Source organism: Schistocerca americana, chromosome 3, assembly GCF_021461395.2.
Source record: "Schistocerca americana isolate TAMUIC-IGC-003095 chromosome 3, iqSchAmer2.1, whole genome shotgun sequence".
In the NCBI taxonomy this organism is placed as follows: domain Eukaryota; kingdom Metazoa; phylum Arthropoda; class Insecta; order Orthoptera; family Acrididae; genus Schistocerca; species Schistocerca americana.
In genome coordinates, this window is record NC_060121.1 from 937,153,372 (window position 1) to 937,297,550 (window position 144,179).

The 144,179-nt window shown below is 43.4% G+C and overlaps 1 protein-coding gene, 1 long non-coding RNA gene and 1 pseudogene across 2 annotated transcripts; 2 read left to right on the forward strand and 1 right to left on the reverse strand.

Moving 5' to 3' along the window:
• The first annotated feature begins 3,391 nt into the window (after positions 1–3,391).
• On the forward strand, positions 3,392–3,507 carry LOC124608569 (annotated as a pseudogene).
• Positions 3,508–13,666: 10,159 nt separating this feature from the next.
• On the forward strand, positions 13,667–89,152 carry LOC124605132 (cytochrome P450 6k1-like). Its single transcript, XM_047136615.1, has 8 exons — positions 13,667–13,869; positions 25,827–26,052; positions 51,591–51,829; positions 55,885–56,147; positions 68,646–68,845; positions 74,073–74,294; positions 77,200–77,451; positions 87,922–89,152. The coding sequence occupies exons 2-8, from the start codon at positions 26,025–26,027 to the stop codon at positions 88,086–88,088; spliced, it is 1,371 nt and encodes a 456-aa protein (XP_046992571.1). The 5' UTR covers positions 13,667–13,869; positions 25,827–26,024; the 3' UTR covers positions 88,089–89,152.
• Positions 89,153–105,988: 16,836 nt separating this feature from the next.
• LOC124605133 lies at positions 105,989–114,414 on the reverse strand. Its single transcript, XR_006978604.1, has 2 exons — positions 114,306–114,414; positions 105,989–106,308 (listed from the first exon to the last, which is right to left on the reverse strand). It is a non-coding gene; the product is annotated as an uncharacterized LOC124605133 (long non-coding RNA).
• Positions 114,415–144,179: the final 29,765 nt, after the last annotated feature.

Below are 144,179 nucleotides of genomic sequence, written 5' to 3' on the forward strand. Positions count from 1 at the left end.
AGACAGTCAACAAGGGTCTGGGGAATCTGAGCGGGGCTTCACTCGTAAATCTGTTGTATAGAAACAACAGCAGTAGCCCTGCTGCACTTCGCGAGTATCGACGCGTTAGAGGAATACGGAGAGTCCCTCTTTCCGCACCGCGGTTGAAGAATATGTTTCGGAAGTTCGAATTAACTGGTGATTTGGGAATTGCTCATGAGCCACAAACTGTTGAAGTTACAGTTGCCAAGGCTGATAATGCTGGATGCGTTGTGCGATCTTGAAGGAATGCACGGGCTGTGCCACGACAGCTGAACATTCTACGGTCCACCGTTGTTTCGGGCAGCAGTAGAGCAGTCTATTGTGGTACCAGGCAATCGTGAATGCAAATGGTCGTCTCACTGAGCACAATGTTTCCACAATGTTTCATTGCCCTTCGATCACAGTTTTTTATGGGGGCCCTCTCAATATCGAAAGTTTAATTATAAGAACCCTGTACAACAGCGCTGAGAGAAACCGGAATGCTTCTACAAAATTTGATTAATTACAGAACACTAAGATTCAATTATACTTTCATGAAATTGGAAGAGATACTAAATAACATCAAACAGGATATAGAAAGGCTATCAGAAGTACAAGGAAAAATTGTATGAGGACATTAAAGCAAATCAGAGCAGGAGAAAATTTAGATATTGGCCTTATTATTTATTTCACGACATACTCCATTTAGGTTTTTTCTATTGCCATGAATTTAGGTTTAATTTTCATTCAAGATCCATGATCAACGAGAGTAGATGTCGTTATCGTGTCAATGTTGCAGCACACAATATAACTTATTATGATTATTAGTGTTTTAGGGCGCACAGTATAACTTATTATAATTATGCAGGCTTGAGAATACAATGCGTTAAGTTCGTAACAGTGCACTTAAGTGTGCTTCACATTCTTTAAAGCAAAGTATCACAATAATACAGAAAATTTTCGTGATATTTGTGGAATATTAAGTGTGGAGGACAAGTAAGTTTTACAAGCAGAACTTTTTTTTTTTTAACTTCGGTAAGTAATATAATTATTTATATACTGAGAACGTTAACTTCGTTCGACAATTTCTGAAAATCGGTTTCTCGACTGGCCAGCTGTTATACATTGCTTTAGCGAATCTTCCTCGTTCTTAAACCCACGACATATCCATAGAAGGCGATCTACAGGATCGTCACCTCAGAGCATGTGTAAGCAACATTCGGGGCTAGTCTGAACTGGTGGTAGTGAGACATAAATTTTCCGTACCCGGAATTGTAAGATCGGGTGAGAGTGGCAATTTTATGGAAATTCTGCGTAGAACATTTGAAAACAATTGTTTTGTGATGGCCTGTTTTGTAGGTCCTTAGTGTAAAAAAAGAAACTGAAAACTATTAAAGAAAAGGCGAGCGTTACAAGCAAATTATTTTAACAACATGATACGAAATGTTGAGTTAAACAAGAGAATATTTCTTCGTGAAAATGTGAGAAAATATAATCCTAATTTGATAAGCCAAATAACTGAAAAAAATAAAAGTATGAAGACGATGAAATCATTTAATCAATGAATATATCAGTTCACACAGCAGCTAACAATAGAGAGAACACAAGTACTGGAAGACATCTGAAGATGTTTGCGTTGTTCAACTCATGAATCAGAAACACTGATAGTAATGAGAATGAAGACTATGTGGAAGAATTTTTTAAAAAAATGTAGTATTGGCGTTTGTCGTATACAGTACGCGACCAGCAGCACATACCTACCATCGAAATAAATCCGTCCAGGCGATAGCAGCGTCACCTGGCGAGGAATGACTGCTAGTAGACGCGCGAACGGTGTACGTGGCATCAGTGAGTGAGCTGTCCATGTGTATGATGGGGAAGGCTCGCGACCTATCTAAGTTTGACCGAGGGCAGACTATGATGAACCAGAGGCACGGAAGAGCATTTCGGGAACTGCACAACTTGTCAGGTGTTCGAGGAGTGCTGTGGTGAGTGTCTTCAACACGTGGCGGGAAGCCAAGGTGAAACCATGTCCGGACGTCGTGGGATTGGGCGGCCGCCACTCATTGGAGATGTCGGACGTCGTAGTATGAACAGACTGGTAAAACAGGGCAGGGGTCGAACTGTGGTGGAACTAACATCAGACTTTAGTGCTGGTCAGAGTACAAGTGTGTCTGAACGCAGTGCACCGGACACTCCTAATGATGGGCCTACGCAGCTGACGACCCATGCATGTGGCAATGTTAACACCACGACATCGCCATCTACAATTAAATTGGGCACGTGATCATCGGTGCTGGACGTTGGCACAGTGGCAGTGGACGGTCTGATAAATCCCGGTACCATTTTCATCGTGCCAATAGGAGGGCGCTAATCCCTTTTCTCCCAGGGTAACAGCTCCCTGCCACCTGTACTGTGGGACGGAGACAAGCTGGCGGCGGCTGCGTTATGGTCTGGGGAACATTCACGTGGGCATCCGTGGGTGCAGTAGAGCTCGGGCAAGGCACCATGATGGCCAAGGCGTATCGTACACTGGTCCGGATTCTGACCGGGTAAAGAAAACTTCATTATTACTAGTCCCTAGATGAAGACACGGCCACCAGTAATCCACAGTGTAGCTGTGTATGTACTCACATAGATAAAGCCATACATCTACATGTCTACTCTGTATTTAACACGTAAGTACTTGGCAGCATGCTCATCGAAGTACCTGCAGAGGATTTCTCTACCGTTGCACTCTCAAACACTGAAATCTTTCCATGTGAGCTCTGATTTATTTCATTGCGATAATCATCTTTGCCTTTATAGCTGTGCGTCAACAAAATAATTTCACATTCAGAGGAGAAAGTTGGTGACTAGAATTTCTTGAAATCTTGCCGCGACGAGAAACGCCCATAATTTAATGACTGCCACCTCAACACGCTTCTCACATCGGCGACGCTCTCTCCCCAGTTTCGCAATAGTACAAAACGAGCTGCCCGTCTTTGAACTTCTTCGATATCCTCTGTCGATTCTATCTGGTAAGAATCCCATACCATGCAGCAGTACTCCGGAAGAGGATGTGTAACGGCACTGTAGGAAGCCGCTTTAGTAAATCGGTTGCATCATGTAAGTATTCTGCCGACAAAACGCAGTTATTTAGTTGAATTTACAGCCTTTAGATTTTTATGATTTATCATGTAGCCGAAATTTAACGGACTCCTATGTATTTAGAGTTTTTTGCTGTCTACACGGTGCATGCTCGTTCTACAGGTGGTTGTTATCTCTTTAAGTGTTTTTGAAATTGGTTTTGATGACTACTAGATGGTAAACGACAGCGTCACCTGTAAGCAATCTAAGAGGGCTGCTCATATGGTGTCCTAAATCTTTTATAAAGATTAGGAACAGCAAAGCCGACGGCCTTGCCGCAGTGGTAACGCCGGTTCCCGTCAGACCACCGAAGTTAAGCGCTGTCGGACTGGGCTAGCACTTGGATGGGTGACCATTGTCTGCCGAGTGCTGTTGGCAAGCGGGGTGCACTCAGACCTTGTGAGGCCAACTGAGGAGCTACTTGATTGAGAAGTAGCGGCTCCGGTCTCGTAAACTTACATACGGCCGGGAGAGCGGTCTGCTGACCACATACTCCTCCATATCCGCAGCCAGTGACGCCTGTGGGCTGAGGATGACACGGCGGCCGGTCGGTACCGTTGGGCATTCCAAGGCCTGTTTGGAGGGAGATTAGATTAGGAACAGCAAAAAGAATAGGTACCAGTGATTAATACCTACGTAGTTAACACTGAGAGCATTTGCCTTACCATAGTGGTAACACCAGTTCTCGTCACATCACCGAAGTTAAGCGCTGTCGTTCTGGGCTAACAATTGGGTGGGTGACCATCCGGGTGTGCCGTGCGCTGAGCCGTTGGCAAGTGGAGTGTACTCAGTTGCTGAGGCCAGTTGAGAAGCTATTTAACTGAGAAGTGGCGGCTCCGGCTACGAAAATTGACATCGACTGGGAGAGCGATATAGTGACCACATACATGCCCCTCATATCCGCCTCCAGTGACGCCTATCGGCTGAAGATGACATGGTGGACGGTCGGTACCGTTGCGCCTTCCAAGGCCTACTCGGACGGAGAAAGTTAAAAGTGAGATATCAAGATCGTCGTGCTGACTGCCTCACGTATATGGTTCGCGCTCCCGGATATTTATAATGAATGGTTCCATAATCACGCCCCTACCGATATAACTATGTTAATTTTAACCATGCACGTCCTCTGCATTTACAGTTCAGGCTGCTCAAGCAGACGTGACGAGGCAGTCTATTGCCCCGTCTGTAAATACCTCAATATCAGCACTTCTGAATCCATTTCTCGCCTGCAAAATATGTGGCTTGGAAAATTTCCCACCTCGAGATATCTTCGCCTACAAGACTTCAATATTGTCGGCGACTGACTGATGAAACTATGCCTTCACTGGTGCAAGGCTTGTTGTTGAAACCGTTGCATGCTCGTTCTACATGTTGTTGTAAGCTGAGTGGTGATGATATGTATTTGGATTAAAGGGCATGGAAAGATTGCCAAATTCACAGGATGACTTGACTCACAGATAACGTCAGCGCCGAGCGGTGGTTAATCCCGTACGCGCAGATAAGGAATACTCGTAATAATTGCTGACTGGCGGCAGTTACAACATCAGTATTATACTTAACGTCTACATCATAAACCTGCTTACAGATGCGACGGACAGGAGTAGACAGCATCTTGAAGGCTGAGTAATTGCGTGTTTCTTTACTCACTATGTGATCAAAAGTATCCGGACACCTCTATGTCACACCGAGTTTATCACTAGATGCCACGAGAGGCGGATTCAGCAGTATAAAAGCGGACAGTAAATATTGTGTTGTTAGTAGAGTAGCAGTAACAGAAAAATGAGTCTGTCAGAAGAGCCAGTAACTTCGAACATGGACTAGTCGTTGGATATCACCAAAGTGACAAATCCATCACTGATAACCCCGCCGTTGAGCGACCATAAACCGCACAAACACACACACACACACACACACACACAAATACATAGGTACGCGCACGCTCGCGCTCGCAACGCGCAACAAATCCATCGGAAACATTTCAGTCCTTCTACAGATGCTCACTTTGACCGTTACGATTGTGAGGTGGAAACGTGAAGGAACAGTCAGGCAGCAGTAGGCGGCCGAGACCCAATCAGCAACAGGTTGGTTGGTTGGTTGTTTCGGGGAAGGAGACCAGACAGCGAGGTCATCGGTCTCATCGGATTAGGGAAGGACGGGGAAGGAAGTCGGCCGTGCCCTTTCAAAGGAACCATCCCGGCAGTTGCCTGGAGCGATTTAGGGAAATCACGGAAAACCTAAATCAGGATGGCCGGACGCGGGATTGAACCGTCGTCCTCCCGAATGCGAGTCCAGTGTCTAACCACTGCGCCACCTCGCTCGGTAGGCAACAGGGAAGTAACCGATATTGTGACTTTTACGGTTTCCTAACCAGCAGCGAATTTTATAATATCATCTGTGTGCTTTAATAGTTTCGTTTCTTCAGTTACTGCGTGTTTGTTTAAAATCTAATAGCGACAGTTCTCTCGTTTTCGCTTGCGTCGGAAAGTAAACCGATTTTTATGACTAATTACAAGTTCCTAATCAGGGGCCAATTATTTAGTTTCACCTGAGTGCTTCGGTAATTAGGTTTTTGAATATCGGCGTATTAATCTAATTTATTAGACATAGTTCCTGCGTTTGCGCAGCACGTACCGATAGTCCGTTTATCTGCATAGTTTAGTTTTCCACGGTCTTAAGTATGGACAGGGACTGCGATTGTTGTGTGCTGATGCGATGCGAGTTGGTGACACTTCGCTCTCAGCTTCAGGCTGTGATGGCTTAGGTTACACAGTTAGAGGCTGCAGTGGATAGGCACCACTGTTGTGGGCCGGCCGTTGGGATCCAATGGACGTCCAGCACGTCAGAGTCCTCCGATCGGTCTTCACCGGCGAACAGCCCAGTTACTGCTCGCACTGAGGCTGACCTCTCACCTGTGGTCGAGTGGGAGGTCGCCCCGGGGCGAAGCAGGCGGCGAAAGACTTCCCAGGCGGCCGCGCGTAAGACCTCCGCGGTTAGTCTGACAAACAGGTTCTAGGAGCTGTCTGTGGCTGACACTGTCGCTGAGCCAGATGCTGTCGATGTCCTGTTTCAGAGGAAACCACTCAGCATGAAAGATCCTGACAATCACAGACGGTGGCATTATCGATAGTTGTGAGCTCCAATGTTAGGCGCGTTATGGGGCCCTTTAGGGACATGGCTACCAAGAAGGGAAAGAAAACCAATGTGCACTCCGTGTGTATACCGGGTGGAGTCATTCCAGATGTGGAGACGGTCCTCCAGGACGCCATGAAGAGCACAGGGTGCAGCCAACTGCAGGTAGTTGCTCACGTCTGTGCCAATGATGTGTGTCACTTTAGATCAGAAGAGATTCTCTCTGGTTCCGAGCGGCTAACAGAAGTGGTTAAGGCTGCCAGTCGTATTTGCAAGATGAAAGCAGAGCTGACCATCTGCAGCATAGTCGACATGACCGATTGCGGACCTCTGGAACAACGCCGAATGCAGGGTCTGAATCAGAGGCTCAGACGGTTCAGCGACCGCGTTGGCTGCAGATTCCTCGACTTACGCCAAACGGTGGTTGGGTTTCGGGCTCCGCTGAATAGGTCAGATGTCCACTATACGCAGGAGGCGGCTACACGGGTAGCAGGGGCTGTGTGCCGTGGACTGGGTGGTTTCTGAGGTTAGAGGGTCTGGGGGGAAAAAGAAACAAGAAAGGGCTTTAGTCACCGGAATAAAATAATAATTGGATCCATTTACCGAGCTCCCAATTAAGATGATACAGTTGCTGAAAGGTTCAAAGAAAACTTGAGTTTGATTTCAAACACGAACCTAACTCATACGGTTATAGTTGGTGGTGACTTTAATGTACCCTCGACATGTTGGAGAAAATAAATGTTTAATTCCGGAGGTACGCATAAAACATCATCCTAAATTGTGCTAAACGCATTCTCTGAAAATCATTTCAAGCAGTTAATTCATGAGCCCACGCGAATTGTAAAAGGTTGTGAAAACACACTTGACTTCTAAGTGACAAATAATCCTGAGTTAATAACGAGCATCAAAACGGATACAGGGATTAGTGAACACAGGGTTGTCGTAGAGAGATTTAATATTGTAACCTGCAAACCCTTCAAAATTAAACGAAAAATTACCTATTCAAAAAAGCAGAGAAAAATTTATTTGCCGCGCGGGGTAACCGCGTGGTCTAGGCGCCTTGTCATGGTCCCCGTGACTCCCTCCATGGGTGTGTGTGTTGTCCTTAACGTAAGTTAGTTAGATTAAGTAGAGTGTAAGATTGGGGACCGATGACCTCAGCAGTTTGGTCCCATAAGATCTTACCACAAATTTCCAATTTTTCCAGTAATTCACTTGACGCCTTCCTGAGAGACAATCTCCACCGCTTCCAAATTAATAATATAAGTGTAGTCCAGATGTGGCTTTAATTTAAAGAAATAGTATCGGCAGCAATTGAGACTCTGGGGAGCCCAGTCTGTTTAAGGAGTGTTACTGTCCACAAAGCATCGCCTCCCAGATGTTACTTTATGAAACGGTGCACTGTCATGCTGCTCGTCTCCGAAGTGCTGTTATTTCAGTGATCATAATACAGCGTTCAAATTTTTAAAGAATTTAGTACGATGAGATTACTTGCCAGGACGACGTTGCACGCTCTATGGAGTGGACCGCATGCACCGATTCTGACGTCAGGTGTGTCATAAAGCCGTTGCTCTGATTTACTCAGTACACAATGCACTTAGCGTTTTCTATATCGCAGTAACGGGACCACGCACTTAACGTTAAAACCACTTCGATGCGATTACAGTATTTCTTCCGTGCTTCACTGTTGGCACTACACCCTGATGGCCTATAAAGTTCTCCAGGCATTTGCATACTCAGACCATCCCATCGAATTGCCACAGCATGTAGCGTGATTCATCACTCCAGATCACTCGTTCCCAGTCGTCCATTGTCCAGTGTCGTCACCCTTTACACCATCTGAAGCGTCACTTAGCACTGCTTGCAAAAATGTGTGGTTTATGGGGAGTTCCTCGACCAGTGTACCCCGCTGTTTTAACTCCCTACGCACAGTCATTGTGTACCTGGCCTACTGGTTGCACTTTGGAACTCACAAGTACTTTCTTCCTCGGATTTCACTTGATTATTTATAAACATCCTCCTCAACGCTCGACAGTCCCTCTCTGTCAGCATGTGAGTTGTGCCTGCTTTCCGCTTAGCTGTGGTTTGTTCCCCCGCATTTACATTTGACGCTCACATCAACAACACTCAACTTTGGTAGCTTTAGAAGGGTTTAAATGTCTTGATGGGTATTTTACTCAGGGGACATCAATGATTAGTCCACGTCCCAAGTCATTCAGCTCTCCTGATCGACCCATTCTGCTGTCAGCTCTTCCCTACTTGCCGCACAACACTCAAATGGTTCAAATGGCTCTGAGCACTATGGGACTTAACAGCTGAGGTCATCAGTCCCCTAGAATTAGAACTACTTAAACCTAACTAACATAAGGACATCACACACATCCATGCCCGAGGCAGGATTATAAACTGCGACCGTAGTAGCAGCGCGGTTCCGGACTGAAACGCCTAGAACCGCTCGGCCACAACGGCCGGCTAGCACAATACTACCCACCTCCTTTTATACTGGCGGATCCTCCTCTCTTGACATCTAGTGATCTATTACGCGTTACATAGGGGTGTCCGGATACTTTTGAACAAATAGTGTGTGTGCAGAATCCTTTAGTTTATCCTGAAATAATGAAATCTGAATTTCTATTCTTCTAATGCTATAACGTTACTGTTACATTCTGTTACTTCTCCAGTTTTTAAACAGACACTAGTGACTTAAATAAAATTCAAGCTACTATCACATCAAAACAAGAACAGTACTCGAAACGCGATCAATATAAGCTGACTTTGAAGCTTCGTGTCAAACTGTATGTTGTAAATGAGGATCCAGTTTTCTATTTTGACGCTTAGAAGAGTTTTTATGAGAAAACAAGATACAGATAAGACAATATTTTCGTTCTGTATGCATCTCAATCTAAAAACTTCAACTGGTATGTGGACACTTTCGTTTCCACTCAAGTAATTCCGAATTCTAGAAAGCGTTGCAGTGAGCTAACCTAACTATCACGATCAAAGTTTTATACTTTAAGCCACACCACGACTTTGATAAAAGAACTGAGAGAGGAATGTTGACACAAGTTGTTAGAATTATCGCATGCTAGCGACCCGTCCCGCCTTCGAACGGGTAGCACTAAATAACTACGACCGGGCTAATGGGCGTGGCGGTAATAAATTATACACAGAAATCTTGCTCCTAAATCAATATATTAGTGAAATCGCTACAGTAGTTCCTGACATTAGCTTGGACACACAGACATTGTGGGACATCCACAACTGTTCTGCAACATGTTCATGGTAAACAAATCCGCCACAGTTGTTAATTACGCTTACTGACCGAAATCTCACATGACAGAAGTCGAAATACATATCACAGTTTCGGCGTGTTAGCCCCAGTATCATGTTCATCTGAAATCTGAAGCAAAACAATAGTTGTAACATACTTCTTTAAACAGTTAAAAAATTTAAAAAATTAAAATTTAGAAACTAAAACAATCATTTGAAATGGTTAAAAAATAGCCTACCTAGCAACAGCAAAATGTGATTCCATGCCCACACAACGAGTAGGCAAACATCTACCGTGGGTGGACCATCATAAGAGCATTACAAATGATGGCTGCAAGGTACCCCAACCTTCAAGCGCGGCCTGGAAAAATGTCTCTTGTCCTAAAATTGCCACCGATTATTCATGCAGTCTACAAAAACAAAGCCACCGTAGGACACTGGGTGGAAGTCACAGGCTGAACCAAAGTTGAACTAAATAGAGATCCTGCCTGCAAAAAGTAAATCTATATAATTGCATAAAGAAGAGTATCCGTTTGTTGGTAATTCATACAAATCTACAGTTTTATTCAGAGAGAAGAGGAAGATCACTGTCGACACACGAGTTTATAATCTGTGTGGAAACATATGAATAGGAAATGTATAAAGGGGAAAGATTGTTACCAAAACTCTCTAAAAATTCTTGGCCGATTTACTTCATATTTCTAGACGATGCTTTAATGAACATTGGGGCAGACGTAGGCTACTTTTTTAAATATACAAAATATATAAATATTTACATGAAATATATAGAGGAGAAACGTTCATACCAAATACTCGAGAAGTACTTGACCCATTTACTTGAGGTTCTTAGCCGATTTACTTCAAATTTCCACATTCAGTTCAGACAATGAAGGACACTACTGAAAAATTAGACACACAACAAACAAAATATGTCGTGGTAAACTGACCGTAATTCCTTTCGCGAGAATAAATTACAGAGGCAATACCCGTCTTGAAGAGAGTACCATCAGATGCAACTAGAACACAGGCAGAGCGAAAGCTCGAGAATTTGACAGAAACGTGATTGCAGACTCTTATCTATTGATAGTTGCCGTTGTTACAATGACATATACCCTAGGAGATATTTCAATCCGTGTTTCGCAGTTAAACCCACAGTGTCATACAAACGCCGAGGTAGGTCGTGGATATAGTACCAACAAAAGTCATTATATCGCGGGTCGATCGAAAGATAGTACAGAACCCGAGAACTGTGAAGTAAACTGTTCGAACAATTCGAGTAATGCTCAACCACAGCCCAACTGCTAACAGTGAAATCAGCGCTGAAACAACAGAAGACGAATTCTCCAAAAAACAAAATGAGATACTTGTTGCAAAATGTAATAACAGATGTGCAGCTAATCATCTGCCCATACAGGTGAAGACGTATTCATTGCCCCGTTGACACAGTGACTCAAATATGCCCTTCGATTTCAAGCGATTGCAGTTTCCTGTGCAGCATGCTTCCGCTATGAGGATCAACTAGGCTCTGGACCACCCACTTTGCCGGCCGAAGTGGCCGAGCGGTTCTAGGCGCTACAGTCTGGAACTGCGCGACCGCTACGGTCGCAGGTTCGAATGCTGCCTCAGGCATGGATGTGTGTGATGTCCTTAGGTTAGTTAGGTTTAAGTAGTTCTAAGTTCTCTGGGACTGATGACCTCAGAAGTTAAGTCCCATAGTGCTCCGAGCCATTTGAACCACCCACTTTGTGTGGAAGTTATTAAACGTCCCGGCAATGCCGGGCACTGCAGCTAGTCAACTATAAACCTGATACGGGGAACCACGAGGAAAAGACGGAAACATTCGAGGCAACAGTTGCTGATACCCATGTAGCTACGGCAATAGGGCTGAGAAGTAACGCTGCGGGATGTATTTGTGGTAAACACCATGAAGAGGCCGCATAACACGACATCAAGTACAAGTACTTACGAATGGCGAAAAAAAAGGAATTAAGTATAGGTAATAACCGAAAGTAATGGCAGTCGAGTACGAGAGATGTACGCCGTAACAAGCAAACAAATGTCGGTCAATTTCCATCGCCACTTCGGCGACATATGCCAGTTATCCAATTGGGGAGAGAGGACCTACAGTTTTATTTGGAATCCGAACTACGTGTCCTTTCTGTCAAATCTCAACCTGCTGAGTGATGAATATTAGGTTAAAAGAACAGATCTAGACTAGAACAGGCCAGGAGACAATTTATTTGAATGAAGAAAACGTCTCATTCTGACAATGAAAATGTCAATGATTCTTGCTACTTGATCTCCATTTTTCTGTGTGGATTCAAAAGCTGAACCCATGAACAATATCTATAGACAAGAATTGGTGCTTTTCAAACATATATGTGGCACTGTTTCTTTCGCATACCTCGAGTGCTGAAAATTTCAAACGAAGATGTCCTTCATGGGATGAAAAAGCAAAAAGAACTATTGCTCACTATAAAACAAAGGGAAACTCAATACCTATGGCACATTACAAGAGGCGAGCAATACCACTTGCTATAATTTGTTATTGAAGGGAAAATACAAGGGAAAAGGTTCCGTTGGAAGACGGGGGAACTCGTGGCTGAAGGTCGTATGGAGATAGTAAAACTGCTCGACAGAAGATGGCGTCGATGCTGCAACATCACACCCAGAGTTTGCTGACTACGTGGTCCGCAGCCCTCCGTCAGGAGAAGGTGCCTTGAGAAGAAAATGAAGAAAAATGCATCGTCCGACCAAGATTCAACATCACGACCTTCCCATCTCCAGATACGCTTTATTGCTAGACCACCAGGCCGAAGCTGTAGGCTCTGCAGCTCTCTGGAGTTGCGGCGGTTGTTTACCTTACTGGTTTTCCAGCCAGATACTGCCTTCTCTGCTGCTCTCCAGCTCTTACCTCTCATCTTTGCCACGTGATGTCACTCCAAATGCCAATTAAATGAGAAACAGTAGACAATACACACACTTGTAATTACGTAGCGGTAATCAATTATATACATAAAGCTAAATCCGCCTGTCTATCACTAAAATCATATCAAAATCCCTAAAGTAGTTCTGAGAGTAGCGTGAGCACACAGGCCGAAGCCGTGGTGGCGGACTTCAATTTATACTATGTGTAGATAAAAGCACATTAAACGTTAAAATGTCGGCTCAACCACCGATTTACAATGCAGAAAAGGCTCAAATTTATGTGCATCGAAGGTCAAGTCTTTGCCATCAAAACTATGATACTATAATCTCTAAAAGCGATCAAGACTAAATATAAATAAGCATAGTAAAATAGTAAGGTTAGTTCCTGTGCAATGGTGTCCTCTTAAGATGTACCTCCATATCACTGGCAACTGGCTAAACAGACTAAAATGAAGTGGCGTCTGCTAACTTGAGTATTGGCAGCGCCATACTAACAACGATCCGTGTGCATGGCCCGCACATCTCCAAGAAAGCCACGCTCTGAAGACAAAAACTGACTTATGTTTTTATGGATATGAGTGCTGTCTGACTCCACTCACGGTGACATACTACATGATTAATGGGGGTGAAAGGAATGGAAAGAGCACTGGGTGGGAAAGGGATAGGAAGGAGTAAGGATTTCCGGCTGCACAAGGCATTGCGCTAATACAACGGCGAGAGTTGAAAATTTGTGGTAAACTGGTGTAACCTCCCCATTAAATGTGTTTTGGTATGAAACTTAGCCCAACTTTACCTCCCACTCTGCAAAAGTCTACATGTTACCAAAACTATGTATTCACAAACTGTTATCCATCTTACACTAGTATTGTAACTACTGTAATTTCGAAAGTTTGTCCGCCTGAAAATGTACTGTTGTCCCAAGCATATTGCAACACACGGTGTATTTCTATCGCTGCTCGTTTAGTTTTTATTGCCGTTTCAAATATACCGGTCATTTTTGAAACACCCTGTAGGTTGCCATAGTTACACAGTGTCGAGGAGTCTTGCATTGGATAGAACTGCATCATGTCAGTCTCCAAGCTGAAGGCAGTAATAGTAATGACGCAACGAAATGTGAGATAATGCGTTTATCGCAGATTCTGCTCGTTGGCCAGAGATAAGTTGTGTAGGAAGCTGACCTGGGTGCGCCGCCTTTATCTCAGTGTGCGTCTGACGCGTCACAGGCTGTGCTGCGTCCTCAGAGGCTTAAATACGGCGTCGTAGCGACGCGGCTGCAGTTTCACCACACACCGGCTTCTGACAGCTCCGGAAGAAGTTCAGCACCTGAGGTGTGCAGCGTACTAGCTACCTGTGGTAGAAGCTGCTTTCTTTCTGACTTTGCGTAGGGGCAAACACCGAGGAATCTTGGCGTTACAGGTCAGCAGTTTCTTTTATTGTCCATCACGCTTTATTTCAGTATATTACTTGTGTCGCCTGTGCTGCCTTTTTTATTCTGTTTACACCTTATTTTTATTAGTCTTCTGTCTGATTTGATGCAGCTTGCCATTATTTTCTCTCCTTGGCAAACCTCCTCAGTTATTTGTTGTACATTAATTTCTGGCATTTCCTACATTTGTTTTCCATCTTCGGGTACCCCTTATAATGTGGTAGCTATTCCCGAATGTCTCAAAACATATCCTATCATCCTCTCCCTTCTCAAAGTTTATTTTCCACATATATTCCGTTCCTCGTCAACTCCTCATTTTCCATCTAATTTTTCAGCACCCTTCTGCAACATCTCAGCTCAAACGCCTTATCTACATCTGTATCTACATACACACTCCACAAGCCACCGTACGGTACTTGGTGGAGGGTACCCTTTACTTTAATTTCTCGTATCTTATCTTCGTGGTCCTTTCGCGAAATATATGTTGGCTGCAGGCAGCTTCAAATGCCTGTGATCTATATTTTCTCAATAGGGTTCCTCGAAAAGAACGTTGCCTTCTTTCCAGGGATTCCCATCTGGGATCCCAAAGCATCTCTGTAACACTTGCGTGTTGTTCTAACCCACCGGCGTGTTATTCGGACCTAACGCTAACAAATCTTGCAGTCCACCTCTGAATTGCTTCGACCTGGCGTGGAATCCAAACACTCAAGCAGTACCCAAGAATAGGTCGCACCAGCATCTTACATGAGGTCTCCTTTGCAGATGAACTACAGTTTTCTAAAATTCTCCCAATATACCGTATTCGGCCACTCGCCTTCCGTATCACACTTCTCACATACATCTTCTTCGTTTCAAGTACTATAACTAAGATGCAAGATTGTTAAAATTTGCCGTATTATTGGCGAAGACCATCAGTGAGTTATTTTTAGCGACATAACAATAAGATCTTCACCCGTATTTACTGGCTCTTTTATATTGACCCGGTTTTAGTAATACAATACACCATCTTAGAGCCCGACTATGACTCTGGATGACCACATTGATATCGGAACTCATCACCATACTTTTTGTAAAAAGTCCAGAAGACATCGCCGTCCGCAAAATTCCACATAACTTCTTTTCGTCAGTAGTGTGTATGGCGGCAGCACATCACCTCAACAATTGAGAACCGTAAGTGTCCAAGGAAAACCGTCACCGATTTTGAGATTGTTACATATACGCCTGTACCTGACATTTGTTGAACTTACGGCGAACCAGCTTTATCTATACATGAACATTCACGAAAATCTGTCTCACCGAATTCTCGGATATTCATTTCTATATGGGCCCAGGGCACAAAGCATAATTTTGTTGCTCTGCAGTGCTCCATTGTTATCTGGGATTTACAACATAGTTTAGTGTCCACATCGTATACGATGTCCATACTTTACAATGTATCGTCAGTTTAATCTGTTCCTCAAGCCACAGAACGTCCTTGATGAAAATTATTATAACGAAGAATGTGAACTCTTGATATGGGTCATAATTGCATGTCTGGTCCATTTAGTGTCTCTTCTTTATGTTATAATTCTAGCTTCACATTAATTACAAGCCTTACAACTAGACTATATACGGAAATTTTGTGAATTAACGTTGATAATAAATATATTTTTAAATATTAGCTTTTTCATAACATAATGCGGATACATTATTTTTTCATACGAATTATAGCATGTTAAGCCCTGGTTAAAAAAAGTTCATACCTATGACACTGGTGTTTGGTCTACAAATCTGATTTTCATGGACAATAATTTTTGATCATTGTGCCTATTATGCTCTTTTAGACGTATGAGGATGGTCTGCTGTTTCACTGGAAGTCGGAATTTCAGTAAAATGACGTACAGTTGTTGTGCAAAATCATGGTTCTACAGACGTAATGAAAAGCTGTGTATGCGTTGCTACATCATAGTAATGCAAATTCAGATTTAGGTTCCATGGGGTTTTCCTAAATCTTGTGAAGTGAGAGTCCTCATTCTGAGCCAGTGTTCCTTCATTGGTGACCTCGACGTTGAGGTGAAGTTCAACCCTGATTAATCTTCAGTCCCTCTTTTCGTCCCACGTTACAAACCAATGACGTAACCATTCAAGATCGCAGTAGATGTTCTCTTGCTGTGAAAGAACCTAGTAAACAAGATGATAGAGGGTGCAGTTCCGTATTCCGCCAGACCGCTCGTTACATAAAACGCACTGGAAGCAATAGCGTTACTGAGGAATTAAATTATCGACTCCTTGGGCTCATAGTTGACGAAAGAAGGAAGATTCAGTTGGCTTTGTTTTTAAACTCTAATAACAGCCGTGTTTGTAGACTACATTATAGGAATTCAGATTTGCCTACTAAGCAAATAACTGTTGTTTATAAATGACATAATCACCGTGTTATGTGATGTTCAAAAGTGTTATTTGCGAAAGCAGTTCCCTTTGCAGATGACAAGCTAAAATTATACAATAATGTAAAGAGAGTTCAGCAGAACCCAGTAGTCCAGAAAATAAGAACTGAGTAAAAGCACCCAGTGACGGTGGTACAAAAGTGCTGAAATCCCTTTGGACATTTGTAAATAACAGCTGTTTGCTTAATGGGCAGCCTGAATTCCTATAAACGGATCAGTCAGATTCGTCATTATTTTTGTTAACTGCGCACATCTAGTCATGACAGACGTCTTCCAACTTCGTTAAGGAATTATTTAACAGGATTTAGACTGTAGGTGACGCTCCAGTTCCTATTTTAGTTCACAAATTGGCCACATTCACAGCAGGTGCGTATCTGGAATGCTGAAATGACATTGACTACCTTGAACAACTATAGCTGTTTAGCGTGACGGAACTATATTAACAGCCATGCATAATATTCCAACTGATGAATCTGTGAAAAGAATATGAAGGCAAAACATAAAGTTCTCTGAAGCTGAGACAAATATTTTTTCAAGGAGCGATCTGTTTCTTCTGAGAAGAATACAGAGATACTATAAATGATACATTCGTTTCCAAAGTATTACGTTTACAAATACACTATGTGATGAAAGGTATCCGAACACCTGGCTGAAAATTACTTACAAGTTCGTGGCGCCCTCCATCGGTAATGCTTGAATTCAATATGGTGTTGGCCCACCATTAGCCTTGATGACAACTTCCACTCTCGCAGGCATACGTTCAACCGAGTGCTGGAATGTTTCTTGGGGAATGGCAGCCCATTGTTCAGGGAGTGCTGCACTGAGGAGAGGTATCGATGACGGTCGGTGAGGCCTGGTACGAAGTCGGCGTTCCAAAACATTCAGATCGGGACTCTGTTCAGGCCAGTCCTTTACAGGGACGTTATTGTCGCATAACCACTCCGCCACAGTTCGTGCATTACGAACAGGTGCTCGATTCGTGTTGAAAGATGCAATCGCCATTCCCGAATTCCTCTTCAACAGTGGGAAGCAAAAAGGTGCTTGAAACATCACTTTAGGCCTGTGCTGTGATAGTGGCATGCAAAACAAGGGGTGCAAGCCCCCTCCATGAAAAACACGACCATACCATAACACCACCGCCTTAGTTGGCACTACACATGCTGGCAGATGACGTTCAGCGGATATTCGCCATAACCATACCCTGCCGTTGGATCGCCGCATTGTGTACCGTGATTCGTCACTCCACACAACGTTCTTCCACTGTTTAATCGTCGAATGTTTACTCTCCGTACAGCAAGCTAGATGTCGTTTGGCATTTACCGGCGTGATGTGTGGCTTATGAGCAGCCACACGACTTTAACATTCAAGTTTTCTCGCCTCTCGTCTAGCTGTCATAGTACTTGCAGTGGGTCTTGATGCAGTTTGGAGTTCCTGTGTGGTGGTCTGGACAGATGTCTGCCTATAACACATTACAACCCTCCTCAACTGTTGACTCTCCATGTCAGTCAACAAACGAGGTCGGCCTGTACGCTTTTGTGCTGTGCGTGTCTCTTCACGTTTCCATTTCACTATCACATCGGAAACAGTGAATCTGGGGATGTTTAGGAGTGTGGAAATCTCACGTACAGACGTATGACACAAGTGACACCCAATCGTCTGACCACGTTCGAAGCCTGTGAGATCCGCGAAGTGCCCCATTCTGCTCTCTCACGATATGAAATGACTTTTGAGGTCCCTGATATGGGGTACCTGGCAGTATGTGGCAGCACAATGCACCTAATATGAAAAACTTATGTTTTTGGGGGTGTCCGGATACTTTTGATAACATAGTATATGATTGATGCATGAATAGAACGGTAAACTTACTGAGTCTGTATCGTGCCCACTATTTGGCGTTACGATGTAGTGGCTTAAAAAAATGGCATCAGAGCAAGAAAAAAGCTTTTGTGTGTTGAAAATGTGAGATGTTTAACTGTTGCAACAGAGCAGTTTACTTTCAGGAGGAGTTATGGAGAAACGCCATATAAACAGAACGCTTTGTGTTCGTATCGACAGTTTAGGGGCACTGTTGTCTCTATAAACATATGGGGAACGGAATATCATCGTGAAACTGTGGCACATGAACGAGAATCGGTCGAAGGTTGATGTTTGCTGTGAAATGTCACAAACGAAGCTGTATGAGCCGATTTTCAATCAGAAGACTGTGACAGATACCTCTTATCTTGATATGCTGTAGTTGTGGCTGTTTACACAACCGGCTGCTGAATCCGAGAATTTCAAAAAATGGCTCTGAGCACTGTGGGACTCAACTTCTGAGGTCATTAGTCCCCTAGAACTTAGAACTAATTGAACCTAACTAACCTAAGGACATGAGCTATGGAAAGGACTTGCCTATTTCTTGGACGAGTGTCGTTTGAGTAGAGGAGCACTCATAGACAATTTGTGAAGTGCAAAATGCCGACACGGTGAGTTAAATTAATGCATCGATCTTATCTGCATGGGAAAATATGTAGCTATGAAAATGAATGAATCATTTATAATAGCTCTGAATCTGTGCACCTAAACAACAGCAACTCCGGTACTGAAATAAACATTTTACACGACACATTTTAAACACATTAGCAGTAACAAGAGTTTCACACATTATCTGTAATTATTGTGAGATAGACCGATGCGGTGTATGTTTTTTTATCGCTCTTATCATTTTCGGCTTTCCCTTCCACTCCTGAAAAAAGACAATGCTTGAAGTTTTTAGATCGCTGTAGATAACTAAAGCGTGCTTGTAGGACAACACGAACAAAATATCGAGTGCCAGTTACTTTCTAACTTTTATTTGGATATCGTTAAACAGAACGATATGTTTCCCGGTTTCAGCAATGCGTATCACGCATCTTCAATGGGCTCCTCGCAGTGCCTTTGAAAATACGGATAATTACTTATAGACACACGTGGCCAAACGTAAAAACATCCTCGCAGTCACTAATAGACAGGGGTAGTAGCAGTGCGAGCTCTTTCGGACTCCGCAACGAGGTCGCACGGTTCGCTTGCGGCAATGGCCGGTGGCTGTCGTGTTTATATTCCACCCAGCCGAACTTCGCGGCCAACTGTACGCTTCGTATCCTCCTGTAAAGTGTTTTGTGGTTATGCAAGCGTTCGCCCGAAAGTCCTACCTTTCTTTCGGTTTTCCTTACGGTCAGGGGAAACCCAAGATTGCTAGTACAGACAGTTGGTTGGTAGAGATGATCAATTTATGAGAGCGATGACGAGATATTTCATCTACAGTACGATTATTTTTATTTATTTATTTATTTATTTATTTATCGTAAATTCTGCTTTCTTTAAAGTTATTAGCGATGAAATTTGCCCAAGATCTTTTGACACACAGAGAGTACAGATTCAGAAAGTATCGTTCTTGCAAAACACAACTACCGCTTTATTCACACGAAGTAATGAGTGCTGTGAACAATGGAACTAAAATTGATTCCATATTTCTAGTTTTCCAGAAGGCTTTTGAATGGAGTATTATTTCAGTTCTGTGAATGTATTCGTGATTTCCCCCATTCATAGTAAGTGACGAAAAAACATCGAATTAGTAATGTAGGGCAGCTCGTTTTGTGTAAGCGCGAAATAGTGGAGAAATTGGCACGGATCTGAAGGGCGAGATGGAATAGCAATCATTAAAACAAGACGTATTTCGTTGCGGCGAGACCTTTTCACGAAATTTAAATCGCCATCTTTCTCCACCGAGTGCGAAAATGTTTTTTTGCCGCCCTCGGCGCATTCTTCGAGAGTGGAACGGTAGAGAAATAATCTGGAGATCGTTCAGTGAACCCTCTGCCAAGCACTTAAGTGTGAATTACAGACAACTTTTGTAAACAATGATGTAGATGCAGACAAAAATCTATATTTAAATTGGGCATATAAGACTCTCTCATAGTTTCTGGTTTCTTTTTCAACACCAGAGCATGCAGCGGAATAATTTATAACCAAGGTATATCTAGCTATAGTGCCTCGAAAAGAGCTATAATGACGAGGAAAATCAACGGCCCACATTTACGATGAGCTGCTGCAACATCCACCTCACATAAAAGTCCCCAAGTTCCCGTCAGACTTGTGGGGCGGCGGGTAAAATGTATATAACTTTTAGTTGTTAGTTTATGTAGTTAGTGTTTGCAGTTCGCCGTCTTTCTCACTCGAGCCTGGCAACTATTTTTGCGGTCAGCCAGAAAGCGATGGAGAACATACTGACAATAGTTCCCAGTCTGCACGTCCACATTCTTGTCCAACCAAATAAAAGAAATGTTTCTATTCTCTTTCTGCTTATCGGGATCAGGACTGTGATAATAAATGAGGGTGTAAAGTTCCAGTTCATACACATATTTAGTAAAGTATCTCACGCACAACATTTTGGAAGTCAAAATGCTCAACTAACAGTAAGTCTTTATATCCTAAACAGCATTGTTATCAGTTCAGAGGCGACCTCAACAGTACGTTCCCACCAAATTGTCTTTCGTCCTGACTACTAATACTCAAATAAATGTTCGAAATAAATACTCGCCACACAAGTGGAAGTAATAGCCACCACTTGCCACGCCAATTTGGAGAATTCACGGACGGCGCACTAACAGATACCTTAGCACAAATCTAAGCAAACCAGGATGGTGTACAGACCTCGCGAGTGCACTATCAGTTAGTACAGAAAATATGCGTTTTGTCACAGTCCTTCTCTGACGTCATCCAAGGCAGAGCGTAATCCGGCGTTTGACAGACGCGGATCTTACAGTGGCTGTGTCCGAAGTGAACTTCTTCCTTTTTTTTTTGTTTTCCTTTATTGCATTTCGATTCCCCCCGCGGAGGGGGGGGGGAGGGGCGGGCTGACAGCAGCGTAATAGGTCGCTCTACAGCCTACAGAAAAGTTGAAAAACATAATGAGAATATAAACAAAACAATAAAAACAGGTGATAAAATAGTGACATTGTAAGAAACTATAAACTGTCGGTATGTTGTGGAATTTAAAATATAAAAACACGTCGTTGGCGCTGCGGATGAAGACACACAGTAAGTAGACAGGCACAATTAAAAAAACACGGCGACAGTCTGGTTTCTGTTCGCATGAGATAAAAAACACAACTAGCAACAGTATGGTGGTTGTTTGCAACATTGACAGGGGACGCACAGCACTGAACATTCACTATAGAGGTGACACAGCACTATAGAGGTGACGCGGCTGCAGATGGGGGCAGGGCGGAGGACTCGGGAGGGGGGGGGGGAGGGGAGAGAAAGGAGTCAGAGAGAGGGTAGATGGGTAAAAACAGGATAGAAAGGTGGGGGGGGGGGGGGGGTAGAGAGAGCCCGGGAAAAGGACACAGGGAGGGAGGGGGAGGTGAGGATCAGAGTTGATAGGAGGGATAAATGGAAGGAAAGAGGGCATCTGGGAGGCGGAATTGATGGAAGGAGTTGAAGGTTGTAGAGCTGTAGAGGTGGACCTCTTCCTGCCTCTCGAACTGTACTTATATATGTGCCGCAGCAGACGACCAAGGGAACATCTGCTGTCATCTGCCTTATGCACACAGCAGCAGTCGCTGAACGACCGCTTTCTCGGACACATAATCTGTAATATCAAAGTTATGAATTAATTTAGAATCTTCTTAATTGTCACCTGCATTCAGGTAAGTTGGTAGAAACAAAAGAAAAAGTTTCAGCTCGCTTTAACAAAAAATTTGCCTTCTAGAATTTATAGAGTGGGACTGACAGTAGATCATTACCTCTGAATTGTAACTTTAAAAGCCCATGGATTGGTTGTTATTAATATTTTGGTCCTAAAATTTGTTGTAGCTCTATTACTTAATAAATTTTCTAGCATTAAAATTACAGGTACTTAATCTACTACAAATGGGTATGTTTTAGTTACAAATATGGTTTTCATTAAATTACTCGAAAACTATTAGAGGTAGCTTAACGTGGTCTCTTAGTTTCTTATTTTTATTTTGAACTGAAGCATCATACATATTTTTACATTTCTAAGTCTAATATTTAGCGCCTTCAATTTTTCTTAAAAATGTGGATTCTGAAGATAATTTTTATTCTATCCTGTTGAAACTTGCACCATTTATTTCTGACATGCATTGGAACATTATGACCAAATTCTGGCTTTCTATCTTTATTATTTAGCGCCACTTATTTTTTCGTAAAACGGTATTTTTTATGAAAACTATTGATTTAATTACTTCAAGACTTGACATTTAAAATGTTATTACATTAAAGTGTATGTTAACAAAGTGTGATAAAGAAATTTTGACTTTTAATTTTATAATTAATTACTGTGCAATATTTGCGCGTTTCCCGCAGACGCATTAAGGTGACGTGGCGCTACTAGCAGTAAACTGGGGTAAGTCCTGGCACACTCGCCCGCCTCTGTTACGCTTCAGACTGATCGCTGACCAGGGAAAACGTGCTTCACGCGGGGCTGCCATCTTCCGTGCGCTCCGTCTGGTACAATGCAGTTACGGAAACGATCTCGAAAAAGCGGAAAAGATACAGGATCAATCACACGCCTGGCTCACTCTGCGACTACTGCCACGTTAATGAGTCAACGGCATTTAGGATTCCGTCGTCGCATGGAACTGGACAAGGAAGGGACTGGTGCCATGAACCGCACGGCACCGTATATAATTGAAATAGCGTGCATTTTAAAGCAGAGTTTTCGATATTTCATGAAATGAAAAAAATCTAAAAGGCAGAATGAAAGTAAAGAAACACGAAGAAGCAGCACTGCACTTTGACTAAAACATGAAGTAACTGCTCTAGTGGAAACATATTTGGGTGACAGAAACATTAGATGTGGGATATCCGTATAGGTTTAGAGGTCCGTTGGATTGTAACTGTAGAGATGAGAGTTTATTTTTGGGTGGATTGAGGGGAGGCCGGCCGTTGGTGGCCGAGCGGTTCTAGGCGCTTCAATCTGGAAACGTGCGACCGCTACGGTCGCAGGTTCGAATCCTGCCTCGGGTATGGATGTGTGTGATGTCGTTAGGTTAGTTAAGTTTAAGTAGTTCTAAGTTCTAGGGGACTGATGACCTCAGATGTTAAGTCCCATAGTGCTCAGAGCCATTTTGAGCCATTGAAGGGAGACAGAAAAGAAGTAGGAGACTTACCTATGAGGAAGACAGTAGAATGAAGAGGAGAGTGGTAGCGTAAGATTGATGAAGTGTGAGAGAGGTGGGTTCAAAAATGTTTCAGATGTCTCTGAGCACAATGGGACTTAACATCTGAGGCCATCAGGACCCAAGATCTTACAAGGGAACCTCCCCATCGCACCCCCCTCAGATTTAGTTACAAGTTGGCACAGTGGATAGACCTTGAAAAAGTGAATACAGATCAATCGAGAAAACAGGAAGAAGTTGTGTGGAACTATGAAAAAAATAAGCAAAATATACAAACTGAGTAGTCCATGCGAAAGATAGGCACCATAAAGGATAATGTGAGCTCAGGAGCGCCGTGGTCCCGTGGTTAGCGTGAGCAGCTGCGGAACGAGAGGTCCTTGGTTCAAGTCTTCCCTCGAGTGAAAAGTTTACTTTCTTTATTTTCGCAAAGTTATGATCTGTCCGTTCGTTCATTGACGTCTCTGTTCACTGTAATAAATTTAGTGTCTGTGTTTTGCGACCGCACCGCAAAACCGTGCGATTAGTAGACGAAAGGACGTGCCTCTCCAATGGGAACCGAAAACATTTGATCGCGAGGTCATAGGTCAACCGATTCCTCCACAGGAAAACACGTCTGATATATTCTATGCGACACTGGTGACGGCATGTGCGTCACATGACAGTAATATGTTGTCGACCCACCTAACTTGTACACTTGGCGAATGGGTAAAAAGATTCTTCTACCTTGCCCGATTTAGGTTTTCTTGTGGATGTGATAATCACTCCCAAAAAAGTGTGTTTCGATGTTTGTTTAGGTGTAGCGTCCCCACACTACGGCGCAGTTACCTCGCATTGGACGGACGGACGGACCGATAATAATTTCACTCGAGGGAAGACTTGAACCATGAACCCGTCATTCCGGAACTGCTCTTGCTAACCACGGGACCACGGCGCTCCGGAGCTCACATTGTCCTTGATGTTGCCTATCTTGCGAATGCACTACTCAGTTTGAATATTTTGCTTATTTTTTTCATAGTTCCACACAACTTCTTCCTGTTTTCTCGATTGATCTGTGTTCACTTTTTCAAGGCCTATCCACTGTGCCAACTTATAACTGAATCTGAGGGGGGTGCGATGGGGAGGTTTCCTTGTTAGCACCACTTAAACCTAACTAACCTAAGGACATCACACACATGCATGCCCGAGGCAAGATTCGAACCTGCGACCGTAGCGGTCGTTCGGTTCCACACTGAACCGCCTAGAACCGCTCGGCCACACCGGCCGGCAGAGAGGTGGGGAAAGATGGCAGTTGGTATTGTTGTGTCTGTAGTTGATAAGACATAACGAAGACATTACAAACATTTATTAAATGGATGAAACACGACTACACTATATAGAGGATGAATAATTATGTACATATCTCTTACACATCTTTTATACACAGCACTTCTCTGTTCCAGCACTTTTCTGGTTTAATCAGTCGCTAGCTGTGCTGTTACCATGAGAAATCGCTGGCTAGCTGTTAATATATTAGTAGCATCGTGTTATGTCCTTTTATTTTCAATGCAAGCCTTCCGAGATCTGGGTAGAATTCGGTGTGCGGTGTCTTAAAATATGCGCAGAGATTTGTATTTGAGGGATGTTGAGACGATGGAGTGTGCCAACAAAGTACAGATGGCTCTGAGCACTATGGGACTTAACATCTATGGTCATCAGTCCCCTAGAACTTAGAATTACTTAAACCTAACTAACCTAAGGACATCACACAACACCCAGTCATCACGAGGCAGAGAAAATCCCTGACCCCGCCGGGAAAGTAAAGAGGTGTGAGTGAGACGGGAATTTGATGAAGTGATAGAGGATCCTCGTAAGAGAAAGAACGGTCGTGGAAAGCGAGGCGGAATGCACGGCGTTCAAGTATTTCGAGGAACTGACAGAAGTTGGGTGGAACGAATACTCATACTACATTGGCATAGCAAAGGATAAGTCGGATCAAGGTTTCGTATGCGTGAAGGATAGTGGAGGGTTGCAATCCCCGTGTTTGGCCTCCTAGTAGTTTTATTCTACTGGGCGCTTTTGTTGAATTATCAGTAGGTGAGGTTTCCATGTTAGTTTTAAAAAACATACTGCCCGCAGTACGGAAACGGAGTGCGGAACAAGGGTTTGCTTTTCACACAGCGTTTCCATACATCTATAAACATAGTTAGATCCTCGTTTGTATATATAGTTTACAAATACACATACTTACACTCAGTCAGTTACTTTTGTCGTGAACCCCGAAGCCTGTAAAAAGCTTACCTAACACGGCGCGCGCGTCCAAAGACCCCTTGCTAAATTTCCGCTGGATGCTGACACCGTTTCTTCTTTTCCTTTTTCCAGACTGCAGATGGCCTGCTTCTGGAATCCTGGATCGGCGACTTGGTCGTCGTTTTGTCGGCGGCCGTGCTCGCTCTCTACCTGTGGTTCTCCAGTAGCTACAAGTACTGGAAGAACAAGGGAGTGCAGTACGCGGAACCTACTCTCCCGTTTGGAAACTTCACGAGAACCTTTCTCGGCAGGGAAGCTATCGGTGTGACCATGCAGAAAATATACAATCGACTGCCAAGTAAGTAATTTTCGGAGAATTTTCATTGTTCATTATTAAGTGGGATTATTATATCAGCTGTGTTAATTCTTGCATCTTTTGTGCATTATTTACTGTGAACTGAATCTCCCGCCCGGAATCGCGAGCTCTTCCTGGAGATGAATCACTTATCTTTTGTATTCAGGGCGTGTTGAGAAACCAATGTGCGTACAGAGCAGACTAAGAATCATAGGGCTTACTTTATTGGTAAGTTTATAGTACTCAAGAGACGATTTTTACGGTCTCGATCCGTGAGCTGAGTGAAACGTGTGTTGCTAGAGCCCAGTTCACGTCCCTCGAGTCTGCGGAGTTGCTGAAACTGCCTGCTGCAGTACCGACGGCAACTCTACTGTATATGCGTGCGTGATAGCGCGTACGATGACACACGAATTACGCTGAGAGAAGCCGAAGCATTCACTTACACGTGTGCTTTCCAACGGCGAGGGCGTCTGTAGCTGTGTGTTCATAAGCTCCCGCGGCGTGCCATCAAAATGATTTCGAACAGAAAGCATGTGATTTCTTTTCATACTCGACCATCGATTATTTAGCACAGTCGATCACGACCACTAGCAAGAAACTCATTGACTTTATTAGCTGATAATATGTAATTTCTATAATGTAATACATAAGACATGTTTGTAGTAATAGCACTTCACTGCCGATTGCTTGGTGATTCCGTATTTTAGTCTTCATGGAGAAGTCCATATTTCGAATATTGAATCAAGTTAAATTTAGCTCGTCATATTTTCCTACCATAAATTCAGGATCTATAACGACGAAAGATCCTAGTTAGGTCATTGCTTTCATGGGACACCTATTCCATAAGCTAATTACAAAATTGTGTCAAGTATCAACAAGAGAATTTATGATACAACAACACAATTCACTAAAATGATCGTTTTGAAAATAACGTTCATTTAACCAATGCTACACACCAAAAGAACATGTTTTAAGCAATAAACTGTAACCTAAATGCTTCAGGTGAATTATTCTTAATAAAATATCAATCTCAAAGTTAAATTCCCCATTGTTGTTGTAGCATTCAGTCTGAAGTTTGGTTTGATGAAGCTCTCTATGATATTCTGCCCTGTGCAGCCCTTTTCGTCTCCAAATAACTAGTGTAACCTACATCCTTCTGAATCTGCTTATTGTATTATTCACTTGCTCTCGGCCCACGATTTTTACCCCCATTGCTAAATTGGCGATCCCATGATGTCTCAGAATGTGTCCTATCAACCGATCCCTTCTGCTAGTCAGGCTGTGCCTCAAAAACTTTTTTCCCCGTAATTCTATACAGAACATCCTCATTAGTTATGTGATTTACCCATCTAAACTTCAGCATTCTTCTGTAACATCACATCCACGCTCCTATCCGTAGACGCCAGTTTTGTTTCTCCATAAATTCGTAAATATTACAGACTATCAAACTCTAAGGCCGGTTTTGGAATCAACAGAAAAATTCCTATAAGATGAGACATTTTACACATCATTTCACTGTCTTTTTAAATTTGGTTAAAATTACACTTTTTGTATTTTATTAATAAGGCAGAAATATTTATGGAACGAATGGATGATAACTGTTGTTGCTAACACATTATTACACATTTAGATTACAGTTATGTACAAAGGAGAAACTATTTTACTTAAAAACTAACATAAACTGAATCATTGGTAGCCATAAAAGTACTTCCACTATGAAGAATGTATTTATACTTTGTTTTTGTGGCCTGACATACCCTAAACTGCTGGAGAGAGTCATGCTTACATATAGATGTTTAAACGACGCCACAGGTTGTTTAGGTAACCTTAATGTAGATCATGTGACCGACAAATCGTGCATTTTTGTGATTATCTACCAAAGTTTGGTTGGCACCATTGGAAAAACTTGGTCGAGGCCTGATTTTTGTTGACGCTGTAAATTCTTTTATGTATGGTTGGAGGTAGGGACATTCACCAGGCAAATAATTGTTAATTCACTTTGCTGCTATTTGGGGAGCAAAATAACTGATGATGGTCGAAGTAGAGAGGATATAAAATGTAGACTGGCAATGGCAAGGAAAGCGTTTCTGAAGAAGAGAAATTTGTTAACATCGAGTATAGATGTAAGTGTCAGGAAGTCATTTCTGAAAGTATTTGTATGGAGTGTAGCCATGTATGGAAGTGAAACAAGGACGATAAATAGTTTGGACAAGAAGAGAGTAGAAGCTCTCGAAATGTGGTGCTACAGAAGAATGCTGAAGATTAGATGGGTAGATCATATAACTAATGAGGAGGTATTGAGTAGGATTGGGGAGAAGAGAAGTTTGTGGCACAACTTGACTAGAAGAAGGGACCGGTTTTTAGGACATGTTCTGAGGCATCAAGGGATCACCAATTTAGTACTGGAGGGAAGCGTAGAGGGTAAAAATCGTAGAGGGAGACCAAGAGATGAATACACTAAACAGATTCAGAAGGATGTAGGCTTCAGTAGGTACTGGGAGATGAAGAAACTGAAGACCACAACAACAACTTCAACAACAACAACTAGTTTCGGTCAAATGACCATTATCAAGTATGAGCTGGCATGAACGGCTTGAAAGACATACCATAATAAGGGTACTTTCCTCTTTTGAGCCCAGCATAGTAGTAAAATCTTTTTTACAATAATAGCTGTGTGCAATTGTATGATCTGTATTTACTAATAAAACGTCGTAATATGAATAAAGCTGTTGATTACTGGTTGGTACAGCAAACACACTGCCAGCACAAGTGAACCTTGAGACTAAACCCCTTCAAAAGGACTGCAGCCAGGCTAATTAGTTCATCTTGTTATCACGCCCTAAAGTTTTATATGAGAATATAATTGTTTATGGACGTCGGGTTTAGGAGACGCCAGTGTGTGCCAACGAAGTGCACAGAACGCGTGAATGTTTTAGTTGGGCAGTATTAACTGAATCAGTCTCTTTTTGACATCAGAAGTAAAAATTTGCTGCTGGTGACGCTTGTATGGTCATGGTCTATGAAACATTTTTGTTGCTGGCGTCTTGTCCAGAGCAGCGCTAGCCATCTTCAGTTTTTGTTTCCGCTGACTCTTGCCGACTGACGGATTTTTTTTTTTTTTTAGTTTTTATTTATATATATACACTCCTGGAAATTGAAATAAGAACACCGTGAATTCATTGTCCCAGGAAGGGGAAACTTTATTGACACATTCCTGGGGTCAGATACATCACATGATCACACTGACAGAACCACAGGCACATAGACACAGGCAACAGAGCATGCACAATGTCGGCACTAGTACAGTGTATATCCACCTTTCGCAGCAATGCAGGCTGCTATTCTCCCATGGAGACGATCGTAGAGATGCTGGATGTAGTCCTGTGGAACGGCGTGCCATGCCTTTTCCACCTGGCGCCTCAGTTGGACCAGCGTTCGTGCTGGACGTGCAGACCGCGTAAGACGACGCTTCATCCAGTCCCAAACATGCTCAATGGGGGACAGATCCGGAGATCTTGCTGGCCAGGGTAGTTGACTTACACCTTCTAGAGCACGTTGGGTGGCACGGGATACATGCGGACGTGCATTGTCCTGTTGGAACAGCAAGTTCCCTTGCCGATCTAGGAATGGTAGAACGATGGGTTCGATGACGGTTTGGATGTACCGTGCACTATTCAGTGTCCCCTTGACGATCGCCAGTGGCGTACGGCCAGTGTAGGAGATCGCTCCCCACACCATGATTCCGGGTGTTGGCCCTGTGTGCCTCGGTCGTATGCAGTCCTGATTGTGGAGCTCACCTGCACGGCGCCAAACACGCATACGACCATCATTGGCACCAAGGCAGAAGCGACTCTCATCGCTGAAGACGACACGTCTCCATTCGTCCCTCCATTCACGCCTGTCGCGACACCACTGGAGGCGGGCTGCACGATGTTGGGGCGTGAGCGGAAGACGGCCTAACGGTGTGCGGGACCGTAGCCCAGCTTCATGGAGACGGTTGCGAATGGTCCTCGCCGATACCCCAGGAGCAACAGTGTCCCTAATTTGCTGGGAAGTGGCGGTGCGGTCCCCCACGGCACTGCGTAGGATCCTACGGTCTTGGCGTGCATCCGTGCGTCGCTGCGGTCCGGTCCCAGGTCAACGGGCACGTGCACCTTCCGCCGACCACTGGCGACAACATCGATGTACTGTGGAGACCTCACGCCCCACGTGTTGAGCAATTCGGCGGTACGTCCACCCGGCCTCCCGCATGCCCACTATACGCCCTCACTCAAAGTCCGTCAACTGCACATACGGTTCACGTCCACGCTGTCGCGGCATGCTACCAGTGTTAAAGACTGCGATGGAGCTCCGTATGCCACGGCAAACTGGCTGACACTGACGGCGGCGGTGCACAAATGCTGCGCAGCTAGCGCCATTCGACGCCCAACACCGCGGTTCCTGGTGTGTCCGCTGTGCCGTGCGTGTGATCATTGCTTGTACAGCCCTCTCGCAGTGTCCGGACCAAGTATGGTGGGTCTGACACACCGGTGTCAATGTGTTCTTTTTTCCATTTCCAGGAGTGTAGATATCAATGTGCGAACTGTCATAGTTAATCAAGACTGGAAAACTAAAACAGAATGAAGACACCATCGAAGACAGTAAACATAAGTAACATGAAAATAAAGCTACCACTTCGTAGTTGGGCCAGCGACTGCGCCCACTGATAAACATTGTTCAATATATGATCGTTTGCAGTTCGTTCTGACCTCATCTGCCACTGCCTGGAACATTCCAGCTACACGGCGGGCTGTGAAAGGCACTCCATAGGTAGTTTGCGAAGCATTGTCGATATCTGTTATGCCCGGAAACAGCATGATGTCTTTCCTGCAAATAGAGCCAGAAGTCAAGTAACTTCTTGTGTCCGTCACGGCAGAAGTAATGGACCGCATGTCCACGTATCCAGGTGACGGATTTGGTTCGAGTCTTGGGGTAAAATGTCTCATCCGGAAACAATAACGTGCGTGCAGATATATGCTCCGGCCTAACTCGCAAGAGATAAGCCAGCATCTGCCGCATTAGAAGCCAAACCGGTTCCGCCTCTCCACAGCTGAGGCGGTGCTCGTCAGAATCTACCGTATTACAACCCACACAATTGGGAGATTCTGCCATGTGGATATTGTAGAGACGTTCTTGCGTCACCAGCTTCCCATTAACGACTACGTGCCATTGAGAAACGACATCGGAATCAAGCATGGCATCGTGTACAATCTTCCACACCACGCGCCACCCTACGTCAGGATATTTTAGTTCGACAACATTTAGGGGGCGGCGTTGCACCATGTCATGATACAGGCGTCGAGTTGTGACCATTTGTGGTGCCGTGAGCGCTACACTGCAATAACTTTGTTCTAAATAGAAACGTCCTATATAAAAGAGGCGCGCTGGGACGTCCTGTAGTGGCACCGGCGCTCTTAGTCAAGCAAGTCGTAGCGCCGTCAGAAGCAAACTCGTGAGGCTCGTAGAACAACGGCGCAGCAGGCATAAATGTGAACTAACATCGGACGTCGGAGAGCTAAATAAATACTTTAAAAAAACTTAAATTACAGAATTTTAAAAAACCTGCACAAAAAAATTCTCTCTCTCTCTCTCTATGCCGCTAACTAAATAAAAAAAAAATTATTAGCAGCTATCCTTTCTAGAATAGCACACTTCCGCTATTGCTGGGTATAAGCGTCTTCTGTTTGGCGTCATCTCTTCCAGTCCTGTGCGTCCCACATCCACACATCAAAATCGCTAGTGAAGTTATAATTGCTTATCATGTAAAATATGAAAACCCAATTCGTCTTTAATTAGCCTAACATTGTTAAGGAGGAGAGTTACACTACTGGCCATTAAAATTGCTGCACCAAGAAGAAGTGCAGATGACAAACGTGTATTCATTGGACAAATATTTTATACTAGAACTGACATGTAATTACATTTCCACGCAATTTGGGTGCATAGATCCTGAGAAATCAGTGCCCAAAACAACCACCTCTCGCCGTAATAACGGCCTTGATACGACTGGGCATTGAGTCAAACAGAGCTTGGATGGCGTGTACAGGTACAGCTGCCCATGCAGCTTCAACACGATACCACAGTTCATCAAGAGTAGAGACTGGCGTATCTTGACGAGCCAGTTGCTCGGCCACCAATGACCAGATGTTTTCGATTGGTGGGAGATCTGGAGAATGTGCTGCCCAGGGCAGCAGTCGAACATTTTCTGTATCCAGAAAGGCCCGTATAGGACCTGCAACATGCGGTCATGCATTATCCTGCTGAAATGTAGGGTTTCGCAGGGATCGAATGAAAGGTAGAGACACGGGTCGTAACACATCTGAAATGTATTGTCCACTGTTCAAAGTGCCGTGAAGGCGAACAAGAGCTGACCGAGACGTGTAACCAATGGCACCCCATACCATTATGCCGGGTGATACGCCAGTACGGCGATGACGAATACACGCTTCCAATGTGCGTTCACCGCGATGTAGCCAAACACGGATACGACCATCATGATGCTGAAAACAGAACCTGGATTCATCCGAAAAAATCACGTGTTGCCATTCGTGCACCCAGGTTCCTCGATGAGTACACCAACGCAGGCGCTGCTGTCTGTGATGCAGCGTCAAGGGTAACCGCAGCCATGGTCTCCGAGCTGATAGCCCATGCTGCTGCAAACGTCGTCTAACTGTTCGTGTAGATGGTTGTTGTCTTGCAAACGTCCCCATCTGTTGACTCAGGAATCGAGACGTCGCTGCACGATCCGTTACGGCTGTAACTGCGGATAAGATGCCTGTCATCTCGACTCCTAGTGATACGAGGCCGTTAGGATCCAGCACAGCGTTCCGTATTACCCTCCTGAACCCACCGATTCCATATTCTGCTAACAGTCATTGGATCTCGACCAACGCTAGCAGCAATGTCGCGATACGATAAACCGCAATCGCGACAGGCTACAATCCGACCTTTATCAAAGTCGGAAACGTGATGGTACACACGTCTCCTCCTTACACGAGGCATCACAACAACGTTTCACCAGGCAACGCCGGTCAACTGCTGTTTGTGTATGAGAAATCGGTTGGAAACTTTCCTCATGTCAGCACGTTGTAGGTGTCGCCACCGGCGCCAACCTTGTGTGAATGCTCTGAAAAGCTAATCATTTGCGTAACACAGCATCTTCTTGCTGTCGGTTAAATTTCGCGTCTGTAGCACGTCATCTTCGTGGTGTAGCAATTCTAATGGCCAGTAGTGTACCTAGTTTTTTTTCCATCATACTTTTACGTAATTACGTACGAACCTGGTTTCATGCACTGATCTAACTATGTCCTGCAGTGGTTTGATGATAGCGTACTAACTCACGCTTCATTAAAAGGCGAGCACGAACCGCACGGCGTGTGGCATGCAACGCGTGGGGCGTGACGTGTGCGGCGACCACAACGGCCAGTCGCCTGAGGGCAGACGTCGTTGTTAATTGTGTCTGTAGTCCGAATTATTCCGAGTAAATCACTTAAGACTTAGACCCAACGATATGATATCGTCGTTTTGATATTTACCTACGTTGCCCCGGTAGCTTACCCGTATTTCAATTTCATACTTTATCAGTTTTAGATGTATTTCTTTTTGATTTATTTACTTAGCGGTACTTCGACGCGATGACACTTGGTTCTAAACATTATCACTTATGTTAAACTTAAATGGCAATACATTTTTCTTTGTTTTTTTAGAGTTTTTTAGTCTTTAAGTTTTATTTCACACTTTTTAATCTTTATATTTTACTAGAAGCACGGTACTATCGACACTCTATCCCCGCATTCACACAAATACTTTCCGGGATGAAACACGAAATTGCGACGCGAGATCGTTTTCGCTTATGTGATTTATGTGTTTCTTTCTTTAATTCTCACATACATTTATTGGAGCAAATGGCTCTAAGCACTACGGGACTTAACATCTGAGGTTATCAGTCCCCAAGAACTTAGAACTACTTAAACCTAACTAACCTAAGGACAGCACACACATCCATGCCCGAGGCAGGATTCTAACCTGACTGAAGCACCTAGAACCGCTCGGCCACAGCGGCCGGCATACATTTAATCGCTACGTTTCAGGAAACATAAGTTGTTGTTGTTGTTGTTGTGGTCTTCAGTCCTGAGTCTGGTTTGATGCAGCTCTCCATGCTACTCTATCCTGTGCAAGCTTTTTCATCTCCCAGTACCTACTGCAACCTACATCCTTCTGAATCTGCTTAGTGTATTCATCTCTTGGTCTCCCTCTACGATTTTTACCCTCCACGCTGCCCTCCAATACTAAATTGGTGATCCCTTGATGCCTCAGAACATGTACTACCAACCGATCCCTTCTTCTGGTCAAGTTGTGCCACAAACTTCTCTTCTCCCCAATACTATTCAATACTTCCTCATTAGTTATGTGATCTACCCATCTAATCTTCAGCATTCTTCTGTAGCACCACATTTCGAAAGCTTCTATTCTCTTCTTGTCCAAACTATTTATCATCCATGTTTCACTTCCATACATGGCTACACTCCATACAAATACTTTCAGAAACGACTTCCTGACACTTAAATCAATACTGGATGTTAACAAATTTCTCTTCTTCAGAAACGCTTTCCTTGCCATTGCCAGCCTACATTTTATATCCTCTCTACTTCGACCATCATCAGTTATTTTGCTCCCCAAATAGCAAAACTCCTTTACTACTTTAAGTGCCTCATTTCCTAATCTAATTCCCTCAGCATCACCCGACTTAATTAGACTACATTCCATTATCCTTGTTTTGCTTTTGTTGATGTTCATCTTATATCCTCCTTTCAGGACACTGTCCATTCCATTCAACTGCTCTTCCAAGTCCTTTGCTGTCTCTGACAGAATTACAATGTCATCGGCGAACCTCAAAGTTTTTATTTCTTCTCCATGAATTTTAATACATACTCCGAATTTTTCTTTTGTTTCCTTTACTGCTTGCTCAATATACAGATTGAATAACATCGGGGAGAGGCTACAACCCTGTCTCACTCCCTTCCCAACCACTGCCTCCCTTTCATGCCCCTCAACTCTTATAACTGCCTTCTGGAAACATAAGTACGGGCGATAATTCTAAATCAAGTTGGAAGAAAGTGAGCTGCCACTGCCCTCTCTTGCAGTAGGCTGCCTAAACCACTACATAAAAATCATTTGATTTAGTACTGACTGTAGAGCTCAAAAAGAGGTAAAAAAATATCTGCGAGAGCATATGTTTATCTTTTACAGTTGAATCACTACCACTCTTCTTCTGCTTTATAGGTGCTGAACGTGGGACTTCAAATGACAAAAATTATCGTTGTTGGCCAACCGTAAAAGATGAACATAGGTTCTCGTGTGCTTTTACTTAGACATTTTTGAGCTCTACAATCTGCTACTACGAAGCCTGAAGCAGCTCTTACGTATTACGTCGCGTGAATAAAGAGAGCGCGCTGGCGGAAAACATTTTTACTTAATTTATCAGACGAAATTTGAACAGCTAAACACACATTCATGGAACTAGCTAAGAACCATTCCGATTTCAAATTAAAAAAATTACAATTGGACCTTAAGTTTGGGAGCTACGCTGCCACAGATACACACCTTAAACTAGTAACAGCCTTCTGCTTGCGTCGGCGGTTAAAAAAGAGGCTTGGTGGAAGTTTACACGCTATCGGCAGAGGTAGACTTGTTCCACGCCCCATTTTCACAGTTTTTAAGTCGCTCTCTGACGTCCGATCAATCGGTCGTCAAGTCTCAATGAAACGAGGGCTCCTCTAAAGATATCCAACGCAGCTCGGCACGAAACGTCAGGAAATAAAAGAGGAAATATTCACCAGCAACTTCCACCACCGATCCTGAAAGCCTTCATCGTAATAATCGGAAGTAAAGATTACCACAAAAGCAAAAAGCGCGTTACAGGATTAAATGAAACTTCACATTTGTTACAAGAGTAGAAGAGTAGAGGCCACAACAACAGTGGATGAAATTATGAAGGAAAGGAAAACTCTGCGTCAACAACGTATGAGTTTCTGTCACTTTTATAACGAGCACGCACCATCATTAACTTCGGGTATCTACGGAACTAGATATGTATTTTGGTGCCTTGTGTTACACATGCACGAGTGGTACTTGGTGTCATCCATGCCACAGGCCTGAAGATAACGTAATTGGAACGTCGAAACTGGTTGCCTAAGAAAACAATATCAAAATAACGGCTGCTGGTACAGTACTATAACATTTAATTGGTCAGCCGCTGTTCCACAATCCTGAGCCCAAGATGGAGTTACATTTAAGAGGTGAGAAACTGAAGTGAAGCTGGCAATGATGATGTTTACGTACAAGAACTTTTTTTTTTTTTTGACAGCTTTCGAATTTCGGTTGTTCACTTGTCAGGAGTCCTGTATATAACACACAGCTAAGAAGGGTTTTCTGAATAAACACAGTCGATTATGTACAGTGAAAAATGGGTATATCTTACAATTATTTAAATTAAGTATTTTTATTACATTCAATGATAAGTCCTCCAAAAGAAGTTCTCCCGTCTGCTAATCCATTTTTTCACCTTTAGTGACGGTTTCCTTTTCATATCCTTCACTGCCACAGCGCACAATGCAGCGGGCACATAGAAACCAAGAACTGCTGATTTCCTTTCAGCACGCTATCCGCGCAGTACTGACCACGCTACACATTTCCTATTCGCTTTAGCGAGTGCTTCGTTGTGTGAAACTGGACGCTTAGTGATCAGATATACTGCAACGTCCTCGTCAATTCCGGGTATCTTCTTTATCATTTTCTACACTCCCTGATGCTCGCTGCACTCAACAGAACTCAGTCCAGAGAAATCGCGCTAGTCACAGTAACGGCTCGAGGAGTATGTTAAAGTTACACATTCCGGCTATCACAATAAATCTGTAATTGGATGTATATAATGGAACAAATCTTGTTGTTGTTGTTGTGGTCTTCAGTCCTGAGACTGGTTTGATGCAGCTCTCCATGCTACTCTATCCTGTGCAAGCTTCTTCATCTCCCAGTGCCTACTGCAGCCTACATCCTCCTGAATCTGTTTAGTGTATTCATCTCTTGGTCTCCCTCTACGATTTTTACCCTCCACGCTGCCCTCAAATATTAAATTGGTGATTTCTTGATGCCTCAGAACATGTCCTACCAACCGATCCCTTCTTCTAGTCAAGTTGTGCCACAAATTTCTCTTCTCCCCAATTCTAGTCAATACCTCCTCATTAGTTACGTGATCTATCCATCTACAGCATTCTTCTGTAACACCACATTTCAAAAGCTTCTATTCTCTTCTTGTCCAAACCAGTTATTGTCCATGTTTCACTTCCATACATGGCTACACTCCATACAAATACCTTCAAATCCCACTTCCTGACACTTAAATCTATACTCGATGTAACAAATTTCTCTTCTTTAGAAACGCTTTCCTTGCCATTGCCAGTCTATATTTTATATCCTCTCTACTTCGACCATCATCAGTTATTTTGCTTCCCAAATAGCAAAACTCCTTTACTACTTTAAGCGTTCATTTCCTAATTTAATTCCCTCAGCATCACCCGACTTAATCGGACTACATTCCCCTATCCTCGTTTTGCTTTTGTTGATGTTCATCTTATATTCTCCTTTCAAGGCACTGTCCATTCCGTTCAACTGCTCTTCCAAGTCCTTTGCTGTCTCTGACAGAATTACAATGTCATCGGCGAACCTCAAAGTTTTTCTCCATGGATTTTAATGCCTACTCCGAATTTTTCTTTTGTTTCCTTCACTGCTTGCTCAATATACAGATTAAATAACATCAGGGAGAGGCTACAACCCTGTCTCACTCCCTTTCCAACCACTGCTTCCCTTTCATGTCCCTCGACTCTTATAACTGCTATTTGGTTTCTGTACAGACTGTAAATAGCCTTTCGCTCCCTATATTTTACACCTGCAACCTTCAGAATATGAAAGAGAGTATTCCAGTCAACTTTGTCAAAAGCTTTCTCTAAGTCTACAAATGCTAGAAACGTAGGTTTGCCTTTCCTTAATCTAGCTTCTAAGATAAGTCGTAGGGTCAGTACTGCCTCACGTGTTCCAACATTTCTACGGAATCCAAACTGATCTTCCCCGAGGTCGGCTTCTACCAGTTTTTCCATTCGTCTGTAAAGAATTCGCGTTAGTATTTTGCATCCGTGACTTATTAAACTGATTGTTCAGTAATTTTCACATCTGTCAGCACCTGCTTTCTTTGGGATTGGAATTATTATATTCTTCTTGAAGTCTGAGGGTATTTCGCCTGTCTCATACATCTTGCTCACCAGATGGTAGAGTTTTGTCAGTACTGGCTCTCCCAAGGCCATCAATAGTTCTAATGGAATGTTGTCTACTGCCGGGGCCTTGTTTCGACTCAGGTCTTTCAGTGCTCTGTCAAATTCTTCAAGCAGTATCGTATCTCCCATTTCATCTTCATCTACATCCTCTTCCATTTCCCTAATATATTGCCCTCAAGTACATCGCCCTTGTATAGACCCTCTATATACTCCTTCCACCTTTCTGCTTTCCTTTCTTTGCTTAGAACTGGGTTTCCATCTGAGCTCTTGATCTTCATACAAGTGGTTCTCTTTGCTCCAAAGGTCTCTTTAATTTTCCTGTAGGCAGTATCTATCTTACCCCTAGTGAGAGAAGCCTTTACATACATTTGTGCTCTAGCCAACCCTGCTTAGCCATCTTAATATCACTTATCAGTATACAACAACATATTAAGCTTTTAGGGTCTTGACAGTAATTTAACATCCTTTTCCTAGTGAAAGAGAGATACTGTAGTGAATGGAAAGAAAAATGTGTTTCGCATGTAATGTAAACTGCAGTTGCCATGAAAAATATTGATGTTGTGTTCACCAAATAAGCTTGGTGTCGAACATAAGCGTGGTAGCCCTCTACCACAGAAAGAAGATGCTGTATTGAAGTGGCTTGCTAAGCACTCAGTAATCATATTGCTTCATCACAGGGCAAAATGGAACTGTACAGAATAATGGTGGCAACAGAGACTAAGACGCAATTAACAATAATTTATTAAAATAACTGTACAATGCCCGCCCGGATAGCCATGCGGGTTAAAGAGGCGCATTCGGAAATGCGGATCGAATCCGCCCAGTGGATTAGCGTCGAGGATCGGTGTGCCGTTCAGCGTGGATGTGATTTTTAGGTGATTTCCTTCATCTCACTGCTTGAATATCAGACTGTTACCCAAGTCCCATCTCAGTTACATGATTCCCAGAATTTTAGAAAACTAAAGCGCACTTTCACATCAATAACACTACACGCAGACAGTTGTACACGTATTCCGTCCCAGGGGTAACAGGGTGCGATAGGAAGGGCATCTGCACCACTTAAATTAACCATGCCAAATCCGACCCTAATCATGCCAATCATGCAACGATGTGGGCCCAATCGCAAGAAACAGAAGAAGTTTAAAATAACTTTACAAACACTGAACCTGAATATGAAGTTGAGTCATGGCAAGTTTGGTCACCAACTATGAACGCCAGTCTATTCTTGAAGGTAGTTGACCGTAATTGTCGCAAATGAGTGTGACTATAATATGAATTAAATGTTTATTTGACGCTACAGTAGCGACGCTATAGTCACAGTACATAATTTTTTCTTTAAAAGAATTATGCTTGTGATATATAGTGTTTTGAAGTGATACATAGTTAATGTATCTAGTAAATAGGACTTTAATTTGTTTTTTGTAATTGTCTGTGTGAAAGACTGTAACATAGTATTTCTTAATGGGAAGCAACGAACTGGTATTTTGTAATGTATGTATAACAATATTTTAGTTATTATAATGCTGTATTTCTTTGTTTTCATACTTTATCGACTATGCTTTTCTATCTAATTTTAAAGCTGTATACCAGTATTTTGGTTTGTATACCAGTTTTTGGTTTGTGTTTGTGTTTCAACTAGAGACTAGTTTCGTTAAAACTTGACAGTGGCGACATCAAGCGCCTGTTATTTTTATGAAGATCCTGTCTTGTGTTGTGTGTTTCTATACTTCAGTCATGCCCTCTAGTCACAGAATGGGTTACCAGGAAAATGGAGCAATGTTATGTTAGCAAGTTAGTAGTGTGTCAGTCCTATACGAGAGTGCAGCGTGTTTTGAAATACATAGTAAAATTGACATTCATAGTAAAAGTATGTGCTGCATTCAATATAGAGCTTGCCGTTCTTATTACACTTATGGTTTGGTTATTACATGTGTTTATCTCATCGGAATTGCCGCCATGATAATGATTAAATATACATATATGTGTTTAATTTTTCTGGAATCCATCCTCACCCGCCGCATCCACCAGCATCTCCGCCAGCACCGCCTCCTTCCCGTTACCCAGTGTGGCTTTCGGCCGTCCTTCTCTTCCGATGACCTTCTCCTTCACCTCACTCATCTCCTCTCCGAACAGCTTAATTCCCGTCGTACCGCTCTCTTCCTCTCCCATGACCTCGAACGAGCCTATGACCGCGCGTGGCATTCCGGTCTCCTCTTCAAGCTCCAAACCTTCGCCCTCCCTATTAACTACGTCCGTCTGATCGGCTCCTTTCTTTCCCAACGTCCTTCCTACGTCACCATCCACAACACGGATTCCTGCACCTTTTTCCCCTCAGCCGGTGTGCCCCAGGGCTCCGTCCTCTCCCCTCTTCTGTACCTCTTGTATACAGCGGACATGCCGCCGCCTTCACCCCCCATTCACCTTCTCCAGTACGCCGATGACACTGCCTTCCTTGCCCTTGCCCCCACCCTGCAGCGCTCCCAACACCTTCTCCAATCCCATCTTGACCAGTTCACCGCTTGGTGCAACCAGTGGTTGCTTAAGGTCAATCCTGCCAAACCCCAGGCGATCATTGTAGGCAAAACCACCCCTTCCTTCCGCCTCCTCGATTTCTACATCACCACCTATGGCCATCCTATCGCCCTCACCTCCACCCTTAAGTACTTTGGTGTCACCCTCGACCATCCCCTCTCCTGGACCCCCCACCTCCGGACGATCCAAGCCAAGGCACGCTCCCACCTCTGTCTCCTCAAACTCCTTTCCAGCCGAACTGGGGGCCTGGACCCCTACACCATACTCCATACCTATAAATCCCTCATTCGCCCTATTCTTTGCTACGCCCACCCTGCCTGGATCTCCGCTCCCCCTACCTTTTACAAATCCCTTCAGATCCTAGAACGCCATGCTCTTTGCCTCACCTATCGCATCCTTCTCCCCTCCCCCACACGGATCCTATATGACCTCATTCCCTTCCCTCACCTCCTCCTTTTCCTCGAATGGATACAGATCCTCTACACCTCCCGTAAACTCTATCTTCCTCACGCACTGGTCTCTCCCATCCTCTCCTGCCCCTGTCCGCTGCTGCGCCTGTACTTCCATGACCCACCTGCTCTCCATCTTTCCACTCTCCACACCCTCTCCCAAGGTGGCTTCCGCTAGCTCCCCCTCCCTGATGATGCCCTCCTCCCCTCCATCTATCCCTCCTACCAACTTTGATCCTCCCTCCCTCCTCCTGTGTCTTGTTCCTATGGGCACCCTTTCTCCCTTCTCTCCCTCCACCCTCTATTCCCACTCCTCCCCCGGGCCTCCCCTCCCTCTTTTCCTACTCCCGTCTCCTCTGCCATTGGCATCTTTGCTCACCCCTCTCCCTCCCCCTCCCCCTTCTTCCCCTCTTGGCAGGTCCCCGGATTTGTATACACTACATGGACATTTGTGCGCCAGAGATCATCGCCATCAGTTTCTCATGTGTGTGCCATCATGTTTGTGTTAGTGTTCACCGTCACACTCCAACGTTCACCTGTGCAATCGAATCATGTGTTTGTGCGCCGTGCCAACGTGTTTCAGTGTAATTTTCGTCGAATGTGAATGGCTCCGTGTTTTGTATTTCTGTGTCTACTGTTTTTTGCCTATCAATCTATCTATTATGTATCTTCTTCATGTTTTTTCTCATTGTCAACTTGAAGGCTGAAGAGCAGCATAAGATGCTGCTGCCAGCCTACCTATGTATATGTATAGGTATAAAAATTACAATAAAGGAAAAAAAATTAATTTTTAATCCCTCTGCCAGCGTGCCCCACGGCTCCATCCTTTCCCATCTCCTCTATCTCCTGTACACTGCTAATATGCCCAAACCTCCCCTGCCTGTTCATCTCCTCCAATATGCTGATGACACCGCCTTCCTAGCCCTATATCCTACCCTCCAACAGTTCCAACGTTCCCTCCAAACCCACCTTGACCAATTCACTGCTTGGTGCAACCAGTGAATCCTCCGTATCAACCCCTCCAAGACCCAGGCGATCATCATAGGATGCACCACCCACTCTTTCCATCTCCATGATATCTACCTCACCATTTATGGCCGTCGTATCAACCTCACTCCTACCCGAAAATACCTTGGCCTCACCCTCGACAGCCACCTCACCTGGACTCCCCATCCCCTTACCATCCAACACAAAGCTCACAACAGGCTCCACCTCCTGAAACGGCCAGACACGGGGTCTGCATCCTTCCACCACCCTTCACATCTACAAATCCTTGATGAGCCCCATCCTCTGTTATGCCAGCATTGCCTGCATTTCCACCCCTCCCAGGTTCTATAAATCACTCCAAATCCTCGAACGCCATGCACTCTGCCTCGCCTTCTGCATCTGCAGTCCACCCCCCACGCGCATCCTCTACGACCTCATCCCCTTCCCCCAACTTCTCCTTTTCCTTGAACACATCCACACACTATATGCTGTCCTTGATCCCCCTCACCCCCTGGTGTCTCCCTTCCTCTCCACCCCCAGCCCATTGCCGCGCCTTTACCATTATATCCCACCCTCTCTCCATCTCCACACCCTTCGCCTCCTATCCCAATGCAACTTCCACCATCTACCCCTCCCGGATGATGAGCTTTGCCCCAACATCTAACCTTGCTACCAACTCTAACCCCACATTCCTCCTGCCTCCTCCTCAGGGCTCCCTCTCCTCCCCCTCCCTTCTTCTGAGTGGCTTTCCCCTCCTACTCCCCCTCCCTCTCTTGCGCTCCCCTTCAGTGTCTCTGCACTCCCTCCTGCCTTGTCTTCCCTCTTCCTCTCCTGCCCCACCTGTCTCCTGCCTCTTGGTGCAGCCACTGATGACCCCCATTCCCTTTTCATCCCACCCCCTCCCCTGCCACCCCTTTCTCACCCCTCCTTTTCCATCTTCTCAGGTGTCTCCCTTGGCAGGTCCCACCTGGCAGTTTTATTCTTCATCGTGTGGGCTCCAACTGGGTTTAAAGTGTGTTGTTCCGGAGTGTTTTTAATACTGTGTCCAACTTTTAACCTGTGTGTGTGACTTCAGTGACTTTTTTGTATTCTATGAATCGCCAACTGTGTTCTTTAACTTTTGGTCGACTTTTTTAATTGTCTTCCCATGAACGTCTCCATGTCAGTGTACTTTTACCTCCATTATCTCCCTCATGTCGCCCTTTTTACTGCCTTATATGTAACATTTTATTCTTGTATTAGTTGTTATATCACTTGGCTCATAGCTTTTAAAGTATGCATTTTAGAGCCAATATACACTGTACATTTTTCTTCTTGTTTCAGTCAACACTACCTTCTTCCGAAGTACGGAAAGCAAGGAGGCAGCAGTAGAAGAGGTCCACTGATATAACTTTCGAATCGATCGTTTCCGGATCAGAATACCTTACCGTTCTTCATCGTTCCTGAAAGTTTGTAACGTCGTCACTGAATCACCCTGCATACTGCCACTGCTGGCAGAGCCATACTGGACATTCTACTAGTTTGTCAGCGGCGGATTGTGCCGCTGACAGCCCTCCCCTGCCCATATGGGGCATAGGAATGAATTCACAATAAAGAAAAAAAAATAATTCTTACCAGCCCCCTCTCTTCTATGTCCCCTCCCTCCATCAGGCCCCCCCTTTTCACCGTCATAGGTCTGGGTCACGTATCTAGTGCTGTTATAAGTGAGTGTTCAGTGTTGTGCATCTCCTCTCAGCGTTGCAATCAGCCACCTCTATCCCTAGTTGTGTTTTTTTTATCTCGTGCGAACAGAAACCAGACTGTCACCATGTTTTTTACTTGTGTCCATCTACTTCTTCATTCACATCATCACCGCAATGTTTTTTTTATATTTTAAATTCCACACATTACCGCCATTTTACAGTTTTTTACAATGTCACCATTATATCGCCGGTTTTTCTTCTTTGTTTCTATTCTCATTATGCGTTTTAACTTTTCTGTAGGCTGTAGAGCAACATATTGCGTTGCTGCCGGCCTCCCCCCCCCCTCTTTTGGGAGGAGGGGGGGGGATTGAAACCCAATAAAGAAAAAAATTTAATTTTTAGATTTATGAATTTGTATCACACAGGATACATTTGCAAGAATCTTTTGCAATTTTTACTGTGATGTAGTTTTTATCTGTTCTACATTAGGATATGGAATGAACGGTTGGGCAAGCATGGGAATAACTTGTTGTGACTTGATAGTGCCGCCATTGCCTCAGTTGCCTGCTATCATCATTTTTCGTAATTGTTGTTAGATGTATGGTCACAATTCCCATTATATATTCTACATGCAATGTTTTACATTTGAAAATAACGTAGTTCGTTGAAACCGCTAATGTAACCCCCTATTTTAAAGAAAAATGTTATTACTGTGACTATGGCTTCACTATCGTATTGTCAGATAAACAGCTGACTAACTAGTAGAATGTCCAGTATGGCTCTGTCAGCAATGGCAGTATGCAGGGTGATTCAGTGACGACGTTACAAACTTTCAGGAACGATGAAGAACGGTAAGGTATTCTGATCCGGAAACGATCGATTCGAAAGTTATATCAGTGGACCTGTTCTACTGCTGGTGCCTTGCTTTCCGTACTTTGGAAGAAGGTAGTGTTAACTGAAACAAGAAGAAAAATGTACAGTGTATATTGGCTCTAAAACGCATACTTTAAAAGCTATGAGCACTTGTTTAACGGAACGAAGATGTTTCATAGCAAAAAGAAGATGAACAAGTGCTCGTAGCTCTTAAGGTATTCATTTTAGAGCCCATGTTAAGAGACCATTTTTGCTTATTTTATTTACCATTTCTCAAAATATGGAAAGCAGTAGGGAAGGTCCACTGCCAGAGGTACCAGAACGATTTTCGCTTATAACTATCGATCCACTCGTTTCCAGACCATGGTCCCTTATATCAGACTGATATTTTACACTTCTCCATAATCCTTGAGGGCTCGTAACATCGTGAGGGAATCACCCTGTTTAAGTGGTGGCACAGTCCTTTAGTACACGCACACTGCTACACTTGACAGGATACTGCGACGCTGTGAGACTCTGGAGATCACATTATGAGTAAAGCAATGTGTCCGCTTATATCCACGGATGGAGGACGAATATTTATTTGCAGACTATTTGCCTGATTAAAACTACACGAGCTTTCGGCCAAGCACTCCTTGGCCAGTGTCAAGTGGTGTGACTGCCAGTGGGCTGTTGGTGCGCCTTACATACGCTAGCTTCGGGCTGTGACATCACTGGTGCCCGTGACATTGCCATATATGGACATGTTTTGAGTCGGTGCTCGATGTGCCCTCTTTAACCACGCGATCGCTGGATCTCACGCAGCGCAGGGCTGCAAGCCACCGTCTCTATTCAGGGTGTTTGCGGTAATTTTTATTTCAATAGCTTCCTTTATTAAACTGTCCCAGAAGCCATTAGAGCGAGCCACGACAGGGGTATCAGATTTTATGTGGTGACCGTTTTCTAACGAATGCTCAGCTAATGCAGATTTCTATGGATAGTGTAGGTGATAATACCTCTCATGTTCTTTCCTGCGTTGTTCCACAGTGCGCACTGTTGGTCCGATGTACTTCTGGCCACACTCACAAGGTATTTCATAGACTACAGGTGTTCTGAGACCTACTGCATCTTTAACTGGTCTCAATAATTGACGGATTTTCGTTGGAGTCCTGAAGATTGATTCGATCTTGTATATTTTCAACAGGCGGCTTATTTTGCCCGACACAGAGCCACAGAATTGCAACAAAGCAGTTTTTTTTCCTGCTCTTCGTCGGTGGTCTTATTCTGATATTTCCCATAAATCACTTCTTTCACCTGATGGGCGCTGTAGCTGTTATTCCTGAAAACCTTGCGTAGATGGCTCAGTTCATGGGGCAGGTTATCGTCGTCTGATATTACTCTTGCACGATGCGCCGATGTTTGTAAGTCAATATACAATTGAAAAGGTACCCACTACAGGTCTCAACTGGTCATGTACTACCGAGAGCTTGTGTGTATTTAAACGCGCTGTCAAGAATTACTAAACTCGTCAGAAATACTTACTCGCTTCCCACTGGAGACTTCTGCTGGCAACCATAAGAACTGCAGTGTCACATGCAGTGACACTGCACCACGGGCCATCTCGTGGCCCTCGAAATCAAAATGTGGTCCATTCCAAGCGCCCTATAAGGAGTTCTGATCGTTACTACCTGGAGCCACACTGTAGACTGGCCTCCCAGAGTAAAGCCCTCTATGTGTATGTGTGTCCACCGTATCTAATGCAGGTCACAGCATTTTGACATACGTTTGTTTGTTCTAAATGTGTGTACTGTTTACGCTTAAACGCTTCTTGCATCCTCCAAAAAATGCACAAGCACGAAAACGAGACGAAACACCATTCACTAGCACAAACTGCAGGAGTGGACGGCATGCTACTTAAGAAATACTGTAATATAATCGCTCTTGGATGAAAAATGAAATCCCCCTCTCCCACTTCCACTATCACTTCCTGGAGTGCCGCCCCTGGCATCCCCCCTTCCACCTTGCCTTCCCTCCCCCCACTCACCCCCACTCACTCCCCTCCTGTCTACCTCCACCTGTACTCCCTTTCCCCAGCATCCACACCTGCAATGGCTCCCACTCCTACCCCTGCCTTCACATATGCCTCAGCTGCCACCTCCACTGCAACCTCTCAGATGGTCAGCTTCTCCCCTCTCACCCCCCCCCCCCAACCAATCACTTCATCGTCTGCCTCCCCACCTGCACTGTGTCACACCTGGCCACAACTGACACCACAGAACCAACTGCACTTCCCAGCGCCTCCACCATGCCTGACTGATCTCTCTCTCCTCCCAGGCTACCCTCACCAAAGAACACCAGAAGTGTGTCAATGCCGACTCTGCTCCTGCCACTTCCAACAAAAATCACCTCCTCCTCCCCCTCCTGCCATCGTCTCCATGGATACCACCCCTCCTCCTGTCACCCATACCCCAGTCCCCACTTCACACCTTTGCCCTGTGAACCTCAAACCCCAAGTTCCTCGATGCCTGCACCCTCACCATGGAGACACAAAAATATCTCCCAGGTGCTCCCATCTCCCAACTGATTCCCCACAGGGACAGTCCTCATCAAATCGCCCTCCCCTCCTTTCATATGGACCTCCTCTGCATCCCTGATACCCTTCCTCTCCTCTTCCTCTCCTTGTCAGCCCCAGCCTCCCCATTGCCCCCAACCTACATGGCCATGATCAGCAAGCTCAGTCCAGTTATCATGGAGGATGAGGTGATGGCTGATATAAACTCTCACCCTGACCTGGAAATCTACTCTGCCTGCTGTATCCACAATGCCTCCAGTCCCACTTACCTCATGCAGGTCTTTTTGGAGTCCACCCCCTCCATCGACCACCTCTTCACCCAGAGTGCCCAGATTTTTCACAGCTGCCACCAAGATGAATCCTCCAAATCCCCTGTCCCAGACTGGTTTTTCCTCCTTCCCCCCTGAGTCTCTGCACTTCCTCCTCGGCTGTTTTACTCTCCTGTCCTTCCCTCCATGGCCTCCTTCTGGCGCGTCCCCCACACCATCCCCCCTTGTGTCTCCCCTTTACCACTGTCCCTTGTCCCCCTTTCTTCCTTTTTCCCTCTTATCCCTACCCCTGGCAGATCCTTCCAGTTTGTTCTTCATCATCAGTGTGCTTCATCAGCGTTGTGTTCGGTGCCATTCTACAGTGACATCAAGTGCTGTGGTTTTAATCTTGTGTTTGAATTGCATATAGTTTTGCTGTCCATGATTGTTCTGCGCTATGTCTCCCATCGTGTGGCTGCTATAATCATTCTGTAACTTTTATGCTCTGGCCATACTTCGTCTTGTGTTCTTTTAATCCTTACAGTGTGTGATTTTTTTGTGTAAAATACCTTTTTAGATTTTTATCTCCATTTTCACAGTCACCCCCTTTTTGATATGCTCTCTTCCATTATATTTCTCCTTTTTTATATCTACGTTCCACCATGTTTTCTCCTTTATCTACATCTACATGGATACTCTGCAAATCACACTTAAGTGCCTGGCAGAGGGTTCATTGAACCAACTTCACGCCGGCCGGAGTGGCCGTGCGGTTCTAGGCGCTACAGTCTGGAACCACGTGACCGCTATGGTCGCAGGTTCGAATCCTGCCTCGGGCATGGATGTGTGTGATGTCCTTAGGTTAGTTAGGTTTAAGTAGTTCTAAGTTCTAGAGAACTGATGGCCACAGCAGTTAACTCCCATAGTGCTCAGAGCCATTTTTGAACCACCTTCACAATTCTCTATTATTCAAATCTTGTATAGCGCGCGGAAAGAATGTACGAGCTCTGATTTCACTTATTTTGTCGTGGTGATCGTTCCGCCCAATGTAGGTCGGTGTCAACAAAATATTTTCGCATTCGGAGGAGAAAGCTGGTGATTGGAATTTCGTGAGAAGATTCCGTCGCAACAAAAAACGCTTTTCTTTTAATGATTTCCAGCCAAAATCCTGTATCATTTCAGTGACACTCTCTCCCATACTTCACGATAATACGAAACGTGCAGCCTTTCTTTGAACTTTTTCGATGTACTCCGTCAGTCCTATCTGGTAAGGATATCACACGGCGCAGGATATAGCACGGCGTATTCTAAAAGGGGACGGAAAAGTGTAGTGTAGGCAGTCTCCTTAGTAGGTCTGTTACATTTTCTAAGTGTCCTGCCAATAAAACGCAGCCTTTGGTTAGCCTTTCCCACAATATTTCCTATGTGTTCTTTCCAATTTAAGATGTTCGTAATTGTAATACCTAGGTATTTAGTTGAATTTACGGCTTTTAGATTTGACTGATTCATCGTGTAACCGAAGTTTAACGAGTTTTTTTTAGCACTCATGTGGATGACCTCACACTTTTCGTTATTTAAGGTCAACTGCCACTTTTCGCACCATTCAGATATTTTTTCTAAATCGTTTTGCAGTTTGTTTTGATCTTCTGACGACTTTATTAGTCGATAAAAGACAGCGTCATCTGCAAACAAACGAAGACGGCTGCTCTGATTGTCTCCCAAATAGTTTATATAGATAAGGAACAGCAAAGGGCGTTAACACTACCTTGGGGAACGCCTGAAATCACTTCTGTTTTACTCGATGACTTTCCGTCAATTACCACGAACTGCGAGCTCTATGACAGGAAATCGTGAATCCAGTCACATAACTGAGACGATGTTCCATAACCACTCAATTTCACTACGAGCCGCTTGTGTGGTACAGTGTCAAAAGCCTTCCGGAAATCGAGGAATACGGAATCGATCTGAAATCCCTTGTCAATAGCACTCAGCACTTTATGTGAATAAAGAGATAGTTGTGTTTCACAGGAACGATGTTTCCTAAACCCATGTTGACTGTGTGTCAGTAGACCGTTTCCTTCGAGGTAATTCATAATGTTCGCACACAATATATGTTCTAAAATCCTGGTGCATATCGACGTTAACGATATGGGCCTGTAATTTAGTGACTTACTCCAACTATCTTTCTTGAATATTGGTGTGACCTGTGCAACTTTCCTGTTTTTGGGTACGGATCTTCCGTCGAGCGAACGGTTGTATATGAGTGTTAAGTATGGAGCTAGTGCATCAGCATACTCCGAAAGGAACCTAATTGGTATACAGTCTGGACCAGAAGACTTGCTTTTACTAAGTGATTTGAGTTGCTTCACTACTCCGAGGATATTTACTTCTACGTTACTCACCTTGGCAGCTGTTCTCGACTAGAATTCTGGAATATTTACTTCGTCTTCTTTTGTGAAGGCATTTCGGAAGGCTGTGATTAGTAAATCTGCTTTGGCAGCACTGTCTTCGATAGTATCTCCATTGCTGTCGCGCAGAGAAGGCATTCATTGTTTCTTGCCGCTAACATACTTCACATACGACCAGAATCTCTGTGGATTTTCTGCCATGTTTCGAGACAAAGTTTCGTTGTGGAAACTGTTATAGGCGTCTCGCATTGAACTCCGCGCTAAATTTCGAGCTTCTGTAAAGGATCGCCAATCTTGTGGATTTTGCGTCTGCTTAAATTTGGCATGTTTGTTTCGTTGTTCCTGCAACAGTGTTCTAACCAGTTCTGTGTATCAAGGAGGATCAGCTCCGTCGTTTGTTAATTTGTTTGGTATAAACCTCTCAATTGCTGTCGATACTATTTCATTGAATTTAAGCCACATCTCGTCTACACTTGTATTATTAATTTGGAATGAGTGGAGATTGTCTCTCAGGAAGGCGTCAAGTGAATTTTTATCTGCTTTTCTGAATAGGTATGTTTTTCGCTTATTTTTCGAGGATTTGGAAATTACAATATCAATCTCGCTACGACAGCCCTGTGTTCACTAATCCCTATATCGGTTTTGATGCTGGTTATTAACTGTGGATTATTTGTTTCTAAGAGGTCAAGGGTGTTTTCACAACCGTTTAGTATTCGCATGTGCTCATGAACTAACTGCTCGAAATAATTTTCAGAGAATGCGTTTATGCGTTTATGTTGTTTTAAATGTCTTCCTTTTATACACTTAATGTCTCGCGGCTGAAGATCAGCACCTACGCAAGTGCCAGCTTGTCCCAGATGAGGAACTGAAATGCAACAAAGGAAAAAAACACAAAAAGAAAAATGAAGCATTTTAAAGGTATTGGTGGTCGGTCGAGTTCTCCATCTTTCTTGTGACAGATTGGCCATGCGAACACGTTTGTGAACTTGGGCATCCGTAGCATCCAGCAGACCTTCTGGATAGATTGGAAGGCTATGGGGGGCAGCGATAGCAGTCACTTATGGCCCATTAGTACCTAGGGATGCACAATTCGACGTAGGCGGAGCCCCAGCTTTCTGGATATGACTGTTCACTATATTGTCTTTGGGACAAACGTTTCAGTGTCACAACTCATAGTGATCGCTGAAATATATTATAGCTGACCTTACATAGCCAACAATGACGAAACGAGTTCTTTGGGGTTTTCGGGATTTAACTCATGCATAAAAAGGGGCGGGGCAGCGTGGGGGTTTTCAAACGACACTGAAGCGTTGATATGCACCTGTTGTTCTATTAGTCTCTTCCATGAACCTAGTTCACATTTAGTGTGAATACGACAATTTTGGTGACCTGTAATTGTTATGAAACGAGAGAGTTGTTAGTTTATCTCGTCTTCCCGTGCCATTTCAGGTGAGAGGTATGTCGGATTTTATGGATTTGATCGTCCTATGCTGCTTATCCGCGACCCAGACCTGCTTCGCAACGTCCTTGTCAAGGATTTCACGACGTTCCACGACAGGGGAAGTTTCATCGACAACGGAGATCCGCTGAACAGGCACCTCCTCGCGTTGGCAGGAAAGGAGTGGCGACGGCTGAGAACCAAGTTAAGCCCCACGTTCACATCTGGCAAACTGAAGGGCATGTTCAAGGTGAGTCGTTATGCGGTGCTAGAGCACGGTGTAATCATTTTCTGCTACAGATTCAAAGGTCGAGAGACAAAACTTATCTCTCGTAGCCTGTAAATATTTTTCTTATATGAAGATTGATGGAAGAGTGTAGACAGAATGTGAATCCTGCTAGAATCCATAGGTCCCGAACCGATTGTAGTTTCATTGTTTCCTCAAATCATCACTTGGTAATTTTGGCACTTTCCAGCAGAAAAATGATTTGCCTTAATCCGCAGTAATGTTTGGACAGACGATGGAAATTTTATTTATGTTTCCCTTTAGTGTTTATGCCTCTTATGCAGGTATAGATTAAACCTTACAAATAATAAACTTTAATCTGCATGACGAAATACATAACCATTTTATATCGATATTATGGCTTTCCCTGTAGGCTTCACTCGAAAAAAATCGGTAGTTCCTACGTCACACTCTTGTAGGCTGATTGCCGTCCATGAGGAAATAGCAGAACTGACTTTTCACATTTTCCAGCTAATTACCCAGTGAATAATTAACCTGAAAACGCCATCTGTCTTTGCTCACAGCTATGTTCTCTAAGTAAATTGAAAGTCTCATGAAGAGCGTAATGTTCCCATTCCATTCATCTATTGCCACCAGCATGTCTGAATGTTATGTACAGTCGTAAGGCGAGAGGTCAGACGTAATCCAGGAAGCCGGCTCACACTCTAGTGGTCAGAACAATACTCCAAGGTATATGTCATAATGATGGAATGATGACTTGATCAAATATTGATTCGCATAAGGTTAGTATTGGCCTAATGTTAATAGAGCGTCATACATGATATATATTATTAGATTCGCCAGACCAATAACAACAAAGTAAATGGAAATCGTGCTTTACTTTAACCTCGAACACTTTTGCGATGGCTTCAGATTAGCGAAGTTGCTAAATTTCAGGCAAAATATTTTATTTGCCTAACTCCGTAACCAAAAATTTTCGGACCTAAGTTTATATGAACTTTTTTCTTTCGTTTCACTTGTAGAATAACATATTAAAATAATTGCGTATCTTCGCGAATCATCCTGAGTATTAATTCAAAGTACTTTAGTTAAGTCAAAGGGCATGCCTGGAGGGATTTGCGATTTGAAACCACCTATTGCTGAATTTAAGGAGGAAAAAAGGACGCAGAAACGAAAAGTACAACATGTGGAATGGATTGAAGACCTCGCATTTTAAGTGAATTCGACTGCACGCTACCACAGTAAGATATTGCGAGATGAGAAACAAGTCATTTCTGATTTTATGGAGGTGCGTTTAAAAAGAAATTCGCAGGGAAAAATTCTGAAGAAAGCACACCGTCGAATTTCCTAATACCACTGGCGTTAAAGAAAACGTGCGGTCTGAAGAATTCATTGTGGCCTTGAAAGAATTATATGGACAGTTTTCTATACGTTTTGCGGACATTTCCCAACTTACACCTGTTTTCGAACAGTTTTCGATACCGTTTGCTTTTTCAGATGAAAGTGCCTCTGTGTGTTTACAAATGGAACTGACTGATCTGCAATGTAATTTCTGTTTAAAAGCCAAATTCTTTTACGTTAAAAATGTCCTGGAGGACTATGTTGTTTCCATCAGAAAGAGTTTGCACATCTCCATAGTGAGACTGAGAATGCGGTATCAATGTATGGATCAATATATTTTCATGAAAAGGGTTCTTTCCGATTATGAAACTAAATTCATCACGATTATGTGACATCCAGACTGCGAAAATCTGTGAAACTGTCTGTGTCACTACGTTGCCGGCAGCTTGTAGCAGACAAAACTTGTGTTAAGTCTTCAGCACTCCAAAAATAAATTAAATAACACTAATAATTTGTTTTGTTTGTGGCCTATAGTGTTGTGAAATTTGGGACTGTATTTCCATTTAAATGCGAAACTTTCGCCGTTTTCCTCTCTTCCCCCTCCTAACGCTGAGACACCGTGGCATTGCGGTGGGGGAAGTTTGCAACCAGGCAAGAGAGCTATGGCACACGAGCAAGAGAACTACTCGCGTGCCGAATTCTTGGTCGTCCCTGATCTACAGGTATGCTGACCAGTACTGCGTGTAGAAGGCAGCGTGGGGGGTGTCTTTTCACCGATTTCAGATAAAGCACACATGTTCCAGCTGTCCCACCGCTAATCTTCTCTTCCCTACCGCCTTGGCACCCGTGAGAAACTGTCATCTGTTCCAAAAATAATTTGTGCGACATCAGGTCTATTATTGGTTGATTTTGCAAACTCCTAGTCTATAGTTTTCTCTGGTTGAAGTGTTCCTTTTGCCGATCAGAATCACCTACCTTTGACTGCATCTGTACTCAAACTGTCAGCGCAACTTTTGAGTGGATGTTCATGAAGTACATCTTCAACTGCACTGCTTACCTATTTTGATCATCTCTGATCTCAATTCTGATGTGAGTGATTTTGTTTCCTCTGCACTGCGACGTTTCAGTATTGTGTGTATTTTAGTATTTATATGTCCTTAGCGTGGAAGATACACTATGTGATAAAAAGTATCAGGACACCTGACGGGAAGTCACTTACAACGCCGTCCATCGGTAATGCAGGAATTCAGTATGGTGTTGTTCCATTTTTAGCCTTGATGACAGCTTCCTCTCTCGCAGGCATACGTTCAATCAGATGCTGGAAGGATTCTTGCGGAATGGCAGCCCATTCTTCAAGGAGGGCTGCACTGAGCGGTATCGATGTCGGTCGGTGAGGCCTCGCACGAGGTCTGCGTTCCAAGCATTCCAAAGGTGTTCTATAGGATTCGGTTCAGGACTCCGTGCAGGGCCGGCCGCTGTGGCTGAGCGGTTCTAGGCGCTTGAGTCTGGAACCGCGCTGCTGCTCCGGTCGCATGTTAGAATCCTGTCTCGAGCACGGATGTGTGTGATGTCCGTAGGTTAGTTAGGTTTAAGTAGTTCTAAGTCTAGGGGACTGATGACCTCAGATGTCAAGTTCCATAGTGCTTAGAGCCATTTGACCCATTTGACTCTGTGCAGGCCAGTCCATTATAGGGATGTTATTGTCGTGTAACCACTTCACCACAGGCCGTGCATTATGAACAGGTGCTCGATCGTGTTGAAAGGTGTAATCGCTCTTCAACAGTGGAAAGCGAGAAGGTACCTAAAACATCAGTGTATGCCTGTGCTGTGATAGTGCCCCACTAAACAACAAGGGGTGCAAGCCCCCTCCATGAAAAACACGATCACACCATGACACCGCCGCCTCCTAACTTTACTGTTGGCACCACACTCGCTGGCAGATGACGTTCATCTGCCATCGGATCGCCACATTGTGTACAGTGATGCGTCACTCCACACAACTTTCTGCCACTGTTCAGTCGTCCAATGTTTAAGCTCCTTACACAAAGCTAGGCATCATTTGGCATTTACCAGCGTTATGTGTGGCTTATGAGCAGCCGCTCGACCATGAAATCCAAGTTTTCTCACCTCCCACCTAATTGTCGTAGTACTTGCAGTGGATCCTGAGCAGTTTGGAATTCCTGCGTGGTGGTCTGGATATATGTCTGCCTATTACACATTACGACCTCTTCAAGTGTCGGCGGTCTCTGTCAGTCAACAGACGAGGTAGGCCTGTACACTTTTGTGCTGTACCTGTCGCTTCACGTTTCCACTTCACTATCTCATCGGAAACAGTTTAAGTATGGAAGTTCAGGAGTGTGGAAATCTCGCGTACAGACGTATGACACAAGTGACACCAAATCGCCTGACCACGTTTGAAGTCTGTGAGTTTCGCAGAGCGCCCCATTCCGCTCTCTTACAATGTCTAATGACTATTGAGGTCGCTGATATGGAGTTCGTGGCAGTAGATGGCAGCATAATGCACCTAATATGAAAAACGTATGTGTTTGGGGGCGTCCGGATACTTTTGATCACAGAGTGTATGTTTCAATGACTTCGAATAAAAAAAATGAAATATTTACAGACTCGTTCATAACCCTGTAACATGCTAGTCTGCTGAAGCACACTGTCCTGCTATGTCCATTGGCAGCGAGACATTTTGTCTGTTTGTCTGACAGATTATCCAGGACTGCGGGAGGGAGATGGCGGACGTGGTGGGAGAAATGGAGGACCGCGGGGAGTCTGTGGAAGTTCGGGAGCTGATAGCGCGGTTCACCACTGACGTCATCTCCTCCGTCGCCTTCGGCCAGGAGTGCAACTGCCTGCGGAACCCAGAGCACGAGTTCCGGCAGTGGGGCAGAAAGATGTTCGAGCCCTCTACGGCCACGGGCATCTTTTTCCTTCTGGTCTTGCTCAGACCGACGCTACTTGCTGGCCTCAGGTAAGATCTCCCATACTCCATTCCAGCAAAGAAAATAAGTCGATACAAGAGGGCTGATACGATCAGCGAAGTTGCGCAGTACCGGTCTCGCAATGAGGAGCATAGCGGTTCAAACCCCCTTCGACCTGTGTCGCAAAGTGCAGCTTAAACTTACCAGTAGATGTCGATAGATCATATGATCTTAACTTTCAGCCAGTGGTTCTTGCCACGTATGATGAGATAGAAACTGAGGAAACGAAGAGATGTCAATCGCCAAACGGTAGTTTCCTGCTGTGACACGTGGAATGCGAATTTAAGCTACAGCGGGAAACAGAGTTCCTTACAACTATTGAACACCGTGAAACTTTTGTTTTAGGACTCAGATACCACTGTGGCACACATGTATATGTCAGCATCTAGGATGGTGGCATGTTTCACTGACAATAACTCGAGTGATGCTTATTCTGCGGACGTTAGGAATCCAAGAACCCGTTTGTCACATACGTTACCTCTTCCCTAGATTCTGGGAGGCACTCTCCGTGGGGAGTTAATGTTCAGCTGTGTACTCTAAAGAAGTCATGAGGAAACGCACCATTGCTATTTTGAGTGGGAGCTTGGGAACTTTTTGTCACGCTCTCACAATGCATCCGCAGCTGTTCCTGTCGGATTTTCGTTGCATGGTACATCCGCCTCGTGTTTGCTCGGGAAGTGTTGGTGCCCTCGCTATGTCTGTCATGCGAACCAGGAAATCTTGTCTGTATACAAAGTGAAGCGCAGCGCACAATAAATCATTTCTGAGACCCGCCAGGTATGCCTCCTCTACGTAGCCCAAGCATCTTATCCCGCAAAACGTAATGTAAATCACGATGATACCTTACGATTTCAGCTCACACCCGCACATAGTCGCTCGCACCACTTCCAGTCAAAAATATTTAAGCACTTTTAGAGTTTATCATCCTAACAGTCTGCACACACACATTAGGATTTGTTATTTTTGTCCACACTGGCATCCTAAGCGTCTATGCTGACACATAGCATCCTTCCTATATTTGTTTAACTGTTGTACCTTTTTTACCATTTCTAAATACCTTTTTGTTACGACTATTTATTGTAAAGACTGTTTTAATTTCTTGTTTTTCTGAAGATCCTCCTGATTTTCTTTGAAATGGCATGCAATCTTCTGTTTCTAGCGAGAAGCAAATTTTTCATTATGAGAGTTTACTTTATGCTGTGTTTAGGTATATCTGGTTTATTTTCGTTTTTTCTGCCTTTGGTCTTAATTTTCCTTTTAATAGGAACAGAACACTCCCACACAGTATCTAACGGGAGGCCCCCAACCTCTAAGGTGGTTGTCCTTAAGTAATGTACTCTGATGCTAATCCAAACTTCACTGTCCGTCTTTCGCCACCCACCTATAGCGGGATGATCTTTAATTTCTCATTCTGACACGACTTTTCCTTAAAGTAGTCTCTGAGGCAGAGGTGACCACCTCTGACACAGTGCATTAGCACAGGGATCACAACTTTGTGGCTGGTTGACAACCATTGGTCTGTTACACGTTCCAACGTGAGTTTGATTTTTAGACGGTTTTCCAAGTTCGTTTAGACAGTTCCTGGGCTGATCCCCGATCTCCGGTTCTTAAAATACGATACACAAACATTTAAATACGATAAAAAACAAAATAATGTTTACACGTATCATAGATACTTGGCGCACGCCACTTCCCTCCATAAGATTCGAAACATTTCTCATATCTGTCGTGACCAGATTGACTCTGAATCTGAAAATTACGTTACCGAAGAAGACAACAAAAATGCATCGGCTGACTGAGAGGAATTAGAAAGTCAAACCCTAATTTATGACAAACATTGACATAACGCACTGTTACAGTAAGCGGCAGAGTACAGGGGTACGTTATCAAATATTGACTTTGACCTCCAACCAGTACTACGTCCTTCAAGACCAGCCGCACTTCCTCAATCTATCATCCCAATTGATCTTACTTCCAGTACGGATATCAGTATGAATGTTGCCTAATTAAGTTTACAACACGACCACAATTGGGGAATTTTAATAGACCTACAAACGAAGAAAAACTAATTTGACAAAAGTTATCCGTATTGTGGAGACCCAGTGTGCCAAAAGAAGTGGTTGTACATTCGTAATTGCATCGAAACCAAATAAAAGATGTCGCTTATCATAATTCATAGAACTTGCTCAAAAGCGAGTATACCGATACCAGTGGTACAAAACCCACACACTATAATTTCACTCACGTAAACTTTATTTTGTATAGATGTCATAGCACAGCTAATCTACGTTGGGGAGATTAATGCTCTCTGCCACGCAGGACTCAGCACACTTCGCCAGGATTGAAACTTCCTGGAAGATTAAAACTGTGTGCCCGACCGAGACTCGAACTCGGGACCTTTGCCTTTCGCGGGCAAGTGCTCTACCATCTGAGCTACCGAAGCACGACTCACGCCCGGTACTCACAGCTTTACTTCTGCCAGTACCTCGTCCCCTACCTTCCAAACTTCTTCGCCAGGATTGTTTGTAAAAGCCGGAAGCAATTGATTAGATATTCTCCAAGCGGAAACTATCCACTAAATTACAAGTCACGACCAAAACTCCATCATCGACGACAATATCACAACACCTGAGTAGTTAACAGGCTGATAGTACGCCGTGCCCAACCTACCATTATACTCGGGACTGATACTCCGCATACAACGTAACTTCGCTCCTTAAATACTTAAAGCTAAGCCTTAGTAATTTCTCACCAGCAGAAATATACCTAAACACATTCATAAAGTTCACTGCCTGCGCGACGTTACTTAGACAGTGTTACTACCAGTATGAAAATTAATAAATCTTACTGTGCAATCAAGATGGAGCGACATTCTAAGCATGCCCATCCGGTTCAACCTTCGAGCTGTCTCTCTGTTACACTCAGGGGGCTCACCACTCTTTGGTGTGTACTTGTTTGGCTACCATGGGGCCCCAGCTATTTTAGCACGACTTCCTCTTTCTGTGCTGGAAACCTACCCTCGACTATCTCTCACTTCCTCCGACTTTCCGGCGGATGATCCTTTCGATGCAGACCCTACCTGGACTTGGTTCATCCTGTTAGTGCAGATCCTGCCTGGACTTGGTTCACGATTTTGGTCTTGATTTCTGGTTTCAGCCCCAGCGCTATCCTCACCTTCTATTAACGATTATATGGTCGCCATTATTATGTTTGACCTTCCATCTTTTCCAAATTTTACAGAATTGCATTTTGTGCAGGGAAGGTCGCTAACTGTGGTATCATTCGGAATGAGTGGCACCATGGCAGATGGTAAACATAAGAAGCTAGTTAAACTTTCTCCTGCTGGTGGGCTCACGGCTCCAGCAGTCTCTTCAGATGGAAAGGCCATGTTATGATGTAATTAAATACAATCCAAATGCATTTCCTTCCCTGGCCACGCCATGAGAGGAACCCAGGAATAGATAACAAGGGGAAAAAATCCTTCCCCCAATACCTGGTCTGTACCAGAATCAATGGGGTCACCTTTTTGGCCTCAAAGGCCACATTCAAGACAAATACAGGGAAGTTGCAGCCATTCCAGAGCGATTCCCTCTTTATTGAAACGTTATCTTGTACCCAGTCACAGGCGCTGCTCTCTTGTGAAATGTTGTGTGACATTCCTGTAACTGTCACTTCCCACAAGAGTGAAAATTGACCAGGGCGTCATCTTTCAGTATGATCTCCTTTTTCATTCTCAGCTGCGGGCCAGCTTTGGGTGATGAGGTATGTACTTCAACTGCTGTGTACAAAGGGGACCAAGGGAAAACAAAGTTGCTACTGGGGCCTTCATCTTGGCTTTAGATGGTGATACATTGCCTGAGAAGGTCAAGGTGATGGTCTACCAGTGTAATGTGAAACCTTATGTTCTTTCTCAAATGAAATACTTCAGATGTATGAAGTTCAGATCCCTGTCTGCAAGGATTGTGGACATCTGCTGCACGAAACGATCCTTGTATCCCCCCCATCTGTGTAAACTGTGGCGAACTCCACTCTCCCTGCTAATCAGATTACTCCATTTTGATGTATAAGAAACATCTCCAGGGGTATAAGACTTGACAATCTCTTAAGAGGTCAGAGTATGAACATCTTAATTCCACACAAATGACACAATCTTGCAATACAGCTGCAACATCGTCGCCTTGTCTATCGACGGTGCCTTCCTCTGTTGGTCCTCTTACTGTGAGCCCTCAGAGCTGCCGTCTGATACATTCCCCACCAGGCGATTGGGGGCCCTTCTGGAGCTTCCACTGCACCCATTTCAGGCGCATAGCCTCCCAACCTGCCAGGTACAATGGTCGCTATCCCAAAGCTGAAGGCCCCATATCCTCCTCTGGCTTCTCAAGCTAGGAAGAGGCCCCTCAGAAGTCTTCCTTCCATGACCCCTACTGGACCACAGTCAGATTCCAGCTTGTGGTTGAAGGAACCCTGGCTGATGGCTGTTGGACTTCTCATATTTCCTCTTGCCACGAAACCAAATTGGGAGCACCTTCCCAATCCTCATCTTCTATGGAGAAGAAGTCCTCTAAGATGAAGGAAACTAGAATGGCCTCCACGCCACCAGACTGTGCATGTATTCCTTCTGCTTCCAAGGTGGAGATCCTGGTGACCACTGAGAAACAAGATCTCATCAGGCAACGTGTGACAGAACCTATGCCAGTGAATCCTCTGACATTTCAGCTGGTGGCAGCACATAACCCTGACTCCCCCCACCCTCCTTGGTCGCTTCATGCATCCACAATATTCTGTTTATCTCATCCTCCAGTGGAGTTGTAGCGGATTTTTCCACCACCTGGCAGAGCTACGCAGCTTTTGAACACTTACGTTGCATTCCGTATTGCCATCCAAGAAACGTGGTTTCCAGAAACTGGAATGCCTGCCCTTCATGGCTCCCAAGGTTATTTTAAGAATCATACTGACTATGAGAGGGTATCAAATGGTTCAAATGGCTCTGAGCACTATGGAACTCCTGAGGTCAGCAGTCCCCTAGAACTTAGAACTACTTAAAGCCAACTAACCTAATGCCATCACACACATCCATGCCGGAGGCAGGATTCGAACCTGCGACCGTAGTGGTCGTGCAGTTCCAGACTGTAGCGCCTAGCATCGCTCAGCCACCCCGGCTGGCTGAGAGGGTATCAGGTGAAGTTTATGTGTATGTGCTGGACTCTCCATACAGCGACCTTGTCCCTCTTAATATACCTTTGGAGACTATAACTGTTTGGGTAGGGCCCATCAGGATCTTACCACCTTCAACGTTTATCACCCTCCCAATGATGTCATGCTCCAGGATGCACTGCCTGCACTACTCTCTCAGCTCCTCCCACATTTTCTAGTCTTAGGCAACTTCAAAGCCCATTACTCTTTGTGGGGTGGTACAATGATCACTGGCCGTGGTAAAGACATTGAAACCTTAGTGGCATGGCTAGACCTTTATCTTTTGAACTCTAATGCCAAACACACTTCAGTGTGGCACACAGAAATTATTTGGCCATTGATCTCTCATTTTACAGCCATTGTCTTCTACCATCTGTACACTGGAGGTTCCATGATGACCTGTGTGGTAGTGACCACTTCCCAGTCATCCCGATACTCCCTCAGCGTTGCTCACCTGGTCTCCATAATGCTGACTGGGATAGTTCACCTCTGCTGTCCTCCTTGGCTCCCCGTCGATGCAACTGTTTAGCCTATAATGGCAACCATTCTTTTGGCAGCCAAAAAGCCATCCCCTCTTCCTCATGATCGCTCTCTCAGAAGATACTACCATGGTGGACCTAAAGGATTGCTGCAGTCATTAGAGATCATAGGCAGGCTCTCCAATGCCATAAACGGCGTCCTTCACTAGAGCACCTCGCTACCTTCAAAATGGCTCTGTGCCTACTTTCACTGTTTCATAAAACAACAAAAGCAAAAATGCTGGTAATGGTAAATTTCCACTCTTGGACCACATACATCTTCATCATAGGTACAGGCAAATATCAGATAGAAGTGCGGGATTAGCCGAGCGGTCTAAGGCGCTGCAGTCATGGACTACGCGGCTGGTCCCGGCGGAGGTTCGAGTCCTCCCTCGGGCGTGGGTGTGTGAGTTTGTCCTTAGGATAATTTAGGTTAAGTAGTGTGCAAGCTTAGGGACTGATAACCTTAACAGTTAAGTCCCATAAGATTTCACACACATTTTTGAAGGATCAGATACCTTTACAGCATCCACTCCCCTGCAGGTGTATCAAGTATTTCCTTAGATGGTGCCGCTTATACTGATCCAGTCTCTGTCGCTGATCATTTTGCTGAGCGTTATGCTCGTGCATCTATGTCTGAGGCTTACTATCCCACCTTCTGGCTCATAAAACAGCTAGTGGAGCAAATGCACCTATATTTTTCTAACAGCCATCTGGAACCAGATAATCCTACATTCAGTGAATGAGAACTCCCCAGTGCTCCAGCCCATTGCCTTGATACTGCCACAGGGCCAGATCGCATCCACAATCAAATGCTGAAACATCTCTCAGTGGGTTGTCAGTGTCACATCCTTACCCTCTTTAAATGCACTTCTGTCGCTATCGTACTGTCCATCCACACTCTGAGCTTCACCTAGTTGTGAATTTTAGTTGAGTTACACAGCTTTTTAGGATTGGTCTTTGATTCTTAGCTTACGTGGCTTCGCTACCTTCGCCAACTTAAGTGAAAGTGCTGGTGACACTTCAATAAAATTCACTGCTTCAGTAACACTAACTGGGGTGCAGATCGCTTTATCCTTGTGTGGCTCTACAAACCCTTAATTCTCTTTTATTTTCATTGTTGGAGTCTTGTCTACGGTTCAGCTTCACCCTCACCCCTTCATAATGGGGTGAGGTCCGACTAGCGACAGGAGCCTTCTGAACTAGCGCTGTGAACAACCGAGGCTACAGTCCATTACCTATCAGGTGCTAACAACAGCTGCTGAATTACCCTGTAAGCATTCGTAGCTTCCTTGAACATTGCAACTACTGTGTCCTTTTCCCTAGAAGGTTGCGTCATCTCCAACACCAGTGACCCAGAACTGCGTCTACTATTGTTGCAGGCCTGCAGTGTCTCTTTTCAGAAGTGCAACTCCCTCTGCTGTTGCCTCTGGTCAGGAAGAAATCGCATCTGCCCCCCGCACAAGCTTGCACCCCGACTTCGGATTTATCTCGAAATCTCCATGGGTCCAAAATATTCCACTGACCCCACGATTTTTCGCTGTCTATTCTTGGCTGTCCTTGAGACGCATCTTGATTCAGAAGCGGTGTTCACCAATAGCTCAACAGTCGACATACACATATGCAGGGTGCAGTGAACTCCGCTCTCTGCCAAACGGCTACAGTGTCTTCACTGATGAATTGATGGCCATAAAACTAGCCCTTGGTCATGTTCGTTCTTGCACTGGAAAGGGTATCCTAATCTGTAGCGACTCCCTTAACAGCCTTCAGGCTATAGACTACTATAGACTAATACTACTCTCCCCATCCACTGGTTACTGCTATGCAGGATGTTGTCTCAGAGTTCCATGAAGCTGGATGGCCAGTCGTATTCGTCTGGACCCTCAGTCGTGGAGGGATTTCGGAAACTTAATGAGCTGACCAGTTGGTCAAGCTGTCCACCAGGATGCCAATTCTGGGAATGGTGGTCCCAGAACTGGACTTTTGGCCTCTTATACACCATCGACTGCTGGAGGTCTAGAACTCAGAATGGTCTATCCTGATCTCCCCAAATAAATCAAGGACAGTTAAGGAGACCACAATGACATGGCAGTCTTTCCTGCATGCTTCTCACAGGGATTCATCATCCTACATAGACTCTGCATTGCCCACACTTGGCTGACTCATGGCCATCTCCGATGTGGGATGTGAGAATACCCTTCATTGCTGATGCAAAGACCCCTGACAGTGGCTCACTTTCTCATAGACTGCCGTAATTTGGCTGTTTTGAGGGGGAATCTTAATCTTCCTGGCACACTAATTCTGGTGCTAGCAGACTATACCAAAGCAACTGATCTGGTGCTATGTTTCGCCCACAAACATGGTCTCTATTCATACCTGTAAGGTACGCCTTTCTGGCCTCATTGACAACCTGAGATGTTGGTGGCACCCTTTCATGCTCCCTGCCCACCTCTCACGAGTGCCTTGGCGGACCTTGCTCGGTGTCCCAGCCTGGCCTCTACCTTTCCACCTTTTTATTCTCTTTATTCTCTTTTATTTCCTCGTTTTAATACCCTGCCTTGACTGATCTTTTAACGACTTGCCTGTGCTGTTTTTCTCTGGGTTCTTATCTTTGGCTTTTTTATTGTGTTAGCTACACAGGATTTATCTTTCGCTTCCTGTCTTTGACGACTACTCCTGATTTGTCACTTAGCAGATTAAGGGACTGATGACCTTGCAGTTTAGTCTCCTCCACTCCAAACCAACCAATCAGCTTGTGTCTCTCTTGCTGGTGGCGTATCACCCCACTGCTCACGAATCTTGGTGGCAGTGAAGTGAAACACCACAGTTTACGAAATATTAACTCCGTTTTCAATTTTACTGATGTGGCAAAATTGATGTGAAAGGCAATATGCCCATATACAGATGGCGGCAGTACCACGTACACAAGGTATAAAAGGGCTGCGCGCTGGCATAGCTGTCATTTGTACTCAGGTGATTCATATGAACAGGTTTCCGACGTTATTATGGTCGCAGTACGGGAATTAACAGACTTTGAATGTGGAATGATAGTTGGCGCTAGATGCATGGGACATTCCGTTTCGGAAATCGTTACGAAATTTAGTATTCCACGATCCTCAGTGTCGAGAGCGTGCTGAGAAAACCAGATTTCAGGCATCACCTCTCACCACCGTCAACGCAGTGGCCGATGGCCTCCACTTAACGATTGAAAGCAGCGCTGTTTGCGTAGAGCTGTCATTGTTAATGAACAAACAACACTGCGTGAAATAACCGCAGAAATCGATGTTGGACGTACGACGGATGTACCCGTTAGGACAGTCCGGCTAAATTTGGCGTTAATGGGCTATGGCAGCAGACGACCAACACGAGTGCCTTTTCTAACATCACAACATCGCCTGCAATGCCTGTCCTGGGTTCGTGATCATATCAGTTGGACCCTACACGTCTGGAATATCGTGGTGTAGTTAGACGAGCCCCGATTTCAGTTGGTAAGAACTGATGGTAGGGTTCGAGTGAAGCGAGGCCCCACGAATCCATGGAATCAGGTTGTCCATAATGGTGTGGGCTATGTTTATATGGAACTGACTGGGTCCTCTCGCCCAGCTGAACCGGTCATTCTCTGGAAATGCTTATATTCAGTTACCCGGAGACATTTGCAGCCATTTATGGACTTCTCCTTCTCAAACAACGATTTTGTGTCACTAGGACACAATTATTCGCGGTTGCTGGGAAGAAAATTCTGGGAAACTCGAGAGTATGATTTGGCCACCCAAACCTCCAGACATTAAACTCATTGAACATCTACGGTACGTAACCGAGAGTTCAGTTCGTGCCCAAAATTCTGCGCTGGCAGCACTTTCGCAATTATGGATGGCTATAGACACAGAATTGCTGAGTATTTCTGCAATGGACTTCCAACGACTTGTATAGTCAGTGCCACATCAGTTGATGCACTAAACCAGGCCAAAGCAGGTCCCATACGACATTAGGAGATATACTATGACTTCTGCATATCATTCCCTACGACTGACCGACATGGAGACAAACTCTAAATGTTACTTTAATTACTTTAATAATAAACACTGCAGATTCCCTACTGTCCACAGCAATAAAACTTAACGTGCATTGTTTAACCTTTGGCCTGGGTTCACTTCTGGAGTCGTCCACAGGATCCAACGTGAAAGGGTGGAAACAAGGTCTTGTACTCCGAATCCTTTTCCAGTATCCCTGCACCAGCTCCTCCATTTTCGAGACTTAGCTCACGATGCTGACTTGCAGTTCTGGGTACACTGGCTGCTTCTACCCCCGAAAGCGCTATCTTGTCTTATCGCACTTCAGCCTCTGCCGACTAAATTGTGGTAAGCTCCAGGAATTTAAATTCAAATATGTCGACTACGTATACTACGATCCTTATTCTGTTTTTACTATTCTTATTGTAATATAATACTGCCTCAGTTCTCTAGCTAATTTCTTTTCTTAATTATTATACCTAATTGTTTAAGTCATTTCCTTATCAATTTGGGTGTCGCGATGTTATGTCGCCATACTGACACCTCTAGGGGTTAACTAACTTCTGTGGGGACAGGAAGGGCAACTGCCCACAAAGACAAAGTAAAATAAATTCGATAAGTAATGAAAAACCAGGGGACCCTCATAGGACGGGATTAACTATACAAAAGAAAAAGACCCTCTGAGATAGCGGTTATCAATGGTCTAGAGTCTACATGTATGTGGAGGCATCGTTCATGCAAATGATGACCTTGATACCAGAGCACTGGCAAGAGAAATCTCTTATAGTACTTCCAAACTGCGTTGTTGAGGTCCTTTTTCACACCCTGTGAGCTCCAGTATAGTTCTTTATTGTAACACTTTGGGCAGACCCGACTTCCAAAGTTAGTAGCTTTCTGGTCAAAATGGCTCTGAGCACTATGTGGTCATCAGTCCCCTAGAACTTAGAACTACTTAAACCTAAATAACCTAAGGACATCACACACATCCATGCCCGTGGCAGGATTCGAACCTGCGACCGTAGCGGTCGCGCGGTTCCAGACTGTAGCGCCTAGAACCGCTCGGCCACTCTGGCCGGCAGTAGCTTTCTGTGTTCTGAAGATGCCCGAGTGATATACTTTATTTAATGTAAGCCAAACCAGACCGGAATCACTGGTAAAAGTATACTGGCGTAGGTTACTGGACAACAGCCAACTCATCGACAGAACACAGGAACAAGCACATCGAGATTCAATGTCCAACTCCAAAACAGTTCCATAGCATCAGTAGTCATCAGAATAACATGCTGGTGGCATCAATATTAAATGTCTGGAATAGACGGGCTGACAGTACGACATGAGGTGGTTGTTTTTATAGGGCGTCAGTAGTTAACGTAGTGGTGCTGCTTGGCCTAGGGTACCTTGTTATGACAGAGAAAACCAAGACCGCTTGCATCGCGAACTGTGCAGCTCGGTGACCCTGTCGATAGTGACACTACTGATGTCGAAGGAGGTAGAAATATCCTTCCTCCTTGGAACCCAGGCAAGTGGTAAGAAATGGCCGGGTTTATGTTGAGGAATGCAAAACTCCTGCGACAATTGGGAAACAAGAGCCATACTCTCTTAGACAGCTTTTCATGGATCGGAAACGGCTGTGTCATAATGGTCCAAAACCTCCAACGGTGTAGGGGAGATGCAACAAAAGAAAGTGGGTGCCTTGCAGGTATGGTTATCCATTCTGGGAGGCAACCAGTGAATATGTATTATAATTCGAAGCTGGTTCTTATTGTGAGAGGGCTTTTTTTCAGCCTCCAACTGATCGTGAAATGCAAACCACGATAAAAACAAAACTGCTTCATTTGCAACATTTAGCTACACATTCCAGTTGCTTCACTACATAGCCACCGCTTCGACTAAGACATTTGTCGTAGCGTGGTACCAGCATTCCAATACCCTAGTCATAAAAGGTAGTCGCCTGTGATCTCTGCAAATTGCGTAAGCTGGTCTGTAGCTCGTTGTCTGTTCCAAAATCCTATGCCCTTAGCCAGCGATTCACATGAGCGAAGAAATGAAAATCAGGGGAAGTCAATACTGGATAAATGTATTCTGGTTGATTTACTCGTCATGTATTATGCTGTCTCAACCCATTTGCACAGTTTTTAACTGTAATACTTGTCTAATTGGATTAAATCTCTTACGTACGATTATAGCTGTTAATGACTAGATTACGACAGTATTTTAAATTTTTAAAATTTGTCAGTAATTGTATGAGACACTGAAAACCAATTTTTTTTGCCACTGGGAGCCATTAGATAGACAACGTACAACTGTACTGATGTTGATGGACCTGAGAATACCTAAAAAACGAGTCCAAAACAACCCAATAAAATAAAAATTTGACCATCCACAACACAGATCCTCTTTAGTTCTCAGTGATTTTAAAAAAAAAGAAAAGAACTTTCGCATGCTGTCGTTCCCCTCCCAATACCGTGGAGCGCTGGGGAATAATTTTCATTGTTTCTGGACCATGCCGAAGGTCACGCACCTCAGGGAGCTCAAAGTTCGTTAGCTGGGTACGTAGGGAACTCAACCTTCGTTGGCTTGGTAGAGACGTGGTGAATATGGTTTTTCCAGCTAGGGAGTGGTGAGCGCCGACATTCTACTGTAGCTGCAAGCTCTGGGCATCCTTCAGTGACTACGAAGTGGCGCGGAGGTGAAACCTTGTGTGACACAGGGTACATTTTAGGAGTTGTTGTATTAATATTAATTAACTGTTACTTTTCCTTTGCAGGTTAAAAGGTGGACCGTCGGCAGTCAGCAAATATTTTCAGCAAATGGTTGTAGACACTGTCGCTTACAGAGAGAAGAATAACTTTAGACGGAAAGATTTCATGGATCTTCTAATTCAGCTCAAAAATAAGGGGTTCGTCGATACTGACAAGGGACAGACAGCGGAGAGTGAGCAGCAGAAGGACATCGACACTACCGACAGTAAGTTCTTCTTTTTTATTGGCTTGCGGTTTTGTGGCAAATTCACAGTACCAGTGGACTTGCGGTAGCGTTCCCTCTTCTCGCGCACCGGGTTCCGGGTTCGATTCCCTGCGGGATCAGGGATTTTCCCTGCCTCGAGATGACTGGGTGATGTTGTGTCGTCTTCATCATCATCATTCATCCCCATTATGGTCGGAGGAAGGCAATGGCAAACCACCTCCGCTAGGACATCGCCTAGTAAGGCGGTGCGCGTTTCCCTCATCGTCCCCTTCGCTGCTCGGAGTAAGCGACCTCATCACCATCATGAATACCTCCATTTGTTTCTAGGTCTTCACTGTCTATAGGAAGAGGATGTGGGAGGCGGAGGTAAAACGATGTACACCGTTTGTTTACGGGTCGTATAAATCCTGTTCCAAGTATTTTCAAGTTCTACAGGTTATCTGTTGCACTGCTGTATTGGATATTGGGAAAGAGTCCAATATTTAGCATAACACATAAAACAAAATTCCTAAAACCACAAACAGGACATGCCAGTCGAACCGTCGTGAATGAGTCGTTAATTCTATCCTAGACTCGGTCACCTACGTGTCTACTCAGAGATGAGCACTTAGGTATAAAAACGTACAATGTGCTTATTATACAAACTGCTTTCACATATCACACACTCGTAGCTTTCCAAGTAGTGTGTTACGACATAATATTTTTAATCATCAGCCTCATTTATTTCACGGATTTAGAGCTATGGGCTTTTAGGTAGAAAAGTGCCGTGGAAGAAGCAATATGAAATTCTCCATTCCCAAGAATGTAACTATGTACGAAAAGTACAGTTAGGAAGTCTTACTTAAAGTTTACACACTACATCTCCTTATAATTTAGCCTAATTAATTCTAGAAAACATTTAACGAAATTCAGTTGCAGCAGGTAATTGTGTCAGGTAGTTGTGATCTAAGTTACTGTTATATCTTAGCTTTAGTTTGGCCACTGACAACAAAAGGAAAGACACAGCTTCCGCAGAATAACGTGGCATTTGTACAGAAACGCAGGCGCGTCATGTGTGCTGGCCGATTCCAGCCAGTCTTTCCGAAAGTGGTGACATTCTGTTGCTGACCTGCTCACATTAACAGTGCTCGATGCTGTCTCTTTAAAACATACCACGACACCGCAATCTTCACAGCAGAGTATGTTCTTCATAATCATGCACGTATTATTATACACAGAATTGGGGAGAAGAGCAATCTGTGGCACAACTTGACTAGAAGAAGGGTCGGTTGGTAGAACACGTTCTGAGGCATCATGGGATCACCAATTTAGTACTGCAGGGAAGTGTGGAGGGTAAAAATCGTAGAGGGAGACTAAGAGATGAATACGTTAAACCAGATTCAGAAGGATGTAATTTGCAGTAGTTATTCGGAGATGAAGAGGCTTGCACAGAATAGAGAAGCATGGGGAACTGCATCAAACTTGTGTATGGACTGAAGACCAGAACAGCAACACGATTATGTCTGACGCCACTAGATTTTCTTCGGAGAAGCAAACCAGAAAGCAGATTTGTGTGACGTATCGCGTAATCGAAATTAGATGGATTTCTTTTAATACTCATGTGAATAATTTCACACTTTTCTTTGTTTAGGGTCAATTTCCCCTTTTCCCACCATACAGATATCTAAATCATTTTGCACATCGTTTTCTTCATCTGATGACTTTACAGGACGATAAGTGACAGCATTATCTGCAAACAATCTAAGACGACTACTCAGATTGTCTCCTATTTCGTTAATATACACTCCTGGAAATTGAAATAAGAACACCGTGAATTCATTGTCCCAGGAAGGGGAAACTTTATTGACACATTCCTGGGGTCACATACATCACATGATCACACTGACAGAACCACAGGCACATAGACACAGGCAACAGAGCATGCACAATGTCGGCACTAGTACAGTGTATATCCACCTTTCGCAGCAATGCAGGCTGCTATTTTCCCATGGAGACGATCGTAGAGATGCTGGATGTAGTCCTGTGGAACGGCTTGCCATGCCATTTCCACCTGGCGCCTCAGTTGGACCAGCGTTCGTGCTGGACGTGCAGACCGCGTGAGACGACGCTTCATCCAGTCCCAAACATGCTCAATGGGGGACAGATCCGGAGATCTTGCTGGCCAGGGTAGTTGACTTACACCTTCTAGAGCACGTTGGGTGGCACGGGATACATGCGGACGTGCATTGTCCTGTTGGAACAGCAAGTTCCCTTGCCGGTCTAGGAATGGTAGAACGATGGGTTCGATGACGGTTTGGATGTACCGTGCACTATTCAGTGTCCCCTCGACGATCACCAGTGGTGTACGGCCAGTGTAGGAGATCGCTCCTCACACCATGATGCCGGGTGTTGGCCCTGTGTGCCTCGGTCGTATGCAGTCCTGATTGTGGCGCTCACCTGCACGGCGCCAAACACGCATACGACCATCATTGGCACCAAGGCAGAAGCGACTCTCATCGCTGAAGACGACACGTCTCCATTCGTCCCTCCATTCACGCCTGTCGCGACACCACTGGAGGCGGGCTGCACGATGTTGGGGCGTGAGCGGAAGACGGCCTAACGGTGTGCGGGACCGTAGCCCAGCTTCATGGAGACGGTTGCGAATGGTCCTCGCCGATACCCCAGGAGCAACAGTGTCCCTAATGTGCTGGGAAGTGGCGGTGCGGTCCCCTACGGCACTGCGTAGGATCCTACGGTCTTGGCGTGCATCCGTGCGTCGCTGCGGTCCGGTACAGGTCGACGGGCACGTGCACCTTCCGCCGACCACTGGCGACAACATCGATGTACTGTGGAGACCTCACGCCTTACGTGTTGAGCAATTCGGCGTTACGTCCACCCGGCCTCCCGCATGCCCACTATACGCCCTCGGTCAAAGTCCGTCAGCTGCACATACGGTTCACGTCCACGCTGTCGCGGCATGCTACCAGTGTTAAAGACTGCGATGGAGCTCCGTATGCCACGGCAAACTGGCTGACACTGACGGCGGCGGTGCACAAATGCTGCGCAGCTAGCGCCATTCGACGGCCAACACCGCGGTTCCTGGTGTGTCCGCTGTGCCGTGCGTGTGATCATTGCTTGTACAGCCCTCTCGCAGTGTCCGGAGCAAGTATGGTGCGGCTGACACACCGGTGTCAATGTGTTCCTTTTTCCATTTCCAGGAGTGTAGATCAGGAACAGTAGAGAGCCTAGAACACTTCCTTGAACAACGCTGGATATTACTTCTGTTTTACTCGATGACTTTCCGTCTGTTATGACCAACTGTGACCTTTCTGATAGAAAATCACGAATCCAGTCGCACAACAGGCGATATTCCATAGGCAGTCAGTTTGGTTAGAAGATGCATGTGAGGAACGCTGTCGAAAGCCTTCTGTAAATCTAAAAATACGGAGTCAATTTGACATCCCCTGTTGATAGCACTCATTACTTTATGAGTATAAAGAGCTAGTCGTGTTTCGCAAGAACGATATTTTCTGAATCCGTTCTGACTATGTGTCAATAACTCGTTTTCTTCGAAGTACTTCATAATGTTCGAATAAGGTGTATGTTCCAAAACCCTACTGCAAATCGACGTTAGTGATATGGGCCTGTAATTCAGCGGATTACTTCTATTTCCATTTTTGGGTATTGGTGTGACTTGAGCAATTTTCCATTCTTTAAAATAATGGCTCTGAGCACTATGGGACTTAACTTCTAAGGTCATCAGTCCCCTAGAACTTAGAACTACTTAAACCTAACTAACCTAAGGACATCACACACATGCATGCCCGAGGCAGGATTCGAACATGCGACCGTAGCGGTCGCGCGGTTCCAGACTGTAGTGCCTAGAACCGCTCGGCCACCCGAGCCGGCTCCATTCTTTAGGACGGATCTTTCAGTGAGCGAGCGGTTGTATATAATTGCTAAATATGGAGCTATTGTATCAGCATACTCTGGAAGGAACATGACTGGTATACCATCTGGATCGGAAGCCTTGACTTTATTAAGTGATTTAAGCTGCTTTGCTACACCGAAGATACCTACTTCTATGTTTCTCATCTTAGCAGTTGTTCTTGATTTGAATTCAGGAATATTTACTTCGTCTTCTTTGGTGATGGACTTTTGGAAAACCGTGTTTAACAACGCTGATTTAGTGGCACTACTCTTACTCATCCAAAAATAAATAAATAAATAAAACAAAAACAGACTTTTTCCTCTTCTTCTACTTATCATCATAAAAAATCTCCAACTATGAATCTACACAGTATTTACCAACACTGGTCGAAAACCATATCTGTCTTGATAATTAAAGGAAGCTCTTGTTGCTATCTTGCAGTATGTATAGAAAACGAATTCAGTGTTATACGTCACAAACGCCAATGACCAGCTCCGATAATACTCTCGATAAAATTTACATAGACCATTTTACTACGGACAATGGAGCATCTTTTAAGTAACCACAGTCATAAAAATATTCTTTGAAGTTAATGTCCAGATATTCTACGATTCACTTTGAAGACGGCTTGTAGCTTCTGTGGTCCATGTTATCTTTTGTAGGTGGCTCTGTCGTCACACCTGACTGAGTCAGAAAACGACACATGTAACATAGTTACACCCACTGTTAATACACGTTTACAAGATCCAAGTTTATCTTTTCCGTAATTTTCCGTAAAGCAAATAAATTTAATCAGCGGTTAGACGTTCCGACGGGTGGAAAAGTACTAATAACACGTACTGAGACAAGACTTACAAAGCTGGATCTTACGTTATATGATGGAACTATTCTCGTATTTGAAATGAATTTATTTTCTGCTTTCTCCCGACCTCCCAAAAAATCACCTACTTGGGAATTTTCATTCTCAGTTATATGTAGTCCGTACGTCTAATCGACAATACTGATATTATTTACTTTCATTTCACTATAATAAAACAGTTAAGCCCTGGTAAGGCTACACTACTACCTTACTTGTTGGAGGTATATTTTAAAAGAAATTGCGCAGGTTTCAATAGAATAAACCACTACCTCAAAGGAGCTACAGTATTAACTATTTCACCAACTGATGTGCTATGTCAGATGTGATTGGATAACACTGTCTCAGATCATAATTTTAGGCTCGAAAATGTTTCTGATCAATTTCATATGAAGTTGACCTACACCAAATGACACTGCCGTTCACATTTCCATGTTTAAGTATCGTCTGTCTTTTTGCAGAATTATCGATGGGAGACTTGGCTGCACAGGCGTTTATCTTCTTTGCGGCGGGCTTCGAGACGTCTTCGACAGCGACGAGCTTTACTCTGCACGAGTTGGCTTTCAACCCTGACATACAGAGCAAACTACACGATGAAATCGACACAGTGCTCAGGGAAAACGACGGCGAAATTACTTACGAGGCCATCGCCAGAATGACCTACCTTGACAAGGTTTTATCAGGTAAGGAAAAGCAATCTTTAAATCATAGTTGGCTATCTGTTCTTAAGCGTTTACCTTATTTTCAAACCATTAAAAGCGCAACATTTTGTCCTAAATATTTTCACACTATGCATAGGTTACTCTTCGTGCACTGACAGGACAGAATAGAAGACATCATCAGTCAGAGCTGAGCTTGGAGGGGGGGAGGGGGAGGGAATTGGTGGTGGAGGGGTTGGGGGGGAGTGTGGTTCTTCAACACTTAGGTTAAATGACGGGAGGAGAACGGAAGGTCATAGACTAAACGTTCCGTCAACGTCTACTTCTTCGCATACTGAGCATTAGCTCGGATTTAAGTTTTATTTGGTGAACCATCTCATCACTGAACCCATTCACAAAAATCATAGAAAACAAATTACAAGAAACTGTAGCGACGTCTATACGCGGGTTAAAGTAGCCAAACTTTTAATTAGAGCTCAGATAACAAGCAAGCGATGAGTACACTTGGAATGTGTAAGAAAGATGGATAGATAAACTATAGAAATAATGTGAAAAATAACAGTAATTTCACTGGGAAACCTTGAAAGATTAATATGTAAGTTGAAAGTGGAACAGGGGGGGGGGGGGGAAGGGAAAGGGTTTACTGATGTCAGCTGCATCAGGACAACACGCGGAATCATCAGAGGTGACTTGTGAAAACGTGTACCGTACCAGAGATCGCCAGCTTACTGTGCAGGTGCGTTAACCATTGCGCCACCCGGACGCAGTTTTTATCGCAACTGCGCGCACTATTCGGCACGCCCCCCGGCCGACCCAAACTCCCCCCGAGCGCCACCTGTCCGCAATCCCTGTCCAGTTCCTTCATGCTCGCTACTCTCAGCAGATCGGACGGACTTGTGCATCCACACTGAAGAAGGTGGATCCATTCCTCATTTGTTGTTGTTGTTGTTGTCATCAGTCCAGAGAATGGTTTGATGCAGCTCTCCATGCTACCCTATCCTGTGCAAGCTTCTTCATCTCCAAGTAACTACTATAACCTACATCCATCTGAATCTGCTTAGTGTATTCATCTCTTGGCCGCCCTCTACAATTTTTATCCTCCACGCTGCCCTCCAATACTAAACTGGTGATTCGTTGATGCCTTAGAACATGTCCTACCAACCGATCCCTTCTTCTAGTCAAGTTTTGCCACAAATTCCTCTTCTCCCCAATTCTATTCAGTACCTCCTCATTAGTTACTTGATAGGTCCATCTAATTTTCAGCATTCTTTTGTAGCATCACATTTCGAAAGCTTCTATTCTCTTCTTGTTTCAACTGTTTATCGTCTACGTTTCACTTCCATACTCCACACAAATACTTTGAGAAATGACTTTCTGACACTTAAATCTATTCTCGATGTTAACAAATTTCTCTTTTTCAGAAACGCTTTCCTTACCATAACCAGTCTACATTTCATATCCTCTCTATTTGGATCATCACCAATTATTTTGCTCCCCAAATAGTAAAACTCATATACTACTTTAAGTGTCTCATTTCCTAATCTAATTCCCTCAGCATCACCTGATTTAATTCGACTATATTCCATTATCCTCGTTTTGCTTTGTTGATGTTCATCTTACATCCTCCTTTCAAGACATTGTCCATTCTGTTCAACTGCTCTTCCAGGTCCTTTGCTGTCTCTGACAGAATTATAATGTCATCGATAAATCTCGAAGTTGTAATTTTTTCTCCATGGATTTTAATTCGTACTCCAAATTTTTCTTTTATTTCTAATACTGCTTGCTCAGTATAAAGATTGAATAACATCGGGGATAGACTACAACCCTGTCTCACTCCCTTTCCAACCACTGCTTCTCTTTCATGTCCCTCGACTCTTATAACTGCTATCTGGTTTCTCTACAAATTGTAAATAGACTTTCGTTCCCTGAATTTCATCCCTGCCACTTTCAGAATTCAAAAGAGAATATTCCAGTCAACATTGTAGAAACCTTTCTCTATGTTTACAAATGCTAGAATTGTTGGTTTGCCTTTCCTTAATCTGTCTTCCAAGATAAGTCGTGGGGTCAGTATTGCCTCGTGTGTTCCAGTATTTCTACGGAATCGAAACTGATCTTCCCCAAGGTCGGCTTCTACCAGTTTTTCCATTCGTCTGTAAGGAATTCGCGTGAGTATTTTGCAACCGTGACTTATTAAACTGATAGTTCGGTAATTTTGACACCTGTCAACACCCGCTTTCTTTGGGATGGGAATTATTATATTCTTCTTTAAGTATGAGGGTATTTCGCCAGTCTCATACATCTTGCCCACCAGATGGTAGAGTTTTGTCAGGGCTGGTTCTCACAACGCTATGAGTAGTTCTAATGGAATGTTGTCTACTCCTCATCTAGGAGAATCAATTACGTGAATGCATGGTCTCTATTCTTTCGGACATGTCTTAAACAACAGACACCACACATTCATATAATTGAAAGAATAAATTCGTAGTTCCAGACCGTTCTTTGATCATAGCGTTACCGTGCTGTGGCGAAGCCTTGTGACCTTGATAACTGGAAATGATGATAAATGAGTGAGTTACGTTAGCTTTTGGTCCCATTCAGCTCTTGGTCTACTGAAGGAAATACTGGCTACCACTAAACGTTTCAAGGGTAGACCCTATTTACGGAAATAATGATCGCCAGTGACAGCCAGAAACTGTTGGAAGCAATGCACAAATCTCTCTTGCCAACGTGACATGACGATTTAATGCTTGATTTAAAAAATCTTTTCCGTGCCACATCTGCACTCTATGGCACTGATTCACACAACTATGGCGTTAGACTCAGAAATAAGCGATTAGTTGCCTGGCGTAATGGATTATGCTATCTTTTTACCAGTCCAAACAGTCATGTTGCTTGCATTATAATTTTTTCTTTCTATTTTTGTTTCCAGAGTCTCTCAGGAAGAATCCACCATTGACCATTCTGATCAGAGAGTGTAACCAAGATTACAAGATTCCAGACAGCGACGTCGTTCTAGAGAAAGGAACTAAAATAGCGGTGTCTGTGCTGGGCCTTCACCGTGACCCCAAGTATTACCCTGACCCTGAACGTTTCGACCCTGAGAGATTCTCCGAAGAGGTCAAAGCTCAGCGACAGCCATATACCTACCTGCCTTTTGGGGATGGACCACGTAATTGCATAGGTAAGTACGTTGTCGGATGCTGCCTGCTCTAAGATCGACACTTACGTTAACTCGGATGTTTAGTGTGGCCATTCCTCACCTTTGTTCGAATCCTGGATCGGTTTGGGCTTTATCACCGTTTATCTTCGAAAAGATGGGGAACACAGTGTGTAGCCATACTTACAGATTACATCAGTACAGAATATGTTACCGCGTACGAATTTCTCCAAGCAACAGAAAGGTTATAACGTATTTAGACATGACAGTGAGTGGAAATAAGGGTAGTGAGGTAAGACTGTTATGCTTATAGTTTACATGCCGCGGTAGTGACGATCGCTTCCCCAACCAACACCCAGTCTTCACAGTTGGTCTCCACCCCTAAATCTACCTGACCAGTCACCACCTCGAGAACAAGCGAACGGTCACCTCCCACGTCCTGTGGGAAAGATAATAAACATTTTGATCAGTGTTCTATGCTGTTAATCAAGAATTTTTGTTAATGTCACTGGATACTATCTGTTACGGAAGGGGAGGTACAGGGGTTGGACAAAAATATGAAAACAGAATACATTACCATACACTCTAAGATAAAGTAAACGACGCACCACGAACGGGTAATCAGAATGGAACAGAAATCGTAGATGCAATATACATGTACAGAGACACAAATGATTATAATTTCAGAAATACAGCATAGTTCGAGAAAGAGCTTGACAAGTTGAGCAAGTCAATGATGCGTTGCCACACCTCTACTGCTTATGCCACCAGTTATTCGGCTTCACTTTGACTGCTAGATTGTTGGACGTCCACCTGCAGGATATCCTGCCATGTTGTACCCAACTGGCGCTTTGTGTCGTCGAAACCTCGAGCTGGCTGGACGGCCCTGTTCATAATGCTCCAAACGCTCTCAGTCTGGTATCTCACCAATGTCCAGGACCTGTCCAGACACGTTCTCGCTGGTTATCAGGCTCAGGTCGAAGCGGGACTCATCATGGAAGACAATTTTACTCCAGTCAGGCCAAACATGTGTCTCGACATTCCAGGCCAAAGATGTGTCTAGAGACGCCCCAGACAGTAGTAGGATACGAAGCTGAGTGTAGCACGCCATACGGCGCGACAACCAGGAGTGACGCTCTGGGGTGAAATTTCTTCTCATAGCAGGATCCCTTTGGTTGTCATCCGTAGCACCCTTACAGCACCGCGATACGACGCCGATATTCTACGCCTCTTTTTGTTGTCCTTCATGGCAAGCCATCCTGGGCTTAATTTCGGCAATATAATGCCCGCTCATACGCAGCGAGGGCTAACACTGCTTGTTTTCGTGCTCGCCAAACCCCACTTTGGCGAAGAAGGTCGCCGGATTTCTCCCCAATTGAGAAGGTTTGGACCATTATGGGCACAGCCCTCAAATCAGCTATGGATTTTGACGATCTAACGCTCCAATTGGACAGAATTTGACGCTATATCCCTCAAGAGGACATCCAACAAATCTATCAATCAATGCCAAGCATAAGGCGCAGAAGAGGGCAGAGAAGTGTCCTACATAGGCTATCTGGAGCCTTCGGTACCACCTCAGCGGATGCACTGTGTGTGGTGCTCGGAATATGCTCCATAGATATCACGATCAAATACAGAGCTGCAAGGTACTGGTTAAAGATGGGGAGACTAGATAAGGTACACACAATAACCGGTGTGCCGATAGAGACGATACGTCACCTTAAAAGTTGGCGTTTGGATACATGGCAAGGTGAGTGGGATGTAAGTGATAAGGGACGTAGGCTGCAGGACTTCCTCCCTGACATAAGGGAGCGGTTGAGAATGAGACATATCGATCCCAGCCGCGGTATGGTACATTTCTTAACCGGACACGGACCTTATCCCACGCACTTAAACCGCGTGAGTCTGAGGCAGACACCTACATGCACATGCGGGGAAGAAGGTTCCCCAGAACACACAGTCTTTTTCTGCGGGCAATACGCGAACAATAGACATACACTACACTTAGACTACACAGATACAGTCATAGATATACACACAGCAATAAGAAACGAAGAACAATGGGCATAATTAAACGCACCGACAAACGGTATTCCAAAAACAACACATGAAGAGTACATGCGGACACGACATTACAGACATGCCTATGTGCAGCGTAACAGAAATCTCCAGAGGATGGACAGTTATACCCACAGTGACAGCGAAAATAGTGACAATGAGGAGGAACAGGAGGAGGAAGCTGAGATGTGACAGTAAATAAGCAAAAGTGCTGGCGATCTAGCCAAGAAAACACCAAATGCTGTACATGGATGGACACCTAAAGTAGTTAATGTATAGGATTAGTAATAAATAGGATATCCAACATTATTTCTCTACTAATAACCATTTGGGTGTGTGTATGTGTGTGTGTGTGTGTGTGTGTGTGTGTGTGTGTGACTGGCGGTCAACGGCTCGAAGAAACCATTCCGAGGTATTCACCGTCAGTCACATTCAGTGATGGTACTAACAAATCTCTCCTGTATCCTATCTTCTTTTTATATTCTTCTTAAAAAAACAACAAAATTTTATTTATATTTCAACCTCAAATTATTGTTATTTTGAAAAGTATCATTCTTTGTAAATGTTGTAAATAAAACAAAAGAAAATAAAACTGTAAAAAGAAGAAAAACGAAAATTGTAAGATGTACGACCTGTTTTAAACATCAGGTAACAGGTCTATAATTTGGCAATAAATAAATAAATAAAAATAAATAAGGCCCAGAGGTAGGACAACACGTTATTGGCTTGCTCAATTTGGGAATTCCTTTTTCTTGATTAAATCGACCATTTTTTCTCAAATTGTAATACTCAATTTGTGCATGTAAAGCACATCTACCGATCGATCTCTGCCCTATTCAGATAATTCCTTCGTAGTGTGTCGGTTTTTTCCCCTTAGAGAGTACAATGTAGCAAAACCGTTGGAGTACTAAACAACATCACTGAATGGATAAACACAGGTCGTATATCGTTTTCAAGGACATCTTTAGCACTCTTCCCGCAACACAGTGGCAAGTTCAGGTAACGATGATGGAGGTGTATGGCGATCACACACTCTTCTCGCCAAAGTAGACTACAAAGGCTCAGAAATATTAAGATCTGGTGATTCTGGTGCCCAGGGGAGCCGTGACAATTGATCATCGTGCTCGCAAATCCAGCCCTGGATGACGTGAGCTTTGTGGAACTGCGTAACAATTGGGTATCAAACATTGCACCATGGGATCAGCCAAAATCGTCACATAGTCCTTGACAGTATTGCGACCTTGCAGATTAACCATGAGGTCTGTGGAATACCACGATATGGCTGCCCAAATCCTCACCGAACCGCCCGCCACGCTTCATACTTGAGACATAAACTCGGCCAGAAGTTGGAAGGAGTCTGGAACAAGATTCATCCGATCTAATAACTTTCTTCCATTGCTTCACGCAGGGTGAGTCGAGAACATGTCTCCACACAACCCCCCCTCCCCCGCCCTTGCCCCGCTTACCCTACCATTCTCGTCAGTTTCCGCTACTAATTGAGATGCAGTGTATACAGATCTTGCACTCGGACGCCCCTCTCAGTCTGGAGAGCAAAGCGGCCGCTACTAACTGTGATACGTCATGTATAGAAATGTTACAGTAGTGGGGTCTCTGTCGCTCCTTTCAGCTTGGCAACCCAAGCGGCAGCATTTGTCCCTTGGGATCTTACGCCGACATTGGCTCCACAGTCCACGTTTTATGGCTTCGGCACTTTTTTTCAGTAACGGGAATCAGTATCACTGATGAGTGATTTCGGAAATCCAGTGGGCCCCACAGTTTCCTGCTTATGGAGCTCCGTTCGTTTTGGCGATGGCGGGGTCCACTAGTGCGTCATTCAGTGCCACAATGACTTTTGCAGCTCTCGTCATCTTAGTTTTCGACACAATCCTCTTCGATGACCGCCCGTCACGATCATAAAAGAAACACCTTTATCAACGTTGGTACTAACCGGATGATGTTTCACCACTTTCCCTATACGCGGTATAAGTCTTCGTTATAGTGCATCATGACACACCAAACACCTCGGCTCCCTTGATTAGGCAAGCACCTGCCGTATAAGCATCAGCAATTTCCCCACGTTCGAATACACTTGGCTCCTACATACGAGGGCTGTCCAGAAAATAAGTTATGATCGGTCGCGAAATGGAAACGACTATGAAAATCCGATAAAGCTTTGCAAAGATGTGTTGGGCAGTGTCTCTAGTATGACTCTAGGTAGAATTATGTCGCTCTATTCATTCCTGAGCTCTTAGTGAGCGCGTAAAGATGTTATAGAAAATAGTGTCTCCCGCCAAGTACGAGGGCCTGGTGAGAATTTTCCCCTGAAGCTATGCAACCAACATTACATAACTCTCGTGCGGTTTCTTCTTCAAGACAATTCTCAGCCTCATTCTGCAGGGGCAATGAAGATGTTCCTGCATCGTTTCAATTGGAAATGTTTGGTTACCCACAATACAGCCCGTAATTGTCTCCCACTGAGTTTCATCTCTGTTCAAACGAACCGCTGGCTACGAAGACAACATTTTGGCACAGACAACGAGCTTTAGGCCAGCGTAGAGAATTGACGGAAAGCACTGGCGGCTGCCTTCTATGATGAGGGTATTGGAAAGTTGGTACAACGCTACGACGAATGTCTGAGTCAGAACGGCGACTACGTAGAGAAGTAGCTGAAAGGTGTAGCTAACTGTTACAAATGAAACATTTCTGATTTTCACTGTGATTTTCATTTCGCGATCAATCGTAACTTACTTTCTGGACAGCCCTCGTACAATGATGTGACTAAAGTCATTGGTTAGCGATATGTTCATATACATACGGCGATAGTATCGCGTGCAGAAGTTGTAAAAGGGCAGTGCATTGGCGGAGCTGTCTTTCATAACAAGGTTTCGACGTGATTATGGCCCCACGACGGGAATTAATAGGCTTCGAACGCGGAATGGTAGTTGGAGCTAGACGCACGGGATATTCCATTTTGGAGATCGTGAGAGGATTCAGTATTCAGAGATCCACAGTGTCAAGAGTGTGCCGAGAATACCAAAGTTATGGCGTTGGCTCTCATCAAGCACAACGCTGTGACCGACGGCCTTCACATAACGACCGAAAGCAGCGGTCTGCGTAGAGTTTTCCAAGCTAACAAACAAGCAATACTGCGTGAAATAACCACAGAAACGTGTGACATACGACTAACGTGTGGACAGTGCAGTGAAATTTGGCATTACTGGGCTATAGCAGCAAACGACTGAGCGAGTTACCAACCGTGCACAGACAGGGTGCGACCCCAGAGAGCGACCAAATGGTGTAAATTGCCCTGAAGGTGACTCCATCGCGGATTGAAACCGGTAGGCGGCAAAATAAATAATGCGATTGTGACTGTCATTTTGAATAATTGATTATAAGTAAATTAATCGCTGTTTATCTCCATACAACAATGTTGTCTAAAAAAAATTGACGCGAGTGTCCTTGTTAACAGTACGGCATCGCCTGCAGTGCCTCTCCCGGGCTCGTGATCATATCAGTCGGACCCTATGCGACTGAAAAACAGTGGTGTGTTCAGATGAGTTCCGATTTTAGATGGACAGAGCTGACCGCCCGTGGACTAGGGGTAGCGAGTCAAAAAGTCCTCGGTCCCAGGTTCGAAAGTTGCCAGCCCTTGAATTTTGATGAGCATTGTGGGCCGAAGACTTCCGGCATGAGAAGTCACCCTCATTCTACCAATGGCCTTGTCAAAGAGTGTGGAGGAACCTACAGAGCTTCAGGGCACTTTCTTGTCCTTGGGTTGGGGAATTAGAACCATTGCATAAAGGACACGCAACGTGTATCCACAGGACATGCAGCCTGTAATTCAAAAAGTGCCATGAAGATCTCTCCACTGGAAAAATATTTCGGAATCGCCCCCCCCCCCCCCCCCCCCCACACATGCGGATCTCCGTCACGGGACTGCCAAGGGGGAGGTGACCATGATAAAAAGACCGAATAATCACCAAAAGGATAACGTTCTACAATTCTACAAGTCGGTTCGTGGAATGTTAGAAACTTGAGCATGGTAGGGAAGCTAGGAAATTTGAAAAGGGAAATGCAAAGGCACAATCTAGATATAGTAGGGGTCCGTGAGGTGAAATGGAAAGAAGACAAAGATTTATAATCATATGAATATAGGGTAATTTCAACAGCAGCAGAATATGGTATAACGGGCGTAGGATTCGTTATGAATAGGAAAGTAGGGCAGAGAGTGTGCTACTGTGAAGAGCTCAGTGATAAGATAGTACTTATCAGAATCGACTGCAAACCAACACCGACAACTATGGTTCAGCTATACATACCGACGTCACAAGCTGAAAATGAAGAGATAAAGAAAGTATATGAGGATACTGAAACGGTAATACAGTACGTCAAGGGAGATGAAAATCTGATAACCGTGGGGGACTGAAATGCAGTTGTAGAGGAAGGAGTAGAAGAAAAGGCTACATGAGAACATGGACTGCGAAAAAGAATAAGAACGGAGACAGACTAATTGAGTTCCGTAATGAACTACATCTAGTGATAGTGAGTACTCTGTACAAGAATCACAAGAGGAGGAAAACGCCGCGTGATACAGAAAGATTTCAGTTAGATTACGTCAGGGTCAGACAAGTATTGTAAGGTGTACCCAGGTGCAGATATAGACTGAAACCACAATTTAGTAGTAATGAAGAGTAGGCTGGAGTTTGAGGTTAGTCAGGAAGCATCAATACGCAAAGAAGTGGGATAAAGAACTACTGTGGAACGAGGAGATACGCTTGAAGTTCTCTAAGGCTATAGATACAGCAATAAGGAATAGCTCAGTAGGCAGTACAGTTCATAAAAAATGAACATCTCTAAAAACAGCAATTACAGAAGTTGGAAAGAAAGACATAGGTACAAAGAAGGTAACTGCAAAGAAACCATGGGTAACAGTAGAAATAATTTAGTTGATCGATGAAAAAGAAAAGACAAAAATGTTCAGGGAAATTCAGGAATACAGAAATACAAGTCGCTGAGGAATGAAATAGGATGTGCAGGGAAACTAAGACGAAATGGCTGCATGAAACATGTGAAGAAATCGAAAAAGAAACGATTGTCGGAGGAATGACTCAGCATATAGGAACTTCAAAACAACCTTCTGTGAAATTTAAAGTAAGGATGGTAACGTTAAGAGTGCAACCGGAATTCCACTGTTAAATGTAGACGACATAGCGGATAGGTGGATAGGGTACATAGAAGGCCACTATAAGTGGAAAGATTTGTCTGATGTGATAGAAGAGAAAAAACAGAAGTCGATTTAGAAGAGATAGGGGATCCAGTATTAGAATCAGAATTTAAGAGGGCTTTGGAGGACTGGCAAATTAGGCAGAAGGGATGGATAACATTCCATCAGAATTTCTAAAGTCATTGGGGGAAGTGGCAACAAAACGACTATTCACTTTGGTGTGTCGAATGTATGAGTCTGGCGGCATAAGGGTCTGACTTTTGTACAAATATCATCCATACAATTCCGAAGATTTCAAAAGTTGACAAGTGCAAAAATTATCACACAATCAGCTAACAGGTCATGCATGGCTCTGAGCACTATGGGACTCAACTGCTGAGGTCATTAGTCCCCTAGAACTTAGAACTAGTTAAACCTAACTAACCTAAGGACATCACAAACATCCATGCCCGAGGCAGGATTCGAACCTGCGACCGTAGCGGTCTTGCGGTTCCAGACTGCAGCGCCTTTAACCGCACGGCCACTTCGGCCGGCGGTCATGCATCCAAGCTGCTTACAGGAATAGTAAACAGAAGAATGGAAAAGAAAATTCAGTATGTATTAGATGACGATCAGTTTGGCTTTGGGATAGCAAAGGCACCAGAGAGTCAATCCTGACGTTGCGGTTGATAATGGAAGCAAGGCTAAAGAAAAATGAAGACACGCTCATAGGATATATCGCTCAGGAAAAAGCGTTCGGTAATGTAAACTGGTGCGAGATGCTCGAAATTCTGAGAAAAATAGGCAAAGCTATAGGGAGAGAAGAGTAATATAAAATATGTACACGAGCCAAGAGGGAATAATAAGACTGGACGACCAAGAACGAAATGCTCGGATTAAAAAGGGTGTAAGACAGGGATGTAATCTTTCTCGTCCCTATTGTTCAATCTGTACATCGAGGAAGCAATGATGGAAATAGAAGAAAGATTGAGGAGTAGAATTAAAACTCAAGGTGAAAGGATATCAATGATACAATTCGCTGATGACATTGCTATCCTGAGTGAGAATGAAGAAGAATTACATGATTTGGCGAATGGAATCAACAGTCTGATGAGTGCAGAATGTGGATTGAGAGTGAATCGAAGAAAGACGAAAGCAATGAGAAGCAGCGGAAATGAGAACAGCCAGAATCTTATCATCAGGATTGTTGGTCATAAAGTAGATGAAGTTAATACCTAGGAAGCAAATTAACCAATGACGGTTGGAGCAAGAAGAACATCAAAAGTAGACTAGCACTGGCAAAAAGGCCATTTCTGCCCAAGAAATGTCTACTAGCATCAAATGTAGGCCTCAATTCGAGGAAGAAATTTCTGAGAATGTACTTTTGGGGCACAGTACTGTATGGTAGTGAAACATGGACTGTGGGAAAACCGGAACAGAAGAGAATCGAAGCATTTGAGATGTGGTACTACAGACTAATGTTAAAAATTAGATGGACTTATAAGAGAGGAATGAGGAGGCTCTGCGCAGGATCAGAGGGGAAAGAATTGCCAGGGTTGCCCAGAAAGTAATGCACCGCATTTTTTTTCTCAGCCGAAAACAACGCTATGAATGCGAAACTTTAAGTATATATTATGTGTACTCTGCTGAGTGAGAGCGCCAAGTTCCGTCACTTCCGACAGATAGCGTACCTCTAGGACAGTTTTAAAATGGCATCTCTAGGTGATGTACGTTACAAACAACGTGCCGCCATTGAATTTCTCACTGCAGAGAAAGAAACTGTGGGGAATATTCACAAACATTCCTGAAAAGTAACTTACCTTCCTGCATGATCAAGGGTCGTTCCAGCCTCGTTTCATGACTGTCTGCGGGGAACTTCAGTTCCACTTCTCACCAGTAGAAGTTTAGCTCCACCACTGAAAATCTTACGCCATTGTTGTACCATCCTGTTAATGTTGGGATTGTTAAATTATCCTTTCATCTCGCACCTTATCTGTGTGAATGCTATCCCTCTTTCCTAATATGAAACCAATAGCCGTCATTTCTGTTTCTTCCCGAGTACTGAAACCTGCAGAAATCGAGAGTTGCTCCTATTTCAGGGTTATGGATTTTGAAGTTTATCAATGTCAAATTCTTTTTATTGAATACGTGTAGATTGAAAAATTCTGGATAGGTCACTGAAGGAAAAGTCACTGAGTGAATGCAAAACGACTTTATCAGTTCAATATTACGCGTTTCAGCGTTTCCCTTCATACTTATCACTTAAAATATAATAAATTATATAACTACATATGAAATAAAAATTGGTTACAGGCCCAACGTAGATATAGAAATAAAAACATTGTAGTCGTAAGACGACACGCACCGTGGAACTTCAGGTAACCAGTAGATAAATGTTGTAGTGGTAACAAACGAGACCATTACACAAGGATACAAATTTGTAAGCAATATGTAATTCCTGCGATGACACTGCAGATCGCCACACCCATTTTTGCAATGCCATCTGGTGTTCTAATCGGCATCCTTGCATAATGGTCAGTACTCTTGTTTGTCATGTTTGTTACCACTACAACATGTAATTATTATGTCCACTGATTACTTGAAGTCCCAAGGTACGAGCCTTTTTTACGACTGTAATATTTTTATTTGTATCTCTACGTTGGTTTTGTAACGTATTTTTATTTCATATGTGATTTTGTGATCTATTTTATTTCAGTTCTACAGATATCTGATGATGGCAAACGTCGAAACGCGTAATATTCAATTAATAAAGTCGCTTTGCATTCATTCAACGACTTTTCCCTCAGCGACCTATTCAGCATTTTGCAGACTACACATATTTTTCAACATGGTAGCATACCTCCTTAGTGACTTTGTAGGGCTTTCCTATATATAATTGGACCAGCACACACAGCGCAATTGTTCTTAAATGATTTACGTGCATTCGAGGAACATTTCGTGTTGATGATAATCTCGTATTCAGTGAATTCACTGAGCAAATTACGTTTCACTTCTTGAGAACCTTATCATCCTGTTTTATGGGCGACAATATGAACCCTGCTGCACTGTTTCCTTCCGTACACCCTTTATATAGTGACGTTTTCACCTTTCCTTCGATCCCGACGTCGCTATAAACAAACGTAGTGCCTTGCTGTTGACAACGATTGCTATGCAGCTTTTAAGCATCCCGTTTCGATGACTCTGTTTAACCGTCTGATTTTTGTGTGTTTCAGGTATGAGGCTCGGCCTGTTGCAAACCAAAGTGGGTCTCGTGAACTTGCTATCAAAGTACAACGTGCGACCCACCGGGAAGACGAAAGCAAATCTGGATTTCCACCCTAGGTCCGCCATCCTCATGTCTAAAACTGGCATCCACGTTCAGTTTGAAAAGCGAATCTAGGACGACAACATTAAATAACAATATAAAATTGCAGGGTGTCAAATTTTGTGTCTTAAACTGTGGTACACTGTTTCTGTTGTGACCATGTAATTCTATGCTTTATGACTTGCAGAGGACTACAAATTCCTCACATATTGGCTTTCCGGAAAGAATGAATTGTTTATGATTGTATAGCAAACAAATGTTCAGCACTGGGCAGCCTGTATTACGCCTTTGCGCTTATTGCAAATAAATATACACGTTTCTCTAGTCTAGGCATTAAAACTTTTTCTATTTGGGTAAGATAATGGTTGTTATTCCATCTGCTTTTCGGAAGATTATGAAAATGTAAATATCCAGATGTCATTGTCTGGTCCTGCCACCGGATGGCAAATTTATACAACCGTCTCTCTGTTGAATGCACAGGCGAAAGATGCCAGTTGAAATTGTGAGATGCCAGGCTCACTTGAAAACAGGTGCATCAGGTGGTCAAAAGTGTACGAGTTTGTAAGACACCATTCGAAAGCGATTTTGTGATTTTATTAAAAGGATATTTGCGGAAAAGACGGTTTTTAAATGACGGGGCTATTTTCTAAATCAGAGGCAGTCTACCGTTTTTACGTAGCACGAAATTTTGTACCTTTACTGGTAGCAAAATTTTCTAAGCGCCCACCAGTTCCACAGTAATGGTGTTTTACAAAGTACTGAACTAAGCTTAACCTTAGAAAATTTATAAAGCAGAGTTACAGAAAGTTAAACACATAATAAAAATTACTTACCAAATACTTTACATTAAAATTTTACGAAAACGTTATGAAAAATATTTAAAACCCTACCGCCGACCAATCCTCCATCAAAGCTTGAACGCCCACTAGTTGGACGAAGGGACAAAGTTGACTACCACTGCTCTAAAGTGTATACTCTGAACATCAGGAACTATTGCTGAAATTAATACTTTATCACTTCCGAGAGGTGATTAGTTATTTATAAATATAATTTCAATAATGGTATGAACATGTAGGTTCTTATATTTAGAAGTAATTCTGAAAATCTATGACAATTTTCTTAAATTCATTTTACTGGAGCTTCATTAACTGCACGCATGTAAGTGGAGGGGAGAGGGGGGATAGGAGGGGGCGGCCTTTGATCCAACAGATAGGGGCATTTCATACAACAAAGAAGCAAGATTCATGATATTGTGTCGACAGAGAAGCAAACGCTGCCATTTGCCTGTATGCCAGTGTATAACAACCTCAATATTACACTCAAATTGACCTGAGTGGTAGACTAATGACAATGAACCCTTTATGTGTCTTGTATATTGTTGTGGCGTACCTTTGTATATCTTAAATTAACGTCCTAGGTGCTAAACTGACAAGCAGGAGAAATCTCAGCATCTGGAACTACTGTATTTTCAAATAAAATATGGAATTGATGAAACAAATAGTTATCAACATTTCCTATGGTTCACTTAGAATATTAAAACTTTAGTATATGCAATAGTGACAACAAAACTAAACACAAGGATGTTTTTTTTATTTTTTAGATTTTCTGTTGATGGCATAACAGGTATGCAGCAACGAAACGTAAGAAAGAATACGAAAATTAGCAATCGGGCAGTACATATTAGCTGACTATAAACACATATTCTGTACAGTAATAAATAAGATATTTTTCTTTCTTTCATCTGCCAAATTTTAAATAAGTTATCCCGAGTGTTTCAGCACATACATCTACCTGTTGTAAACGAAAGAATAACAAAACCTGTTATTGACATAAAGAACAGTTTGTATAAATGTTTGCATTTTCCACCTGAGAAAACATGTAAATGAAATTTTTGAAAATTTTGTGATATGTTTTGTACAAGGTTGAATAGCGATGAAATAGTAGAATGTGTAGTGAGGAAAACAAAAGCAAATAAACATTTTCATTGCGTCTTTAAAAGGACCGCGATGGCTACGCAAAGACTTCTGTTTCTGGTAAAAGTATCACGCAGTAGAATTCTGCAGCGGACTTGTAATTTGATGATGTGTGCTTAGAACGTAGTGATATGAAGACGTGATATTTGGAATTGCATTATTGCAGTGACGACATAATAAGGTGGGAAGAAGAAATTTATTGACGTGTGTGACAAGATGTAAAAGAGCCACAGAGATGCCACTAAGATATGCGACGTCCACGTCAGGAATGCGACGGATGCATCGACTTGTAACAAGCATAATAAGTCCATTTGTAGTTATTTGGTCTACTGTTGTAACTTTGCTGATTTTTTTAGGTTATCTCTTTGTTTTCTTTGGCAGTTCTTTGTTGCTTGCCGTTGTAGAAGTGTATTTTATAATCCTAAAAATAAATCAATTTATTCGGTTATGGGATTACTAGTGAACTGTTGCTGTGTGGCTTATGGAAGACTCTTATAAATTAGTGACACCTGGAACACAAAGGAACATAGAAACCCGAGTTAACGAACGATGTTCAGAATGACTTCGCGTAACTTCAGACAGGTTCAAGAGGAAAAACAACTTATACGAAACGTAGAAGATCTGCAAAAGCAGTTTAGTAACCTCCAAACTCAGATTGTAACACGCAGTGAAGTTACTCCCCCAAGCAGCGAGACAGACGGCAAATAAGACATAAAATACACCCGCCGAAACCAGGGCAGTTTCCAGACCTCTAATGAAAGAAGAGATTCTGAAATTCCTACCTGACAACATAACTTTGAGTGAACGCCGCGACTAACAATGCAGATCTCGGTTCTGGTTTCTCACAAGGGAACCTCCCCATCGCACCCCCCTCAGATTTAGTTATAAGTTGGCACAGTGGATAGGCCTTGAAAAACTGAACACAGATCAATCGAGAAAGCAGGAAGAAGTTCTGTGGAAATATGAAAAAAATAAGCAAAATGTACAAACTGAGTAGTCCATGGCAAGATAGGCAACATCAAGGATAGAATGAGCTCAGCAGCGCTGTGGTCCTGTGGTTAGCGTGAGCAGCTGCGTAACGAGAGGTCCTAGGTTCAAGTCTTTGCTCGAGTGAAAAGTTAACTTTTTTTTATTTTCGGAAAGCTATGATCTGTCCGTTCGTTCACTGACATCTCTGTTCACTGTAATAAGTTTAGTGTCTGTGTTTTGCGACCGCACCGCAAAACCGTGCGATTAGTAGACGGAAGGACATGCCTCTCCAATGGGAACCGAAAACATTTGATCGCAAGGTCATAGATCAACCGATTCCTGCGCAGGTAAACACGTCTGATATACTCTATACGACACTGGTGACGGCATGTGCGTCACATGACAGGAATATGTTGTCGACCCACCTAACTTGTACACTTGGCGAATGGGTAAAAAGATTCTTCTACCTTGCCCGATTTAGGTTTTCTTGTGGATGTGATAATCACTCCCAAAAAATTGATGAAAACATACGAGTTTATCACATAAACTGAAAATAAAAAAGTAAGCTTTTCACTCGAGGGAAGACTGGAATCAAGGACCTCTCGTTCCACAGCTGCCCACGCTAACCACGGGACCACGGCGCTCCTGAGTTCACGCTATCCTAGATGTTGCTTATCTTCCCATGGACTACTCAGTTTGTATATTTTGCTTATTTTTTCATAGTTCCACATAACTTCTTCCTGTTTTCTCGGCTGATCTGTGTTCAGTTTTTCAAGGCCTATCCACTGTGCCAACTTATAACCAAATCTGAGGGGGGTGGGATGGGGAGGTTCCCTTGTGAGAAACCAGAACCGAGATCTGCATTGTTAGTCGTGGCGTTCACACAAAGTTATGTTACTAGCGATCACATAAAATTTGCCGTGGCAGTTAACATCTTGGATATACGAGCAGTCACAATGATTTCGCACATTATATTAAAACCACCCTCGCAACACAAATGTCCCCACCTGAGAGACACCTTAGTCAGCCGTATGTATAAATCAGTGAACCAGCGCATGTCAACAAGTATTCCTGTTCGAACGTATCGGCTGTATATCACCGTCGGAATTCTGGTGCCACTTGAGAAACATCGTGAAGGAAGAAGCATTTTTGGATGCAACGCTGCGTTACCTTTTGAACACAGCTACCATAATCGGTAAAAACAAACATGGCGACGTAGTAAAAGATTTTAATTCTTTAACATCAGTGGCAGAAAGAGTTCATGCAGTGATGTAACAGGCAAACACTTTGCTGGTGACGCAAGCAAGTGATGGCGTCAGCCTTTATGACACCGCTGCTATACGACACGAGCAGCGACTGAACATTAACGAAGAGCTCCGGGGTCTGCAATGTCAAATGGACACAACTTCAGAAGCAGTCGTTGACAATGACGGTAAACAAGTGGGCCCACACAAGGAAAGGTAAAGAAGATAGTCGCTCGCTGAGCCGGAGGACCAAACGGCAGAAGGGAAACAACGTCGGCCGGTGTACAGATGCCCCAGGCGTTTTGAAGGTCAGCCCACAGTCTGCACGTCTCCATGCTCGTTCGCATACGATCTCAGCGGCCTACAGTACAGGCACAGCTCCAGCTCGCCTCACTGTTGCAAAATGGTTCAAATGGCTCTGAGCACTATGGGACTTAACTTCTAAGGTCATCAGTCCCCTAGAACTTAGAACTACTTAAACTTAACTAACCTAGGGACATCACACACATCCATGCCCGCGGCAGGATTCGAACCTGCGACCGTAGCGGTCGCGCGGTTCCAGACTGTAGCGCCTTTAACCGCTTGGCCACCCCGGCCGGCTCACTGTTGCACAAAAGCGCCAGTCGTAAATGAAGAAGCCATCGTTGGGCCTGGAATCACCACCGGCCACATAAACAAAAGAAACCGTGACACCGCACTCAATATTGGCCCAGTTATCTACAACAAATCAGCTATGAGCACATGCGCAGAGAATCACGCATCTTTGTTAACAACATCGCTTTTTGTATGTGTGATGACGAGGCAAGTAAACCGTTGCTTCCTTATCGACTCAGATTCGGATATACAGGGTGACAATTATTGAACTATATGAAAAAAAAACGTAATTTGGTTACAAATTATGGCGTGTACACACTTCATTCAACATGTAAACGTCTCTACAAATATTCGGATTTTGTTTATGACATATTCGATATGTCTGCCGTCACTGGTGATGATGTGGCCCAGACGAATAGCAAAATTCTGCATTTTTGGGACAATAATTTTATATCAGCTGGTCTGCTTGATGTATCGTTATAGCCAATTGGTTTATAAATGGCTCTGAGCACTATGCGACTTAACTTCTGAGGTCATCAGCCGCCTAGAACTTAGAACTAATTAAACCTAACTAACCTAAGGACATCACACACATCCATGCCCGAGGCAGCATTCGAACCTGCGACCGTAGCGGTCGCACGGTTCCAGACTGTCCTAGAACCGCACGGCCACTCGGGCCGGCAGTTTTATAAATGTTAATCTACATTCATGTATGTGATACTGCACCATTAGCGTGTATACGGGGTGGTCCATTGATAGTGACCGGGCCAAATATCTCACGGTATAAGCGTCAAACGAAAAAACTACAAACAACGAAACTCATCTAGCTTGTAGGGGGAAACCAGATGGCGCTACGGTTGGCCCGCTAGGTGGCGCTGCCATAGGTCAAACGGATATCAACAGCCTTTTTTAAATAGAAACCCCCATATTTATTACATATTCGTGTAGCACGTAAATAAATATGAATGTTTTAGTTGGATCACTTTTTTCGCTTTGTGACAGATGGCACTGTAATAGTCACAAACGTATAAGTACGCGGTATCACGTAAGATTCCTCCAGTTCGAACGGTATTTGCTTCGTGATACATTACCCGTGTTAAAATGGACCGTTTACCAATTGCAGAAAAGGTCGATATCGTGTTGATGTATGGATATTGTATCAAAATGCCCAATGGGCGTACGCTATGTATGCTGCTCGGTATCCTGGACGACATCATGTTGTTGAGAGGAATGTCGTTACACATATTGCCAAATGCATTGAGGTTGACGGACATCGTTTCGAGCATTTATTGCATTAATCTGGTATTTAGAGGTAATCACGCTTTAACAGCATGCGTTCTCAGAAATGATAAGTTCACAAAGGTACGTGTATCACATTGGAACAACCGAAATAAAATGTTCAAACTTATCTACGTTCTGTAATTTTATTTAAAAAAACCTACCTGTCGAGAATTGTCAGCCATCTGTTTGTGACTATTACAGCGCCATCTATCACAAAGCGAAAAAAGTGGTCCAACTAAAACATTGATATTTCTTTACGTACTATACGAATATGTAATAAAAAATGGGGGTTCCTATTTAAAAAAACGCAGTTGATATCCGTTTGACCTATGGCAGCGCCATCTAGCGGGCCAACCATAGCGCCATCTGGTTTCCCTCTTCAAGCTAGACAAGTTTCGTCTTTGTAGTTTTTTCGTTTGACGCTTATTTCGTTGTTATATCTTCACAGATCCGCTGATGGCATCTTTAGTGTCTTGAAACCGGTTATCCAGTAAACAGTATTTAAGCGATCTTGGCTTTTGAATTATTTCAGCTATTTATTTATCATGCTCAGCTTGCAGTTGTTGCATTTGAGATTAAAGCAGTTAGCTTGTTCGTTTGATATTTCTTCGCTGACCCAAATTGACGGCAGTGTTTTTGAAGCGAGCTGCATTCCACACATCCAAGCCCACTTAGGAAGCGGGTCGGCAGTGGTCATGTTTTATTGAAGAATATTTTTGACAACTCTGTGATATCCTGTTTCTTGCTGAAGGGGTACAGAATTGTCTTGTTAAATATATTTGATGTTTTCTTGTCATTTCCATAAATAACGCAAATAATTTTCTAATTTTCATGTAAGATGAGACTTCGGGTTATCAGATTTATGGTTTGAGTTCCAAAACGTTATTTCACACAGAAAATAAAGCTAATCTATTCTTTTATATCGCTAATTAAAAAATGGTTCAAATGGCTCTGAGCACTATGGGACTCAACTGCTGAGGTCATTAGTCCCCTAGAACTTAGAATTAGTTAAACCTAACTAACCTAAGGACATCACAAACATCCATGCCCGAGGCAGGATTCGAACCTGCGACCGTAGCGGTCTTGCGGTTCCAGACTGCAGCGCCTTTAACCGCACGGCCACTTCGGCCGGCTATCGCTAATTATCTACCACATCAATCACCATGGCAGTAACAGAGGAGAGGTTACATTAATGGCTCGCTAGCTTAGTGACGTCTGCAGGATAGCACAGCGTGTTCGCTCGCGGGACTGGCCACTCTATGTAAAATGAAAGCTGAATGAAGTTTTCATCGACGGAGTGACTGCTAGCGAAAAATGACGAACAAACAGACAGGTAATAACGGAGAAAAGGTGGTGTTGTGGCTGTCATCTGAAGTAACGGCTGTATTATTTGTTGGGTCGAAACTCGCTGGAGGACTAATATCCTGCATCTGCGAGCCATCAGACCGAAACTTGACAAAGGAATTTTAAGGAAATGCTGCATCTTAATTCTTCTCATAAACTTGATACAGTAACTTACAGATCTAAAGATGAAAAACTTACAAAATTATTAAATTCTGCGCTAGTTACAACCAGAATTTTTCTGCTTCAGCCAACAGAATTTTGAAGTTTTGTGAATATATAACTGCATTAATTACTGAGTGGCACTGACCAATTTGTTAAGCAGGTGGACAATTTCTTCTGTAGCAAACTGAGACCTCATCGTAGAAGCAGTTAGCAACAATTTTAGACGATCTCCGCACCTAGAACCCCATGGTGTGATTAAAGATCCTGGCACCAAAACAAGTTCATTGTGACTGTTAGTTCCCCTAGTTCTACTTGTCCCTACGTGGCAAACAAACCCCTAACACATGTAATAAACGTTTTGTTTTCTTAGTTACACAGCTTGTGTTCACGTTGGTGAATGTTAATGCAGTCCCAGTGCGATAACGTATGTAGTCTCAATATACGTGGCAATTATGCTATTACGGGAAAAATTTATTCGTAGACCTAGATCAGCTCTCCTGGGTATCAACAAAATTGTTTAGACAAGAGACAACTACCTCGCCTTGACCCGCGAGACGAGGATAAAGAACGTCACCTCTCTTTTAATCTCTTTATATTCAGTCAAATTCCTAAGCCATATCACTAGAGTGGAAACATACATCGCCACTACATGCTATTTGGCTCCCAAATTTTACACCACAACATTATTTACAAGTGTCATCAAAGAGCAGTCTCCGAACCAATGTTCAAAGCAAGAAAATCCTGTACTGACAAGAAGTCAAACGCATCACTTCTCACGGAAACAATATAGTTCTTTTTTTTTCTAAGAATTCTCCTATGCCCAGTTAGTTACACGAATGGGTGCCTTCTACAATATTTCAGTTTCTTCTAATTCTCCACACGCTCTACTTCGAACTACAAAATTTCCCATCACCAATTACTACCCGAAGCTGCCGTAAAGTCTCTCGCTTCTGCACTAAATAACAAGACTCGCCTTCAGAAGTCGGAAACTAATAGCGAATCTCCACGCCTCACTTCAGAAATCGATATGCTGCCGAAATGAATCACTGTATCGTGCATCTCTCTTGACGCAAAGACCTCTCTTACACCTTCAACGACTCGTGTGTTGTGTGTGTATGTGTGTGTGTTGTGTGTGTAAGAGTGAGTAAGTGAGTCAGCTTGTGTGTTCGTGTCCGCATTCACAGGAAAGGGATGGAGAGAGACACAGAGTAAATGAGATAGATAGAGAGAGAAAGAGAGAGAAGAAGAAGAAGAAGGAGGGAAGCAAAGAGGAAGAGATGTGAAATAGAAGAGGAGAGAGATAGCAACGAATGGGGAGGGAGATGGAACTGCAAAACAAAAGGTTCAAAAGTAATCAAAATAGACGTTGAAGAGAAGTATATCATAATTCCGTTTATGTTAGAGGAGAGAGGAAAGGATACGAGGAACGGATAAATTGAGACTGTGGAATCGGTAATGTGATAGGGGATTTAAAACTAAGTATTTCCTAGATTTTGATGTTAATGATAGGGAAGGAAAGTAAAAGAGGGGTGAGTGAGTGAGAGAGAGAGAGAGAGAGAGAGAGAGAGAGAGAGAAATAGATTAAGAGAAAAAGTGTAATTTAAACAATTTAAACTAAAACTGCTGGATTTTTTTTAATTTAATTTTTTTTTTATTTTTGGAAGCATGGGGTTAAAGGGGAAGGGAGGAGTGTGTGTGTGTGTGTGTGTGTGTGTGTGTGTGTGTGTGTGTGTGAGTGAGAGAGAGAGAGAGAGAGAGAGAGAGAGAGAGAGGGCCAAAGGGGAGAGGAGAGATTCAAGCTCGATTCTTTCATTTAGAAATCGCTCTCCGAAATTTTATTTTAGTTCAAATGGTTCAAATGGCTCTAACCACTACGGGACTTAAACATCTGAGGTCATCAGTCCCCTAGACTTAGAACTACTTAAACCTAGCTAACCTAAGGACATCACACACATCCATGCCTGAGGCAGGATTCGAACCTGCGACCGTAGCGGCAGCGCTGTTCCAGACTGAAGCGCCTACATTTATTTTAGTGATTGGATACATTTTTAACATATGATACCATATCTCTCAGTGTCTCCTGAAGAAGAAAACTTCTTGAATTAGACTGCAGCCCATATTCAGTAACACTCTTCCTTTACTCTACCATTCGACTGCACAGTTTGACAACATTCTCCTAAATTTCGCAGTCTTTTTTTTTTTTCTAGTGAATTCGTTCCCCGAAATGGTAAAAATCTCTGCATTTTCGGATGACCACTACTCCACTCCGTAAACCATTACGCCGGGCGAAAGTAAAGACGAGAGAGTGTTTCCACGATCACAGGATCATACTCGAGGCAGGTAATTTATTGGCGTTTGTCTGTATTCCAAAACGTGCAAAGTTATTACTTCAGTTCTGAAAAAGACGGAAAAAGGTGATTTTATCAAGAAACATGCGGGTATTATTAGACATTCAGCTTTAGTTATTCCCAATTACGCAGTTAATTCTAAGCAGCAAATAGTTAGTCCTTATAAACGCATTCTTTAAAATTTTACATCTGTCATGCTTCACATGTGTTGGTATCGAGTTGCTGTCGTCGCTTTCAGAACGTTCAGCCAGGTCCATAAAGCAGGCGCGTTAAAGCGCCCTCTTCGAGCCAGCCAAGTAACCAGTCCTTACAGTGTGAACAGTGCACATCGCACATTTCCTGGATCTATGATTCTGTCTCTCTGCCTGACGTCACGATCTGAACCGGTTCTTCCGCTACTATTGCCAAATGCTCCACATTTTCTGTAGTTTTACCCATAATGCCTAAATTTATTTGCTGTAGAGTGTACGTTACGTGCTTTTTTCAGTTTGTGTAACATTAGATATCCTCAACACACTTTGCAATCTGTATTGAACATGGTAAAATTTAGGTCTTTATTCGAGTTCATAACTTAGTAAGAGCATTCCATGTAGGCTTTCACGGCCGACGTCTTTATCAGTAAACACTTCCGGGCTAAGTTGCCGTGGTCGATCTGTAGAAATTCTTCTCTCTGACGTTTCGTTCTCAACTACGAAGAACATTTTCCGAGGTGAGTCGACGACTCACTCTTCAGTCCAGTCACACAGCTGACCTGATTTAGTATGCACGTCTTTTTTCCGGGGACTGGGTGTTTGTGTTGTCCTCATCACCTCGGAAGATGTTCTCCGTAGTTGAGAACGAAACGTCAGGGAGAAGAATTTCTACAGATCGACCACGGCAACTTAGCCCGGAAGTGTTTACTGATTAGTAAGAGCACTTGGGAATCAATATCCAATTTTGATTCAGCCATCCAAATTTTCAGACTGCGTTGCTCTTTTACCCATCAAATAATATTTCGAGTATTAATGCTAATAAATGTTGATTCTTCTTTGTTTATTATATATGGTCAGTTGGTGCGTTGAGCGAGGTTTGCACATGAAACATGAAATTTTTTATTTACTTTTTGAACCATCTCGTATTAAGTGTACATATAATTTGGTATTCTTACGAACTTATTTCTCAGTCCATTCTCTGTATTCGAGTTAACCTTTAGAGTGTTCCATATGTCTACAAGTATTCTCGCAGAAACTGAGTTCTGGTACGTGCTACGTCAGCTTTAACTACATTTAAAGCCGAGAGAAGTATGCTACTTTTAATTTAAATGAAATTTTCAGCTATACTAGTTAGTTCATGTTGTTGTTGAACTTCATGTCTGTACAGATAAAATTCTGCTACCATACTAGCTCGGGTCTTTACCATTTGCTGTAGGATACAGAGTACAACCACGTTTTCATCCCAGGAATCACATATATAGGGCGTATTTCATACACACGTTTAATGAGTAGCTGCATGAGATCTGTCGTAGGGGATATGGTTTGCTAGAAACTCTTCAGTGCAGTCACACAGCTGACCTGATTTAGTATGCACGTCGTTTTTCCGGGGACTGGGTGTTTGTGTTGTACTCATCACATCATAATCATCATCATCCGTGACACGGTCTAGATTGGACTGTGGAAAAAAAATTGGACTGTGGAAAAATTGTGACTTTGTACGGTCGCTGATGACCGCGTAGTTGAGCGGCCTGCGAACCAAACAACATCATCGCCGTCTTTTTTTCGTTTGGAGGCGGCACGGAACTGTTTGGAATGCATTCCGGAAGTCAAGAAGTACAGCATCTCACTGGGCGCTTGTATCTAATGCTTTCTGGGTCTCGTGAACGAACAGAGGGAGCTGGGTTTCCCACGATCGTCGTTTCCGGAACCCATCTTTGTTTCTACAAAGGAGATTTTCGGCCCCCGTGAATGTCATAATACACGACCATAATACATGTTTCAGAATTCTGCAACTGACCGAAATGAGATCTATAGATAGGCCTATAGTTTTGTGCTACTGTTCGCCGCCCTTCTTGAAAACAGGAGTGATCGGTGCTTTTTTCCAATCATCAGGAACACTTCGCAGTTCCAACACCTATGGTACGCTACTGCTGAAAGAGGGACAACTTCTTTTGCATGCTCTGTTTAGAACAGTTATGGTATCTCGTCAGGTCCAGTGACCTTCCCTCCGTTGAGCAATTTCAGCTGCTTTTCTATCCCATATCTGTCATTTTGTAGTTCAAAAGAGACATTACAGTGCAATCTTCCGCTGTGAAAGGGTTCTGAAAAGCAATGTTTAGTATTTCGGCTTTTCTTGTGTCGTCCTGAGTTTCACTGCTGTTATGGTCACAAAACGTCGATCCGTCTACTGATTTGAAATGATCGTGTGGCGTCGTTGGTCGGGAGGCCCCATTAGGGGAAGTTCGGCCTCCAAGTGCAAGTCTTATTTCATTCGATGCCACATTCGGCGACTTGGGTGCCGGTGATGAAGATGAAATCATGATGAGGACCACACAATACCCAGTCTACGAGCGGAGATAATCGCCAACCCGGCCGGGAATCGAACCCTTTGTTGGGAGGCGTCCATTGATACTCAACGTTGTCAGTGCTGGAGATGAAAGTTGGAGCTGACCGGTCAAGTAATCTGAAATTTGTTCTTTCTCGCTCTTGCAACGCAGGAAGATGATCCTGCCTTTCTTTGTATTATTATTTACAGCACTATTCAGTGATGCTGTACTAGTAACAGCTTCGTGATCACTGATATCCTGTTCTGAGCTGAGTAGAAAAGATCGGGTCTGTCATTAAGTTATATGACTCTATCTCCACTAGTTGGTTCTCTGAAAAACTGCCTAGGTAATTTTCGGATAAAGTACTTAGAACAATTTCACATAATTCTCTGTCCCTACCACCCATCGTAATCAGTTGAGCCTGCCAGTCTGTAGGTGTTAGGTGAAAATCCCCACCTACAACTATAACATGACAAGGAAGTTGATGGGTAATATTCTCCAAGTTTCTTCTCAACTACTGTTGGTTAGGCAGGGGGTCTGTTAAAGCGTCCAATGGCCATGTCTGATTCACCTTTAAGCCTTGTGGTCACTAAAATTATTCTGCATTCGGAATATGTACTAATCTCACTAGGCATTTTCCTCTTTTTTCTTTAGTATAAACACGTCTCCACCAACAGCATTCAACCTCTCTTTGCGACGTACATTGCATTCTGTCCCTAGTACTTTGTAGGCGTTGTTACCGTTTATACAAGGCGAGGCTAGTTCTGGGCTCTCTGCATAGACACTCGTGCAGTTAACTAACAGTATGTTAACATTTTCTATATCCAATCTGTTGTGACGAATGTTACGCTGTCTGGTCTCAGAAGGTAGCTCAGAGGACCTACGAAGGGATTTCTCTGTCTTGAAAAAGCCACACTGGCACGCCAAATTTACCCTGCTACCCTAGTAGCCGCTTCTTGAATGTAATGCATGCCTGACCTAATAAGGGGAAACCTACAATTCTCCACCCTTTAGGAGGGGGGAGGGGAGTGGGGAGAGGGCCTCCTATATTCTATCAGAAAGGTCTGAACCTCTGCTTTACACCTTCCATTCTGCTACAAAACAGAGGGGTCGGTTCTAGGAATGATGCTGCAAAACGATAGCTCTGGTCACCCCGCAAGTGAGACCAGCAGTCTTCACCAAATCAGTAAACTGCCTGTGGGAACTGAGGAGGCAAACGTCAATCGTGTCTAGATGAGCCACCATCTGCAGCAGGATGTACCGACTGTGGAAAATAAATCCCGGCAGAGCCTATTCTACATCTCAGATGACACAACACCCCCTCTCCCGATCTGCCATATTTGTTGCTGAGGGATTCCCAATACTGAAGTTCGCAATGACAGACCGTCACATTGTCTGCGGTTGTCCAGATCTCTCAGGAAGATCGACCGTAGTGCCAACAAATGAGGCGTCCACTGTTGACCCAGCAAGAGCAGGCAACGCCTCAAACATGCTTTCAAGGCGTAATGGGACAGCTGTGCGATTGGTACCCTCTTTCGCCTTCCACCCAGAGATTCGCGACCCAGCCTCTGTTCGCCAGTCACAGTCAAGTACGTGTCGATCAGCGGGGGCGCGCGAATCGAGACGCAGCAGCTTTAGAGATCTTAGGTGGCGCTGTCACCTCCAGAGGCGCCAGGGCATTCGTTTATGCCCAAACGCCACGGCAGCCCAGGGCAGCAGCCTGAAGCTGGTCGACCATGGCCGCCATCTGCAGCAGGGTGCACCGACTGTGGAAAACCGCTTCCGGTAGAGCCTCTTCTACATCTCAGATGAGACAACACCGGCTGTTAATGACAGTGCTGAACTACCATTCATCCGTACACAACAGGCGCGGTCCCTATCCATCTTTAATCAGTTATCGTCTGAACCAAGGTAATGTAACGTGGCCCTAACCAAGGAAAACTGAATTCCCTCAACAATGGAAAAATACGCCACCTCTTACAATAAAAATTAACAGTTGTACTAAAAACAGCTAAATAACCACCTACTGTTCACTACTGTTCGCTTCTACTCTACAGTCCAGACTGTATACCTGACTGCAGATTCCTTTCAGAGTATGCTGATACAATAGCTCCATATTTGTTAAACATAAACAAACGCTCACTCGGCGAAATACCCATACCGAAAGAGCGGAAAGTTGCACAAGTCACACCAACAACCAAGAAAGGAAATAGGAGTAAACCACTGATCTACAGACTCATACCATTAACATCTACTTGAAATAGGATTTTGGAGCATATGCTGTGTTCGAACATTCTGAATTACCTTGAAGAAAACGATTGATTGACAAATTAGCAAACGGATACAGAAAATATCGTTCTTGTAAAACACCACAAGTACTTGTTTATTCTCGCAGAGCAACGAGTGCTATCGACAGGGGATATCAAATTGGTTTCATATTTTTAGATTTCCAGAAGGCTTTTTGACACCGTTCCTCACAAGCAACTTCTAATCAAATTGCGTGCCTATGGAGTGCGACTGGATTACTGACTTCCTGTCAAAAAGCTCACAGGTTGTAGTAACTGACGGAAAGTCGTCGAGCAAAATTGAAGTAATATCTGGCGGTCCCCAAGGAAGTGCAGTAGACCTTCTGCTGTTCCTGATCTACATAAACGAGACAGGAAAATATATGAAGAGCCCACTTACAGTGTTGACAGATGATGCTGTCACATAACGGTTTGTAAAGTGATCATATGATCAAAACCAATTGCAAAATCATTTCAGACAAAATATATGTAGAGTGCGAAAAGTGAAAACTGACTCTAAATAATGAAAATTGTGAAGTCATCCAAACCATTACTGAAACAAACATTTCGGTTACACGATAAATCACACAGATCTAAAGGCTGTAAATTCAGCTAAATATTAGAATTTACAATTACGAAGAACTCAAAGTGGTAATGTTGTGGGTGAAGCTAACCAAAGACTGCGGTTCACTGTCAGAAATACGTAGAAAGTGCAACAGGTCTACTAAAGAAATTGCTTATACCAAGCTTGTCCGTCCTCTTCTAGAGTATTGCAGTGCAGTGTGGAATCGACATCAGATGGGACGACTGACAGAGGACATCGTCAAAGTTCAAAGAAGGGCAGCTCGTTTTGTGTTATTGCGAAACAGGGGAGAGAGTGCCACAGATATGATAGGTGAATTGTGGTGGCAATCTAAAACAAACGCGATTTTCTCTGTGCACGATCTCGTGAAATTTCAATCATCAACTTTCTCCTCCGATTGTGAAGATACGGATACATTATTTTGATAAAAGAAGAGAAATCAGAGCTCGCACAAAAAAATTTAAGTGCTCTGTTTTCCCGTACGCCGTTCGAGCGTGGAACGGTAGAGAAATTCGCTTAAAGGTGGTTCTATGAACCCTCTACCATTTCGTGTAATCATGTTGATGTAGATGCAGATGTAGATGTAGAAGTAAGTATGAATACCTCTAACCTAAAAGATATATATGATCTGCATACAGACGATAAACTGCTAGCTTAGTTCCCCTGTGATAGGAGGCTGGAGATCTACTGAATATTTGCTGTTTGCAACAGTCGCGGAATCAATTAAGTAAAGTGACACTTGCGACTTACGCGGCGGGAAGCTACACAACAAAGTAAACGCATCCAACACAAAGGGTCGAAAAATACGATAGCCCTCACAAGAAAAATAAACAGCACTGCTAAAAACAGCTGCTGTTGACTTCTGCTCAGAAGTAAGTTAGAGTAGCACTAAACTAAATGATGTATATTGAATACGTATAACAGAAACGCTGCTACAGCTGCTGGCTCCACCGTGCTAGGAGGCTGGAGGTCACTGTGAATGTTTGGCTGTCTCGGACCAGGAGGAATATAATGATTTAACGCCTTGCCGATGACGAGTTCATTAGCCACGAATCACGAGTTCGGTTTAGAGAAGCACAGGCAGTAATATTCCAGCGCACTTTTCAAACTGAAGCCGCAGAAAACCAAAGTGTGGGTGGACCGGCTGGGATCTGAGACCACGTCGTCCCGAACGTTAAGTTCAGTGTGTTTCTCGCAGCGCCATGTCGCTCGTTGAGATTTAGGGAGAAGGTTTCTTATGCACCGCGTTTGCAGAAAGAAAATTAGGGGAGAATGTGTTACACTACCAGTAGGATACTGTGCATAGGAACACCCATGTTTCGTGGTTAGCCGGCCGCTGTGGCCGAGCGGTTCTAGGCGGTTCAGTCTGGAACCGCGCTGCTGCTACGGTCGCAGGTTCTAACCTTGCCTCGGGCATGGCTGTGTGTGATGTCCTTGGGTTTAAGTAGTTCTAAGTCTAGGGGACTGATGACCTCAGATGTTAAGTTCCATAGTGCTTAGAGCCATTTGAACCATTTTCTGTTTCGTGGTTAGTACTTCTGTGCAGCGACTGATTTTAGACTCATATGAAGGAATGCACACTAGAGACTGCCATATGCAGTGTACGCTATTTGCTACAGTTCTTGATGTAGGTAGGCATGGCGTTGTGTTTTGCGCAACATTTGTAAATATTTCACCTCTTCAAATGTAAGTGCTGCATAATACATGAAAGCTGTTTGGAATATGTTGTTAATTCTTCAGTCACAGAGTTTTATGGTGTGTAAAATGCTATATATTTTTATAACTTTTAACACAACATGTGGAGAATTAAGCCATAGTTCATCAGTCGTACACCTTCTTGTATCTTCAAAAAGAAGACGTTTTACCATGAAACATGTGATACTTGCAAATGAACTAACTTTCTTTACCCTCTTAACAAGATAACTTATCCTGTAAATGGAAATTTGTATTATTTTCCAATACCTTCTATTTTGAAAGACATATAACTTGTAAATGGGTTTCGATAATACTTCTCCTTGATATCACTTACTGATGATTTGCGTGTTTGAAAGTAATAATATAACATACAGACTATTAAATACAGAATTGATAGTATTTTCTCCCCTGCAACATTTCTAAATTTTAATCGAGTATTTGTTCCTATGTACGTGACCATGTTGTATCTATAGAATTGTATGTTAATACCTTCAGCTATGACGGGCGTTGATATATATCAACGGGGACACGTGAAAAATGTGTGCCCAGACCGGGACTCAAACCCGGGATCTCTTGCTTACATAGCAGACGCTCTATCCATCTGAGCCACCGAGGGCACAGAGGAGAGTGCGACTGCAGGGACTATCTCGCACACACCTCCCACGCCTTTCGGACATGTCCGAAAGAACAGACACCACATCCATATATGTTGTAACTTGGTCACTGTTTACACATTTTGAGGAACCTTAATTTTCCGCAGTGACTTTTTCTCTTTTCAGGAAAAGACTGCAGCATGAAAAAATTGAATGCCATCTTTTAAAAATGGACTAAGAAAATATTTTAACTTCTGTAACATGGTCAGTGCGCACGTCGGAAAATTTACTGAGGTAGAATATATTTCTCCTACTAGAATCACAGAAGCGCACAAACAGGCGTAGGTGTGTTAATTGGCAGTTATTTCGTGAAATAAGAGACGCGCTTTGGCCAGGAGTGTCTGTTTATTATGCGCTACAAGGCTAATTGACAAGTACAGAAAGCGAGAGCCGGGTCCTTGAAGAGTCCGTCGCAGGAGTCGGTGAGCAGTGGCGGGTGGGGGGCGCCGCCGCCTCAGCCCAGCAGGTAGTACCCGTACGGGTAGTACGAGTAGGCGTACGGGTAGTAGAACTGCTCGCTGGCGCGCAGTGACTCGCGGGGGGCGGCGGGGGCGGCGGGGGCGGCCGGCATGGGGCCGGGCAGCGGCAGCGGCAGCGGGACGCACAGCGCCACGCCCACCAGCGCCGCCACCAGCACCAACAGCGTCTGCAACACCACGGCAATGTCAGACTCCTGCTCCACTACTGGCGTCTGCCCCACACTCTCCGCCATCAACAACAAGTAGCAACAGAATATAAATTATCAACTTGAGCGTATTACACGGCGTAATTCAAACGGCGCAGTCCCCTTCTCCTCTGCTGTTGAATTTATAAATCGAATATCGAGAGAAGAAAATAAAAGAAAGACGATTAAAATTTGGGATGAATGGATATCCACGATATCTGAATCCTTTTTGCACTTTAAGTACTTTGTAGGATTTACAGAAGTCATATGTCGTTTATTTTTCAGTCGGAATTGCTCTTTTTTTTCTATAACAGCCTGACTACTTTCGATCTTCCTGTCTCATCTTCAGTCTGATTTACTCACATCAGCAACCCATCGTGTCTGTATCGGAATTAAACATCAGAACAGTTCGGATACAGACGCGACAGGTAGCTGACATAACTATATAGAACTAAAGACAATCCAGAGATATCTAAACTAGTCATACTGTTGTAAAAAACGTGCAACTGCGACGCAAATAAAACGATATGTAAAAAATTTTAAATAGCAATACAGTCACTGAATTCTCTCACGGAAAATATATCTCCTATACCGAATTTCATAAGATGAGGTAGCTGTACACCCAAAGGGACTATAATGATAAGGACACTGTCCACAGAAGTATGCATGTTATTTCCATAACTCCGTAATGACATTACTATACTAGTGCAAGCGAAAAAGAGTTATAGTAGTAGCAGAAAACTGATGAAAATTGGATGAAACATAATGGAGAAAGTAAAGGAAATCTGCTATCTTGCAAGTAAAGACGGACGACGCAAGGGGAGGATAAGAAGCTGAATAGATTAGGAATAAAGAGCAGTCTCCTCCAAAATGAGTCTACTAGCATCTTACATAAGCCTTACCTAAGGAAGAAATTTCTGTGAATGTACGTTTGGAACCCGCAATGAATCATCTGCTGTGGAAAAATCGGAGATTAAGAGAATCGAAGCGCTTGAGGTGTCACTGAAGAACGCTGACAGTTAAGTAGACAGTTACGAAATGAGGAGGTCCTCTACGGAAATGGCGAGGAAATGACCATGTGGAAAACACTTAGTACAAAAAGGGGCAAAATGACAGTACAGGCATAAAGATATGAACGAATAACTCCCATGGTAGAATAATGAGGCGTACCGAGCAAAAATTGTAGGGAGAAATATATCCAATGAACGATCCACGATGAGGTGTGCCCTCACATGAAAAGGCTGGTACATAAGAGGTAGTCGTGACGAGCCGTATCAAACAAGCCAGAAGTCTGATGATGCGAAAGAAAAGTTAATCTCAGATGAGTTGTTCTGGTTGATGAGACGATACGTTGACATAAGGAAGTAATTTTTTATCTAGGAAGTTCCTAGATATGAAAGAGGATACGCAGGAAGATAAAGGGTGATACACTGTGTTGTGGTTCAAGGAGAAGTAAGAAATGCAGAAGGTCTGATTAAGGTACACGCGAAATGAGGAGGAGAAAGAGGAGTATGGATAACAGGAAACTTGGAGATAAGAAAAGGAAAGGAATCCTACTCAGCAAGCCATATTTCTGTATATTGTGGTGACTATTTCTTGTACTGTGTTTTGCTCCCTTTCCTCTCCCAGTCGCTAACAGTCTAAGTGGATAATTAATGTCAGCAAGCCTCAGTTTGAGCGTAAATTTCTCTGCCTTTCAACTCAGTATTATTTTGCGCACTTAGGAGGAAGCAGAAAACAGTATAACAGAAGTACGATTTGTTCTGAATAGGAAGGTAGGTCGGAGAGCGAGTTACTTTGAACTGCTCAGTGATAAGATTGCTACAACAATAGATAAAATATATATGCCGACATCGCAAACAGATGAAGAGTCAGAGTAGGTAGCTGAGGATATTGAACGGGTAATTCGGCAGAATAGACGAAAATCCAACAATAACTGGGGACTGGAACTCGGTAGTAGGGGAAGGAATTGAAAAATGTGTTAAGGGAGAGTATGGGTTTGGTATCAGGAATGCGACAGGAGAAAGATTAATTGAGTTACGCAATAAATTTCAGGTAGTAACAGCGAATACATTGTTCAAAAATCCAAGATGAGGAAGTATACTTGATACAGGACTGGAGATAGAGGAAGATTCCAGATGGATTATATCGTGGTGAAACAGAGATTCTGGAATCAGATTTTGGAACCGACGAACAGATGTAGACTCGAGTCGTAATTTAGGAATGATGAAGAGTAGGCTGAAGTTTCAGAGACTCGTCCCGAAGAATCAGTGTGCAAAGGTGTATAATACTAAAGTAGTGGGGAATTATGAGATTCGTTTTAAGCACTGAGGCTACAGTTACAGCGATAATAAATACCACAGTAAGCAGGTCAGTAAGCAGGTCAGCTGAAGAGGAATGGAAGTATATAAAAATGGCAGTTGCAAAAGGTGGAGACTCTAAGACAGGTACAAGAAAGGTAACAGCGTCAAAACCTTGGGCAAGGAAAGAAGTGTTTCAGTTGATCGAAAGGTTGATTGAAAGGGTAATACAGTACGTACAGGGAGATGAAAATCTGGTAGTCATGGAGTACTGGAATGCAGTTGTAGAGGAAGGTGTAGAAGAAAAGGTTACAGCAGAATATGGGCTGGGGAAAAGGAATAAGAGAGGAGAAAGACTTTTGAGTTCTGTAATAAATTTCAGGTAGTAATTGTAAATACTCTGTTCAAGAATCACAAGAGGAGGAGGTGTATTTGGAAAAGACCGGATAATACGGAAAGATTTCAGTTGGATTAAATATAGCCAGACAGAGATGCGCAAGGAAATGAGATACGGAAGGAGTAACGGAAGGAGTAACGAGATACCCTGAAGTTCTCTCAGGTTATAAATGCAGCAATAAGGAATAGCTCAGTAGGCAGTACAGTTGAAGAGGAATGGACTCTCTACAAAAGGTCAATTACAGAAGTTGGAAAGAAAAACATAGGTACAAAGAAGTAACTGCGAAGAAATCATGTGTAACAGAAGCGGTACTTCAGCTGATCGATGAAAGAAGGCAGTACAAACTTTTCGGGGAAATTTAGAAATACCGTAATATAAGTCACTTAGCAAAAACAGGAAGCCAAGAAGAAACGGCAGCAGAAAAGACGTGAAGAAGTCGAAAAAGAAATGGTCGTCGGAGGGAGTAAATCACCATACAGAAAGTCAAAACAGTCTTCAGTGAAACTGAAAGCAGATGCATGAACATTACGAGTGCAACAGGAACTCCACTGTTATTTGCAGAGGAGAGCGGATAGGTGGAAAGAGAACACTGAATGCCTCTGCGAGGCGGAGGCCTTTGACGATGTGATTAAGGAGAAACTGGAGTGCGTATGGAAGAAGCTCATCGTAACGTTTGAGATGCGGTGCTATAGAAAGGTAATGAAAGTTAGGTAGGCGAAGGATGCATAAGTGTGCAGCTGCGACAATGTCGCAAGATTACAAATTGAAAAAGCAACATTGTAACTGACGGTTTTATGTTTAAGATGACTAGCAAATATGCAAGAGTTCAATACGTCTGTGGTAGGACGGAAATTTGGTGAGGACGACAGAGGATTCTCGTTGGCGAGGATAAATGGATGAGGCAATTAAGTAAGATGTGATGTATGACGTTCAAGGATATATAAGCGTTAAATTTTTTGAGAGAGCAAATACGGGTGAAATGGACTGTACTGACAGTGAAGTGGATACAGATTTCAGATATGTGGAGGGCGGGCGAAGGATGCAGTGTGCGTGTTCGGCTTCGAGGTTTGGTCGATTATTGGCGTTATTTGGGTTGATTTGTGGGTGAGATGCATTCGCACTGGCTTTCTGTCGAGTTTTAGGCTCCAACTGCAACAGTGTACTACGTATACGCATTCTCAAGAAGTGAAATCTTACTCTCCATTATTACAGCCAAAGTGTTAATGCTAGTAATTTTATTGGTGTAAGGTCGGTTGGTTCTAAAATTAAGTAGTAGTTTCTTGGTACACGTCTAAAAGTAACAACAATGTCCGTTTTAATGTAATCGGATATTCCTCGACTACAAACGCCACATATGCTAGGCGTTCTGCGTTCTCTGCCTGGACCATGTTTTCCTTTTCCTTCTTCTTCTACAGAACTCGAGACGAAACGACGCATGGTTAGTGCAAGTAGACATTAACAGCGTCAAGACTGTTCCGAGTCATCTGACCACACACAATACACCACTTCATTGTTCTGTGATAAAAAGGACTTCTTACTCAATTTCTAACTTACAGTGACAATATACCGTGAATTGACTATATCATTAAAGTCCAGTCCATCACTATACTCAATTTCGTGCAAGATCAAATACTTTTTAACTGAAAAAAATGTAGCATTAACGTCTGTATTCCATACGTAGTGTTGTGCTTGAGCATAGGTGAATTCCGCAATGCGTTCTTGGTAAGATATGAAGGGAACCAGTGTGACATTGACTTTCACCAACTTGGCAGTGAAGTATTTTAGAGTGTGGTTATACAGTGAAGTGCTGCGTTTGCGTTGAGCCTATGGATGAGTATAAAACTGTAGTGGTTTGCGGAGTATATAGTAGATGAAGTCATAAAGTCAATTGATGGTGATGTCTTTTTATTAAGAACAACTGGAAACATCGGCTGACTGAGCGGCAGAGCCGGTCGGAGAGGCCGTGCGATTCTAGGCGCTACAGTTTGGAACCGAGCGACCGCTACGGTCGCAGGTTCGAATTCTGCCTCGGGCATGGATGTGTGTGATGTCCTTAAGCTAGTTAGCTTTAATTAGTTCTAAGTTCAAGGCGACTGATGACCTTAGAAGTTAAGTCGCATAGTGCTCAGAGCCATTTGAACCATTTTTTGAGCGGCAGATATAAACGTAAGTTCAAAAATAGTCTTGCAGTTGCAAAATTAATTAGTTTACTATACAGAGCATCCAACGTCTGTGGAAAGGGAAGTGGGTATTGACAGGTTTGATTTATGGCAGTGAGATATGGACTTTTACGCAAAACAGATCAAACACCGAGGATTTCTCTCCGAGAAATGAGAGCTGCGTGAAGGGAATTACTGGGAGAGAAAGGGATATACTGTTACCTAATGGACAAAATACAAACGTATGGAATGTCACACAAGTCTTGTGATTACGTTAAAAATATCCTAGAATTAGAACACAACATCTCATTCTTAACGAAGAGCAATCTTGAAACGTCAAAGTAACTTCGCCCGTGTCCCAATAGATTGCTGTAGAAACATTAATGTTCGCAATATACAGTATATAAATTACTAATTAGATGACGCCGACAACTGCATGATGTTTTCTGCTAATGATGCTGCGGTATACAGAGAATCGCAACGCTAGGAAACTGTAGCGAAACATAGAAGGACTTCCAGGGGATAGACCTTTGGTGCAGGAATTGGAAGTTGACCCTCATCATAAACGTAACGCATCGCACACAAACAGGCAGGAAGACACTCTGTTGTATGATCACACAATTGCCGAACAGTCACTGCATGCAGTCACATCAATTAGAAACCTGAGAGTAAGAGTACGGAGCGATTTAAGGAGCGACGACCATTTAAAACCGATCGCAGTTTAGGCAGATGCCAGTCTGAGACTCATTGGAAGAATCCTCAGGACGTATAGTCGACACACAAACTGAACGCTAAGTCTGTCAAAAATGGCTCAAAGGACTCTAAGCACTATGGAACTTAACGTCTGAAGTCATCAGTCCCCTAGACTTAGAACTACTTAAACCTAACTAACCTAAGGACATCACACACACATCCATGCCCGTAAGTCTGTCATTGCAAGATTACTCTATTAAGGAGAAGCCTGACTTAGAGGGAATTTAAGTAATAATGAGAAGCGTTATAACATATTCACGCAATGCACCCTGGATCAAGATGTATCCAATATACCAGTTTAACGCAGCTACTATATGCTTTTAATTAATGACTTGGAACGGAATCCTGACTGCATTAAAAATGGGAGAAAACGAAGAAAAGAGCTCCTTATATTCACAGTTATAAATAAAAAGCAAAGAAAGAGATTCAAATGGCCAAACTGAAAATTTCGTATTAGAAATCCCTTCGCTGCTAAAACTCTTGTTCAGGAGTTTCTGCAAATTGCAAACTTACAGTGATGTGCCAGACATTGAAACTGGTTATAACGTGCTTGGAGGAAGATGAACATATCTTAACCAGCATAAGTATAGAACCAGATGAACAAATGAACCAGATTCAAATGAAGAAAGGATTGGAATAGTTTACTGCCATTCAGAACAGAATGTTTTAAAAACGCCTTAAAAGTATAATAACAATAATATCAGGTCTACAACTTTGCTTTCGCCGATTGCAATAGATGACAATAGTGGCAAGTGCTAATGCAGATGGTACGTCGCAAGTGTCATACAATTAGCGTAGGCGTTTGTAAACATAACGCCATCAGAATATTAGCTAATTTATGATTGCATTATAAAATTATTCTCGATGGAGTAAGTCAACTTAAGAGCCAAATTCTCGTGATTCGCGGTAAGTTTTAATTTTCTGCTTTGTTGTTGTGGTCTTCAGTCCAGAGACTGCTTTAACATTGATAAATCTGCGGCTGAGGCTCATAAAATTCTGGGTAAGACCTGTGGTGAGCCACATATTAGTGAAAGAACGTACAGAGAATGGTATCAGTGCTTCAAGAAACTTGATTTTGATGTGGAAGACTGGCACGGAGGTAGAAGAGATAAGGTATTCGAAGCTACTGAAACCGACGGACACAAACGGAGATCATTAGCGAAAGCAGTTGTTGCGTTTGAGCTGATCACTGAAAGCTACAAACAGCAACAGATATGAAAAGGTGATTTTTCAGCATGACAGTGCTCGCCCTATGGTGCAAAAACCTATCAAAACATACTTGTAAACATTTCAATGGGAAGTTCTACCACCCCCGCCATATTCTGCAGAGATTGCTCCCTCTAACTACCACCGTTTTCAATCAGTGGTGCACGACCGGGCTGACTAGCTCTTCCGGTCATAAGAACAAGTTCAAAATTGGATCGATTCGTGGATCTCCTCAAAACATCCCTAATTTTCCGCCGTAGAATTAGTATGCCGCCCGAACGATGGGAGAAAGTAATGGCTTTTGAATTGTAAGGATTTCGTAAGTATTTCACAATAAAGCCTTGAAATTCGAGAGAAAGCGGCGGACGCAAAAGTCGTGGACTCAGTAATAATAATATTTTAAAAAGTGCATCAGTCTGAGCTATTACCAAGGAAGACTGATAGAAGAAATCGTGAAGATCCGAACAAGAACAACGGCTTTCATTATACGTACGTTCGTTTATATCAGTGGTGCATGACCGGGCGGACCAGATCTTCCGGTCATAAGAGCAAGTGCAGAATTGGATCGATTCGTGGATCTCCTCAAAAGACTCTTCCTTTTAAATTCCGAGATCGTACGTTCCTAGAAGCATCAGCAAATATAACGCTTCCTCCTAGATATATCTCTCGAAAAGACTATGGAGATAGAGAGGTTTGAGCTCATACGAAAGCTTATCAGCAATCATTCTTACCCCGCACCATTCACGATTGGAAAAGAAAGGGGAGGAAATGACAGTAGAACACAAAGTACCCTCCCCCACACACCATAAAATGGCGTTTGGAATATACATATCGATGCAGACATATTACGACAAAACAGATAGAGACGCATACAGGCAGCAAAACCAGTAGGAATACATATGAGCATTTAAAACGGAAAAAAGGGAAGCAGTTGGGCAAGAGGACATGACGGTGACAAAAAGAAAAGATAGGCACCTGAAAAGAGAAAGAAAATAAAGTGTGGTTGAGGTGAAGCAAATCCAAGAGTTGGCTGGTTGATGACCAGTCGCAAATTAACTGAGACGTCAAAACAGCGTACAACTGTTGATGCAAGTACTGCGAGAATCAGCATTTCCAGTTACTGGAGACGGGTGGAGAGCGATCAGTGCAGAGACCAGTACTCACCAGAGTCCTCATCTCGAGACTGGAAGAGCCGCTCGTGCAGAGGGGTCGGACTGTACGTGGGATGGGCGCCGTCCTCTCTTATATAGTCGCATCTGCCGGGGCAGCACGTGGGGCGACTGCCGATGGCGATGGCGAGCGGCGATGAGACTCCTGCGGGGAATTTCGCGAGCGCCAAGGCCGCGAGCCTTCACGCCCCACGAGCTCTGCTGGACGCACGCCGCTGCACGCCGCGCTCTGGTCGTGACCTGCCCGCTGCGCCGTCTCTGCGTCCCAACCAGCAAGTCCCCACACAACTTTTTGGCAGGTTAGAACTGCGTGCTGGGCCGAGACTCGAAGCAGAGCACTTGCCTCTCACGCACATCGATTGTAGTAAGTGAGCTCTCCGTATATAAGCTCATCGCCGGCCCCTGCGCCCGAGCGGTTCTAGGCACTTCAGTCTGGAACCGCGCGACCGCTACGGTCGCAGGTTCGAATCCTGCCTCAGGCATGGATGTGTGTGATATCCTTAGGTTAGGTTTAAGTAGTTCTCAGTTCTAGGTGACTGATGACCTCAGATGTTGAGTCCCATAGCGTTCAGATCCATTTTTATATAAGCTCACCGTCCAGAACTGTAGACACCCTATTACAACAGAGCACTGGTCACGATGGAGCACTGTAAATGGTGTAGAACTGGTTCCAGATATTAATCTGAAGAGCCATCGCTGACATAAGTCATGATAGCGAAGTAATGTACAGAGGGCCCGAAAGTCCGTTAAGATTTGAAAATATACTAACTCAGGAAATAATGTAGTAGGAAGCCGCCGCGGTCAGAATTTGAAAAAAACATTGTGCGATGTTCCATCAGATGAGAGGGAAAAATAACGGAATATTTTCGATAAAATGTTCAGAAGCCAGTAAACAGTGTAATGCACTAAGAGCCGAAAACGTTCTCAAATAAAATAAAATTTAAAATATATGTAAAAAAGGAAAAAAAGGCCTCACGCGATGTCCTATACAACACATCACCTCGAGAACAACAGCCGAGAAGTATTCAACAGCAAACAACCGGCTTACCCTCACAAAGAGTACACATATCTGTATAAATAGACACCAGATTACCTTGTTAGATATGCGGCGCCATCCACGCACAATAAAACAGGGTCATGCCTAGGTAAGTGCATCGCGCAGCAAAAACTGCTGCCTATTTATGCAGATATACGTACTTCTCGTGAGACTAAGCCGGCTGTTTGTTGTTGAATACTTCTTGGCTATTCTCGAGATAATGTGTTGTATAGAACGGCGCGCGGGGCCTTTTTTAAGAAAAAAAATGACAAGGACAACTGTCTACTAGGGTTTCCTGTGTTTTAGGAGCATCTCCCGTGTATTTAACATCTTGTACATCATTATGTTGTTTTTCATATATTTTAAATTTTGTTTGAGTATGTTCTCGGCTTTTAGTGTATTACTCTGTTTATTGGCTTCTGAACATTTTATCGGCCATATTCCGACATATTTCACTTTTATCTTATGGGACACCGCACAATGTGTTTTTGAAATTCTGACCACGGTGGTTTCCTGTTGATGTTGATGACTGTTGATGACTGGAAACATGTTGCCTGGTCGGACGAGTCTCTTTTCAAATTTTATCGAGACGATGGCCGTGTACGGAGATGGAGACAACCTCACGAATCCATGGACCCTGCATGTCAGCGGCGGACTGTTCAAGCTGGTGGAGGCTCTGTAATAGTGTGCAGGGCGTGTGCTGTGGGAGTAATATGGGACCCCTGATATGTGTAGATACGACTCTGACAGGTGGCCTATATGTAAGCATCCTGTCTGTTCACCTGCACCCATTCATGTCGATTGTGCATTCCGACGAACGTGGGCAATTCCAGCAGAACAATTAAACAACCAGTACGTCCAAAACTGCTGCAGGGTGGCTCCAGGAACGCTCTTCTGAGTTTAAGCACTTCCGCTGGCCACTAAACTCTCCAGGCGTGAACATTATTGAGCATATCTGGGATGTCTTGCAACGCACTGTTCAGAAGAGATCTCCACCCCCTCGTTCTTTTACGGATTTATGGACAGCACTGCAGGAATCATGGTGTCACTTCCCTCCAGCGTCTACTTCAGACATTAATCGAGTGTTGCGGTATTTTTTCGCGCTCACAGGGGCCTTACACTATATTAGGCAGGTGTGTCAATTTCTTTGGCTGTTCAGTGTATTTACTAATGGGTATTCTTACTTACAAGGGAACCTCCCCATCGCAACCCCCTCAGATTGAGTTATAAGTTGGCGCAGTGGATAGGCCTTGATAAACTGAACACAGATCAAGTGAGAAAACAGGAAGAAGTTGTGTGGAACTGTGAAAAAATAAGCAAAATATGCAAACTGAGTAGTCCATGGGTCACATAAGCAACATAATGGAGAAAGTGAGGTTAGGAGCGCCGTGGTCTTGTGGTAGCGTGAGCAGCTGTTGAACAAGAGGTCCGTTGTTCAAATCTTCCCTCGACTGAAAATTTTACTTTCTTTATTTTGCATAGTTATTATCTGTCCGTTCGTTCATTGACATCTCTGTTCACTGTAATAAGTTTAGTGTCTGTGTTTTGCGACCGCATCGCAAAACCGTGCGATTAGTAGACGAAAGGACGTGCCTCTCCAATGGGAACAGAAAACATTTGATCGCAAGGTCATAGGTCAACTGATTCCTCCACAGGAAAACACATCTGATATATTCTATACGACACTGATGACGGCATGTGCGTCACATGACAGGAATATGTTGTCGACCCACCTAACTTGTACAGCTGGCGAATGGGTAAACAGATTCTTCTACCTTGCCCGATTTAGGTTTTCTTGTGGATGTGATAATCACTCCCAAAAAAGTGATGAAAACATAAGAGTTTGTCACATAATCTGAAAAAGCTAAACTTTTCACTCGATCGAAGATTTGAACCAAGGACCTTTCGTTCCGCAGCTGCTCACGTTACCACGAGACCACGACGCTCCGGCGTTCTCATCGTCCTTAATGTTGCCTATCTTCCCTTTGTATATTTTGCTTATTTTTTTCATAGTTCCACACAACTTCTTCCTGTTTTCTCAATTGATCTGTGTTCAGTTTTTCAAGGCCTATCCACTGTGCCAACTTATAACTAAATCTGAAGGGGGTGCGATGGGGAGGTTCCCTTGTTAGTCTATCATACGAATTTAGTGTCCATTCTTCATTTACGGAAGGCTTTGTCACTTTTAGTCCGCAATGGGGGTACACTGTCGGCAGCTGAGCCGTATTGTTATATTCGTTTCTGTGAAGCCATATTGTGTGGGTCCAACCGCCAGAACTGCAGTGTTTCCGTCGCGCCGGCTGACAGGAGTAAGCGCGCACCTTGCGTCGTCCCACTGTTTGTCCGTAGTGGTCTGGTGTACAATAACGATTTCTCCCAAGTGATACGACGGGTCATCTGCGCCGAACGACCCGAAGAAGACGCCAGAACTGGTACATACACGCTAAATCTTCATATGGTAGGTTCGCCACACGATTATCGGCAGTTTTCGCCCCTTCCCAACTGTTGTAGTGTACAGGGTACACTTCGTCGTACACACCTTGCGGATCGTATCACTGAAGTCTACGCTCCGTAATTTGAACCGTTTAACACATTTTTAATACGAAGAAGTAAAACACTTCAGAGTCATGTCACAATTTCAATTTATTGTCCCAATTTCTTCTGGAGGCATAAAAATCGTTCCACATTTTCTGTGCACGTTTACACCACTTTCACATACAAATCCATTACAATACAATTTCGGTACATGTTTACTCTAAAATACACATTACTATAATACGAGGACTATCCACAAAGTACATTACGTTTTGGAATTAAAAATAAATAAAGTATTGGAATTTTTTTTTATTACATACAGATGAAAGCCACACTTAAATACTACTTTTCTACATAGTTGCCATTTAAATTAAGGCACTTATTGTAGCGATGGACGAGCTTGGAAATTCCTTCGTCGTAAAATTCGGCCGCCTGCGCCTTCAACAACGTGGTTACCTCTTCTTGAAGCTGCGCGTCGTCACCAAAACGCTGCATAGCCAACCACTTCTTCATTGCTGGGAATAAGTGGAAGTCGCTCGGTGCCAGGTCGGGACTGTACGGCGGATGAGGAAACAACTCCCACTTAAAAGATTCGAGAACTTCACGAGTGGCATTTGCCGTGTGGGCCCGGGCGTTGTCGCGAATCAGCAAGATCTCCCCCTGCGCTTATTTTGTATTGCTCTTCTGAGGTTGTGCAGAGTTTGGCAATACCTTTGAGAGTTTATTGTAGTGCCTCTTTCTAGGAAATCCACAAAAATCACACCTTTTCTGTCCCAAAAGACAGTCGCCACGTGGTTGAAGGCGCAGGCGGCCGAATTTTACGACGAAGGAATTTCCAAGCTCGTCCATCGCTACGATAAGTGCCTTAATTTAAATGGCAACTATGTAGAAAATTAGTATTTAAGTGTGGCTTTCATCTGTATATAATTAAAAAAATTTCCAATACTTTATTTATTTTTAATTCCAAAACGTAATGTACTTTGTGGATAGCCCCCCTATTACTGTATACACTTTGAACCTAAATATTTTGAAACCAACATTTTTAATGAAGGGCAGGGCTTTCCACGAACCTGTTTTCTTTATATTACATTGTTTTAAGGACAGAAGGAAATGCGAAAGTTTACTTAAGGTAATTCGTGGTTCGTTCCTATTTCAGGCGAAAGCACATATCTTATTCTGTCAATTCCCCACTATATATCACGACTGTCATCAGAATTCCATCATATCTGCGCCTATAACTACATTCAGCAGCATCTAAGAAAGGATTTCTACAGCATCTGCTTAGAAGTTGCGATAGTTGGATGTGTCAGACTGTACATTTCAATAGACTGATTACGCTACTAAGAAAATAATATTTTGTACAAAGACAAAGGAAAAAAGTAATAAAGTGTAACATAATCTTAAAGGTAGTCTACGATGTATTATGTACATATTTACATGGACAAGTTCCATAAGAAATTGGCACTGTGTCCTCCTGCATTGTCATAGTTTCGTTGTTTCTATTTACAAAGGATATGATTTGTGCTGTCTCAGTTTGACTGTTCCATTCTTATAGGCACAAATGTTAATTCTTATTTGTTTATTATTGTACAAGTGAATATTTGTCCTGAATCAGGTTTACCTTAATTATCCTTACTACAATAGATATTTACAGAGTTACGCCATTGCTTATTTGGCACATTTTCTTGAAGCAAATCTCTAATTCATTTTCGTAAATTATGTGTGTTTGACTCTCCTACTAAGCTGATATTTTTGTATGATAACAGTATACAACTGAACTCGTGTAATGTAACAAACAGTGCAAGACAAGAATGTATCTCATGTTATTCCTTTGACGTTCATAGGTGTTTATTGTACCACAGTGCATTATATAAATATGCAAATGATAGAGTCCGTGTGAGGGGAGACAAGGTTCTTTGTTAGAATTTATTTTCTACTCTGATGAACGTTAGCAAGTGATTTACAATTCAATGCTTTCGTGACCCACTGCGAGTGTCATTTCTTGCGTCGTCCGTTTATCACTATCTCATTACCATTGTTGTTACAGCAGAGTACACTTCTATGAGTATTCACACGTACTTCGTTATATTTCTTGTCAGTGGGGTCCTCCTCGTACTTACCACCGTAATTATACCTACTTTCCTAAAAGAAAATCATTTGCATCATTTCCTTAAACCCTTTTATCCCTTAATAAAAAGACTGAATGCTTAACCACCCATAAGTTAAGCAGCGTAATATGCACGATTCAAACATCTTTTAGCAGAGGAGCTCATGATGTGTTACTTCTCATATTCATGAAATATTACCATCATGTCCCACAGAGCCCACCACCACTAAAATTATAGTTATTCCATTAAAATTTGTAATTATGAGTTCTCGCGTTGTTCTTCATTTTGTAAGCTTCTATTACCCAACATACTGTATTCTTCATGACTAAACTTACCTTCTGATGATGTTATTCTGCAAATTAAATCACTTGTCTTACGTGATATTAAACGTGCTGTCTTGTTCATAGTGGTCATTGACGCTCTTTCTCTGTCCAAGCAGCATCTTGCCAGGGTACCTTTTGTTACATTCATTGTCTATAAAGTTTTTGCAAATATTTGTATATAGTGTAGATTTAATTAGCTTGTAACATAGTGTAGTTCCCATTTCGTGTAGAACAGTTCTTTTGTAGCTAATCACATCGTGTAGTTAGTAAATGTAGGTAGTTCTTTCACTGTGTGCATATTGTCTACGTACTTCTCCTTTCCTTCTCTTCCTATTTTTTGTTATCTTCAAGCTTACTGCTAATATTTAAATCTGAGCAGTTTTTATATCCTCTATCTCTTGTTATATTAACCACTTTGCTTGGCCTTTGAGTTCTGTCTCTCATCGGCGGTTAATACTAGCATATAATTGTTCAAAATGTGTGTGAAATCTTATGGGACTTAACTGCTAAGGTCATCAGTTCCTAAGCTTACACACTACTTAACCTAAATTATCCTAAGAACAAACATACACACCCATGCCCGAGGGAGGACTCGAACCTCCGCCGGGACCAGCCGCACAGTCCATGACTGCAGCGCCTGAGACCGCTCGGCTGATCCCGCGCGGCAAGCACATAATTTTTTCCAAGTCTTTGTGCGGGTACAATCCATATATTTTCCCGATATTACCACACGCCAAGACGTAACATCCCAGGTATGGAATGTTGATTATGACGTACGGTCAAGAATACAATAACTACCATTCATGATTTAGAGCATATACGTAAGAGTACTTCCTGGTCTACATGGAAGGTACTCTCACGTCCTAGCCTTTTGCCGTACACTTTCTTCCTAGCTGCAGTTCTTTCGTTGAGAGCTACTAATGCTGGTCGTATTTTTTCTAACTCGTTGTGAGGAATACGTAGCAGTGGTTTTACCCACTCGTCTGAAAACATGTGGTAAACTATTAACAATTTGTTGTAAAGGAGTCAAATGTCCTGTCTATTTAGTTTGTTTATTTGGGATGTATGTACTGATAAAGCTAATCTCTCATAATGCATCAAATAACAGGGGCTGAGGTCACTGCTTGGAGGTTGGATGTATGACAAAAATTTGATTTTCAGTGTTTCATATAATTATTGGCCGAATTTCAAACTTTAAAATACTGTTATAATCCACACATTAAGAGGTACCATCCGTGTTAAAGGTTTAACATAGTAATACAAGTATTACAACTAGAAATTATGTATTTGTCTTGAGACAGCGAGCAAATACCTACTCTATATCCACCCATTATTTGGGAACGAGAGAAGTTAGCAACATGCAATAAAATTTACAAGTGATTTCACATCTTTACGGATCTTTCTCTCGCTCGTACAATCACAAAATCTGGAAAGGAAAAGAACTCATCGCTTACTACTTTTTCGCTGTTCCTGCTGTAAAACTGTCATATCAGGCATGACGTTTCAATTTATTACGTCCTCACAATTATCTCTCTTCGCGAAACATTTTGCAAGTAGTGGCCACATATACCACTGCAAAATTAATCATCGTACGTCACATAGTTCAGGCGATGTGACTCGTAAATACTGAGATGCATGAAACGGAGCTCAAATTACCCAGACTACCCACATCTAGTGGCTAATAATGACAACACTTAGCGGCTTCCAACAAACTTTAAACATTATTTCGAACCGCATCTAAACTTCGTCTCGCATACGTGCTTAACGTCAAATATTTAACTCCTTAACTAATTTATAAAGCAACAAGGCTTATGAGGCTGTTTTGCACATACAAGTTCAGTTCTCTAACAATCGGAGGGGAGGGGTTTACTGGCTTGTGCTGACCACCCTTGAGAAAAAGAGACCTACGCATTTTGTAATGATTATGAAATGGAACTGGGAAACGCATATTTATTCGAATTGTTAGTTGATGGACGACGGAAGATCTTTACTGAACTTGAAGAGATAAGAAAAGAACGAGACGATTACCTAAAGGGAGATGAATAGATAATAGAAGCGAACAGGATGAACAGACGTCCGCATATCTCAAGATCGCAAAGTATGGAGAAGTATGTACGAATCCTTTTACTGAACAACACATATACAGAAGTTGTTTGCGATGATGGTGATGGCTCTGTTAAATTCTTTTCCCTTGCTATTAGATAATGTTAGCAGGAAGAAAAAATGGTTCAAATGGCTCTGAGCACTATGGGACTTAACAGCTGAGGTCATCAGTCCCCTAGAACTTAGAACTACTTAAACCTAACTAACCTACAGACAACACACACATCCATGCCCGAAGCAGGATTCGAACCTGCGACGGTAGCGGTCGCGCGGTTCCACACTGAAGCGCCTAGAACCGCTCGGCCACACCGGCCGGCTGTTAGCAGGAAGACTTTGTTGTTTTGAAGTAAAGTAATTTTGGTTTTCAGAATATTTGATAATATGTTCTAAAAGCTCTAATTTATGCAGGAAAATGATTATCTTGGTTGACACAGCAACCAGAACATGTTTAAGAAACTTTATTGTAAAAGCTAAATTTCATCTTTCATCAGAAATCCTCTAAAATATTAAGCAGGCTTCAAGGAAAATACAATGATGTCAGTGAAATGTCTATGTCTAAGTAAGTGGTGAGGAATAAATTATAAGTTACTTTCAACAAATCAAGAATATTGAAGAGAAATGTGTTATTTTCACTAAAACTTCACTATGAGAGGTATTAAGAATCGATGATGAAATTTATCATAATATGAAAGATAACTAAGAAACAGTGTTACGAAATTTATCAAAATAAAAAATCATGGCAGTTAAGAAAAAATTGTGAAAGTTACAAAATCACAAATAAACTGACTCAATAAGTAAAGGAGACTTAAATTATTAAGAATTTATACATAACTGATGACAATACACTAAAAAAATCATGAATTTCTGGGATGTTAGCCTGTAGCAAGCTGAAACCTAGAATTTTATAACATGTATTAAACACAAAATAAGTAGTACATCTACATGTACATCCATACTCCGTAAAGCTCTCCCGTGGATCCATAAAGCCTCTGATTTTTCGTGCTGCCCTTCTTTGTATATTTATACAAGTCACGTTCAACATCACCTGTTTGTCCTCTTTGATATGGGTTCCACACACCTAACCAGTATTCTAGATATAAGTGTAGATGTAATTAGTTGTATGCTTCTTGGTATCTCTGTGGCTTCCAAAATTTTCCCGGCCTATTTCTTCTTCCACTAATTTTCGGGTTTGCAGCCGGATCCCATCAACATTCTGCCACGATGTATCGGCCCAGAGACGTCCGGCCATCCTCAGGTGAGCAGACAAAGTACTGAAGAGGCCTGATACAATCATGGTATTTATAGCGAATTCCTCGTACTGGCGGTCTATGGGCTGCCCTCGGTGGTGACGTAAGGACAAACTAATCGCTGAATATCGACTGAGCATGTCGATTCCGTTGTGACCGCATAACTTTTATCCAGCTGGAAGCCTTTATCGTGATTCATTAAATTATCAGAAAGACGTATTTCCACGGATTCTTTAATTACAAAGTCCCAGAAGCAGGAAACCGGTGCTAAAATTTTGGTATTATTATATTGTATTGAATGGCCCATGGAAATGCAATGTTCTGACACTGCTGATTTTAAAGGTTGCCGCAGACGGGTGTGTCTTTCATGGACCGTTAGCGTCATCTGACCTATACATGCAGACCAACACTCACAGGGCATAAACACCCGCCTTCCTCAATTGTAAATCGTCTAACGTATCAGACTAAGGCCCTGCTCTTTGCTGGTGGACGGAAGATGACATTAATATTATTCTTCCTAAGCAATCTGCCTATTTTAGAAGACACGCTCCCGGCATATGGAAGGAACGCAGTTGATTTACAGACGTCATCAGTCTCCTCAGACCGTTGCTTCTTGTTATAATTGCGCATAGCCTTCCTTATTTGATGCGACGTGTAGCCATTCTCTTTAAAAACCTTCTCCAGATGCACTAATTCTTTGTGAAGGCTGTCAGCACCCGATATTACATGCGCCCGATGAATTAAAGTACTAACAACACCGGCGGTTTGTGCGGGCTGATGGCAGTTGGACGCCTGAAGATATATATATATGTATGTGTGGGTTTTCTAGACACCGAATGTGCGACAGACCCATCATTCTTACGGCGTGCTAACATGTCTAGAAACGCTAAAGTCCCATATTTCTCAATGTCCATAGTAAACTTGATGTTCTCATGTAAAGAGTTTAAATGACGAAGGAATTCTTCCGTTCCTTGTCTGTCATGAGGCTATACAACGAAAGTATCATCTACGAAACGCCAGAAAACTGCAGGCTTTAAGACGGCAGACTCAAGAGTCTTCTCCTCAAAGTCTTCTATAAAAACATTAGCCACCACAGGGGACAAGGGACTCCCCGTGGCGGCACTGTCAGTTTGGTCAAAAAATTCGTTATTCAATCAAAAATAAGTTGAGGAGAGAGAATGTTCGAACAAAGCTGTCAAATCATCACTGAAGAAGTTACCAATAAGATGTAGCGAGTCAAATAAAGGCAACTTGGTAAAAAGTGAGACCACATCGAAGCTAACTAGTAAACCCGGGCTGTTCAGCTTAACAGTCTTCAGACGACTGATAAAATCCTTGGAATTACGTATATGGTGGCAGCACTTACCCACATATGGCTTGAGTAAGGAGGCCAGATGTTTTGCAGTCAGAATAAAGTAGAAGCAACAATATAACTCACTATCAATGGTAGTAGAACGACATCCTTGTGAATCTTAGGCAGCCCATACAGTCTTAGTGGAACAGCATAGTGTGCTCTCAGCCTCTTGATAACTTGTTCAGGTAAGGAACTATCGTCCAAAGAGTATCCGTTTTTCTGGATATACGGCTCGTTGGGTCCTTATCGATTTTGCGGTACATAGAATCTCTTAGTTGACTACATATATTCTCGTTGTAGTCTTCCCTTGTCAGAAGGACGATAGCGTTACCCTTATCAGCAGGGAGTACGACCGTACCAATAGCTTCACGGAGGTTGCGAGAGCAGCTCTTTCCTCTGGAGGGATTTTACTCCGTTGCGGCGCACATTTCGCCAAGGTACGACACCGATTCCAGACGAACTTCGACTGCTGAATCCACAGGAAGAGGTCTAATAGCCTCCTCAATAAAACTGATGAAATCCATTAAAGTTTAAATCTTTCGCAAGCACTGACATAGTCACTTCGTCAAACGACTCCTCCGTGAGATTCACAGCGGATCGTCCAGAAGGGGCTTCTTGCGGTTTACGTGTTGCGAGACGACTAAACTTAGTACATTGTCTATTTTTACTATCCCTGTACGCCCAGTCGACACTCAGCAATTAGTTTGTTCTTACACTACTGGCCATTAAAATTACTACACCACGAAGATGACGGGAAGAAGACGCTGTGATACGCAAATGATTAGCTTTTCAGAGCATTCACACAACGTTGGCGCCGGTGGAGACACCTACAACGTGCTGACATGAGGAAAGTTTCCAACCGATTTCTCATAAACAAACAGCAGTTGACCGGTGTTGGCTGGTGAAACGATGTTGTGATGCCTCGTAAGGAGGAGAAATGCGTACCATCACGTTTCCCACTTTGATAAAGGTCGCATTGTAGCCTATCGGGATTGCGGTTTATCGTATCGCGACATTGCTGCTCGCGTTGGTCGAGATCCAATGACTGTTAGCAGATTATGGAATCGGTGGGTTCAGGAGGATAATACGGAACGCCGTGCTGGATCCCAACGGCCTCGTATCAGTAGCAGTCGAGATGGCAGGCATCTTATCAGCATGGCTGTAACGGATCGTGCAGCCTCGTCTCGATCCCTGAGTCAACAGATGGGGGCATTTGGTGCTGATTTAACTAATCTCTTTAGGCATGTGTTGACATCCACTTATTTTTTATTTAATGACCAGTATTACGAGCAGACAGATGGAGTTGCGATGGGTAGTCCGTTGTCTCTTGTGATCGCAAATTTGTTTATGGAAGACTTCGAGGAACGTGCATTGGAGTCGGCGCCTTTAAAACCCGCCTATTTCTATAGATACCTTCGTTGTTTGGCCTCACGGTAGGGAGAATTTGAATGTCTTTCTAGGACATCTGAACTCGATCCACCCGAACATTCGTTTTACGATGGAGGTGGAAAAGGATGGTTGCCTTCCCTTTCTCGACGTGTTGGTTAGGAGGAAGGATGATGGATCATTAGGACGTGCAGTCTACAGGAAACGTACTCACACCGACTTGTACTTACAAGCTAATAGCTGTCACCATTCGGCTCAGCGTGAAGGGGTACTTCGTACCTTGGTACACAGGGCACATATCGTTTCTGACGCTGAGACTTTGCCAGCTGAGCTGTCCCATCTTGAAGTTACATTTCGTCAAAATGGTTACAGTGATAGACAGATTGAACGTGCGTTGCGCTATCGACCAACTGTACATCAGGTGATTGATGATAATTCTGAGTCAACACCTAAGTCTACTGCCTTCTTGCCTTACGTAGGAAACACGTCAAATAAGATCGGTCGTATTTTACGGAAATACGATGTGAAATGTGTTTTCCGACCTCCATCTAAAATTAGAGCACTTTTGAGTTCCGTTAAGGATGATCTTGGACTGCGTAAGGCGGGTGTATATCGTGTCCCTTGTAGCTGCGGCATGGCACATATTGGTCAAACTATCAGGACCGTGGAGGACAGATGTACTGAGCATAAACGGCACACACGATTACAGCAGCCAAATAGATCTGCTATTGCCGAACATTGCTTGGATACTGGTCACTCCATGTTATATAATAACACCGAGATATTGGCATGCACGTCCAGCTATTGGGACAGTGTGATTCGGGAGGCAGTTGAGATTAAATTAGCGAGCAACCTTGTTAACAGGGATGGAGGTTTCTGTTTAAACTCTGTTTGGAATCCGGCTCTCTCCCTTGTCAAGAAACAGAGGGACAGACTCAATGCTACCTCACCTGCGAATTCATAGTCTCACTATCGATAGCTGTGACTTTGGCCATCTTTGGTGGCACTAGTGTTCAGTGTGTGTGTGTTATCTTTCCTGCTTGGGTCCGAGAACCGAGGTATTAAATTTGCATGTACGCCGCCTGTCCGTTGCAGTTTGCCTTGAAAATGGCGGGGTGTTCTCCCGCCGAAATATCGGCGGTCGCTGAAAGTGTTACCTGGCTGAATTCCCGGAAGTTATTTGAAAGTTGTATACGCCAGGAGAAACTCAGGTCTCTCTTCCAGTTATTGTTCGGCAACGGTGTAATCTTACAGTTAAGAGTCTTCTGCCTGTTAATTCGCAGTACGTTACATTTGCTTATGTTGTGAGTCAGTTGCCATTCCTGCAGGTCTTCCTGCATTTTGGGACAACTTCTTGGCGTTGCTACGTCTCTGTATGCAACCCCATTTGTGAAAAGCCTCGTAGAACACCCGACGTTTACACTGAAGAGCCAAAGAAACTGGTACACCTGCTTAATATCGTGTGGGGCTCCCGATAGGACGGAGAAGAAACGCAACACGTGGCATGGATTCGACTAATGTCTGCAGTAGTACTGGAGAGAATTGACCCCATGAATCCTGCAGGGCTTTCCGTAAATCAGTAAGAGTACATTGGGGAGGATCTCTTTTGAACAGCACGACATCCCAGATATGTTCAGTAATATTCATGGTTGGGGGAATTTGGTGGCCAGTGGAATTGTTTAAACTTAGAAGAGTGTTCCTGAAGCCACTCTGCAGCAATTCTTGACGAGTGGGGTGTCGCTTTGTCCTATTGGAACTGCCCAACTCCGTCGGTATGCACAATGGACATGAATGGATGCACGTGATCAGAGAGGATGCTTACGTACGGGTCACCTGTCAGAGTCGTATCTAGGCGTATCACTCCAACTGCACGCGCCCCACGCCATTATACATCCTCCACCAGCCATAAGAGTCCCGTACTGACATGCAGGGTCCATGGATTCATGAGGTTGTCTGCATACCCGTACACGTCCATCCACTCGATACAGTTTGAAACGACACTCGTCCGACCAGGCAACATGTTTCCAGTTATCAACAGTCCAATTGCCCCGCAACAGTCCCGTCAACACGAGCCCTCGCGAGGCGTAAAGCTTTGCGCCGTGCATTCATCAAGGGTACACGAGTGTGCCTTCGGCTCCCAAAGCGCATATCGATTCTGTTTCGTTGAGCAGTTCACACGCTGACACTTGTTGATAGCCCAGCATTGAAATCTCCAGCAATTTGCGGAAGGGTTGCATTTCTGTCATGTTGAACGATTCTCTTCAGTCGTCGTTGGTCATGTCCTTGCATATTTCCGGGCGGAACGACGTCGGAGATTAGATGTTTTACCATATTCCTTATATTCACGGTACAATAGTGAAATGGTCGTAGGGGAAAATTCCCACTTCATCGCTACCTCGGAGATGCTGTGTTCCATCGCTCGAGCGCTGACTATAACACCACGTTCAAACTCACTTAATCCATGATAACCCGCCATTGTAGCAGCAGTAACTGTTCTAACAACTGCGCCAGACAGCTGTTAAATAAAATGTCATGTGACTACGGCCTCCCATCGGGTAGACCGTTCAACGGGTGCAAGTCTTTCAGTTTGACGCCATTTCGGCGACTTGCGCGTCGAAGACTGCTGTTGTCTTACATAGGCGTTTCCGACCATAGCGCCGAATTCTGCCTGTTTACATATTCTTTGGCGCTTCAGTGTATATATACACACTGTGAAAAGTAAAGGTTCTACAGTAGTACACTTGGAATACACCTGAAGTTTACTTAGAACATTATACTCCGTTGAAAATTACTGCTGTGTTCTATTTGCTAGAAACTCTTCAAACCAATCATACACTTGGTCTGATTCCCTACGTTCGTAATTTATTCACTGTGGAGTAGTGCCGAGCTGCAACGAATACCTTCCGAAAGTCAAGTAACACGGTATCAACCTGGGTGCACGTACATGATAGTTGTTTCCGGAACCCATGTTTATTTCTGCATAGGAGATTTTCGCTCTCCAGGTATGTCATAATACGGCGAGCATAAAATATGTTCCAGAAGCATACAACAAAACGACATCAGAAATAAAGGCCGATAGTCTTTTGCGATTGTTAGATGGCCGTTCTCGAAAACGGGAATGACCTGACATTTTTAGAATCACTAGGATCGCTTCGCTCCTCCAGCGACATACGGCGCACAGCTGGTAGAGGAGGAGCAAGTTCTTTCGCCTAACCTATTGTCTGCTCTGTTGGTAACCCGTCATGTCCAGTGGCTTTTCCTCTGCTGAGTGATTTCAGTCGCTATCCTATCCCGTGGTCGCTTCCTTTGATGTCTGTTATTTTGATGTTCGTACACGATTTACGGGAGGAGCAACAGTGCTATCGACGGACGAAGTGGCCGAGAGGTTCTAGGCGCTGTAGTCCTAACCGCGCGACCGTAACGGTCGCAGGTTCGAATCCTGCCTCGGGCATGGATGTGTGTGATGTCCTTAGGTTAGTTAGGTTTAAGTAATTCTAAGTTCTAGGGGACTGGTGACCTCAGATGTCAAGTCCCATAGTGCTCAGAGCCATTTTAACAACAGCCTGAAGCTTGTTGATCGCGGCCAACACAGATTCCAGCTGTTTACAGTGGCCAGTTCCAATTTTATGCGCACATAACAGATGCAGTGCCTATCCACTTAACTAATTTTCGTCTACACCAGAAGTAATATTACGCTATGCCAATGAGCCTCTGAAGGCAATTTAAGTTCAACTGCTACGCTACTTCTGATTTTTATTACATTCCAAAGTCAGGTCACACAATGAAGATGCACTAAAATTTACACAAAAACTAAGAATAAATTGGTAGGGGAATTTATGCTTTATTGAATAAATAAATGTTATAAGATAATTGGAACAGCCTGAATCACAATTTCTTTTCTTACCACCGTGGGTGAACAATTTCGGTTATCACAAACATCACCTGACCACGGTTAATCTGCCCAGACCACATGAGGAGCCAGTGTTCGGGGCCGCTGTGACACTGCGAAGAGAGCAGTTGCTTACAGCTATGTTCTGGGAATGCGCGGCGTCTCTAGGCATCAGTTCCTCATATGGCGTGAGTAAATGAGCTGCAGACAGATGTTGGTTACGATAACTGAAACTGGTTACCACAAACTTTTCATGGTCAGGGCTTACAGTCATGCAGAATTTTTTGAAGGACGTCATATTCACCGTTGACTGTAGAAATTATTTACTTCACAATTGTGGGTTCAGCCTTTGCGCCATTATCAAGTGGTATTGTAAAAGATTTTGCTTCAGCACCTGTCAGACTTTCAAACCCTCCGACATGATATGTATACGTGTCAGATTATTTTAAAGTTTGACATGTTCTGAAGAAAAATCTTTTGCAGTACCACTTGATAATAACACAAAGGCGCAAAATTCATTTATGGAATAAACAACTTCCATAGTCAGTACTAAATGCCCTTTAAAAAAGAAAATAAATTGTGATTTAGACGCTGTTTATTGTTATATAGAACAAAAACAGCAGAAATTGCAACATGCTGCGAAGTTTTCAAAAATAAATATTTCGTGCATGAAATTCAAGGCCAAATAAAAAGATAAAGAACACATCTGGTGTTACTAATGACCTACTTGCCATGGTCTATTCGACTAGAATCTTTTCCCTACGTTTTAATTAGTGTTGCCACCTGCTTTTGAACAAATAAAGTATATTGGTTGTTATAGGTAGGAAAAAAGTACATTGTATCATATAAACTATTATTTATTTTGCTAAATTATTTTGTTTAAAAATTTATTGCTTTTAAGAATATTTAACAAGTTATTATCACTGCTAAACAACTTCACAACATTTTTTCAGTCTATATTTTAGATAACTAAATAATACAATTTCCATCAAATTCAGATACACTTTCACTTAACATTCATCAAAGATGCTGAAGTGGCAATTAATTTGTAAATATTTGTGAAGTAATCATTTTTCTTATTAGATAATTGTTCCCATTTCTGTACTGTGGATAATTCTGAGAAACCTTATGAAGTCTATATTTTACTATATATTTTGTTTAGTAATGTAATTTCCCCATAAAGATAAACCGTATTTAACTAAAGTTATTCCAACTGTAAATCCTGAACTACATTAATGAAATGATCAAATTCAATACTGCTTTTTAAATTTATGTAGCTTACTGTTAATAACCAGTCTGTCACTATTATCAATCCATTTATTTAGGTACTCTAAAATTTTGATAACTACTAACGAAAACTTCTGTGAATTTTACTGGCCAGTTCAGGTGAGGACAAGATCTTAACTTTTTGCCTCCTTCATGTCCATTTTTAAGGTTATCCATGATATTACACTTACCTGAAATTGTTATGCAGTTGCGTTTACAGTTTCATTAAACAAATTTGAAATATATATGTAGAAAAACGCAAGCAAATTTCAACCAAATCATTGTCAGTATCAAGCATCAGTAGTTTGTGAAAAATCATTGCATAATTTCTCCTATTATTACTAAATGATTTTTGATAGATTAGAATTTAATAACATTTTATCTATACAGAGTAAAAGAGATAGCTGTCTTGCTCCACGTGGCTTTTCACTTTATCCCAGCCTCCATCAACTGATTTTATAATTATTTTCAATTCTTCTCATTTTACAACAGCGTGGGGAAAACTAAAATATTTTCAAAGTACAGGCTCTGTGTCTTATGGTAACTCATGCCATGTCTCATGTAGTTTCGCATCACATATACATGACAATTTCCCTTAACCAGATCTGGTACCAAAACTCGCATATTCGCAAATAAACAATGTTTAACTCCAAAATTAACTTTTTTGTCGTCAGCATTTAGCCCAGATTCATTATCAAAATGTAATTTGAGTTTTTAATTGACTTCTGAGTTACCTGAAACATACCACTAGCAAATTCAGCACCGTTTTCATAAAAAGTGTTGATTTACTTTGAATATCATTTTTATTGTAAAATATTTTAATTCCAATGGAAACAGTTTTGTGTTTTTCGTGTTAGGCATTTGAGTTTGTAAGCATTAAAATAAACTGTCTGTATTTAGATCATATGGCCCTAACATCTCTGTAACTAGAGCTTTCATTTTGGCACTAGCCAGGTGAATACTTGAAGCTGTACTTGAATTAATGCAAATAACTTTCTTCAGTTTAATGTTGAAGAATGCATGTTTTACAGTGTGATATTTTAAGGTTAATTGAACAGCAGAAAAAAATTTTGATCACTGCAAAACGAAATTACAGGTGTGGAAGCAGTAGCCGAGTCCAGAAATTTCTCAAGCGGTCCAGATTTTCTTTTTTTATCATTTCTAATTTATGTTTATAATTTTTGTTTTCAAGCATTGCTTGACCTGAAAATTTGAGAATAAGTCGTTCAACTCACCCTCCACCAACCGCGTGTCCAGTCAACCATCATAACCATAGCAGCAGGTACATACAAATATGTCAACACTTGCATGCACAAATGATTTTTCCACTCAGCTGTCCAGTTCTGTACGTAACGCCACAAAATTTCCATTTACCATTACATCCGTTTCGTGAGTGATCAGTTAACTGAGCACCATGTTCGAGTTCACATTGGCTTTTCTACTTCTGCAATCGTTTTGTCTTCTGTGTCATCGTACCAGCTTCCTTTGCTCGATTTTTCGATTTAATATATTCAGTAACTATAACATCTGCTTCACGATTACGATTACATCTTGTAGGTTTACTGAAGTTGTGTTTATCAATGACTGACTCAATCTGCTTCACATAAAACGATTTATACACGTAAAACAAGGCTTTGCCACGCTACGACAATGCCACAACTATTAGATCGCAGAGGTTGGCAGCAGTCATCTCGCAAGGGCCAAAATATTGCTACTAGTGCTGACATGCACCGAGCAGTACTATGGAGCCCGTAGACTATCTTTAGTGAAATAAATAATCCTCAGAGAGATGTTTATCTACTTCATGCAGTCTAGAAGCCACTTACGCAATACTTGGTAGTTGCAAAGAATATGAAATTATTGCGTTCTCCCTCTTTCTCAACTGAAACTTTGACAAGACTCTGTGACGTTGACAATATTGACATCTGAGATCAGGTTACCTTCAAAAACGAGTACTCAGTCATGGTTCAGTCACTCAGTTGATCCGTTAGGTGCAAACTTACGATCAGCTTCTGTGGTCTTTTAGATTTACGTAAAATGAATCCTAGAAAAAAAAGTTAAATAAGGTATTTTCACGTACTTTACTACTCTCATAAAGCATAAAGAACAACTGCCCAAAATCACGTGCAGTACTGTATAATAAAGTATGGATGGCATCCCTAGCCGTGATAGGTTTTACGAAAAATATTCAACCTAGCGGCAGCTAATGAGCAGTTTATTACAGATGTGCTGCAACACAAACAAAAGGCGCCACAGCTCTTAAGCAGCCTCAAGGAAAGCTACATGCAGAAACGTTGCAAGTTACAATAAGTAACACCTCCGGTCGATCGTAGAAGTTGAAGGGCTCCCGGAGGATGAGTGCTTAACGTTGCCAGCCACTCGTGCTAGCAGGTCAGGAAAGTCCTAAAACAAACATCGCCCAAATATCCCCTGACAGAATCGAATACGCCAACAAGCGACCAAGAAAACGGCAAGCAAGAAGAGAATAGAAAACGTGCCTGTCAGCTTGGATGGGTATACGTTTGAGAGAGTCAGTAAAAGTAGACACACAGAATGCCTACCATCAGAAAGAGACTAGATTTGGCACTCCACGGGCAGCGTATAAAGAAGTCAAACACCTCACATGTAATTGCGATCTTAAATATACCACATTTCGCTACTGCTCTTGGACATTTAAAACTCGTCCATGAACATTCAGTATGCGTTTGAAATGTGCAGTATTTTAACTCACTGATAAAAAATCTTAACTTCATAGCCACGTTCAAACGCTGGAAAGCAGCGTATTTCGGTCACATCTTCCGAAATGGGTGGTACAGGTCTACTATTTACTGGGTAAAGTAGCACGAAAATGTAATCTAGTGGAGAAGAGCTTCACAGCTGCGGAATATCCTAGTATCGTTTGATATACCAAGTAGTTCCACATTATATACAACATCTGAGAATAGATGAGAGCACTGCATGATAGCCACCAGTCTTCCGTAAGGAAATGACATTCAAGGAAGTAGGTAACTATGAATTATGTACTAAGAACGCCAAGCTTTTTTCCAAACTGGACAACTCCCAACATGATGTACATTGTCAATCGGACGATCTTTGAAGAACCTATACGAAATGTTGTGAAAAGAAAGACTGAAAAGTTAATTACGTTGTGAAGCCTTTAAGAACCATTTCGGCGTAAGTTAATCAAACATCAGCAAAAAGGAAATGTATTTCTTTTACTAGGAAAACACCAGTAAATGAAAAAGTAAAAACACTCCAATGCGTCAGAGGTGTACTAAATGGTTGATGCGATCTTCCACGAAACTGATCAATATGCAGCGTACGTCCATGAGGGCAAGAACTGAAATATTTATGAGAGCGCTTCAACTCACACCACGAAAGAAGCGGTGCATTGCCTACAAATTCACATTCGCTGCAAATGCTTTTGATAATTGGTAGCCTTTGTTCTAGAACGGACCGGCCGGACAATACAACCCAAAATTAGGAAATGATTTCACAAGTAAGTAGGAAGGATCAGTTTTAGCGTTCTCAAAGAGGCGAAAAATAGTAGCCTGGATAAGGCGAACTGTAGAAACATTTTCGAAAAATACATGTGGCTGGTCACTTTCCTAATGTTTGAATTCTTATTACTCTGTTCGTTTATTTACGTATTTAAAGGGATGAAATTGGAGTAAATAAAAACACGCTTTACAATAACCTTAACCACTAATAATTGGTGTTTTTTTTCAAAATTGCTGGGAAATTTTTAATGATGCTGAGAAAGGTAGAATGAGGCAGCTGGTACCCCACTTTTCAGTCAGTGTTTTAAATAAGCGGGAACATAATCGCGTTTTTTGTGCTCCGACAGCAGCGGTTTTGGCTATTTCCCTTTCTTTCCCTACTTTAGCAGGGCATGTAACTAATATGAAAAGAAATTTATTGGTGAGTAAAATTTAGATAGTTTACTGAAGTGAAACTGAATTAACGCAAAACTAGTTTTACGCCATAGACTGGATTTTTACGTGCGTATTTTAGGTATACAAGTAGGGTACATTTGAACCTCTGTACCTCGAAAATGGATAAAGGTATGAAGATAATTTTGAAGGTCGTTCGAGATCGAGATCTTAGGAATACATCGCAAAAATTACAGCCATTTGCTGTGAATAACCATCTGGGGATCCACGGATGGGTTTTGGTACCCAAAAAGACAAGCTTTTGGGGTGTTTCTCGATAACTCATAATAATTTCTGAAAACGGGGAGATGGCTCTTCAAGATGAATGCTTAGAGAATTTCCCGTTAAAAGTTGAGTGATTTTCTGCGTTTATTTATTATTTAGATTTCGCCTCATACCGGATTTTAAATGTTAATGTACGGTAACTCAGTCCCTGTGTCTTGGAAACAGATAAAGATATCAACAAAATTTTCAAGGTCCTTCGCGATCGGGATATGAGGAATATATCGTCAAAATTTCACATACTTGCTGTGCATAGCCGTCTTGGAATTCTTTGCTGGATTTGGTGACTGCGAAAATAGAGCAAAAAAAATTTTTTTTGGGGGGGGCAGGGGGTTTCGGAGGAAATGCCCATGATCTAATGGTATCTCCACAAGCTGCATGGAGCCCACCGTAGACCACATCATATGCGAAGAGAACCAACCGATTTGCTCAATTTACCTAAGAAGGAAGAAGTGTGTAATATTCATATTTTGCACCTGCACTGTTTGTTAATGACACTCAGACGATCCTTCTATTGGGTGTACAAATGGTTCCTAGGCCAAGAACTGTCCCAAAAATTTCACCCTACCTTTTTATCTCCAATAGAATACGAGGTATGAGCATTGGAAAATCCCGCTTTTATGTGCGGCGTTTTGGAACATATCGATATTAGGTGCTCATGCTGACGCATGTATACCGACATAAAACTTCTATGAGCATGAGTATGGAGTTGTTTAAAGTAGCATTACCACCTAAAACTTATCGTAGGTAAGGCAGTAGCCAGACAGATATTCATTAGGAGAATCCTGAGTAAATGTATCCCCGTCACAACGGAACTAGTTTAAAAAGCCCTCGTTACACCAAAACCTGAAAACTGCTCGTCAGTCTCGAGTCCGTACCAGACAGGACTGATAGTGGGGATAGAGAAAACGCAAAGAAGAGAAGCACTTTTGTTTACAGGTCTTTTTAACAAGCGCGAAAGCGTCCCTGAGATGCTCGGCCAACTGCATTGCAGACGCTGCAAGAGAATTGTTCTGCATCACGATGTGCTTTACTGTTAAAGTTCCGAGAGCGTACGTTCGTAGAAGAAACATCAAATACAGTACTTCCTTCCAAGTATATCTCGAGCAAAGTAAAATTAGATCGGAGTTCACACGGAGACGTACCGCAGGTTGTTCTCCCTGCGAGCAATTCGCGAGTTGAAGAGGTAGAGGGAGAAGTGACAGCCGTCAACAAAGTGCCCTCCGCCACACACCGTAAGGTGGCACGGGGAGTAGTATATGTAGATGTTCTCATTTGTGTAACACCTCGTATAACAGAACGGCTAAAAGGGTGGGGTGGATGGAATGTTTAGAACTGCCATTTAGTCTTCAGCTACATAGAGACACAGCCATACGCGACATAAAGATTCGCATCCGTTGTTCTCCGGCCGGCCGCTGGTGGCCGAGCGGTTCTGGCGCTACAGTCTGGAACCGCGCGACCGCTACGGTCGCAGGTTCGAATCCTGCCTCGGGCATGGATGTGTGTGTTGTCCTTAGGTTAGTTAGGTTTAAGTATTTCTAAGTTCTAGGGGACTTATGACCTCAGCAGTTGAGTCCCAAAGTGCTCAGAGCTATTTTTTTTCCGTTGTTCTCCCAGCAACCATGTAGAAACTGTACCCTTGGGAAACATGAGATACCAAAGATGTGAATCGCTCGCAGCTCTGTTTCGCGTGCGTTATTTTGTGTGTAGACGGCAGCGCAGGAAGCTGTGGGCGGAGCTCGCGTGATTTCCAGTGGAGTCACGGCGGCGGCAGTGAGAAGAAAGGGCGTCCGTACACACGGCGCGTCAGCGTCGCAAAGGGAAACCCGCACGCAGGTGCGTTCGGTGACTGCCGAGAGAGCTAAGTACGTGGACCACGTATGCAGACAGCGGAGAGAGAATTTCCTCAAGGACGAAGCTGCTTGTTGCCGAGTGCCGAGTGATGCTCTGAGGCATTCGGTGACCATCGTTGGGCAGCTATTTGGCGACTGGCAGGCATGGAATACGTCACCGTGAATCAGGTAGCTTCTGTTCTGATGTGCGACGCATTCTGAAAGCAGCAGTGTATTCTAGGCTGCTCCTTGGCTGCTGTCAGAGACTCAGTCACTCCACAAGGTCAGAGGAACAATTTACCGTGATTTTACTGTCACCTCGAAAACTTTGTTACCTGTTTTTTTTTTTTTTCAAAACAATTATGTTCAAAATGGTTCAAATGGCTCTGAGCACAATGGGACTTAACATTTATGGTCATCAGTCCCCTAGAACGTAGAACTACTTAAACCTAACTAACCTAAGGACATCACACAACACCCAGTCATCACGAGGCAGAGAAAGCAATTATGTAAAAAGAGAAAATGTACGTCCGGGATGTATCTGTGTCGTCATCATACTCTAAGTATTAGAGTAGCACAAATTTGCAGGGTGTTCATAGATGTACATAACTTCAGTTCTCTATAGAGTCAATATATAAAAGGAATTAGAATTACATATTAATACCTTCAGCTGCTGACAGGCGTTGACATATATCTACGGGGACAGGTGAAAATGTGTGCCCGGACCGGGACCCGAACCCGGGATCTCCTGCTTACATGGCAGGCGCTCTATCCATCTCTTTTATTATTATTATTATTATTCATTTTGTTCAGTATAGTTCGTTACGTTTGGTCTGGGCGGACGTCGTATGCCATTCGTTCAAGTTGATCGTTGATTCCCTTACTCAGTTTTTTTATTACAGAGGACAGTCGGCCCTCTGACCGAACACGCTGAGCTACCGTGCCGGCATCCATCTGAGCCACCGAAACACAGAGGATTGTGCGACTGCAGGGACTATCACGCGCACGCCTCCCGCGAGACCCACATTTTCACCTTAAATGTCCACACAATACATTCGTAGTGTCCCTGCCCAACACAGTCATTACTCGTGGAAGACATTATTACCAAGTCCCTTAAGAGTTCGGGTAATACGTGAGCATCCGGACAGAAGAGGAAGGTCATGGCCGGCATTGCTAGAACTTTATACTTGTATGGATATGGTGTCCGTTCTTACGGACATGTCTGAAAGAACATACACCATATCCGTATAAGTATAATGTATAAAAGGGGGTGCACGAACAGTTCTTAAAACTGTAGATCTACCTTACTGACATCGATTTCCTATGGAATTATGGTATAAACTCTCCTTTCCCGTGTGTTCATTCGAGCACTGAACTCCAATGCAACCACACTTATAGTTATCCGTTATTTAGTGGGGTAGCTGAATGTGCCATTGTTATTCAATGTCGCATCTGCAGCCCTTAATGCTGCAAATGTTCTAACTGGGGCGTAATCGAGCGATCTTCCTGCCAAGGTAGAGTTTGGCAAGAACGAAAACGAGCAGCAGAAGCTCTCTTCTTGTGTGTGTGTGTGTGTGTGTGTGTGTGTGTATGTGTGTGCGCGTGTTCGTGTGTGCGCGCGCGCGTGCGTGTGTGTGTGTGTGTGTGTGTGTGTGTGTGTGTGTGTGTGTGTGTGTGCATGTGTGTGTGTGCACATGTGTGTTTGAGCGAGTGTGTGTGTGCACGTGTGGGTGTGCATGTGGGTGTGCAGGTGGGTGTGCGGGTAGGTATACAGGTGGGTGTGCAGGTGGGTGTGCGGGTGGGTGTGCAGGTGGGTGTGCGGATGGCTGTGTGGGTAGTTGTGCAGGTGGGTGTGTGGGTGGGTGTGAGGGTGGGTGTGCAGGTGGGTGTGCAGGTGGGTGTGTGGGTGGGTGTGCGGGTGGGTGTGCGGGTGGGTGTGTGGGTGGGTGGGTGGGTGGGTGTGTGGGTGGGTGTGTGGGTGGGTGTGCAGGTGGGTGTGCAGGTGGGTGTGCGGGTGGCTGTGTGGGTGGCTGTGTGGGTAGTTGTGCAGGTGGGTGTGTGGGTGGGTGTGTGGGTGGGTGTGAGGGTGGGTGTGCAGGTGGGTGTGTGGGTAGTTGTGTGGGTGGGTGTGTGGGGGGTGTGCAGGTGTGTGTGTGGGTGGGTGTGCAGGTGGGTGTGTGGGTGGGTGTGCGGGTGGGTGTGTGGGTGGGTGTGCGGGTGGGTGCGCAGGTAGTTGTGCGGGTGGGTGTGTGGGTGGGTGTGCAGGTGGGTGTGCGGGTGGGTGTGCAGGTGGGTGTGTGGGTGGGTGTGCAGGTGGGTGTGTGGGTGGGTATGTGGGTGGGTGTGTGGGTGGTTGTGTGGGTAGTAGTACAGGTGGGTGTGTGGGTGGGTGTGTGGGTGGGTGGGTGTGCGGGTGGGTGCGCAGGTAGTTGTGCGGGTGGGTGTGTGGGTGGGTGTGCAGGTGGGTGTGCGGGTGGGTGTGCAGGTGGGTGTGTGGGTGGGTATGTGGGTGGGTGTGTGGGTGGTTGTGTGGGTAGTAGTACAGGTGGGTGTGTGGGTGGGTGTGTGGGTGGGTGTTAGGGTAGGTGTGTGGGTGGGTGTGCAGGTGGGTGTGTGGGTGGGTGTGCGGGTGGGTGTGTGGGTGGGTGTGCGGGTGGGTGCGCAGGTAGTTGTGCGGGTGGGTGTGTGGGTGGGTGTGCAGGTGGGTGTGCGGGTGGGTGTGCAGGTGGGTGTGCGGGTGGGTGTGCAGGTGGGTGTGTGGGTGGGTATGTGGGTGGGTGTGTGGGTGGTTGTGTGGGTAGTAGTACAGGTGGGTGTGTGGGTGGGTGTGTGGGTGGGTGTTAGGGTAGGTGTGTGGGTGGGTGTGCAGGTGGGTGTGCAGGTGGGAGTGTGGGTGGGTGTGTGGGTGGGTTTGTGGGTGGGTGTGTGGATGGGTGTGTGGATGGGTGTGTGGAGGGGCATTACTTAGCTGAAATGTAAGCCCAGGATTGCTTGCCATGAAGGGCAAGAAATCGGGCGTAGAATATCGTTTACATGCTGTAATGTGCTGTTCCGATGGCGCGTATGACAGTCAAATTAATGTTAGCCCAGCCATCAGTCCTGGTTGTAGGGCGGTGTGCCGGGCGATAATCATGCTGGTACTCCACCAATAACTGAGCCGTCTCCACACACGTCTTCACTGGCCATTGGGCTGAGTTCGTAGTGGTACTCGTCACTGAAGAAAATTATACTCCATTCAATGAGTTTAGAGTCCGAAGGTGTGTCGGGAGATCCCCCGGACAACGATGGGGTACCAACCTGATGGTCGCCTGTCGTGCAGCCCAACAACCACCAGCGATGATAGTCTGAGGTGTCATTTCATTTCATACCAGGACACCTTAAGTTATCGTCCGCGGCAGGGATATCCTTCGACGGCGTTCTACACCGCGTTTTGTTGCTCTTCATGGTACGCGATCCTTCGGTTACATTTCAGCAAGATAATGCCCGCTCACACATGGCGAGAGTCTTTGTTCTTGCCAAATACTACCTTGGCCAGCAAGGTTGCCAGATATCTGCCCAGTTGGGAACGTTTGGAGCATTATCGACATGGCAGTCCAACCATCTTAAGATTTTGACGATCTAACGCAACAATTGGACAGAATTTGGTACGAAATCCCTCAGGAGGACTCCATCAGTATGTGCCAAACCGAATAATTGCTTGCACATGGAACAGAGGTTATTGACTTGCTCAATTTATGAAGCTCTTTTTCTTGAAGAAATCATCATTTTTTGTGAAATTGTAATCATTTATTTATGTGTACATGTACATGAGATCTACCAATTTCTGGCCCATTCCGATAATTCCTTCGTAGCCCTTATGCGCGCTGTAGTGTGTCGGTTGTTTTTTTCCTTTTTTATTCTTTTTTGTGTTACAATGTATAAAGTCTACTTCATGGTGAAATCAAATTGTTCCATTCCATATAACGTGTGTCCAGCTTTTATTGGTTACAGAGTCCTAGCTACTTACACAGATAAGTTTTCATTTCGCGTGCTGATGCTCCAGTTGCTCTCGGCTTCTATGTCGATGGTCACATTTTGTTTTGAAGTTCTAGTTATCAAGTTATGGTTCAAATGGCTCTGAGCGCTATGGGACTTAACATCTGTGGTCATCAGTCCCCTAGAACTTAGAACTACTTAAACCTAACTAACCTAAGGACATCACACACATCCATGCCCGAGGCAGGATTCGAACCTGCGACCGTAGCAGTCGCGCGGTTCCGGACTGAGCGCCTAGAACCGCTAGACCACCGCGGCCGGCTATCAAGTTATGCTTGAGTTTATATAGTTAAATTTCTTGATCAGTTCTTTTGTTCATTTGAACATACCGGTATGGTATCCGTCTACGTGTTTTTAATGGAAACTCTGCTACGGTTTGTAGAGAATACTGTAGCCGGTTTCCTAACTGTAGAATACCAGATTCACGGTTACTCATGTTTTCTCTAAATTGTAATACACTGGTGCAGTGCCCAGCAATCGTTAGAAAGTGCAAATGAGCAGGGAAAGTGCAAATGAACGAAGTGTGGATAAAGTAGAAGACAAAATTCAGTTGATACAGTGTAGTCCTTCAACAAACACACTCAGTATTTCTACATATATCGGTGTTTCATATACAAGAATAAGGTGGAAATTACGTATATACGACCTCAATCAATATAAAAGGTTACACGCCTTCGAAAACATGTAATGATACGTGCGTGCGGCTGGGGCCTGCTGTCTTATATACGGGTCGCCTGGTGCAAGGATTTTTAGTTGAAGCCACCTCCGCGGGCTAGGTAGTGATACTATAATGTGCTCACATGTAGTGTGATTCAACAGATCCCAGTTTTGTCTCTTTTCAAATGATGTAAGACATTAGTGCATCTGCAAAGAAGCATTTAATCCGCAATGTGCGAAGGTGTAGTTCAGAACGGAAGTGGTTCTGTAATGTGGTTGGTTTTCGTATCACGTGGACCAAGTCACTCATGTAACTAATAACACGAACCAGGATGTTTATTTCAACATTCTCCGTGGCTAGATATAACCTTCTCTTTTACACCTTCATGCCGAGTATGTTGTGCATATTCTCAAGACGACAGCGGCCGAGTTCACAGGGTGGCACAAATACGTTCCTGATTTGGCGAACACTCAACCACCCTACCGCCGCTATAGTGGTCCACTAAACCATGTCTCAGTCCCGAGGAAAATTTCTACGATCATTTGGAACGAGAATGAAATGTAGCAATTAACATCCTCACACTTGGTAGCTGGCGCGACCTCATCAGCAATGAGTAACTTGAGCTGGGTATGGCACACATCAAGAAATTTGTGGACTCGCTTTCTCGCCGAACTGAAGGCATTGTCAAGGCTAGACGTAGTGTCAAACATTATTGGCGTGACGTTTCCTGCGGTGACCAAGTTTTGGTTTTATGGCCTACAAAACCTTGGTGAGGAGCCGAATAGTTAGTCTGCCACTTGTGTGTTGGTAACTTATCCTGTACTATCGCGACTTACATAGTCGTAGCTTTTTCTTCTTTTTGATGCGGCCCGCCGTGAATTCCTCTCCTGTGACAAACTCTTCATCTCAGAAAAGTACTTGCAACATACGGACTCAATTATTTGCTGGATTTATTCCAATCTCTCTCTTCCTCTACAGCTCCCTCCAACATCATGGAAGTAACTCCCTGATGTCTTAACAGATGTCCTACCACCGTCTCAATGTTTGTCATATATTCCTTTCCGAATCGATTCTCCGAAGAACCTCCTCATTCCTTACTTTACGAGCCCATTAAATTTTTAACGTTCTTCTGTAGCACCAATCTCAAACGCTTCGATTCACTTCTGTTCCAGTACTCCTGCAGTCCATGTTTCACTACCACACAATGCTGTGCTCTAAACGTACATTCTCGGAAATATCTTCCTCAAATTAAGACCCACGTTTAATAATAATAGACTTCTTTGGCAAGGAATGCCATTTTTGCGAGTTCTAGTCTACTTCTGATGTCCTCCTTGCTCCGTCTGTCACGGGCTACTTTGCTGCCTAGGTAACACAATTCCTTAACTTCATCCGCTCCGTGATCACCAATCCTTATTTTAAGTTTCTCGCTATTTTCATTTATTTTATTTCTCATTATTTTCGTCTTTCTTCGATTAACTCTCTGTCCATATTCTGTACTCATTGCACTGTTCATGCCATTCAGCAGATCCTATCATACTATTCCAGTTTTACTGAGAATAGCAATGTCATCAGTAAATCTTATCATTGATATCATTTCCCCTTGACTTTTAATCCCACTCTTGAACCATTCTTTAGCCGGCCGCTGTGGCCGAGCGGTTCTAGGCGCTTCAGTCCGGAACCGCCTTGCTGCTACGGTCGCAGCTTCGAATCCTGCCTCGGGTATGGATGTGTGTGATGTCCTTAGGTTAGTTAGGTTTAAGTAGTTCTAAGCCTACAGGACTGATGACCTCAAAAGTCCCATAGTGCTTAGAGCCATTTGAACCTTTCTTTCATTTCCATCAATGCTTCTTCGATATATACTCATTAGAATGTTCGTTCCGTTC

Excerpts from the sequence above, each read along its gene's own strand:
- LOC124605132 (XM_047136615.1), top strand. The coding sequence starts at position 26,025 with ATGCAGAAAATATACAATCGACTGCCAA. Across the intron at positions 26,053-51,590 it reads AATATACAATCGACTGCCAA|GTGAGAGGTATGTCGGATTT; the intron begins GTAAGTAATTTT and ends GTGCCATTTCAG. Across the intron at positions 77,452-87,921 it reads TGGACCACGTAATTGCATAG|GTATGAGGCTCGGCCTGTTG; the intron begins GTAAGTACGTTG and ends TGTGTGTTTCAG.